The following is a 144,179-nucleotide window of genomic DNA, read 5'->3' on the forward strand; positions in this document are numbered from 1 at the left end:
AAAGAGGAATCAGTCTCGTAGCAAGTCCCGCAGTGCTAAAGGCAAGAGTGACATAGAATGCTACCATTGTGGCAAGAAGGGTCACATGAAAAGAGACTGCAGAGAATGGAAAGCAGAAAAAGGCAAAGAGAAAGCTGAAGGCCATGGTGAGAAGAACAAGTCCTCAGTGAAGATTCAAGAAATAAATGTGACAAACACTATTGCAGAGGATGACGATCTAGTGTCAGGAGACATCTACTTCTTGAAGAATACAGTAGACTCAGCTCTTCTTACAGCATCTGATGGAAATGCACTGAGTGACTGGATTATAGACTCAGGGACATCACTTCATGTGTCTCCAAACAAGGAGTGGTTTACCTCTTATGTGACCACTAAAGATCATGTTCGGCTAGGCAATGGGCAGACATGTGAGATCTTAGGTGTTGGAGATGTTCAATTGAAGTTTCAGAATGGCTCTTCTTTCACGCTGAAGAATGTGAGACATGTTCCCGCAATTACAAAGAGCTTGATCAGCACAGGTTTACTTGATGATGCTGGCTACGTCACCACTTTTGGACAGAACATGTGGAAGATATCCAAGGGTTCTATGACAATAGCACATGGAGTAAAGTCTGGAGGACTTTACATGATTTATGTATCAAATGTCTCTAAAAATGTAATCAATGTAACCGAGCAGCCGAATGTTTCTTTGTGGCATAGCCGTTTAGGACATATGTCCAAGAAGGGAATGGAAATCTTGTCTCGTTCTGGTTATTTGCCTGGCTTTTCATTTAATGATTTTGAATTCTGTGAACATTGTCTGTATGGTAAGCAAACACAGCAGCCACATAAGCATAGAAGCAGTAGAAGAGATACACAGTTGGCACTTGTTCATAGTGATTTGTGTGGACCTATGCCTAACCTATCTCTAGGGGGGGCTTCTTAATTTATGACATTTATAGATGATTACTCGAGGAAAGTATGGGTTTACTTTCTCAAGCATAAGGATGAAGCGTTTAGTGTTTTCAAAACGTTTGTGACACTTGTGGAGAATCAGAGTGGCAAGAAGCTTAAATGCTTACGCACTGACAATGGTAGAGAGTATGTTTCAAAGGCCTTTCAGGACTTTTGTGAGTCAAAAGGTATAAAACGTGAACTTACTGCTCCTTACAATCCTCCTCAAAATGGTGTTGCTGAGAGGATGAATAGGACCATACAAGAGAAGGTCAGAAGTATGTTGTCTAATGCACAGCTGCCAAATTTGTTTTGGGCTGAAGCTGTATCAACAGCTGTTCATCTTGTAAATAGATCTCCTAGCAAGGTTTTGCAGAAGGATTCAGTGCCAGAGATGGTATGGTCAGGCAAAATTCCCTCATACAAGCATCTCAGAGTCTTTGGCTGTGAGGCATATACTCACGTTCCAAAGGAATTTAGGAACAAACTTGAGCCAAAGAGTAGAAAGTGCATCTTTCTAGGCTATGGTAATTCTGGTGAGATGGGGTACAGACTTTGGGATCCCGAATCCAGAAAGGTTGTCCGCAGCAATGATGTTCACTTTAATGAATCCAAATATCATTCTAAACCAGAGAGGGTTGAGGAGATTAGAAGAGTTGTCTTCTAAGAAGATGGACCTGCACGTGCAAGACAAAATGTCAGGGCTCAAGAGGAGCAAGGATAGGATAGAGTGGAACCACAGGTTGTGGTTGAGCCTGAGCCACCTATTGTGCGTAGATCTGGACGTGTCACGCGACCTCTTGATAGGTTTGTTCCATCTATGAACTATGTCATGTTGACTGATTGCAATGAGCCTTCATGTTACAAGGAAGCAGTGCAAATGAAGGACTCCGGGAATTGGCAATTGGCCATGCAGTCAGAGATGACAGCTCTGCATAAAAACAAGACATGGAAGCTAGTTAAATTACCACAGGGCAAAAAGGCTCTACCTTGTAAATGGGTTTACAGGTATAAGATCACCCCTCATGATAGTCAGCCAAAGTACAAAGCCAGGCTTGTTGCCAAGGGCTTTAAGCAAGAACAAGGCATTGACTTTGATGAAGTCTTCTCTCCGGTAGTCAAGATGACTACATTGAGACGCTTTCTTGCATTGGTTGCCATATTAGATTTGGTGTTGCACCAAATGGATGTCAAGACAGCGTTCTTGCATGGTGATTTAGATGTGGAAATTTACATGCAGCAGCCAGAAGGGTTTGTTGAGAAAGGCAAGGAAGATTGGGTATGCCAGTTGTTAAAGAGTCTTTATGGCTTAAAACAATCACCGAGGGCATGGTACCATAAATTCCACAAGTTTATGCTTTCTCAAGGCTACAAACGTAGTGAGTTCGATCACTGTCTATATACAAAGAAGGCTAAGGATGGTAGTTGGCTGATCCTTATTTTGTATGTGGATGACATGTTGATTGCTAGCAAGCACGTGGAAGAAATTTCAGCTTTGAAGTCAAAGATGGCAAAATCGTTTGACATGAAAGACATGGGTGAGGCAAGTCATATACTTGGTATGCGCGTTGAGAGAGACAGATCAAAGAAGTTGATTTGGTTATCTCAAACAGAGTATATTGACAAGGTTTTGCAACGTTTCAATATGGAGAAGGGAAAGGCACTGAGTGTTCCATTGCCACCATATGTGAAACTTAGCAAACAAGATTTTCTTGTGTCTGAGGAAGAACAGGCTGAAATGGATAAGATTCCATATGCGTCTGCAGTGGGTAGTTTGATGTATGCAATGATTGCTACTCGCCCAGACATTGCATTTGCAGTGGGAGTAGTAAGTCGATACATGTCAAACCCAGGCAAGAAACATTGGGAGGCAGTGAAAGGAATATTGAGATACCTGAAAGCTACAAAGAGTATGCGTATATGCTATGGGAGTCAGGAGCTAAGTGTAAAGGGTTTTACAGACTCAGATTATGTAGGTGACTTAGACAACCGAAGGTCTACGTCAGGGTATGTCTTTACATTGGCTGGTGGAGCAGTATCATGGCGTTCTAGATTACAAGATTGTGTTACTCAGTCTACTACAGAGGCTAAATATGTTGCAGCATCAGAGGCATGCAAAGAATCAATTTGGCTTAATCGACTAGTAACAGATTTGGGAATCAAAGAAGAGATGCCTGTGTTATATTGTGATAGTCAAAGTGATATACAATTGGCTCGCAATCCAGTTTATCACTCAAAGACAAAGCATGTGGATGTGACGTATCATTTCATCAGGGAAATGCTCGAGGATAAGCAACTTCAGCTTGTCAAAGTTCACACCACAGAAAATCCTGCTGATCTACTTACAAAAGGACTTCCCTCAGAGAGCTTTGCGCATTCTCGCAAGCAGTTAGGTGTAGGATAGTACATCACTTCTCTACATCTCTTGTATATTAGCTTGTATAGTAGCTTCTCTCACACTTAAAGTACCACATTGGACTTTAAGTGGGAGGTTGTTGGGGTATAAAGCCCAATGTGGTCGCCCAGGTAAGTGGGCGGGCCGCTAGGTATGTACACATATTCTTTTGTAAAAACCTAATAAGAACTCACTATGCTCTACACATTACAGTAGAGCGAGTTCACCATGTCGTCGTGCTCTTCTTCTCGCACTCTCTCTCGCGTCGCACTTCCGCTTGTACTCCTTCAATGGTTACACTTGAATGAAAGATAGTTACACTTGTAGTCCTACACACACTTCTCAAAAGGGAAGCTTCTATTTGCCAAGGTCTACATGAATTCACATGTAATCTATGGGCACACACTTCTTAGGAGAGAAGGCAGTGTGTAATTTGTTTATATGGTAGTTGTGATTGATATTAACTATTCCCATTCACATTCTCACACACATAGAGAGAGAGAAAGACAGATCTGAGAGAAAGCAAGCAAAAATAAAGAGAACTCTCTTTTGCTTCTCTAATGTGGGGACCAAACAATACTGCCCCATTGCGTGCAACATATTGAGCGGAGGAAAGAGGCATGCTAAGTATGAGTTCATTGATGATGGCTCAAATGATGAAAAGCCTACAAGGAGAAAAAAAATTGCATGACATTGTGGAGGCAATTGACAAAGTTGTCAAAGAGAGTGAATAAAGCAATTTCTAAATTTTCATTTTTGTCGCTTCCAAAAGGAGCTAGTTTTTTCCTCGCATTGGTTTTTTTCCTATTGCAAGTGTGGAGGCACCTTCCTAAAAGTTTGTGTACAACATCATGTATTGCATTTAGGGTTCCATCATTTTACATACTTGCATGGAATATGGTGCAAGTAAATCCGTGCGCTTTAAGATCATGATTTAACTACATGGTTTTTTATCACTTTTGAATGGAGCCATCTATGAAGAGGCTTGCTAGGATTTTAAAAATCCAAATTCACAGTTTGCTATCGTCAGTCAAAATACAAGTGTTGAGTGATGTGGTGCAAATATTGGATGGTTTATAGACTTTTGTAGGTGTTGCAGTGCATAATGCAAAGCCTCAAAGCTCTGTAAGTGCTACTGAGATTTGTGTGTCAGCCTTATGTAAGCTCAGTTACAAAGAATCCAACCTAAATTGACACGATGATTTGTCTGGCTTGGGCATTTGAATCCAAAGACAAAAGCAAAACCTCACAAGAGATCAAAGGTAAAGGCAAGCTACACACAGAAAACGGTGATAAAGATTTGACAAAGGAGATCGGCATGGCACATGTGGTGGCAACCACAGTGGCCATGGAACTAGATTTCTAGTCATAGGATTTTTGTAGCCACTAACTTTAGCTAGAGAGAGGCTTGGGAGTGGTAGAGAGGGGCAAGCAGTGCTTCGTATAATTAATTTGGACCTTTGTGTTGGAGTTCAAGTTATTGGTGTTTGAACCCACGGCTCGGAGTTCAAAGCACATACATCTGGTAGGGAACCAATTAAATGTATCTAAAATACTATTGATGAGTGCATCAATCTAGTGTTGTTGGTTGGATTATGGACAAGATGTGTCCCACAGTTCATTATCTTGGAGTATTTTAGATGGGATGTGTTCACAATTCACAAATGGGGATTCTTGGATGTAGTGTGGTCCACCGTTCAAATTTTCTAAAAGGCAACCAATGCTCAAGATGGCATTCTCATAAGGTAAAAATATGTTGAGGGTAGAAAATCCGAATGTAAGATACTTCTACTAGGGTGTCCCTGGTAGCTTCTTCATTGACTTGGTCTCACCATTTATGTATACTATGAGCTATTGAGAGGGTGTTAGAGTTTTGGCATTTCAAGTGAACTACCCTATGTGATCCCATTATTTATTTTGGCTTTTAGGTCTATATTTTACTTATTTTCCAAAGTCTGGGTAGGGAAATTTACTGCGATGGGTATATATATGACCCCTAGCCCCCATTGTACATTGTATCAATTATTCATTGCCAAGGTTGATTGGTTTGGGATATTCTCTCTCTCTCTCTCTCTCTCTCTCTCTCTCTCTCTCTCTCTCTCTCTCTCTCTCTCTCTCTCTCATGCTCACTATCCTTGGTCTCTACACTTTTGCATCGTCAACTTTGACACTTTGATAGTAGAAATAGTCATAAGAACCTCCCTTGGAAATTTGTTCTCGTTGCCTTCAACCTATACAGACACCTCCTAGCCTATACCTTTCCAACTTTCAAACACATGTTGGCACTTGACATAGGAGATGGAAACTTTGAACTTACACCCCCATACTTTCAAACACATGTTGGCACTTGACAGAAGTGATGGAAACTGTGAACTTACACTTCCATACTTTGCTAAATTTGTCATTTGTTATATATATGAAAATTTTATATAATCAAGTACTTTTCTCTGTTACTACTTTATATGATATTGATCATGATTTTGTAGGGGTTTGCAAATGAAGTGGTTCTTGGTAATTTTTACTTCTTGCTTTCCTTGCCTTGATCAATTTTCTTTGCTTGCCTTTTGGTAATCCTCCAAATATAAGTAATTTCGTACAAATAGAAATCAATAACTCATAGTCATGAAATGATAATAGTGATCTAAATACATCTATTAGCATGTTTAATTAAGGTCTTGGCCTTGCTAAGTGAGTTTTCTCATCCAAGAAATGCATCTAGTGGCTCGCCAAGGAGCGTGGGATCCAAAAAGTTGACTACGCAAAAGGCAGCATGCTAAATTTTCTACCATAACCCTCAAGCGGATTTTTTTCACAATCCATAGAAGAGAAATTTCTCTAAACAAAGTGCTTAATTTATGATTTGAAGGGTTTGGATTGATTCCTAACAGTTTGGGAGATACGACCAAAGCAATGTCCCTATCGCCTACATGATGTGAAAGCAAAACATACTTTTTATGTATATATGTGATCAAAAAATCATCATACGCATATATTTCCATGCTAAAAATTATAAGACAAGCATGAATCATCATTGTATAGTTCCAATAAGCCCATACATGCTTATGTACACAAAAAAGAATCAAATGAGACCATAGTTTTCCTACATTAGCAGAAAGGAAGTACAAAGAGATAGAGAAGATGGCTATGGAGTTCAGAGCTAATCTTGCATTTCACGTTAGCATCAATCCTTTTGTTGGACCAAAAGTGTCATTGCAAAAGGCTACATCAGCAATCTCTCTTGATTTACAATTAGTTAATCGATTTGTCTTTGGCATCTATGCTACTTTGGACCGGCAGTGTCGTCATGCAAATTGGTCAAGCTACTTTGTTTTACAACATGGCCACTCTTTTCACTTTAGCCTCGGTTCTAATTTGGACCGCAAGTGTTGTTGTTGAACATAGTGGCTATGTTTAACTTATATGGTCTTATTAATTTTGTCACTCATATCAATCTTATTGTTGGACTAAGAGTGTCATTGTACAAGCTAATAGGGTGCTTTTTATATCTTGTGTGATGTATATACATGCTTTAGGCTAGTTCATTGTTTCTTTTGGCATCAGCTCTACATTGGGCTGGAGTTGTTGCTAGTTTCAATGAATGATGCCTTTCTTTTTATTCTAGCTCAATGTTTCTCTCAGCATCATCTCTACTATGGGACTAGAGTTATCATTAGTTTCATTGAATGATGCCCTACTTTTTAGGCTAATTCAATTATTTTTCTCACATCAGCCCTACTATTGGGCTAGAGTTGTCGTTCGTTTCATGGAATCATGCCGTATTTTTTAGGCTAGTTTAATGGCTGCTCTCAGCATCAACTCTACTATTGGGCTAGGTTGTCGTTAGTTTTATTGAATGATTCCCTACTTTTTAGGCTAATTACATGGTTACTCTCGGCATTAGCCCTATTGTTGGACTGGAAGTGTTGTTATTTTCATTGAGTGATGCCTAGATTTGTTTAAAAATTTTGAGTTATGTTGTCCTTAAAAACCATGAAAAATGTTATCATTGTATCATAAATGGATCCTATGAAAACGAACGAGTTGGAAACAAGATTGGGACTCTCATGGTCACATATATCTATGCCTTAGCCATGGATGAGATCACCTCCACATTGGAGAGTGAGACATGTAGAGAGCATTTCTTTGACATCATAGTTGAAACAGTATGGTCACACTTCATAGCTTACGATGCAAAGGCTATTTGTAGGCTTATAGATAGTGTTGTGGACAATATGACACAATGTCTAAAAGACTTGGGCATTGGTGCACCATCAGATGTGGATGCAACAAAGATAGAGCACTAGACTAATGTATGGCCCAATTGACTATAGATGTTGATGCCCCTTCTTTAAGCCACTCACCCATTCTTTTGTAAATTATTTGATGAACTATAAGTATGACTCCATGAATGTTTACAAGCTTCATCCTACTCATACGAAATAAGTCAACTTGAAAGATACCACATTTCACACAATCAAATCCATTTTTTCACTACTTCTAACTATAAGAATGTCCTAAACCAAGTCTTTTGGATTTTGAAAATTCCATCCATATTCAAATTGACTCCTTTTTCCGCCTTTGCTAAAGTATAACAGTTCGCTTCTTGAATATTCTTTTCTAATCTAAAATTCTTTCTTGTTGCCATTCTCTTCTTTTTGTTTCCATCCCAACCACTTGAATGACCTTATTTTTTATTGGTGAGGTGCATTGTGCACTCAATGAAACCCTAAACTACCGGTACAAGTTGTGGGCATAAGTGAAGGGCCCAAATGTCCAGGATTGTAGTTGTACAAATGTAATGCAACTGGTTGTGGGAGGCTTTGTGATCATCAACCAAAAAAGGGAAGTTTGTATGTGGTATTGCTATTATTCACTTTTTGTTGGCAAAAAATTAGTGTTCCTTCTAAATAAGAGTCAACCAATAGAGGGGACAGCTAAACACAACTCAAACTTTTGGCAACAATAAGCAAGATAAGTTCTTGCTTTGATAACAGTTCTATTGGGAAGCATGTTCCCTAATCACCAATGGTTTAGCATTAGGCTATGGAGGATGAAGCCTTAGCTTAACCATGGTGTTAGAGGTAGGGTTACTTGCTTCGGATTCCAGAAAGAGGACAAAGAACCGTTGTTACAATTGTGGAAACCGTGATCATTTGGCCAAGTATTTCATATCCAAAGGCAAAGACAAAGATTTAAAGAACAAAGGTAAAAGCAAGCAACAAGAGGAAAGCAGTGATAGTGACTCGGGGAAGGACAACAAAGCGGCTGCTAGTGTGGTGATGACTACACTTGCACGTACTCCCACCTTCTAGTCACATGGATATCAATGTCGCCACTAACTTAAGCCAGAGAGAGGTTTGTGAGTGGCAGAGAGGGGAAAATAGTTCTTTGTATAATTAATTTGGACCTTTGTGTTGGAGTTCAAGTTATCGATGTTTGAACCCATAGGTTGGAGTTCAAGGCACATGCATCTATCAGGGAACCAATCAGACATATCTAAAACACTATGGATGAGTGACCAATCCATTGTTGTTGGCATGTTCTTAACTTAGAAATTGAGGATAGTTGCTTTCCTAACAGAGAGGTATGTAATGGAAATTGCAAATTATTTATTGCAGATGGCATGTGGCAAAATCATAAGGGAACTATGGGCTATGCAAAAGGATAACAAGTTATTATGAGTTATGGTCCGGGTGGACAATCCCTAATCATTTTGAGCTTTGCAAGAGGAAAATGCTCACTCTTTCACGAGCGAAGATTGCATCTAGTGTTTGTGTTCATGTTCTTTTCTCTCACCTCTCCTCTCTCTATGCATGTGTAGCACTACGCTCTAGGAAGTGAACTTGCACATTCTTTGATGCTCTATCTCACTCTCTATTTCTCTCCCACTAATCTCACTTGGATTTTGTGTGTCTATGGTCTTTCAGCTAAGCTTATTTGTGATTTTGTCGTTTGTCGTATGCTATTTGTGTATTTTGCAGGCCCTCTGTGCTCCTTTTGCTGCATAAATGGATGATATTGGGTGTTTTAACTCAAGGGCTACTCATAAAGATAAGTTTAAAGCATGTCTACACTACCTTATAGGTTGTGTTGGGTGCAATTGGTTAGTTATCAGCCATGCCAAGTGTGTAATAGGCAAGACTTGTCAAAAGATTTTAGTTCTCTCCTTCAAAATTTCTCCATGATGTTTTGTTTCACTTAAAGCCAAGAAAGAGAATTACGAGATGGGTTTATAGCTTCAAGAGTATGAATTTAATTTTGAAATTGGTCACACTACGAAGGCTAAGTTTGTAGATATCTTAGTGCACCAAGGTGAGAAGGTGTCTTCTTATTCTTGTATTGATTGATACCCATCAAGAGGAGGAGCCCAACATGGAAGGGGCCTTTATCTTATGGTTTGATGGAGCCTATCAATGTGGGCTTTGAAAATCTAGTGGAGATATTGTCATCCAATCTTCTGAAGTTCAAACTATTTTCTCTAAATCTTAAGGATCTTGAAGATGTGCACACTAGTAATAAAGTGATGCATCTCACTTTCTATTTGGCTTTAGAGGAATTCTAGATCTTGATATTCACAAATTAGTTTTCAAAGGTGATGCTCTTCTTATCATCAAGTTATCATCAAGAAATTTTTAGGCTTATGGGTAAGTTAAAAGAGATTCTCTCAAAAGGTGGTTATATGATATAAAGAAGCTCCAACACCAATATGAAGATAATCAATTTGAGAACATCCCAAGAAGTCAAAACCATATGGTAGATGCTCCAACAGCCACCAGTGCCAAAGTTAAAAAATCTCTTCATGCTCCTAGTCTACAACCTACTTCATATCCAAGGAGAGGAAAGCCCTTCAAGATGTATTGATTTTTTTCACATATGGCAATTGGAGAGCATATGTCCAAGACTCAAACAAGGAGGCTTCTCCTCACGAAGGCTAAAAACTACACTATGGTGGGAGAGGATCATATGATGTAGTGTGGGAAGGAAGCAAGCATGCTCACTCAAGTTCAAACCTATCACATCAAGGTGGAGATAATCAATCTATGCCTCAACAAAGGATAGCCAAGCTGTAACTTGGACTTATATATAGAGAGCATATTATTGGATATTATGCAATGCAAGTGGCAAAGAGGGTGTCAAAGTTCAAACTCTATCCTCTCACCCAAGCCTATCAAGAAGGGAGATCTTTTCATGAGGTATGACAACTCATTGGATTTTACTTTTCAAAAGAAGTTCAAGAAAATTTTGATATAAGGTCATCAAAGCACACCCTAATGGCACTAGCTCAAGCTATTTCCCTCGTATCTTCCCCACGAATGTCAAAGCACTTTTGGTGGAGCATTAATGCTCCAAACAGTGGGAGGGCAATGATTATGGACACCATAATGTCTACAACTCTGAAGCCCTTTATCCTCTCCTAGAGCTTCTACATTAAGCCTATGTACATAGTATAATGAGTGTGGGAGTTGCATTTTGGATGCAATTTTTGGTGTAGGTTTTCCAAGCATGGTAATATGACAAAAGAATAAAAAAAGAAGGCGTTTTTTTTAGTTAGATTGCTATGTACATGAGGATTTGAGTAGGATGGTTTCTCTAATGGTGATAAATATGTCGCAAAACAAGAGCCTCCTCAATTAATGTTGAAGGGCAAACTCCATCCTTGTACTTAGCATGCCAACCATTTGAATGTCTATGTTGAGCTTCATGATTCCTTTTTTTGTGGTTATATTTCATGGAGCAGCTACTTCGACATGGTTTGCCTTTTAGGGCAAACGAGACAATTTTGCAAGGGATGGTCAAGAGGATATCCTCAACTCTCTTTGGTGGGATGGACATAGCCAAAATTGTAAGCAATAAAAAAAAGTGGTGAGACTTGGACAGCTCACAAAAAGGCATATTTTTTTCCAAGGATCAAAGGTCTAACATGGGAGGGAGGTCATGACTCACCCATACTTCTAATCATGATCTATGGCATGGTGACGTCTGGTAGTATACTAAACTTGAAAGCTTTTGGTAGCATAACTTGAGCTCACCCAAAAATTATTAGCACAAACAAATGTATTGGGGTCTTGAGGTGCATTGGCCTTGATCCCGAGGCATTGCCCTCTCAACTTTGTAGCAAAGTACCACCTTTGGGTATCTTTTATATATGCTTCCAAAGAAAATGAGCTTCCTTGTGCAAGTCAAAGGCCATGGGCCCAGTCAAAGTCAAAAATGCCTCTTTAAATTTAGAAAGGAAAATCACTATCCTTTGCCCCTTTTTAACACTTAATTTGGACGTTTTTGGGAAAGGAGAGGGTGTGTGTGTGGTGGGTTTGTTTTTTTTTTTAGGGGGGTGCTTGGGGAAGGAGGAAAACCAAAGATGTGAATGGAGTAATATAGAGGATAATTTCCTTGTACATAAGGATTTTGATGATTTATTTTCAAAGCTTTTGAGTATTGAAGATATCTGAGGACCATCTTATGAGAGTTTTAAAAGGTTTATTTAACTAAAGATTACATCTAACATGAATTTGATCTTGTTAGTGTGAGATTAAAGCTATAGAAAAGCTATCAAATGTGAGGAGTAGTCTTTTCTACCTTGAAGCTTCATTAGCATTTTGGGGGATTCTATGATGAGGAGGTGATTACAGGTTCAAGTGGGAAGGGAGTTTATCTTATTAAATATTTTTGAGAGCCGTAGAACACTAATTAAAAGAGGCCAAGAGTTTTTTGTCACGAACCCTTCATCAATGTATCCATGCTCTATTGCTTGGAGCTTGACCAAATAGGATATTTATTTGGACTACTTGGTCCTTGAAGAGCTTGAGAAGACATGCTCCTAAAGTTAAAATTGAGTCTATGGGGAGTTGAAACCCAACTAGCCATACAGACGGATCAGCACAAGACTCCCCCCAAGCCACATGTTGTCAAAAGTTGACTCAGTTTCAACGACTACTACTAAATTACCACCTTTGCTGGAAAAAAAGACAGAGCTATCAGTGTGTAAGGCATCTAATAAGGGGAGCCTACAAAATGAAGATTGCATTTGGGATAGAGATATATGGGACAAATCATATGATCTTGAGCCTATCTTGTATCACCTATGTGAGCCATATGAATGGAATTAAATCCTTGCAACAATGAACGTTTGTGTTAATGAGTCTAAACCAAATAAATCTTGTGATGAAGAAGGATGTGGCATAATGCCTAAAATGCCAGTGACTTTAGATGAACTACATCACATTTGGGAGAAGACCATGAGTATTAAGACTCAAATGATGAAAAACTAGACATGGATCTATACATTCAAATATGTTGGGGACATGAGAAGTCCATTTTTTATTCATACATTTATGGGGAAATTTCTTTAAACCACATTAGCTTTGAGACATGAAACAAACTACAAAACCCAATTGTCAAGCCAATTGATGAGGGAGTTTATTCAAACCTCATTATATTTGAGACATTCCCAAATCAACCCCTCAAATGGGAGATGGCCCATGAAGCTAGGGAAGTCCTTTGGCTTTTAGTACAATTCATTGGCCTCCATCTACACCACACAAATGCCACATGGAAGTCACATAATTTGGGACAAATGCACCATGAGTTGGTGCATAGAACAAAGATCATGCCTAGCAAACCTTTACTTGGTATTTGGACTAAAGGTCAATTGCATAGAGACCACACTACCACACAGGCTATTCCACATAGGCTAATCAAGTCACACAAACTATATACACCACAAAGGCTACAAAATGTCTCAAAGGAATATGGTATCACACAGGTGAAATATCTCTCCCCTCAAACAAATAATCAATTTGAACCATGCGATCCCGACTATCCTAAAAAGACTATAACAATGAGGTTGAGAATAATCCATATCCCCTAGATCATATCATTGTCACTGTAATCACCCTCGATAGTGTAAACATGGAGATTGCTCCCCTGCTTTTCATTGTCTTTTTCTTCTTCTTCAAATTTTGCAACATTGACTTCTCTCTTCTTCTTAAACCGGTTGCTACTCCTCCTATCGTTACAAAATCTAGTTGAACACTTGGCCGGTGGATGACACTTTTTGGCACTATGCAAACAAGATTTATTTTTGTATCAAACCTTGGAGATTCTCTTGGCTTGCCACACTTGTAACATTTATTTTTATTGGATGAACTAGATAAATAAACAACTAAAGTTAATGAAAATGCAACTAAAGCTGATGAAGATGTAGCTAAAGCTCCTCCTCCATTAGAACTTGATTTTTTCAGTTACTTTGTATCTTCGTCTTGAATGAAATTGAGAACATGTTGAAATGATGGTGCGGTTTCCTTCTCCTCTAAAACTAAGACCATCTAATCAAAACATATGGGGCAAAGCAATGAACTCAACTTCAACCTTATCTCCCTATGACGCCTCACATTAGGTGTATGTGAGTTGAAAGATGGTACTTTGACTATACTAACAATGTCCTCCCCTTGAAATATAGTCAATTTGTACAAGTTTTTCTTGAGGCTTATTTTTCTTTCCTTGGTCTTGGAAACAAATATTTGTTTTACAATTTCCCATGGTTTAACTTCTTTGGTGTAGACATCTATGAAACTCACTCATTATTGTCATGAAGAGAGGTGATGATTATTCGTAAAGCTTGCTCATTCTTGGTTTGATTATGTGCTCTTTTTGTTTATCTAGTTTGGGTGCCTTCATTTGTGGATGGTTATCTAGGTGAAGCTGGTTTGGCAATGGACCACAACCTTTTCTTCATCTATTGACCCCTCAACTTTGTCTGCCATGTATGAAATCACTCTTATCTGAACTTCTCTACTCTGTTTCCCTCATGACGTTAATGGAAAGCCTTATCATTTGAAACTGGTTCAAGGATAGTAGCTAACTCCATACAATAATATCACAATAGATAAAAAATGTTAGTGGTACAAGGATAGTGGCTAACTCCTTACAATAGTACAATAGATAAAAAAGGTTACATATAAATACATTATTGTCCTTGGAAACAAATTATTTTATCTTTGAGTTGGTTTTTTTTGGGGGGGGGGGGGGGGGAGAGAGAGAGAGAGAGAGAGAGAGAGAGAGAGAGAGAGAGAGAGAGAGAGAGAGAGGTAGAGATGAGGAGAATATTACTTAAACAATTATCCTTCATTGCTTTTGGTGTTCATATGGGAATTGCACTTGCTACTCTATATCTAATGGAAATAGCCACAAGAATGGTCTTTATTGGACCCGTCTACACTTTAGGGCCAACTGAAGTTGAGCTTGCATATGTGGTGTACTCCAGAAAGGGGACTCCTATGATGTGTGATATCCACACTAGATTTTGAGATGATCCAACCATTTAGATAGCTTTCCACCTATCATTCAAGCTATTACCATTACATACCCCTTTGTTAAGAAAACAGTTGTGCTCAGTTGCTATGTCATTAATATGCAATTCATAAATTCACAAAAGTAGAAGTTAAAATAATGTGTCATGGACATAATATATCAACACAAAATCTTGCAAATTGAAATAATATTTCCTTAAGTCACCCACATGCACTGCATATTCTAGTATCCCATGCCACTAGAATAATCAATACATGTCATACCTTGATGTAACACGATATCATTGGTCACATTCAACATCTAGCAGCCAAGACTCATGAATACCATACCTATTTCATCATAATATCATTACCCTTCACTGCTTTTGGTGTTCATATGGGTATTGCACTTGCTGCTCTAGATCTAATGGAAATCGCCACAAGAATGGTCTTTGTTGGACCCGTCTACACTTTAGGGCCAACTGAAGTTGAGCTTGCATATGTGGTGTACTCCAAAAAGGGGACTCCTATGATGTGTGATATCCACCACTAGATTTTGGGATGATCCAACCATTTATATAGCTTTCCACCTATCATTCAAGCTATTACCATTACATACCCCTTTGTTAAGAAAATAGTTGTGCTCAATTGCTATGTCATTAATATGCAACTCATAAATTCACCAAAGGAGAAGTTAAAATAATGCTTCATGGACATAATACATCAACACAAAATCTTGCAAATTGAAATAATCTTTCCTTAAGTCACCCACATGCATTGCATATTCTAGTATCCCATGCCACTAGAATAATCAAAACATGTCATACCTTGATGTAACACGATATCATTGGTCACATTCGCCATCTAGCAGCCAAGACTTATGAATACCATACCTATTTCATCACATTCACCATCTAACAATGTCGACCATGTGTGTATCAATCTAATCCAAATCTTTTTCATCATATACTCGAATAATCAAAACCACATGAATAGCAATGGTGGCAAAGCCACTGTAATAATACTTTATGATTGGTGTGACCTAAATTAGTAAATCAACATCAATGGGTTGTGCTACTTAAACCGACAAATCTACACTACTACAACCTCAATTGGAGAGTCTACACTAAGGTTGTGCTACCTAAACTGACAAATATAAATTGAGGTCGTGTTTCTTAAATCGGTGAATGTGTACTGTAAGATTTACAATGCTTAAACTAGTAAATCAAAACAAGATAAAATTTATACTATTTGAATAAAAAAATCTATATACTTGTGACCAACGGACCATGCATGGCATAAACTACTTTCTTAAGCACTTCAAAATTCTAGTGAGTTTCAATTGAAGATAAACATGCAATCCTAATATCCATTAGAACGAATCACCCTTGCTTATCTATGCGGTATGACTTTACTCATATACTCTATACTTTGATAACAAAGTTGTTAAGGTGAATAATTATGCAATAAAATCACCAATAGGAATTGACTAGGTTTAGAAGGACTTATCATCCACTATAAGTTTAAAAGGACTTATCATTCAGTATAGATCTCCAATCTCATTAAGTATGAGATTGGAGATTTATATCTCTCTTGTTGGCTTGAATCACATACCCAATTGAGCTTGAAGTAAACTTGCACAACTAAAATTGACTACAAGCTTGTGCAAACGGTTGCAAGCAGCCTGGAAAATTCCTGCTTAATAGGAGTTATGCTTGGAGGCAACATGGCATGAAAACTCAGCTAGCGGATATGAAAAACAAAAAAAAAGCTTTGGTTGATAGAGTTTCACATCCGGTGGGGGGGCAATAGCGCGGTGTGGGAAAGCCTGCTTGAAGAAACGATAGCCCCCAGAGGGAAGTTTTCTACAAAAATTGCATCCGCTCAGGGAGCTAAAAACGGTGCTTGAACCCATCACCCACCAAGGTCAACACACTATGAATAGTAAGCTAGCCAAGGGAGACAGCCATGTTGGTTGTGAATTTGACCTGAAAATAAACTCTTTGAATCAATGCTCACATTAAAAGTTCATTAGAGGGATATTACAAAAGGGTGACACACGTACCAAATTTTTCATTGAAACTATCTTGGTGTAGCTATCTCCCAATTGAAGCAAGTGAGGGATCTATGAAAAGCTTGTGTTGAGGCCTTGACATAGGTGCAAATGAATGGTTGAAGTAGATGTGAGTTCATAGATCCAAAGTGCTTGATTTGTGGAGTGCATCGATCTTTTCAGATTGGCAATCGGAGTCCAAATGCCCGAGATATGGCCAGTCAAAGATTTACCAGGGGCTAGGTATGTGTCAATTTGACCGCATTGGTAGGTGTGCCATCATGATCATTTTGTGCAGTGTATGGGGTTAGCTCGAAGTGATAGGGTCTCAATCAAAGTTGCAATCAGAAAGATATGCCCGATCAAAGTTTGTGGATGCCGGCAATAAGGGAGAGTCTAATGTTTTTTCCTGTTTTGGAGCTCGCCATTCAAGGCCATTGGGAGGTCATAATGCAAAGCCGAGGTGTACAACCTAAGTGGGAGATACAAGCTTTTGATAGAGCCTTATTGCTTGGCCAATGGATCGGTGAGTAGGAAATGAGAACAATCCAAAGGTGGTGCAAAAATGATTTTTTTGAGGCTTTGTCATGAGCGTCTTTTGAGCGCTTTAAGGGGTGTACTTCTTGAGGCAATGCCACGTAGCATCTAGGTGAACCCACATGCACGGCGCCATGGGTTTTGATGAGGTATAAGTAGCACATGGGGGTCCTCCCATAAGCATAAAAGAGAGGGGGAGAGAGCTCCCTCGAGGCAAGCTACAGTGTGGGCGCTACGTGTGGTGTTGCTGGCGGTGGCGCCCTCTGTCATAGTCAGTGGTGGTTGGTGTGGTGCTACTGTCAACCGTTGGTGGCTCAAATTTGGTGCCTACTTGGGTGCATTCACACAGGGTCCCAAGCCCTCCCCCCCCCCCCCCCCCCCCCCCCATCCCCCACCCACGATATCACTAGTGCTCGGGGTGAAGGGGTAGGCTCATGAGAGAGAGAGAGAGAGAGAGAGAGAGAGAGAGAGAGAGAGAGAGAGAGAGAGAGAGAGAGAGAGAGAGAGAGAGAGAGAGAGAGAAATGGGGACCGGCTAAGAGGCACCACCCTCTGAAAAGAGATGATTCCCGTGCAAAATACTAAAAAAAGAGAGGACACTTGTCCGATTGAGCAAAAAATACAAAAAATGGACGAACCTCCCCTATAAGGAGCACTTTTTGTATAGTTTAAGGCCTTTTGGCCTGCATGTATGCAAGGAGCTAAGGAACTGGGTTTTTTGTGTAGCTTTCTACAGATGTGTGTGCTTGTAGAATCTGAAGGAAAGAGAGAGGTTTCTTTGACTGGCCACCAAGTGGGTGAGCCCCAAAGATTGTAAGAGAGCATGTGTGTGGTGTTTTTTGCATCATTTCCCCTACCCCCTTCTCTACTTCTCCAGAGAGTGAGAGTGAGGTGTTGTGTGTGGCAGTGGTTTGTGGATTGAAATGAGCTGTGAAATATGTGTGGGTGGCTAATCTCGGCAAGTGTAAGTGTGCATTGATTTGTGTGCAAATGATGGTTTGCAATTGAAAAGTGTGATATACTTGAAGGTGTTTTCGAGAGGACAGGGGTGTTGTGAATGCCTCGGAGTAGTAGATATATTTGAAATGAGATAGGGTGTGAAAGACAAAAGGACGAGGATGAATTTAGAAAGAATTGCATCCATTGGGTATCAAGTGAGACTGAAGTAGCTAGAAATAGAAACACATATTGTCCGCTTTTGAATGATTCAATGATCAAATTCTCCTAATGGTTGATGAGAAATTTAACTCCATTAAGGATGAAGTTTTTAGGCAGACTATGCTCATCTTGATAACTATGGGGCAAAGATATAAACATAGACTAGTGATATTTAGGTGGTTTGATCTAGAGAAGAGTGAAACAAAAAATGGAAGGTTTATGGGGATGGTGATCAAAGGAATCACAAAGAACATGAATATGATGATGATGAACACAGTGATCGGAGTAGGAAGGATTGAGATGATAGAAACCCTAGTTCTTCAATAGAACATCAATCAAATCAACAACTCATGGATCATGGCTACTTTGTGCAGGTTGTGGTTGTTGGAATTATGGCCTTTGGCCTAGACCTCACAAATATTACTAAGACCCCTCTACCAATAGTGTGGGAGGAAAGGGGATTGAAAAATTCAATGGGAAGGGTTTCCATACCTCGCAAACCAAACTGTGAGGTTACCTCATGCGCAAGCAATTATGGTCTTTTCTTAAACCATAGGTATCTTAACCATCCACAACTAAAGGCACACTCACAAGAGCCCAGATAGCATAAATTCGGGCCAAAGACGAATAGGCTCTTGGCTGAATTATCACTTCATTGCATGATAATTACGTGCACTTTAGTGACAATTTCACAATGACCATCCAAACATGGACCATTTTTGTCAGGACAAGGGCAAGGCTAGGGAGTTACGGACTACAGCCAGGGGCCAGGCTAGGCAATGTGGACAAAGGATCCGTCTAGGGAAAGAGGCTAGGAGCCTACCTTTATAATAAGAGGTTGGGAGGAGGATCTCAAGGTCTAGCTACCCTAGGCTTTACACTGGTATCAAGAGCCAATCCCTTCTTTGGGGGAAAAAGGCATGGTGCTTCTTTTCTAAGCCTCTTGCATGTTGCATGCCATGAAGCTTCTCTCTTCCCAAGGGGGGAAGGACGCCGAAGTTCCAGAGCGTGTGCAAAGCCTCTTGAGGCGTGGAGGGACGTGCATTCAACCTCACCCAAAGAACGCACAGCCAAGCTTGGATTGTGCGCATTGGACAGGCCAGCAAAACCCGTCATCACGGGCACCAACTCGCTCGGGCCACAGAGTGTGCACTCTCTCTCTTTCTCCCTCTTGCTCGCAGTCGAGCCCGCTATTGCCATCACCACTGCTTGGAAAAATTGGGACTCGCCATATTAGGGCCACCCAAAAACATTAGGGAAAAACTCCAATAACCCTTGGAGCAAGTGCCCACGGTGATCGCAGCTTTTGAAGGCACACTTGGCTACCATCGGCAAAGGGCCGGGCAATTAGCAGTCGACACTTCCCTGCATACAACAATTAGCAAGTCGACAATTCCCTGCGTAGTTGACAATTTTGAAATTTGATCCATTGGCGACAGTATCCATAGAGCCGATTGCACTAAAGAAATCACCAATTGCAATCGACTCGACTACGACGTGTCCAAGCAGGTTACGTGCACGGGTGGATTTACGAGTTGATTACAGCTTTGACAACCAACGTAATCAGCACGGCTAATTACCATTTGCGGTGCATACTACGGCTACGGGATTGTTTTTCGAATCAAGGTATTCTTCTTTCTCTTTCTTACACTGCACGGTGTTGCCATGGATTCAGATATCAATATGACCTTTGATTTCGAGCATCATACGACTGATGCTCCCCATGATGGCTCGTGGCCGGATACTCTCATAGAGGGTGCCCGCGATGCTACGAGAGGTGATGAGGCTTATGAATTGCTCGATATTCAAAAATTTCATGCACTTCAGACACACATCTCCGTAATGGAAGGAAATCTTGCATCTTTAAATAAAAATGTCACTAAACTATCTACGTTAGTGATACAATTTTATGCAGCAGTAGGCCAAGGGCCTTGTTGACACACACATGCATGAGCACACTGCCAATCAGGGGCAAGGCCCTTATGATCATGGACAAGGTCCATCTCCGGATTCTTTGCACACTCTCACTGCAAAGGAGGTGGACGGGTTGTTGAAAAATGCCAAACCACCGACTTTTAAGGGAGAGGACAGAGATTGCAATAAGGATGCAGTGAATATCTTTCTCAGGAAGTGCAAACAAGTCTGACTCTGGAAGGCAAGGCCTACAAATGGTGGATGTCTCTCAAGGAGGAGAATATCATACCATAGAGTTCGGCAACCTTTGAGGCTATGTTTCGAAAAGAATTTTTGCCTACAAATGAGGCATATAAAAATTAGACTGCTTGGGACACGTGTTCCATGCGCCAACACCCTTCATTGCTTGAATATATCTCTCACTATCAGGATGTTATCCGCAAGTTGGAAGGCCTAGACACCTTTCAACAAGTGCAAGGGTTTATCCGCGGTTTGACACTCGAGCTTAAGAAGCACGTCAAGACTCAGGACCCTAAAACACTTGAGGAGGCCATAGTGAAAGCACACATTCATTATGATCCATAGTAGCCAATTCTGAAGCAGCAAAAAAACCCAAGGGGTCTCATGGTCCTCTCTCTCTTGAGGACTTTGATAAGGCTAAAAAAGAGAAGTTATGTTTTCAATGCTTGGGAAGTGGCCATGGCAAAAAGGATTGTCCCAAGGGGAAATCTGCTGCTCATGGCAAGGGGAAAGCAGTGCACACGGTGCAGATGCTGCCTCTTGAGTCTTCCTCACGATTCTCTACGGTGGAAGTAACACACATCGAGGTGGTGCATGAATGTTGTATTACAGCTTCCATGTGGCAACAGACCTTCGGTCCACATGAGTTAGTGCGTCTGCATGGATCTCTACAAGGGCACAAGGTGCGCATCTTGGTAGATGACGGTGCCACTCACAATTTTATTAATTATGCATTAGTGAAAAAACTCAAATTGCCCCAAACTCCGAGTTCCCACCACTACAAGTTAGCAATGATGAATGGTTATGATGCCAAAATATGGGATACTCAAGTTCGAGCTGTACCATTGGAAATACAAGGCTATTTCACATCCTTGGATTTTCAGATTATGAACATGGAGAGGGCAGATGTGGTACTTGGTAGGAATGATTGCATAGCCTAGGACCATCACTGAAGTGTAGCTACAAGCACAATAGCTTGATGTTTGAATCCCATGGTGCACATGTGTTGTTGTTAGGAGAGAAGGATGTGCCCTCCTCACCACTGATATGTACAGCCGAGCTTATGCAGCTCGTTTCTAATAATGAAATAGATAAAGTTTTCTTGTGTTACTCATTGTCTCATTTTCTTTCCAATATTGAATCTGTTGAACATTCCTCAACGCCGCATGCTTCTCTCTCATATCTTCCACCAACGGCTACTTCTCAACAAGCAAAGGTTGCTAGTGATTTAACAAATTTATTAAAGGAATTTCACGATGTTTTTCCTAATGATTTGCCATCAGGATTACCGCCGACACGATCGGTGCAACATAGCATTGATGTGGTTGTTGCAGGCAGTAAACCAATAAGTAAACCACCCTACCGAATGAGTTATTCTGAAGCTACTGAGGTGGAACGTGAGCTTTCTGACTATCTTAGCAGAGGGTTTATCCAACCCAGTTCTTCACCATGGGCTTCTCCTATCCTATTAGTGAAGAAAAAAGATGGTAGTATGCGCATGTGCTTAGACTACCGTGGCTTAAATGCGGTTACTGTTAAGAACAAGTACCCATTGCCACGCGTGGATGAGTTGTTTGACAACCTCACTCATGCTCGTATTTTTACAAAAATAGACTTGCGATCGGGTTATCACCAAGTACATATTCGACTTGCTGATATACCCAAAACTGCATTCCGAACAAGGTTTGGACACTACGAGGTTTTGGTTATGCCTTTTGGGTTAACCAATGCGCCCGCAACATTCATGACCCTTATGGATAGTGTCTTGAAACCGTACTTGGGACAAATTTGTAAACCGTACTTGGGCAAATTTGTCATCGTTTTTCTCGATGACATTCTGCTATACAATGCTTTTGAGGAAGAACACTTACAACATCTGAGGCAGGTGTTCGAATCGTTATGAACAAATCAATTATATGCCAAAGAATCCAAGTGTGATTTTCTATAGGAGGAAATTCACTATCTTGGGCATGTTATTTCAGTTACTAGGCTACACATGGATCAATCCAAAGTGGATACCATTCGGCGGTGGCCTTTTCCTAAAAATATGGAAGAGTTACAGATTTTCTTGGGATTTGCAGGTTTTTATCGAAGGTTCGTTAAAAACTATGCTAATATTGTTGTTCCCATGACGGACCAACTGAAAGGCAAAGGCAAGACCTTTCAGTGGGGGACCGCTAAGTAGCATAGTTTTGATGCGCTCAAGGATGCATTAGCTACAACTCCTATTCTAGCTATTGTAGATCCTTTGAAACCATTTGTTTTGGAAACGGATGCCAGTGACCATGCTATTGGAGTAGTCATGCTACAAAAAGGGTGGCCAATTGCATTTGAAAGCAAGAAGCTTGATTCAGCACAAAGAATTATTCTGCGTATGAACGCGAACTCTATGCAATAGTGTCTGCCTTGAAGACATGGAGACATTATTTGTATGGTGCTCAATTTGAGATTGTGTTTGACCATGAAAGCATTAAATGGTTTACACGACAAACCGATTTGAAGGGTCAAAAAGCCAGGTGGGCTGAGATCCTTCAGGAGTATGACGCCAAGCTCCGGTATCGTAAAGGATGATACAATGTGGTAGTTGATGCTCTTAGTCGGATGCCTAAGATCAATTTTCTTTTTGTCCACAGAACTTCGTAGTGAATTTTTGGATTCTCTGAAGGGCAAATATGAGCATGATGACGCATATTCCACAATGTGGAGCCATATGCAAATGAGGGATCCTTCTCACTCCAATGCTGATAGTGTATTGTTAACCTCCACACACAGTTCTCCTCTGTCGGTGATGAACTACAACGATGGAAGAATTTTACCATCGACAATGGGTACCTACTCCACAAGGGGAGAGTTTGTGCAACGACGAACACAGACATTCGACGCCAAATTCTTTATGAATGTCATGATAGTCCAAGTGCAGGGCACCCGGGTATTAAAAAGACTTACGCTCTCATACGATGACAGTTTTACTAGCCAGGTTTACACGGCTTTGTTCAAGGTTATGTCTTGCATTGCCAAAAATGTCAAGTTAACAAAGCAGAGCGCCTGAAGGCAGGAGGACTCTTACATCCTTTGGAGATTCCCAATGGGAAATGGGAAAGTATCTCTATGGATTTTATTGTGGGTTTACCAACCACTATATGAGGTCATGACTCAGTATGGGTGGTTGTAGACCGGTTAACTAAACTATGCAAGTTTATTCCAACCAAATCGACCATTAAGACTCCAAAATTAGACAAGTTATTTGTGGACAATCTATACAGGTTGTATGGCTTGCCAAGTAACATTGTGAGTGACCGTGATCCCAAGTTTAATAGTCATTTTTGGAGGGCTGTGTTTAAATGATTGGATACACAACTCAACCTCAGTACAGCCGATCATCCAGAAACGGATGGTCAAACTAAACAAGTAAACCAAGTGCTAGAGGATATGCTACGCCCATACGTTAGTAAGAAACAAACAGATTGGGAAGATATCTACCTCTTCTTGAGTTTTCTTACAACAGTGCTAAGTATGTCACGACGGGATTTAGTTCTTTCATGCTCATGTATGGTTTTTAACCTAGGTCACCCGTTACGGTGGGGTTGGCAGCCAAAAAACTCCAGCAGGTTAAGGATTTTCTCCAAGACCATCTGGATATGTTGAAACTCGCTCGTCAGAACGTCCGACAAGCGCATGATCGGTATAAGAAGTACGTTGATGAGAAACATTGGCAAGTTACCTTTGAAGAAGTGGAGGAAGTATTTTTACGTGTGCCAGAGGATTTAGAAAATCTGAAAACTAGGCCAACACCTAAATTATCTCCAAGATATTGTGGGCCTTTCAAAATACTCAAGCGAGTTGGTGATTGTGCCTACAAACTATCGTTACCCACACACTCTCGGGTACATCCGGTGTTTCATGTAATCCATTTACGTAAGCGATTACATGGGGATGACAATGTCATTGACCAATAGATTCTAGTCGATTTCGTTGAACCTCCTACCCTACCGCATGAACCTGAACAAATTCTTGACTATCATGATTTACGTATGCATCATCGTGTACGTCGACGAGCTTTAATCAAGTGGAAAGATCGACCTGAGGAAGGTGCCACTTGGGAAAACATTAGTGCTCTCAAGAAGAAGTTTCCCACTTTTGTTTTCGAGGATGAAAACTCTTCCTTAAGGGGGGAGTAATGTCAGGACAAGGGCAAGGCTAGGGAGTCGCGGACTACGGCGGACTACGGCCAAGGGCCAGGCTAAGCAATGTGGGCAGGGGATCCGTCTAGGGCAAGAGGCTAGGAGCCTGCCTTTATAATGGGAGGTTGGGAGGAGGATCTCAAGGTCTAGCTACCCTAGGCTTTACAATTTTAGAGGGGAATTTTGGTGCCAAGCAGAAAATGAGCAAGATAATCCTTAAAAGGAACCTTTACAAACTCACACTGATTCAAGGAGATGATATTTCAAGCCTTAAAAGGAACCTTCACAAACTCACAATGATCCAAGGGAAGGATATTTCAAGCCTCATGAATAGGTTGATGACTATCATCGCTCAATTAACCTACATTGAGTGTCAAATTCTCAAAGACAATAAGGTTGCTGTGCTCTTAAGTGTTGTTCCCAAAAATTTGATGATGTAATTTGACAACATCATCACAATGCTAGAATAAAAGGACCCTATGTCAACTTTGCAACATGCGATCAATGCATAAATTGAAGAAGAGAAAAAGAAATCAAAGAAGGATTTAACCAATGAAGAGACTTACAATGCATCTTCATCTAGGAATGCATCTTCATCAATTAGGACCAATGACTAGAAGTGCTACGAATGCGACAAATCAGGGATTTTTTTATAGATTGCTACAAAAACAAGTTCTGTAGCAAATGCAGCATCAAAGGTCATCTATTGACAAAATGCCACGATAGCAGCAACAAAAGAAGAGACAAAGGAAAATCCAACCTTGAAGAGGATGACGATGAAGATCAAGCGGAGGAGAACTACGTTCATGTCTATGCTGCTCTTGATCACTTTTGTGAATTTACTGATTATGGATGGTCTTCTGTCTTCTTTGTTTGAGGGGAAGATTCTTTAATATGTATGATACCATATTAACCCCTACCTTATTCTATGTGCCTACCCTATTCTATGTGACTACTAGCCCGTGTGGGATTGAATCTCGATTCAACTTAATTTAGTAGAGCCAAAGTCCAAGGGTAGTATTGTTGGGATTATGGCCTTTGGCCTAGACCTTTCAAATACTATGGGCATGACCTCTTGTACAATCAGTAGTCTAATCACCCTGTGAGCATGTGAGGACACATGGCCCAACACACATGCCATGGTGAGTTGCACAAGAGTCCAAAAAGGTATCCCAATCACCCTAGCTTTCCACATTCTATGGAACCACTCTTGCCCTTTGGGAGTTTCTCCTTGACCCTTGGGAAAGATACTTATGTGACCCTTGACAGGTGCACCTAGCCATATGTTGGTACTATTTAAGTAGCCACTCATTTGTACACACTCATAGTGTTGTTATTTTATCTCTAATCAAGTTATCATTTTGTGTCTACACACTCTCTCTCTCTCTCTCTTGCGTTGAGTTGATTACTTATCAATTATATTATAATGAATGCTAGCCTTGCTAATCCCCCCTAATCCTTTCAGTGGCCTTCGTGATCAAAAGTCAGGACAATGCATTATCCACATGATCATGGAGATCACGATCGACACAAGAGAAAGTATAAGCGATGAGGAGACCATGACAAAGAAGATGAATATAGAGGAGTACATACTCAGAGGGATGGTCATAGAAGGACTCACAATGAGCATGATGACGATGATGAATGGAGAGACTGGAGCAGAAGGGATCGAGATGATACTAAGCCTAGGTCTTCAAAAGAGCATCAACCACAAGAACTTGACCAGTTCAACTACATGAACATGATCCAAAGGGATGATGTTTGAATAACCTATAGAGAGCACGATCACGATGATGAAATCACAGATTGGAGCAAGAGGTGTCATGTATCAACTCTACAAAGTTCAAGGTAGTGGATTCTTTCTCGTGCATTCTAAATGTCAAAAATAAATAGTGATCCTTTAACAATGGAGGAGAAGCATATCATAACCCTTCAACATTGGAGGAGGATACAAGTATACGGGGGAAGGGCACATTCCCTACGATATATAATAATTGGGTGAGGTTGGTGCCACCTCCCCACCATTCTTCTTTGGGGCATAAGTATGCAAGCACATAATGTATTAATCATGATCTTCTTAACCATGTTTGTAAATCTTTTTATTGTTACCCCATTTGTTGACTTCTATTTGTTCATTGTTGCGAGGTTTGGACAATTAATAACTTGTATACACATGCTTTGGGATCAGGTTTTGACGCAAAATATAGGTACATACCTACCCTTACATTGTAGCATATTCGATGGTGATTTACTCTACGATTGTTACTTGAATCGAACCGTTCCATACGAAGTAATCATGGCACACTAGTTTTTCTTGATGATAAGTTGCTTGCAGGGAATTCCTTTTGCATTCTTGGGATTTTGAGCTATATGAGGAAGGTTTGTTTGAAGTCATAGCCTCCTGACCTCTAGGGACCTCACAAAGGGACATGATTTTTTTATAACAATTAGACTATATAATTGTGTGTCATTGTTGTGCTTTTGAAGTGTGTGTGTGTGTGTTAGGCACCCAGAAGTGAAGTATTGATCTCTTGCTGTATTTAGAGTTGCTATTAAATCAAAGTAGATCTCGTTGCTCCTTCCAACATTTGAAGAAAAGAACACTTTAGGTTGTGGCAAATTCGAATACTACCTAAAGATTTAAAAGGAAGTCACCACCATGTGTGAGCCATATAGTCCTACTTCTTCCATTTGTTTGCGCACCTCCCTAAAGACCATACGCAAAATTTTTCCCCTTCTTTTTTAGCAAAAAGCAAGCACAACTACATTTACGTGTTATGACACCGCTATCTTCTCCATAGTTTGTAATGCATTGGATTGCCCAAGTCTACCAGTGGATGAGCGAACACAACTGCACATAAAGATAAGCCAAAATTTGTCTAGCAAGTAGCACCCTTGGTGTATCTATAAATAAATGTTTTTTTCAACAAAAAAATAGACAGCTTACAGCTTTAATTGTCTAGTAATGCACTGCACAAGTCGATCTGCAGGCACTTCAATCAGGAGGTGAAAAAGTGAGGTATATTAGTGGCAAAGTTCAAATGGAGAGAACGAAACGACAGTTAATCACTTGGAATTACTGATGAAATTCGAGTTCCAACACCCCGAGCCAGTCTCCTGTGTCCACGATCTCCATGAAAGCTCAGCTCAAACTCTCCAAAGATGGGCCACCTTAGACACTTTCTACACTTGAAGCTGCTTTGAAAACTCAAATCACACAAACCTGGCAGCGCCAAAGGACATCACTTCTTCATACAAGATGGAACCAGATGTGAGCGTGGAAAGTGGGTGTATGATCAGGATTGTGGTCGTGGGCGTCGGTCAAATCCCAGGGTCGTATTTGAGGGACTACATCTCCCTCGTTGTCAGCCACAAGCAGGTTGATCTCACAAGCGTCAGCTCCTTCTACACAGAACATCAAAAAAGCCCCTTTGCCCAGCAGCCATGGAGCACTGGAAGCCTCTGGTTCAAGTTTCTTGTGGGGGGTGCCCCCCGCAGCCCATGGGAAGATTTTCAAGCGCAGCGCAAGATACATGGCGTAATTGGCCTCTGCCATTGCCCTACTTCACCGGACATTGTGGCTGTCCATGAACAGTTCTCTGCCATTTGCAAGGCTTACCCATCGGCACTTGTCAAGCGCATGCTGGCATTTTTTCCAAGTGATGTGCATCAGGTCACATTCTTTTCATTTCTACGATCTGTGCATGTGACCCTAAGTTTAGTTGAATGAAAGATGCAACAATGGTTCCTGCATTGTTTAAAATTTTTAACCACCTCCTTTGAGGCTTGAACTCTCGTTTGGAGTTATTGGCTTGTTAAATTATTGCTTAATAGGCCACAAAGTTTTAACACGCAGAAAGGATGGTGGTCCTTGTTTATGAATGAAAAGCTTTCTTTTGCCAATTTACTTCTCTACTGCTGTCACATATCTGAATCTTATCTGTTTCTGAAATTATATGTACCTCTAAATTGCATTTTTAAAATTGCGTGCATCGAAGAAAATTCTTGTGTATATTGTCGACGTTTGTATCGCTTGCACAAACGTTGGTTCATGGTACCACTTTGATTCGTTCTTTTAATTTGTAGCTGGCTTTGATGTAGTGCTTGCATGTATTGTTTTTTGGTGGGCAAGGTCTTTTGGGTGATTTTCCTTTCTTTATAGGTTGAGCAGGAGGAAAAGAAAAGGCAACATCTTATTTTTGTGCCTCCTGCCGACAGGCAAACATTGGAGTTGCACATGCAAACTCTTATGCAGGATATAGCTGCAAATTTTCTAATGGAATTTGAAAGCTGGGTTCTCCATGCAGAGACTGTCGGTGCAACTCTGACAACACCTTTGGATTCACAAGCTTCGCTAACCAGTGAAGAGGTATATATGTTTTCCCACTGGCCGTTTACACACTCTAGCGAAGGAAGTGAATTTGGTAATTGTAGCAAGTTTTAGCTAAACCATGATACATTTCTTCCTGCTAGACTCCCATTATTGTAAGCAAAGAAAATGGTTTTTGGCAGGTGAGTAAGGCCAAGAAGAGAAGGCTAGGCAGAGCTCAGAAAACTATTGGGGATTATTGCTTGCTAGCAGGCTCTCCTCTAGATGCAAATGCACATTACAATACTGCAATTGAGCTAGCACGACTTACAGGCGACTTGTTCTGGCATGCAGGATCTATTGAAGGAAGTGTATGTGCTTTGGTGGTAGGTACATTGTCCTTGATTATCCATGGAATTGTCATAACAAGGGAAAGTTTCTTTATGTGAAAATTTAGTCGATCATAGACTTCCCTTTTTGGTTAGGTGGAACAGTTTGGTTACTGTTGTCTTTTGAAGCAAGTGTTTTGTTTCTATTTTGTAGTGGAGAGTCCTAACCTCTTCTTTTCTTATCAGAAGAAAATTATATTTCTTATGTTTACGTCTTCTGAAACAATAAATTTTTCTTTATTCACTAGTAAATCCCAAACAGTTTAGCAGCAGTGCAAGATGTTTGACTTGATGATCCCATCCTCTTGCTCACCCAAGATGCACAAGGGATGGAACTAGGGAGAGATCATTAGCAGAAACAAGGGTAGACAACACTGGGTCTGGGTCTCCTTTGCTTGCTTTGGGAGTTGCACCCCATTTATCTATAAGTTTATGTCACGGTGGCTAGAGTTAGGTGGGCTCACTTGCTTCCAAGAGGGGGCCACAAGTGGAGGGAGCATGTCGGATTTCTTACTCTCCCAAGATGTCGTACAGGTGCTCATCATACAGATCTACCTTTCCCTCTCCTGGCTAGCTTAAGTGCACCATCCCTAAAGCTAAACATATGACACCACCATCCAATTCGCTCATGATTTAGCTTACATCCGAGGTACTACCTATATAATGGTTTGTGACACATGGAGTCTGGACTCCTTATCCCACTCACCGTAGAACTCACCACCTCTCTACACTGAGCTGCCATGTATAGCTTTCCTTAACACTACCGACTTCATTGGGCCATGCCCCAAGATTCAATGGTATGATGGGGTGTGCAGGCTTGCTCTAGTGATGGGACAAAGAGCCCTTGGACTTTTGGCGATACTTGGGCAAATGAATGCTCTTACACGTTGTCACGTGCGCACTTCACTTGCGCTACTTGGACATGCTTGTGCTACAGTCTAGCCACGCGTGAATCACCACTTAAAGTGCATTTTGTTAACAAGTGACTTTCCATTTATCCTTGTTGGGATGGCTGCCCGACCCAGGCATTTGTACCTATAAATACAACCCTTGGGTCACCGATATCAGGCAGAAGAGCAGTGAAGGAGCCTCTCAAGAACCAGCAGAACCTAGCACCCGGTGACCATCACCATCACCATCACCAACGTTTTCCAGATCAGCCATCAGCGTTTTCAGCAGTAGCGTTTTTCGCTCCCTTCAGCGCCGCGTCGCAAAACCACAGTAGATCAGCCTTGCCCTTGTCACGGTCTCCATTCCCATCACGGCCAAGACAGCATTTCAGATTTCAGCCAGCAGATCAATTAGCGTTTTTCTGTTTTCAGCCGTCCGATGAGCCCGTAGCCTCGTCGCATTAGCAGATTCCTATCAGCATTCCCAACGATTTCTGGTTTCAGCCACGAGCATCAAGAGCATTTTCAGATTTCAGCCCATTAGCTTCGACATCATCGTCATCATCGTCGTCGACACAGTACCCCAGCATCTAGTACCCCTTATGTTGGGGCTTGGCTCTTGCCTAGTTAGCATAGGGATCCTTAGTACCCCATAGCACCCCTCAGTACCTCGTCGTCATTGTCATCGTCATCGTCATCGTCATCGTCGTCGAGTCGTCGACATAGAACCCCAGTAGTGCATAGTCGTCGTCGTCGACATAGAACCCAGTAGTACCTCGTCGTCGTCGTCATCGTCATCGAAGTCGACCTAAAACCCATCAGTACCTCGTCATTGTCGTCATCGTCGTTGACAAAGAACCCATCAATACCTCAACACCTCTTAGTTACCCACAGTACCTCATTGCTCGTAGTACCCCAACACCCGCAGTACCCTTCAGTATCTCAATAGTACCCAACATCTATCTCAATAGTACCCAACATCAGTAGCATTAGTACTCATTAGCATCAACATCTCAGCATTTAGTCATTGTATCAGCATTGTACAAGAATAAAGAAAGTACTTGCTATGGCAACAGAGCAAGGGGGCCCTTGAGGATTTGGGACCCGACATTCGGTGGTCTCTTCTCTCTCTCTCTCGTGTCTCTCTCTTTCATTCAATTGAGTTCAGTTCTTTCAAGTGAAGTAAAGTGTCCCTTGTTTTTGTGCGGAGTACTAGATCCGAGCTAAATCCTTAAACACTTCCGTTGCAAAAGAGAAGAGCTTATTGTCACGTGCACATCTAACCCTGTGCATGTGGACAAGCTACTTCAGGTCTAGGCAGGTCAACTTAGGAAGTGTTCTTGCACCTTTGTGAGCCTGTGCGTAGGCCGTGCATGTCCAGGCACTTAGAGTAGTTGCATATCCTCTGGTTGCACACAACATGATCATCAACATGACAGTCAGTACCCATCATGAGCATTTTACAGTGCACAGAACCCATTTTCCCTATTTATCCATTTTTCACTTATTATCAATAAGTGACTTTGTTGGGAAACTGGGTAGGGCAATTTGGCTAAGTTAATATATAAGAAACCTAGCGCTAGCACTTTCTGGCAGAAGAGGCAATAGAAGTTCCATCAACTTACAGTGCACCTTCTTAGCAAGACCGATAGGAGGCCTAGCGTTTCCGGCCAACAACAGATCAAGACCAGCATTTTGACTACAATTTCAGCCTAGCGTTTTCAGCAGAACCAGATCAGCCTTGGCGTTTTGGCTACAGATTTTTTGGCGTTTTTACAGATTGCAGATAGCCTAGCGTTTTGCAGTTTGCCAGCGTCAGATCAGCCTATTGCCTTAGCATTTTCAGTTTTCAGCACTTATACATAGCAGATCCCTTCCCCAGCCTCGCAGATCTCACCTACCCGTAGCAGATCCTCGTCGCACCGTCAGATCAGCCAGCGTTTTCAGTTTTAGCCCGCTGTTCGCAGGTTTCAGCCTCTGCGTTTTCAGCCCATCGTTATCGCGTCGTCACCATCGCACTTATACATAGCAGATCCCTTCCCCAGCCTCGCAGATCTCACCTACCCGTAGCAGATCCTCGTCGCACCGTCAGATCAGCCAGCGTTTTCAGTTTTAGCCCGCTGTTCGCAGGTTTCAGCCTCTGCGTTTTCAGCCCATCGTTATCGCGTCGTCACCATCGCCGTCCTCGCCGACACAGTGTCAAAATTCAGCAGTTAGCAGATTTGCAGATTTCAGCAGGTCCTCGTCGTCGTCATCATTGTCGTCGACATCGTCGGCAAGTCCATTGCATCTAAACCATTGTACCAGATTTGTGCAATCAATAGCATAGACCTCTCTCGCCATAGAGAGGAGGGTCTGAGAACCGTCTGGTGTCGTATTCTTCTTTCTCTCTCTCTCTCTCTCTCTCTCTCAGTCTCAACACCTTCATTCACAGTGTCATTCACTTTGTTTCTGATCATTGCACTCTCTCACTAAAGGAACGGAAGGCTCTCCCTTCCGTAAGTAAAAGGAACCCTTGAGCACAGTTTGGAGCACTCATCTTGAGCAAAGTTCAACATTCACTTCCGCTGCACCTTACATTATATCAGAGCTTTGGCAGTGTTCTGTATCACTCAAGGAAAGAACCACAAGAAATTTTTCTTTGCTTGTTGCGGTCGTACGTAACCCAAGTCCACTTGGGCGTGTCGTTTCCTAATCGTGTTTTTGAAGAGTGACAGGTAACCCAAGAAAGAAGGGCTTGTCCGACCTCCCCTTGTTCCTCTTTTCACTCATTGAGAGCGGACCGTGCAATTAGCGGCCGGCCAATCGACGTGACGTGGGAAAAAGCAACCTTGGTGTGAGCGCAAGGCCGCCAAGGGGTGCGCCCGCAGGGAAGAGTCGAGCTTGGGTAAGAGAAAAGCCTTCTCTAACACAGATTGCAAGCTACAGGAAGAACTCAAGAACCTCAAGAACCTCAAGAACTCAAGGACTCAAGAACCTCAAGAACCCAAGAACCACAAGAACCCAAGTTTCTTGTGAACTTAAGTACCCAAGATCTAGTGTATGGTCATCACCCGAAGCGGAATGGATACTTTGCGTGAAAGTGATGAGCATGGAGGTGGCGACGAAGAATTTTCCCTACCAAGAGGTTTTTCCGACCCTCCCCCTTCCCCATCTACGCCACGGGTTGCACCAAATCCTATGGAGGCTTTGGTCAAGTCGATGATGGACATGATGCTACAACAAGACGCCACCTTGGATCGCGAGCGTGATCAAGCGCGCTTAGCGGCCGAAGAAAAAAGGAAGACTTGGATCGCGAGCGCGAAGAACGAAGGTTAGCCTTGGAGCATGTGTGTGAGCAAGCGCGCTTGGCGGCCGAAGCAAGAACGGCAGCCTTGGAATGTGAGCGTGAGCAAGCACGCTTGACGGCCGAAGAAAGAAGGGTAGCCTTGGAGCGTGAGCGTGAGCAAGCGCGCTTGGCGGCCGAAGAAAGACGAGCGGCCTTGGAAGTAGAGCGTGAGGCGCAGAGAGACCAATGCATGCAAGAGTTGTAAGGTGCAGCGGATGTGAATGTTGAACTTTGCTCAAGATGAGTGCTCCGAATTGTGCTCAAGGTTTCCTTTTACTTACGGAAGGGAGAGCCTTTTGTTCCTTTAGTGAGAGAGTGCAATGGACACAAACAAAGTGATGAACACTGTGAATGAAGGTGCATGAGACTGAGAGAGAGAGAGAGAAGAATACGACACCAGAATGTTGTCAAAACCCTCCTCCGAAGGCCCCACTCTCTATGGTGAGAGCGATCTACTATTGATTGCACAAATCTCTACAATGCTTGGACTTGCTGACGATGTCGACGACGATGAGGACGATGACGAGACGGGCTGAAATCTGAAAACGCTGGTCTAGATGATGATTCTGTCGCGGTAAGTCTGAAAAATGCCGAGGCTAATATGCAAGCCAAAAATGCTAGGGCTGAATTTGTGCTGTTCTGCTAACACTAGGGCTGATCTGCTGTTCTATTGTCGCCAGGCTGCTGCAAGTGCAAAACGCTGGGCTGGTTCTGCTCTTGAAGAAAACGCTAGGCTTGGTTCTTGCTGATGGCTGAAAAAACTGAGTCTTCTTGCCCGGGGGGGGGGGGGGGGGGGGTCTTGCTTGAGAAGTTGCATTGTTGGATGTCAGGACCCTGCTGCCTCTTCTGCCAGAAAGTGCTAGCGCTAGGTTTTTTTATATACTCCCTTGTCAAAATTGCCCTACCTAGTTCCCAACAAAAGTCACTTAAAAATAATAAGTGAAAATTGGCTAAAATGGGGAAAATAGGTCTATGCACTGTGAAAATGCTCCCGATGGGTTCTGACTGTAATCTGATGATCATGCTTTGTGCAACCAGGGGATATGCATCTACTCTAAGTGCCTGGACATGCACGGTCTGCGAACAGACTCACAAAAGTGCCACAACACTTCCTAAGCTAGGTTGACTGAACCCTTGTCATGAAGTAGCTTGTCCACGTACACATAGGGTTAGATGTGCACGTGACATCCCCTTCTTTTCAAAGTGAGGTACTGGTACCGAATTGTATGGCGTCGAGGGAGATTGCTAACAGCGTCCGGAATCCTGGAAAGGACTCTTTGCCGGCCCACTCTGATGCGTGGGTCATGCGATACTTGAACTTCATAAAGGTCTGCAACGCTTGCTTCTTTGGGCCGCGCCGAAAGCAACAAAGTTATCTGTGACTCCTTCAATGCTTCAACTTCGTCGAGAGTCATGCGTCTACCATCTTCAAGAATCTCCGAGGCTGAAAATTCTTGAAACCACTTCCAACACAAAAACATGAACATATCCATTCCATGTAAAGTGACTGGAAAAATTCTATGATGCATGCAATATAGATGAACATATAGACGGAGTGCCAAACTGTCCATCAAACACACAAACAATGGAATCGAAACTTGTCTTTTTGATCTAAATCTATCAACTGTGGCAAATCACAATGGAAATGCCGATGCTTGATGCTCAATCCTTCTTGTGCTCTTTCGGATACTGTGTCATGTAAACTTTTCATGAGTAATCCGCATACATCCGTGCTCATTCATGAGTGAATCGTGTTCATCGTACAATATGTCATGCCTATGAAAAGGGATCACATAAGGACGGTGACTAAAATACATGAAAGCATCACGAATGAAACACTCGAACAATATCGGTTCTTCGTGATTGATCGAATCTGCAATGAGGTTAGCTTCACTAGAAAAAGCATCAACCAAACCATCATCCTTGTGAACAATCACATCGTTATCCTGCAAATCATCATACTGGTGAATAATCACATCTTGATCATGCAAATCATCATGCTCGTGAGTAATCACATCTTGATCATGCAAATCATTATGCTCGTGAATAATCACATCTTGATCATGCAAATCATCATGCTTATCATTATCATGCAAATCATGTCTGTTATGCTTTGGAAAAGAAGAGACTGAGAGAGTCTCCACTCTGTCATGTGTCGGTCTCTCAACGCTTGTCTTTCTTTGTGCGCGCGATCCAGTTCTGCTTTTCTTTCTTCGCGCTCACGATCCAATGCGGCTTTTCGTACTTGGGCTTCCAAGCGTGCTTTCTCGCACTCACTCTTTATGGCTGTCCGTCTTTCTTCGTGTTCATGTGCTATGGCTGCCATTCTTTCTTCGTATTTACGCTGTATGGCTGCCATTCTTTCTGCTTTTCTTTCCTCGCGCTCGTGCTCCAAGACGGCGCGTTGCGCTTCTTGTTGTTGTAACTTCTTCCTGTCCATCATCGTTTTGACCAAAGCCTCCATAGGATCTGGTACAATCCTTGGTGTAGATAAGGAAGGGGGAGGGTCAGAAAAACCTCCTGGTGGGGAAAATTCTTCTTCACCACCACTGCCATGCTCATCACCTCCATGCGAAGTATCCATTCCGCTTTAGGTAATGACCATACACTGAAGTCTTGGGTTCTTAAGTTCACGAGGAACTTGGGTTCTTGCGGGTCTTGGGTTCTTGGGTTCTTGAGGGTCTTGAGTTCTTGAGGTTCTTCTATAGCTTGCAATTTGTGTTAGAGAAGGATCTTCTCTTCACCCGAGCTCTTCTCTTTCCGGCTGGCGCACCCCTTGGCAGCCTTGCGCTCACACCAAGGTTGCTTTTTCCTACCTCACGTCGAGTGGCCGGCCGCTAAGTGCATGGTCCGCTCTCAATGAGTGAAAAGAGACACAAGGGGGGGTTGGACAAGACCTTCTTTCTTGGGTTTGCTGTCACTCTTCAAAAACACGATTAGGAATCGACACGCCCAAGTGGACTTGGGTTACGTGCGACCGCAACAAGCAAACAAAAATTCTTGTGGGTCTTTCCTCGAGTGATACAAAACATTGCCAAAGCTCTGATACCAATATAAGGTGCAGCGGATGTAAATGTTGAACTTCGCTCAAGATGAGTGCTCCGAATTGTGCTCAAGGTTTCCTTTTACTTACGGAAGGGAGAGCCTTCCGTTCCTTTAGTGAGAGAGTGCAATGGACACAAACAGTGATGAACATTGTGAAGGAAGGTGCATGAGACAGAGAGATAGAGAGAGAAGAATAAGACACCAGAATGTTGTCGAAACCCTCCTCCGAAGGCCCCACTCTCTATGGCGAGAGCGGTCTACTATTGATCGCACAAATCTCTACAATGCTTGGACTTGCGGACGACGTCGACGACGATGAGGACGACGGTGGGACGGGCTGAAATCTGATAACGCTGGTCTAATGATGATTCTGTCGCGGTAAGTCTGAAAAATGCCGAGGCTAATCTGCAAACCAAAAACGCTAGGGCTGAATCTGTGCTGTTCTGCTAACGCTAGGGCTGATCTGCTGTTCTACTGTCGCCAGGCTGCTGCAAGTGCAAAACGCTGGGCTGGTTCTGCTCTTGAAGAAAACGCTAGGCTTGGTTCTTGCTGATGGCTGAAAACGCCGAGTCTTCTTGCCGAGGGGGGTCTTGCTTGAGAAGTTGCACTGTTGGATCACAGGTCCCTGCTGCCCTCTTCTTCTAGAAAGTGCTAGCGCTAGGTTTCTTTATATACTCCCTTGTCAAAATTGCCCTACCTAGTTCCCAACAAAAGTCACTTAAAAATAATAAGTGAAAATTGGCTAAAATGGGAAAAATAGGTCTATGCATTGTAAAAATGCTCCTGATAGGTTCTGACTGAAATCTGATGATCATGTTGTGTGCAACCAGAGGATATGCATCTACTCTAAGTGCCTGGACATGCACGGTCTGCGAACAAACTCACAAAAGTGCCAGAACACTTTCTAAGCTAGGCTGACTGAACCCTTGTCATGAAGTAGCTTGTCCACGTACAGATAGGGTTAGATGTGCACGTGACATCCCCTTCTTTTCAAAGTGAGGTTCTGGAGTCTGGTACCGAATTGTATGGCGTCGAGGGAGATCGCCAAGAACGTCTGGAATCCTAGAAAGGACCTGGCCCACTCTGATGCGTGGGTCATGCGATACTTGTAAGGTGCAGCGGAATGAATGATGAACTTTGCTCAAGATGAGTGCTCCGAAGTGTGCTCAAGGTTCCTTTCACTTATGGAAGGGAGAGCCTTCCATTCTTAATGAGAGAGTGTAATGAGCACAACAAAAGTGAATGGACACTATACGTGAAGGTGTATGAGACTGAGAGATAGAGAGAGAAGAGAATACGACACCAGAGATGTTGTAAAACCCTCCTCCGAAGGCCCCACTCTGGTTGGCGAGAGTGCTCTACTATTGATTGCACAAACCGGTACAAAGTGGATGAATGAGAATTGATGCAAGTCTAGGGCTATGTCGATGTCGACGACGTGGATGACGAGACCGACTCGTTGGCTGAAAACTGATGTGCTTGCTCTGCTGTCCAAAAACGCCAATGGGCTGAAATCTGCTGCTGCAAAAACGCAAGTGCTGGAGCATGAAAACGCTGATTTGCTGCAGAATTTCAGTGCCTTATGATGCCCTAAAAAACGCTGATTTGCGACCCTTGAAGTCTTCCAAAAACGCTGGTTTAACTGGTCTTTAAACGCTGAATTTCTGAGGCTTCATCGCTGAATTGCTGATGCTATGGCGCTGCTGAAAACGCTAGGGAAAGGGCGATGAGGCTACTTCTGAAAAATGCTAAGGTGCTGGACTTATGGCGATGATGACTTGCTGAAAAACGCTAGGTACTGGCCTTGCTGAAAAACGCCAGGTGCTGGCCTTGCTTGGAGGAAAATCGCCACCAAGGGGGAAACTGTCTTGCTTGAGAGAGAGAGAGAGGGGGAACCTGCTGCCTTTGGCCTGTGTTCTCCTTGCTCTTCTGCCAAATAGTGCTAGTCTAGGTTTGCTTATATATTATCTTACCCAAATTGCCCTACTGAGCTCCCAACAAAAGTTACTTAAAATAATAAGTGAAAAATGTCAAAAATAGGGAAAATAGGTTTAATGCACAGGAAAATGCTCTTGATGGATTCTGTTGGATTCTAATGGTAATGCTGATGATCATGCGCTGTGCAACCAGAGGATATGCATCTACTCTAAGTGCCTGGGCATGCACGGTCTGCGAACAGACTCACAAAAGTGCCAGAATACTTCCTAAGCTAGACTGACTGGACTGACTGAACCCTTGTTATGCTGTATCTTGTCCACGGACACATAGGGTTGGATGTGTCACATAACAATACTTGAACTTCATAAAGGTCTGCAACGCTTGCTTCTTTGGGCCGTGCCGAAAGCGACACAAAGTCATCTGTGACTCCTTCAATGCTTCAACTTTGTCGAGAGTCACGTGTCTACCATCTTTAAGAATCTTTGAGGCTGAAAATTCCTGAAACCACTTTCAACACAAAAACATGAACATTCCCATTCTATGTAAAGTGACTTGAAAAATTCTATGCTTCTTTAAACTTTAAAGACTGTGCATGCAATGTAGATGAACATATAGACGGAGTGTCAAACCTTTCACTCAAACACACACAAACACTGGAATCGAAACTTGTCTTTCTGATCTAAATCTATCAACTGTGGCAAATCACATTGGGAATGCCGATGCTTGATGCTTAATCCTTCTTGTGTTCTTTCGGATACTGTGTCATGCCAAGGAAGAGGCATGGAATGTGAATTCCTTGAATGTGTCCTATGGCACAATAGGTTTGGCTTCGTGTCCTTCGGCTGATGTCAGCTTTCTCCACAGCACGACAATACACTTGGGGGGTAGCAGCTTGGTCCACTCTCATGGGCCTGGCACTACAATTTGAGCTATCCTTCACCAGCAAGATGATAGTGTTCCAAGGGGGTCGACCTATACTCCACAGGAGTGGTGCAGTGAGAAAGAGGAGCGTTGGGAGAAGACAAGAACTCAGCTGTGAGACCCTCCTCCTGCCAATGAGGTGGTGTAGCAGAGCAGGATGAGCCTCTCTACGAGTATGTGACGTCCCAGTCGAACAATGTACTGAAAGAAAGGGACACTTGGATGGTCGGCTGAGGCGAAAGGGTCCCGCCAAAACCACTTTCCAGGATCCCACTGCACTCGTGCCAGTGGACAGCTCTCCCAAGCCAACAACCTCCAGTGACCAGTCTTAAGAGCTGTTGGGTCAGGATCTATGACACAAGTCCTCCCACAGATGCCCACAACTCGGATCTTCTGAAAACAACACTCTGCAACCTGTGGGGCCTCAACTAAAACTCGGTGTAAACGACCCTCACCCTGTAACTCGAAAAACAGGGAAGGTACAGCCTCTGAGCACGCCCAAACTGCGATGAGCACCTCCAGTCGCGTGAAGGCCCCCATCCATCTGGGCGCTGCTGACTCGAGAGGTATGAGCCACTGAGTTGATACTGCCTCTGTGATGTCCTGACACATGGTCTGCACCCCTCTCATGCCCTGTAGCTGGATGCTCTGAAGCTCCTCTGAAAAGCTTGAGAACTGTAGCGAGGCACCTAAGGTGCGTGCAGAACCCTCTGCCATGGGACCCCAAGAAACATGAGGCCTACTACCAACCAAGTGGCCTCTCAGAGTGCTAACCATGAGGTTCCAAAGAAGGGCCTGTCGGCAGACGCTCCTCCGTGCAAGTAGGCTGGTGCTGCTTAAGGCCTCTCCTCAACTGCTCGTAGGAGCGAAGCAGACTCACAGCAAAACGGTCCTCCAGTCTCCTACTCAAGCCAACTCTGCGTATCTCTGTGAAAATCCATCTGGTCGAAGGTCTCCAAGGGCCTCCAGCTTGAGGCACTCTAGCACTGTGCCCCATAAGCAAAAACTCCTTCCAGGGCTCTCCCCTGGAAGCAATCCTCTGACAACAAACTTCCCAAGAAGGGCTCTGCTGAGTGCTTTGCTGTGTTGGGTCTATGATCCCCAACCCCCCCGGAGAACAAGAAAGAGTGATGACCTGCCAGGCTACTCTGGCCCGGGCTGTCTGAGTGTCTCGCTCTGACCAAAGGAAGTTCTTGATCAGCCTCTCTACCTGGCTGATGCACGAACTCAAAAAAATCCAACAAGAAGTGATGTACCACATAGTAGCCAACAACACCTGGTTGGCCACTACAACTCTACCTGCCAGAGAAAGACGTACGGAGCTCCAATGTAACAGCTTCCTCCTGATGGATAGGAGGAGGGGAGCAATCTGTTGCTCAGTAGACAAGTCCAAACCAACCTAACAACCCAAGTATTGAATTGCAGTCCTTGGGGGAATCCATCTGAAACCCTCACCTGGCAGCCAATCAAGCGTAGGAGCACTACCAACCGAGAAAGTCACTGTCTTTATCCAGTTGATCCGTGTGCCTGATGCACAACAAAAGGTCTCAAGAGCCTGCTCACACGTGTGAAGGTTGGCCTCCTGGCCCTCCAAGTACAAAGTTGAGTCGTCTGCAAACTCAACATCTAGTAACTCGTCGCCCCGAATAGGGAGCGCTAAGCCACGTAGACCAACCATTGTGAAACCAAAATCTGCTCATCGCCTCAGCATAGAACAAAAAGAGGAAGAGGGCAAGAGGGCAGCCCTGTCTGACCGAAGGTATGAGCATGAAGCGATCTCCTCTACCAATTGCCAAAAGTACTTGACTGTGTGCCCGTCTGTAAAGAGGTGACACACCTCTGATCCAGGCATGTGAGAAGCCCATCCTGCGTAGAGTGCCCTCCAAAAAATCCCAATCAACTCTATCGCATGCCTTCTAAAAATCGAGAAGAAGTATCACTAGATCCTCACCATAGAGGCGAGCGAGGGCAGATGCCTCCCAATACGTAAAGATGTTGTCAAGGATACTACGCTTCTTGACAAAACCTGTCAGTGTCCCATGTATAATGCTCTCTAGAAGTGGCTGAATCCTCAAACTTAGAGCCTTGGCAAGAATTTTGTAGGTTGAGTTGAGGATGGTGATGGGCCGCCACTGTCGAATCTCATCCAAGGAGCCACCCTCCTTGGGAATGAGGTAAATCAGACCCTCACTCATGCTGTCAGGCATCTCTCGTGTGTGCAGGATGTATTGAAAAGCGCTACAAAGATCTGAGCCAAGCAAGTCCCAATACTCTTAAGAAAAAGCTGGGAGTCAAACCATCCTCACCTAGACAGCTACCATGGGGCAATGCTCTGAGGGCCCCATGGAGCTTCTCAAGTTGAAGAGGCAGCTCAAGCCTCTGGCGCATCTCCTCAGTCACAAGACAAGGCATCTGTGCCCAAACCTGCTCTCTGCATGCATCATGATGCTCTAACTGAGACTCTGTTGACAACACGTTACGGTAAAAGTCAGTAGCAACTGCTTGCATGTCCTTAGACTTTGAAGCAACTAACCCGTCAGGCCTCCTCAACTGGCTGACCCTGGCATGCGTATGTCGGGGTCCCACTGTCTCAAAGAAAGCCCCTATCACTCTGACACCGACCTGGGTCCACTGAGATGCCTGTTGATGGAAAGCAAACTCATGGCGCCTCTCCTTTGTGCTAGCAAGCTCCTGACGAACCTGCTGCAACTGCTCCTCCAACCAAGGACTGTCTGGATGCTGCTCCCGCATCCTCTGCAAGGAAGCAACGCCTCGTCGAAGACGTTGATCCTCCTCTCTCGCTGCAGCCAGGCGGGCCATGGACTCCTGAAGAAAAGCCGACTAAGCTGAGCAAGTCAAGAGGCCACTCTGTGAGCAGGAGAGTCCTGCATGTCTAAGCCGTGTGTCCAAAGAGCCACCACTCGCTCTCTGAGTGCAGAGTCCAGCAAAACCCTCTCAGGGATACGTAGCATCTTGCTCCCCCTCCTCTGTCTATTTGTCACTGTGAGGATCACTGGCGCATGGTCCAAAAAAGAAGTCCCAGCCAGAATGCAAATTGTCCCACCCAAGTCACAATGGTCAGTAGTGTAGAAGCAATCTATACGAGAGAGATTCACTCCTCCCACTCTGCGGTCCGAACAAGAGAAGGCCAGGCTGTCGGGGGGCCGCACAAAGCTAGAATGCTGCCACACATCTGAAACCCGTAGAGTCATACATAACCTCTTCCAAGCTACTAACTCAACTCCATGCACAGTAGTATGGCTATCTCCAATCCTGTCAGATGGGTCCTCCAACATGTTGAAGTCACCCCCAATGCACCATTGCTCTGCCTGCGGCAAAGACTCAACGATATGAGACCAAAACTCTGCACGTACACTCGCCACTGTCACACATCCCAACCCTATGTGTCCGTGGACAAGCTACACCACAGCACGGTTGAGTCAGTCCGATCAAGTTAGATTAGCAGTGATCTGGCACTTTTGTGAGTCTATTCGTAGATTGTGCATGCCCAGTCACTTAGCTTAGATGCATATCCTCCGGTTGAACACAGCATGATCATCGGAATTCCCATCAGAATCCATTAGCATCAGTTAGGGAAATTTTCCAGTGCATTTAGCCTATTTTCCTATTTTTGGTTATTCACTTATTATTTTTAAGTGACTTTCCAACAAAAGTAGGTAGGGCAATTTTGCTAAGTTAATATATAAGCAAACCCAAGTTAGCACTTTCTGGCAGAAGAGGTAGCAGGAGCTTCCCGCTCAACAGGCAACTTCTCAGTAGTACCCCCCCGTAGTGGACCCTCGCCATACCTCCCATCCCATTGGCGTTTTTCCAGAGCATCAGCACCGCCTTGAAGCTTCCACCTTCTGGCGCATTGTTCCCCCTTGCATGATCGCCCTACAGTGCCACTTCAGCCAGCGTTTTCATTTGCAGAAAAGCTCCTCTTTCAGCCAGCGTTTTTCATGCAAAAACGCCAGCAAGTCCTCAGCCTTCCCAACGTTTTTCAGCCCCATCACTAACGCCAGCAGATCCACAGTTTCAGCATTGAAGAAAACGCAGATTTCAGCCATTGCAGAAAACACATATTTCAGCCTTTACAAATGCAGATTCTTAGCTGAGGAACAGTAGCAGATCAGCCCCCATTCAGTTGCAGATGATCCCCCAAGTTTAGCCCAAGAAAACGCAGCCTAAACAGTCATTTTCAGCCACCAAAATAGTCCCCGAATTTAGCGATTAGAAGCCTACAGAATTCAGCCGTCGAGTCGTCGTCATCATCACCGTCGTCGTCATCGGCATAGTCCAACTTGCATCAGTCCATTGCATATGCATTGTACACCTTTGTGCAATCAAAGAATAGACCACTCTCGCCGACGAGAGTGGGGCCTTCGGAGGAGGGTTTTACAAACCTCTCCTTATCGTATCTCTTCTCTCTCCTTCTCTCAGTCTCATTTACTTGCACGCACAATATCCACTGTAACAGACTTAGACACTCCAAGTCAAGAATCAACCGCGACAGCACCAAATAACCACTTCAAAACAATTCACAGATCACAATAGATTTGCACTGGCCCGACGGAGTTCCGTGCCTAGAGATATTGGCCCCAAAGACTGGCTCCCCTTTCGGTATTTCTTTTTGTATTAATCAATCATCAAAGTACAAGAGAGCGGTTAGGGTTTCACTCTCAGACTCTGCGTCCAGATGCTCTGAGAAGTGAGGCCCTCACCACTAATTTAAAGGTTACAAGGGATGCCCAAAAGCAGAGCCCCAAAAGCTTTTAAAATCAAAAGCATCAGTTCTCTCTCTCTCTTAGAGAGTCTTTTCTCTTTTTTTATAAAAAAAAGCAAAAGCAAAATTCGTGTCACTCATCATTTTCTAAAAAAAAATAATATTATTATTATTATTTTTTTAATAATCCGCCTCCGCGATTTTTGGAATTTAGGGTTTTTGGCAAAAATTAGGGTTTGCAGGAATTTTAGGGTTTCTGGCAGAAATTAGGGTTTCTGCTGTCCGCCACGTCATCACTTTGTGACATACCCCCCTCTTGAAAGCATTGGAATCGACCGCGATTACGCCTGCAAAACCGACAAAAGCCATAAACTGTCTTAGCAGACACTGACTGTTAGTACCTTCGTACTAGGAACACACATCTAGCACATGTACAAAATCGACAGTCACATCACACGACATCACAGGACATCACCAGACATCACCAGACATCACAGGACATCACATGACATTCAACATTCATTCGGATCTTAGACCATGATTTATCGGCAATGTAGCTAGCAATCACATCTAGGTCCAATCGAGACCTCATCGATGTCCGATTGACTAACCCCTATTGCAACCATGTCTATTCGAGATCAAGTAGACCAAAATGCTGCAGTCATTTCGTCTACCAGTTCCTGCACTCACAAGAAGTCAAGAACAAATCAGTATCATAATCAGGAATTCCATTTCATAAAGTCATCCAGCAGAATACTGTCAGCTCTCAGTATCCCTGAAGCTCAAAGAGACATCAGTGACTTTAGTATCAAAATCGAGGCATTTGTTGATAAAGGAGTGGAGTAACTCCCCTCTTGTGCATCCCACTGCACCAGATCTTCGGCCAAGCTGAGTTTCTGGGTTCCATTTGGAGTAGACTATGCTAAACCAAAAGCATCGAGGTAAAGTTTCACAATCTGAGGAGTATCTGCTAGGTCCTCCTCCTCCATCCACTTCGCATCAAGTGCAGGATAATTCTTGAACTTAACCAAGAACCGCCTTCGGACTTTACCCTTATTCTTCGTATCCTTATGTGCCAAAATCTGTTCAAGAACAAGGATCTCCTCGTTTTCTTCCACTTCGGGTTGCTTATCAGGCTCCCCATCATCAAGCACATCACCTTTAAAAGGTTTCAAGAGATTCACATGAAATGCATTGTGAATCCTCCAAGTATCTGGCAGTTTCAGTCGGAAGGAGACTTCATTTATCTTTTCAGTAATCTGGAAAGGGCCGTAGTATCGCATACTAAGCTTTGGAAAAAAGCCTCTCCTTTCCCTTGTTCTTTCGTAGGCGTGCCTTCTCAAAAGTAAGAGCACCCAATCATCCTCCTTCAGTTTCCAGTCACGACGATGGCGATCCGCTGCCTTTTTCTGTCGTTCTTGAGACTTCTGTAAAGTCTCGCGAACCTTGGCAAAAGCCGTATCCAAATCTCGCGAATATTCATCCGCTTCAAATTTCTAATCTTTCGTGCTCAGGAAGGATGGAACCTTCGCAACAGTTTCAACAATCTCTCATGGCGTCTTCCCCGTCGAAGAGTGTATCGTGTTATTGTAGGCAAATTCCACCAAAGGTAAGTTCTTTTCCCATTGAGTCTTCTGATGCGAGATACAAGACTTCAATAAATCTAAAATCACTGAATTGGCAATCTCAGATTGCCTGTCAGTCTGCAAGTGGAACGATGACGAGAACTGCAACCGCGTGCCAATGTTCTCCCATATTGCCTTCCAAAACAAACTCATAAATCTGGGGTCCCTGTCGGAGACAATCGTCTCAGGCGTGCCATGTAATCGGAAAATCATCGTGATCATTCTGTATTCTCGGGAGATAAAAAAAAAAGAAATCCATTTCAATATTTTCCCAGGGGCGGGTGGGTATGGGTAAAGGCTGTAACAATCCCTGTGCGTTATGCCTGTCAAACTTGACCTTCTGGCATACCAAGCAACTGCGCACAAACTCTTCCACATCCTTCTTCAGTCTCCGCCAAAAGAAATCTCTCTCTACCCCTTTCATGGTGGTAGCAATGCCGCGGTGACTCGTAAAAGGTGGACAGTGGCAATCAGTCATAACCTTTTTCCTCAACGGCTGTGTAACTCACAACATAGTCTTTTTCATCAAGTAGCCTTCCCGAAGGGAGTATCCAGCTACTGTCTCCCCATCCCGTATCCGTGTGAAAATATCTGCAAAACCTGTATTTGTGGCATACTGATCGACCATATCCTCGAAGCTCCTATGATGTATCGCGGAAATAGCCAGAACCAACGGTTTCTGAGACAAAGCATCTGCCACCACATTCTTCTGTCCCTGCACATGGACAATCAGGAAGTGGAACTGTGACAAGATGTTCACCCACCGCATCTGCTTTTCCGAAAGCTGCTTCTGTGACAAGAAGTAGCCCAAACTCTGATGGTCTGTAAAGACAGTAAAATCCGCTCCGAGTAGGTAATGCCGCCACTGAGTAAGAGCATGGATAACCGCCAAAAGCTCTTTCCCATAGATCTGTGCTGTCATCTCCGGCCTAGAGAACAAACGGCTCTCGTAAGCTATGACATGGCCTTCTTGCAGCAAGACCGCACCCAGACTACGACCACAAGCATCACAATATACTTCAAATGACTTCTGCAATTCCGGCAAGTCAAAATAGGTCTCGTAGTCAATTTCTCTTTCAATGTCCGAAAGGCAGTCACCTCTGTGGGTCCCCACGAAAAAGGTACTCCTTTCTGTGTCAAGGTATGCAAAGGGGAAGCAACCTCTGCAAACTTTCGTATGAACCGCCTGTAGTACGAACACAGTCCCAAGAAGCTTCTGACTTCATGGACATTCCTCAAATCGGGCCAATCACGGATAGTCTCTATCTTGGCTGGGTCCATTCGCACTCCTGCTGCTGACACAATGTGTCCCAAAAAGTGTATCTCTAGTAGGAAAAATTCACTTTTCTTTGCATTAATCACTAACGTGTGATCTCGTAATGCCTGAAAGACTTGAAGCAGATGATCTCTGTGTTCTGCCTCATTCTTGGAGAAAACAATGATGTCGTCAAAGAAAGTGCCAACAAATAGCCTGTACTCTCGAAAAATCCTGTTCATCATCCGGTTAAATGTCGCAGGAGCATTGGTTAAGCCAAAAGGCATCACTAAAAACTCAAATAACCCAAAAGTCGTCCGAAAAGCTGTCTTGTAGACATCTCCTGGTGCTATCATGATCTGATGATATCCACTCTTCAAGTCAATCCTGCTAAAGCACGAGGATCCCTGTAACCTGTCGAGTATATCATCGATCCTAGGAATCGGAAATCTGTTCGTGATGGTGATTTCGTTGAGAGTGCTATAATCGATGCACATTCTCCAAGATCCGTCTTTCTTCAAAACCAACAACACTGGAGAGCAATATGGTGAAGTACTAGGCTGGACAAGACCCTTTTCCAAGAGGTCTTTCATTGAGTTCATAATCGTTTCATTCTGTACTCGGCTCACACGATAAGGTGGCCGATTTGGTGGCGTGATTCTAGATATCAGATCAATGGTATGATCTTCAGGCCCTCTCAAAAGCAATCGGCATGAGTGTGGAGAAAAAAAATCTTGGCGTTCTTTTCTTCAGGTCAAAACATATTCAACCTTTATCCATCGTTCAGTTCTCCCAAAAGAATGAGTAAGAAAACTGAAGTTCATCAAGTACAATCTGTAAACCCTTCATTTATCAAAGTCGCTTTCTCGGCCTGGTAGTCAACCACGGCGTAGTTCTTGTGGTACCAAGGGATCCGGAGTAGAACGTCACTCACGTGCCCTGAACACCCCTGTCATTGCAAACGAAGTTTGCCAATGCTCGGTGTAATGGCAACATCCCATCCGGGTGCCAGTCGAACTACCTCCGCCTGTGGCGTCAGTCTGTCGGGCGTAGTTCCAAATCGAGCCGCCAATTCCAAGTGAAAAGAAGTTGGCCTTGGCTCCTTCAAAAGAGCTTCCTGATCCTTCGCTTTGCCCCGAAAGCGGCAAAGTTTGTACTTTCATTCATTAGATTCGGTGCAGGTCCCACGCCATGTGGTACCAGTTCTGCTTTTTTATCTGCCTTTTCTGCCACATTCCTCAGCTGCTCTCGAACTCTCAGACTTGTCGTCGTTTTTATCATGCTGTTCTTTCTGTGCCGTATCAGGGCACTTCGCGGAAATATGTCCATGTTCCCCGCATCCAAAGCACTTCCCCTCTCTGATGAAGCGAGCTCTCTCCTCAGGAGTAAGCTTGGGTCGTGCATCCTTTTTTTTTTTTTTCTGGGTTGCTCTTTTTCATTCTACTTTCATTCCCAGAAGTCTGTTCGGCTTGTTGTGTCATGGCCTCATCTGTGGGGTAGGTCAGACTGCCAGAGTGAATTGCAAAGCCCCGCTTCGCATGACTCATCAACTCCTGAATAGAAGCTGACTTCTGTTCCAAGCAGTGGTCTCGGATCTCTGTAGGTAGACCCAAGGTAAACCACTCAATCTGTTCTCTGAATGAGATCTTCTTGAATGAAGAGGCGGGTAGAAAAGAGCTCCAGAATCTTTCACAATAAGAATTCACTGTATCGCTCTTGGTCATCCGGAGATGGTTCCAAGCAGCTCGTATATCTCGCTCAAACTCTTGAGTCAACCAAGAAGAAATAAAAAGCCTCTTGAATTTCAGCCATGTAACTGGCACAGTCTTGCTTAATAGAAGCGTGGACCACCAAGTACGAGCATTCCCCTTAAAGTAAGAGGCAGCTCTCCGAATCTTGGAGTGCTCTGAATAGCGTCCTCCCGCGAAAGCGATGTCAAACTGCTGTATAAAAGACAAAGCCTTCGAAGCATCTGAGTATCCTGAAAAGTATCAAACTTGATCGAGTGGCCACCTTCCTTAAACTCTCGGACTTTCTTGCTTTTATCTTCGAGAAAGTCATACTGGTTGGCTTTGTAAAAATTCTTCTTGTTCGCATAAAACTTTCCGTCATCGGAACCTGAGCTGTCTGTAGACGAGTCCTCAGTAGAACTGTGAGTCTCTGGGCGAGATTTAGCCTTCTTTGCCTTTCTCTTGCCCTTTCCAAAGCGTTGCTTCTTGCTTCGCTTTTTACCTTTTCTGTCTTCTTCGCTCGAATCCGAGGAGCTAGAAGAACTGTCAGAAGAAGAAGAAGAAGAACTGGGTAGGTCTTCAAACTTGACGCGCTTCTTCAATTTCTTTGCCTTGTCAAATGTCGACCGACGACCCAAATATCCCGGGAAGTCAGTGCCTTTCTTCTGCTTTTTGCCGTGCTTTTTGGCTTTCTTTTGCGTGTCAAAAAGCTGAGCAATCCGTGCATCAACCACGTTCTCCAGTTCCTGCTCCGTATATTTTCTTGGAGACAGAAGGTTTCTTGAGAGCGGGTTTCGGGAGTGGTGTTGTGGTTCTCTGCCACTCCATCTGTACCTCTTCCAAAGAGGTCTGGTTTATATATTTTGCCATCTTCGGATCCTTGGCAAAATTGAGCATCATCATTGTTGCATCGCTGATCAACTGGCGACGCTCTATCTCTCGCCGCTCCGCCAAAGTAGGCCAAGGCGGGCCATACTCTCTGCCTGAATCTTCGTTGTGATCCCAGCCCGCATCTCCAGATGCAGAGGGAGTCGACTGATCATTGCCTGAAGCCATAGGTGCCGCGGAAAAAAATTCGGGGATCGGATTTCCCGTAGAAGAGAAATCGGCCGTGCTCTGATACCACTGTAACAGACTTGGACACTCCAAGTCAAGAATCAACCGCGACAGCACCAAATAACCACTTCAAAACAATTCACAGATCACAATAGATTTGCACTGGCCCGACGGAGTTCCGTGCCTAGAGATATTGGCCCCAAAGACTGGCGCCCCTTTCGGTATTTCTTTTTGTATTAATCAATCATCAAAGTACAAGAGAGTGGTTAGGGTTTCACTCTCAGACTCTGCGTCCAGATGCTCTGAGAAGTGAGGCCCTCACCACTAATTTAAAGGTTACAAGGGATGCCCAAAAGCAGAGCCCCAAAAGCTTTTAAAATCAAAAGTATCAGTTCTCTCTCTCTCTTAGAGAGTCTTTTCTCTTTTTTTATAAAAAAAAGCAAAAGCAAAATTCGCGTCGCTCATCATTTTCCAAAAAAAAATATTTATTATTATTATTATTATTTTTAATAATCCGCCTCCGCGATTTCCGGAATTTAGGGTTTTTTGCAAAAATTAGGGTTTGCAGGAATTTTAGGGTTTCTGGCAGAAATTAGGGTTTCTGCTGTCCGCCACGTCATCACTTTGTGACATCCACTCACTTTGTTCGTGACCACAACACTCTCCATAAGACGGAAAGCTCTCTCTTTCCCTAAGAACTAAAAGCAACCTTGAGCAATAAAGATCACTAATCTTGAGAAAGTACAACATTCATTCCGCTACACCTTACATTTGTATCAGAGCTTTGGAAGTGTTCTGCATTACTCAAGGAAAGAACCACAAGAACCACAAGAATTTTTTTTTGCTTGCTGCGATCGCACGAACCCAAGTTTACTTGGGCGTGGCGATTCCTAATCGTGTTTTGTTGAAGAGTAACAGGAATCCCAAGAAAGAAGGGCTTGTCCAGCCTCCCCTTGTGTCTCTTTTCACTCATTGAGAGCGGACCGTGCACTTAGCGGCCGGCCAATCGACGTGAGGTGGAAAAAAGCAACCTTGGTGTGAGCGAAAGGCCGCCAAGGGGTGCGCCCGCAGAAAGGAGTAGAACTCGGGTGAATCGCGATTTGCAAGCGAAAGAAAACCCAAGAACTCAAGAACCTCAAGATCCTCAAGAACCCAAGAACCCAAGAACCAAGACCCTCAAGAACCCAAGTTCCTCGCGAGCTTAAGACCCCAAGATCATAGTGCATGGTCGTCACCCGAAGCGGCATGGATACTTCGCATTCAGGTGATGAGCATGAGAGAGGCGACGAAGGATTCTCCCCACCAAGAGATTTTTCCAACTCTCCCCCTTCGCCATCTACGCCAGACCCTATGGAGGCAATGATGAAGCAGATGATGGCCATGATGGATAGACAGGAAGACAAGCGCCTTGCTTTAGAACTCGAGCGTATTGCTCTTGCCGCAAAACAAGAAGAAAATCGCCTTGCTCAGGACCGTGAGCGTGACGACAGAATTGCAAGAATGGCCGCAGATCAAGCAGCCAAGGATCGCGAGCACGACGAAAGAAACACAAGATTTGCCGCCCAACAAGAAGAAAATCGACTTGCTCTCGAACGCGAGCGCGCTGAACGAAATGAACGAAAAGCAGAAAAGGAGGCCGAGCGTGAAGCTCAAAGGGAGCTTCGCAATCAAGAATTTATTGCCCAAATCCTAGCCTCGAAGATCGAACCACCCAAAGATCGTGGGAGTTCGTCAAGTGACGCAAGCCACGATGCGGATTCACACAACCCAGTCACAGAGAAGTCGACTTTCAGTAAGTATGACGGTAAGATGGATGCTACTGTTATTCATTCTTGGTTGCATCAATTTAATGCTTATTTTGCGACAACTAAGAAAACAGGCAATAGCAAAGTTTTGACGGCAGCTATGTACCTTGCCGGTGATGCCATAAATTGGTACCAGGCATGGCAAGAAGCACAGCTAGCCGCGCACCTAGAGGCAGCCGACGATTTCACGCCCCTCTCTTTTAGTTGGTCTGCTTTCCAAGACAAGCTCAAGGCGCGGTTTATGCCACCTCAATACCTTGCACAATTGAAGGACGATTGGCGAGCTCTCAAGCAAAACGGTATGCCGGTTATATCTTTCTCTAATCGTGTTTTGCAGCTTGGCACTCAATTACGCAAATCGGATGCGAAGCGCAAGGAGGAATTTCTTTACGGATTGGACGAGTATATCAAGTATGATGTCGAGGTACTCGATCCAATCGATCTCAACAAAGCGGTAGCAATTGCTCTCACCCACGAGATGAAGCACAACAAAGGAAAGCCTAAGGAGAACAAGACTTCCACAAGTACTTCGTAGACTTCTCCGAACCCTCAGAACGGTAAGAATGGTAAGCATGATAACTCTTCTAACCAATCTTCCAACAATATCTCATCAAACAATTCTTCCAATGAATCAAAGGGTAAGGCTAACACAATTGCTAAACCTAAGCTTACTCCAGATGAAAAAGTAGAACAAGGAATTGTAGGAGGATACATCACGTCGGAAGAACAAAGCACTTATTCTAAGGAAGGTCGTTGTTTTCATTGTCACATTAAGGGTCACATAAAAAGAACATGTCCTAAGCTTGAATCGAATGAATCTAAAGAACCCACAGCACCCACTACATCTGTCAATGCAATGAATGATAACACGTTTGTGCCCAAAGTTTCTTAGGACCCTCCCATTGATGATTCTCTCATTAAATGTTATGGTCGCACGTCGGGGCACTGTTTTGTCATATTGTTTGACCCAGATAGTATGCATGATGTGATCAGTCCCTCTCTTGTTGAGAGAGCCCGCCTCGAAGTTAGTCCGAGATCTCCTATCGAGGTCTCTGGCTTTCGTCCTGGTATGGACGCTCTCATCACGAAGGATTGCCTTGATGTGTTGTTTGCAATTCAATAGACTGCCTTCACTAGAAGATTTATTGTTTCTCCTCTCTCAGGATGTGATATGATTTTAGGCATGAAATGGTTTCGTGAAATAAACCCTCTCGTTGATTGGGAGGCTAGCATTTTAACTCTCAATGCCAAAAGTGATTCTCCTACTGTCTTTCATGTAGTGGATACTTCTCCTTCTCCATCTCTCATTGCTAATATGCAGGACAAGATTGAAAAGATTCGAGATAAGGAGACTCTCTTAGTCTCTTTTTCTCCACAGCATGACACACAGGATTTGCATGATTATGAGAAGCATGATGATTTGAATAATAATGATTTGCATAATGATTTGGATGACAATGACAAGCATGATGATTTGCATGATCAAGATGTGATTTCTCACAAGCATGATGAATTGCATGAAGATGATGTGATTGTTCACACGGATGATGTGTTAGTGGATGCTTTTTCTAGCGAAGCTAACCTCGTTGTAGATTCGATCAATCACGAAGATCTGATCTTGGCTTTCGAGTCGAGGTCCAAAGAACCCTCACAAGACGATTCGATCATTCGAGAAGAAGCGATCTTGGCTCTCAAGCCTTGGTCCGAAGAGCCCTTACAGGAAGTATTATGTGTTTGCATGATTGATACGCATGCATTGTTCGAGTGTTTCATTCGTGATGGTTTCTTGTATTTTCGTCAGCATCGTTATGTGATCCCTTTTCCTAGGCATGACATATTGTATGTTGAGCACGTTTCTCTCATGGATGAGCACGAATGTATGCGGATTGTTCATGAAAAGCTGAAAAGTTTTTATGTAAGGAAGTCGCATTCCATGTCTCTTCCTTGGCATGACATAGTTTCCGAAAGAGCACATGATAGTATGAACACCAAGTATGGGCATTTCCATTGTGATTTGCCACAATTGATTGATTTCGATCATACAGAAAAGATTCGACCGCATTGTTTGCATGTGTTTGATGAACAGGTTGTCACTCCGTCTCTATGTTCATCTACTTTGCATACACAGTCTTTAGAGAAGACAAGATTTTTTTCCTTCACTTTACATGGAATGGGTATGTTCATGGTTTTGTGTTGGAGATGGTTTCAGGAATTTTCAGCAATGGAGATTCTTGAAGACGGAAGAAGCCGGACTCTAGACGAAGTTGAAGCATCAAAGGAGATTCAAACGACTTTGTGTGGCTCTCGGCGCGGCCCAAAGAAGCAAGCGTTGCAGACCTTTATGAAGTTCAAGTACCGCTCGACCCACACAGCAGAGTGGGCCGGCGAAGAGTCCCTTCCAGGATTCCAGATGCTGTTGGCGATCTCCCTCGACGCCATACAGTTCGGTACCAGTACCTCACTTTGAAAAGGAGGGGATGTCACGTGACACATCCCAACCCTGTGTGTCCGTGGACAAGCTACACCACAGCAGGGTTGAGTCAGTCCGATCAAGTTAGATTAGCAGTGATCTGGCACTTTTGTGAGTCTATTCGTAGACCGTGCATGCCCAGTCACTTAGCTTATATGCATATTTTTCGGTTGCACACAACATGATCATTGGAATTCCCATCAGAATCCATCAGCATCAGTTAGGGGAATTTTCCAGTGCATTTAGCCTATTTTTCTATTTTTGGTTATTTTCACTTATTATTTTTAAGTGACTTTCCAACAAAAGTAGGTAGGGCAATTTTGCTAAGTTAATATATAAGCAAACCCAAGTTAGCACTTTCTGGTAGAAGAGGTAGCAGGAGCTTCCCGCTCAACAGGCAACTTCTCAGTAGTACCCCCCCGCAGTGGACCCTCGCCATACCTCCCATCCCATTGGAGTTTTTTCAGAGCATCAGCACCGCCTTGAAGCTTCCACCTTCTGGCGCATTGTTCCCCCTTGCATGATCGCCCTACAGTGCCACTTCAGCCAGCGTTTTCATTTGCAGAAAAGCTCCTCTTTCAGCCAGCGTTTTTCATGCAAAAACGCCAGCAAGTCCTCAGCCTTCCCAGCGTTTTTCAGCCCCATCACTAACGCCAGCAGATCCACAGTTTCAGCATTGAAGAGAACGCAGATTTCAGCCATTGCAGAAAACGCAGATTTCAGCCTTTACAAACGCAGATTCTTAGCCGAGGAACAGTAGCAGATCAGCCCCCATTCAGTTGCAGATGATCCCCCAAGTTTAGTCCAAAAAAACGCAGCCAAAACAGTCATTTTCAGCCACCAAAACAGTCCCCGAATTTAGCGATTAGAAGCCTACAGATTTCAGCCGTCGAGTGGTCGTCATCATCACCATCGTTGTCATCGGCATAGTCCAACTTGCATCAGTCCATTGCATATGCATTGTACACCTTTGTGCAATCAAAGAATAGACCACTCTCGCCGACGAGAGTGGGGCCTTCGGAGGAGGGTTTTACAAACCTCTCGTTGTCGTATCTCTTCTCTCTCCTTCTCTCAGTCTCATTCACTTGCCCGCACAATATCCACTCACTTTGTTCGTGACCACAGCACTCTCCATAAGACGGAAAGCTCTCTCTTTCCTTAAGAACTAAAAGGAACCTTGAGCAATAAAGATCACTAATCTTGAGAAAGTACAACATTCATTCCGCTGCACCTTACAGCCACATTGGGCGCATAGATGTTCAGGAAGCCCATGAGGCAACCTTGAACCTGCATAGTGATCCATTGAGCCCTGCCTGAGACAATAATCCCTCTGCCCGCAATGCCTGCTGCAAAGAATCCATAATAGTCATACAGACCCCTCCCTGGATGCCTCCAAGTCCAAATGTAGTTGACCAAAACGTCTCATAGCGACCACGCAAAATCTGACCACACTGTCTAACGCGGCTCTCACAAAGATGAAGCTCTTGAAGCTTAAGAATGTCAATCTCACCACCCACAAGGCATCTGTGAAGCTCTTGATGCAGCTGACCCCTCTTGACATTGAAACTGGGGCCCTCCTAATCCTTGTACATTCCATGAGATGATCCTCATGGAGTCAGTGAGAGAAATAGATGCTGCCAGAGCAAGCAACCTCGCTATCTTTGAGGCCGGTTGGGATGGGGAGTAATCCGCATCCGAACGACCTCTAGAAAAGCGTGAAAGGAGTGATTGTCCCGCCCAGGCCCAAGCCGAGCGTGCAGCCCGAAGGGCTACATCTTGTGTCCAAGAATCCTCATGTACAAATACATAACAGGGAGGGCTCTGAGTGTCAACAAACAAATGCACCACAATGTGCTTGCAACGCGCTGCATACCGGAGGCATCACACTGAACTTAGCAAGAGGCCAAAGTGTCTGCACCAAATCTGTCACCCCTAAGTCCCCTGTGTGGTGTGAGAACTCAGTAGCTTGAATATGAAGCCAGTCAAGAACTGTGTTGGGTCCACTCTGTGGAATCCCTACTACACAGCGGGAAGGAGAAACCCATTGTTGTGTCCAAAGCCTCAATGCCTCTAGCTGCAAGAAAGAGGATGTGGACTCGAAAGCAAACCTCCTCCAGGTTGGGAGAAGAGTCACCCAGGAACCGTGTGAAGCTGTAGTCGAAGAAGTCCCAGCGTCTGCGAATGTCAAAGCTAGTCAAACCTCTAGGGACTGCTGCAAAAGGAGAAGTCCGCACCAAAAAAGGCGGCCTCAGGTGGGGCTGCCCCTCTCGAGCCACACGGCTCGTAGTGAAAGCACTACCAAGAGATCGCCTCGTGGCAGATGCAAGACACGTGTCCAGTCCCCTTCGTTTGAGGAGGAGTGGAGGAGGGGTGGGGAGATGAGGTTGTGGGCCCCACCGGAGAGAGAGGAGGGACGGAGGTTGGAGGTGTAGGTGGGTGGGTGGGGAGGGGAGGAGGAGGGGCGGCAACGTCTGAGGGAGGAGGTGGAGGTGGAGGAACTGAAGTGGATGGGGCCTCCTCAGGCGGATCGTGCTGAAGGGGTTCAAAACGGTTCCTAGTCGGAACCTAGTGTTGCTGAGCTGCAGAAGGTCGGCCACCAGGGGGAGCAGTGGGGCAAGCCCGCCCTTGTCGACGACGGCCAGGCACCTGCTGCCAACCGTCAACTGTCTGATCGTTGGTCTTTGTCGAGGTACCAGCCTGTGCGTCCTTTGTGTGTGTGCTGGGCATGCTCAACCTTGGGAGACTGTGCATGCGCTGTGGGTTGAGGCCTCCTGTGAGGCCCATCTGTCTACAAATGAAACACTGATTCGGGAGGCCCGAATACTCCACGCTCTGACGAAACCAACCTCCACTCACCCGAGGTAGTAGGATGACCTTCGGGAGAGAGTGGGTGTCCTGAACCAGATCACGTACGGAGGGGCTGCCGGCCCCCTTGGCAACTACAGAGGCTGCCGTGCGAGGTGTCTCTAGGACAATCCCAATCTTTGAACCTATCCTGGACAAGAGTCGCAGGTACTCCCTCCTCAAACGAGGGAAGCAGACGGAGGTGGGAAGGTCTGCCTCCTCTTCCAGAACATCTATAGCTGGATCAAAACCATGCCTCCACTGTCGAAAGTGGGCTTGAACTGCTCGGATGGCCAAGGGGCTCATTGCGATGACCTTGGACGCCATCTCGGAGTTCTCGAACTCTATCTGATAGTAGCTGCGTCCGAGGAATTGAACATCCAAGATCTTCCCCACCTTGTGAGAAGGCGGGCCTGGAGAAGATCACGCACCTCTCCTCTGTTGGGTCTGGTGTTGAGAATCTTGCAGATGAGGGAAGTCGCCTGAAGGCGTTCCACCTCTGCTGTGAGGCTCGCTTTCTCTGTCGGCGAAAGAGCGAGTCGAATGGTAGGCTCTGTAGGGTCGGGCGAGGGGGCTTCTTCAGAATCCCTCTGAGGTGGAGCATGAGCCTCCATCAATGTCTGTTGCTGTGGAGAAGGGGCGAAGTGACGTCGACGAACAGTGGCCCTCTGGTGGACCGAGCACGTCGAAGGTGCTGACGAAATCAACCGTGCAGGACCCGCCCGGGGGGGGGGGGGCAAGGGGGGATGCAATGAATGGCTACGGGCTAGGGGTAGGGCGCACGGGACGGGAAGTGAGCAGGGGGCGAGCAGTGGACAGCGCGCTGTGAGCTACGGGCAGAGGGCAGCGAGCTGTGGACAGAGGGCAGGCAGTGGGCAGCACACTGTGAGCTGCGGGCAAAGGGCAGGCAGTGGGCAGCGCGCTGTGAGCTGTGGGCAGGCAGTGTACGAGGGGGGGGAGGGGGGGTTTAGCGATGGCGAGGGGATTGCGGGCAGCAACAGTGAGCGATAGACCTCTCAACCCTTCGAATGACTAGCTTGTTTTGGAAAAAAGTCTCTTACAATCTTCATCGGGTTGTACTATATAGCACATGTAGTCCCGCTTCGTTTCTCCTCTTTTCGGAGAGTTTTCACATTAGGGTGGAGGCATTTGCCATGGCTGACAACAACACAAACGTGTTCAAGATGTTTGCTGCTGAGGAAAAATTGGATGGGGACAATTATGCAACATGTTCTTGTGTCGGTGTTTGGAATGTTGTGTAGGGCATTGATGTACGTCCTGGTTCTGTGGATACGTGCGATGTTCAGGATGTTGCAGGTTTTGGTGGTAGGGTTGTTGCTGCTAGAGTTGTTTTGCCTACAGCTGAGCAGGCTCGTTGGGATGTTAGAGATGCGCAGGCTTATGCATTAATTGCATTATCTGTGAAGGGCACTATTACTCCTCACATTCGCTCTGCTAAATAAACTAAACAAGCGTGGGATATTCTAGCTGGTCTTTATGCAAGTCGCAATGAGGCTAAATAGTAAAATTGCATTGCTGTGTAGAGCTGGAGTCCAAGATTATGCATGAGGAAGATGACATGGACACTTCCCTTGATGGTATGAAGGATATTAATGAGCAACTCGATTCTGAAGGCGAAGTCATTTCAGACAGTTCCCTTGTGCAGACTGTTCTTGATGCATTGCCATGTTCCTATCAAACTTTTGCTAGTACTTGGAGACTTATGACCCAAGGAAATCCTGATGTTGTCAAGTTTGATGCAATATGCACATTGCTGTTGCAAGAGTCACTTTCAAGGAAAAACAGGGCTAAACAGCGTGCAATTGAACATGCTTTTATTGTTGCTCAAAGAAAAGGTGGTAACAACAATGTAGCCACTTCTAATGGTTCTTCGGTGAGTGGCAAATCACCTGATTCGATTGCTTCTGCTGGCAACACCTCATCTGGGAATTCCGGTGAAAAGGGCAAAAAGAAGATGCGTTGCCATTATTGCAAAGCTAATGATTACTTGATGAAGCAGTGTGCTAAATTGAATGCAAAAGAGGCCAAGAAGAAAGAGTCAGTTTCTACTACAAGTACAACTATTGTAGAATCTTCTGTGAAAGGAGATTGTGATGCTGATGTAGATGCAGAGTGTGCATTTAGTGCAGAGTACACATATGATCCATTATGTCAGTTGCAATAGATTCACATTTGTGGTACTTTGACAGTGGTGTTGCAAAGCACATTACATCACATCGTGACTTGTTTACCTCTCTCGAGGCTGTCTCTCTTACAACGGGACCAGAAAGTGCTATCACGTCTACATAGAGAGCACCTACATGAACGAAATGTTACCAACAATTGCCAAATCTAGGCAATACAACTTTGCAGATCAAGGATATGGGCACTAATGATCTATTGCCCATTGCAATGTAGAACAAGTGATCAAATCAAGAGGACTTAGTGAAGCATGGAATTCTCGAGAGCAATTATGTACTATTGGATAGAACTTGTGGACTACTATCCCATGGCAACTAAATGATGGCGAGCTTATTACAAAGAGGGGCATTACCCAGGCATTGTCTTATGTATGTGGGCTTGTATGAGAGATAGTTGACAATTTTTAACCTCCTTCCATAAAGAGGAGCAGTGAGCAATGGATCACACGCTGCAAATGGTTGTTCTTTCACAGTTGTTGATGCACTTTATGTACCTGGGATCAAGAAGAACCGTTTGTTTGTATCCGTACTTGCTAGACTTGGTCTTTTGAAATTTGTGGATGACAGAAGCATAGTTCATGATCTCAGTTTTGATGATGAAATTGTTACATCTGGCATTTTATGCCTTGGGCTGTATAAGCTCACTTTGTATGACAAGTGCGGGCAGAATTTTGCAAATGGAGTCGTGGATTCAAAGGCTGTTGCAGATGCAAAACTTTGGCATGCACATTCTGGGCATATGAATTTTTTCAATTTACTACGTTTGCAGAAATCTGATATGGTTGCTTCTTTGCCACCTCTTGAAGCACTTGTGAAGCATGCTTGTGAAGGTTGTATTTTGGGTAAGATGTAGCGTTCAAAGGTTCCAAAGGACGGTTTAGTCGGGCCACATGCAGATTGCAACTTGTGCATAGTGATGTTTGTGGGCCTATGCAAAAAGTGTCCTTGGGTAATTACCTGTACTTCTTCGTGATTTTCATGATGATTAATCGAGGCATGCATGGGTGTATCCGCATAAAGCTAAATCTGAAGTATTTATGTGCTTCAAGTGTTAGGTGCAACGGAATGAATGTTTGAACTTTGCTCAAGATGAGTGCTCCGAATTGTGCTCAAGGTTCCCTTTTACTTACGGAAGGGAGAGCCTTCCGTTCTTTAATGAGAGAGTGCAATGGACACAAACAAAGTGAATGGACACTGTGCGTGAAGGTGCATGAGACTGAGAGATAGAGAAGAGAATATGACACCGGAGATGTTGTAAAACCCTCCTCCGAAGGCCCCACTCTCTACGGCGAGAGCGGTCTACTTATGATTGCACAAATCTCTACAATGCTTGGACTTGCTGACGATGTCGACGACGACAAGAGGGGCTGAAATCTGCAAATCTTCTATCTGCTGAATTCTGACTTTATGTCGGTGACGATGTCGATGACTACGATGCAACGACGACGCGCTGAAAACGCATATGCTGAAATCTGCGTTTTCCGGGATGAAACTGTAAACCTTGCGTAAACTGATCGTGCGGTAGGGAACTGCTGCGAGAAGGTGAGATCTGTGAGGTTCGGGACTTGATTTGCGATGTCTAAGGGCTGAAAACTGAAAACGCTGGTGGTTCTTGATGTTCCGTCGCGGTTAATCTGCAAAACGCTGGGGCTGATCTGCAAATAAAAAACGCTAGGGCTGAAAATGGTTGTGTTGTCGCCGGATGGCCTGCAGGTGAAAACCTTTAGGTCTCTTGTTGAGTCTTCTGTCGCTAGGGATCTGCAAGAGCAAAAACGCTGGTTGATCTGGTCCAAAAACGCTAGGTGGTTGCTGCGGAGAAAAAACACTAGGGCTTGGGGTTCTGCTGAGAAGTTGCCTGTTGAGCGAGTGCTCCTGCTACCTTTTCTGCCAATTAGTGCTAGTCTAGGTTTGCTTATATACAAACTTACTCAATTTGCCCTACCTACTTGCCAACAAAAGTCACTTAAAATAATAAGTGAAAAATGTCAAAAATAGGTAAAATAGGCTAAATGCATTGGAAAATTCCCCTGAAGGATTCTGATGGGAATGCTTATGATCATGCTGTGTGCAACCAGAGGATATGCATCTACACTAAGTGTCTGGGCATGCACGGTCTGCGAACAGACTCACAAAAGTGCCAAATCACTTCTAAATCTAGACTGACTGGACTGACTGAACCCTGATCATGCTGTAGCTTGTCCACAGACACATGGGGTTGGATTTGTCACGTGACATCAAGCAATTTCTGGCTATGGTTGAAAATGTCTCTAAATGTACTATGGACACCCTCCGTTCAGATCGAGGGGGGGAGTATATGTCTCATGAGTTTAATGCATTTTTGGCTAATCGTGGGATAAAACACCAATGTACAGTTTCGTATATACCTCAGCGAAATGGTGTTTTTGAGAGGAAAAACAGGTCCCTCACAGAAATGGCACGATGCATGGTCAAAAGTCAGGCTTTGTTGCGTTCGTTTTGGCTTGAGGCTATCATGTGTAACACTTATGTACTAAACAGGTGTCCTACGAAAGCTTTGCAGTCTATGACTCCTTATGAAGCATGGCATGATAGCAAGCCTTTTATTGACCACATGCGCGTTTTTGATTGTTTAACTTATGCTTTGGTGCCACAAACGTAGCGTAGAAAATTCGGTGATAAAGGCTGCATTTTTGTTGGTTACAATATTGAAAGCGAAGGTTGCAGGTTGTACCATCCGCAAACAAAGCGTATCTTCGTTTCACGAGACGTGTTTGTGGAAGATTTTGTTCATGTCACAAAGTGATGACGTGGCTATTGACAGCAGAAACCCTAATTTCTGGAAACCCTAACCCTAACTGCTGATTGGAAACCCTAATCAGGCGGGGTAGTGCCACGTGGCAGCAGTGTACGGAGGCTTCCGGATTTTGCGGCGGGAATCACGGAAAGCTGAAAAAAAAAGCATGAGCGACGCATTCTTAGCTGGTTTTTGGCTACGCATGAAATTGAGAGAGAGAAAGGGTTAAATTGCTTTATTTTTTGACTCCCAGAGAGAGAGAGAGAGAGAGAGAGAGAGAGAGAGAGAGAGAGAAGTTGCTTTTGCTTTCAGGCTTTTGGGGCTCTGCTTTTAGGCATCCCTTGTAATCTTTTTATAAGCGGTGAGGGCCTCACTTCTCAGAGCATCTGGACGCAGAGTTTGAGAGTGAAACCCTATCCGCTCTTGTACTCTGACATTGATTTTCAAAAAGAAATACCGAAAGGGGCGTCAGTCTTTGGGGCCAATATCTCTAGGCACGGAACTCCGCCGGGCCAGTGCAAATCTATTGTGATCTGTGAATTGTTTGTAGTGGTTATTTGGTGCTGTCGCGATTGATTCTTGACTTGGAGTGTCCAGGTCTGTTACAGTGGAATTAGAGCACGGCCGATTTCTCTTCTACAGGAAATCCGATCCCCAATTTTTTCTGCGGCACCTATGGCTTCACGCAAGGATCAGTCGACTCCCTCTACATCCGGAGATGCGGGCAGGGATCACAACGAAGATTCAGACAGAGAGTATGGCCCGCCTCGGCCTACTCAGGCGGAGCAAAGAGAGATGAAGCGTCGTCAATTGATCGGCGATGCTGTAACTAAGTCAGACTTTGTAAATAATTAATTTATTTACGAGAAAAGAATTATCTTATTAGTTGTGTGCACACCAGAATAGACCTAGCAGTTCTAAGGCCTCAGGTGAGCCTAAATGTGGGCCACAACACCTCAGAGGAACCTTAGCAGAAATTACCCTGAAGCCCTAGTGATTGGGAAATCGGGTCTTCAGAAAGGGGTAAGCAGTAGCCTCAGATTTTAGGCTCAGGAAAAATACGCGCGTCAGTACAAGCGCATGAATGAGATGGGGTCCTTAGTACAGTGACCCTAAGGATAATAAAGCTAATAAAGCCTTAGGGTAAGTTTCGTTAAATTAAATTTAACGGTCCGTGCCCGGGCAGGCGACCGAACAAGTGTGAACAGGTAAAGGCGGTGCAGTGTAAGTGCGGCATTGCGCCGGCAGACCTTTGGTGTTCTCATAAAAGAATCATTAGTAGCATTTGTTAGTTAGTTGCACATTTTTAATTAATGAGCTAGAAGTTTTTAAAGTCAAAAGTTGAATGGTTTTTAAGTTTTTAAAGTAAGTGTGCCAAGTTGCACACTTACCAATGCAAACTAACTCTCTCTCACTCTCACTCTCACCCTCTCTCTCTTTCTAGCGCCCCCTCTCCCTGATGGCTATTTAGGAGCCCCCCTCCCCCATTTTCAGGGCTGGCAGTGCACCTACCTCCCCTAATGTGAGCGTGCTCTACGCGGTGGAGCCCTCCATTGAAGCTTGAGAGCAGCCCCTTGCGACATATGTGGTAGCCTTGTGCTCCCATTGTCAAGAACAAGGGATCTCACAGTCATAGACACCTTCTGGTGAAGTTTCATCGCGAGAAGCTGCCGTAGACGCTCTCTTAGCAGAGTGCGGTTGCTGTAATTCTCTGTTTTCAGCCCCTAATCACCTCGATTAGGGCTGTTTTCAGCAGATCAGCCATAGAAATTATTTTCTCTCTCCTTATCCTAAGTCTACATCAAGTTTGGCGTGATTCCATCGCGAAGAAAACCTCTGTTTCGGCGTAGGGGTGTGCACAGGTAAGAATTTCAGGTTATGTGCAGAAAATTACAGCAAGCATGCGCGTGTGCATTTTGCTTGTTTCTCTTTTGTGTTCGATGCACGAATGAATGAGCATGAAGGCAACACATAACGGAAGATGGACTCTCCTCTGTGAGAGCTTCCGATGAGCTGTTTCGGAAGATAGACTCTCTTTTCGAGAGCTTCCAACCAGTCTCGCAGAAGAGGGGAAATCCCCTAAGCAGTAAGAAAGTGGAAACACTTTCTCAGTCAGTAGTCAGAACAGAACAGAAGAAAGAATAGAGGACGGGCGTATGCCCCGTTCCTGTGCTTGTAAAGATTCTCCCTTAGTAATAAAGAAATTCTCTTTATGGGGGGAGACCAACCTATCTTCTGGTCCCCAATGGAGTGTCAAGTTTTCTCTCTCCCTCTAATTCTCTTGAGTATTTGAAGTGCAATTAAACGTCAGTTTACGCTTCCGTATTTTTGTGACAGTGGTATCAGAGCAAGGTCCTCTCTCTCTTCCTGAAGGGATTGACGACTCTTGGCAGACTGCAGAAATGGGAGGACGCGAGATAGAGTTCTCTCTCCTTCAACAGCAGGTGGAAGAGTTAGAGAAAGCTCTCTCCCATCCAGAAGTCCAAAAGATTCTCCATACTCTTGAAAAAGGGAAGGAGAAAATGCCGATGGGGTCGGGAGAAATCCCGCAGAACCCAAAGGCGCCACAACCAAGGAAAGATCCTTTGATTGGAACCTCCCGCATGCACAAGAGGCAGAAGAAACCTCTAGAACGTCATGTGTGGTTTAATCCAAAAGTTCAAGAGCAGGATCCCCCTGATTCCCCTCAGTTCTCTTTCATGAAGGATCTGGATGACATAGTTGCTCCGGAAGACATGTTTCTCGACGATCCGTTGCAGCAAGAAGTGCATTCAAGGGAAAGGACTCCTGTCCACAAGGAGTCTAAGCATAGAAAGAAGGAGCACCATAAGAAGAAACACCATAGGCAGAAAACATTCAAGTTGGGAGATAAAGATGTGAAATTCGACACCTACAATGGACGGCGTGATAATGACAGCTTTGGCTTTCATCCGCCAATTTGAAGTTGCGGTCAGAGAACGAAACTGTTCCATGCTATGTGGATAGGTTTTGGGACGTTCTCTTGAAAGTCACTCCATTCAAGAAGATTGACGATTCGGAGAAGATGCGCAAGTTTGAAGCAGGTTTGCATGAAGCCTTGCAAAAGACTATGAAGCTTTACCCTCGAGGTAACTTGCAGATACTTATGGAATCAGCCCGCATAGCTGATGGAATACATGACAAGGGTACTCCCAGGAAGATGGAGCAAAGCACTTACCATGCCAAGCAGAAGGCTCTCCATGAGCAGCCTACCTCTTCTACTTCTTCTCAAAAGAAGAAAAGAACCGCCTCCGAAGCAGAAGCAAAGCCAAATCAGCCCAAGAAAGGGAGATATCTCTCTCCTGCTGAGTTGCGAATCTACATTAGTGAAGGAAGATGCTTCAAGTGCGGACAAGTTGGTCATATGAAGGGTGACTGTCCAACCAAACCTCCACAACCACTGTAACAGACTTGGACACTCCAAGTCAAGAATCAACCGCGACAGTACCAAATTACCACTTCAAAACAATTCACAGATCACAATAGATTTGCACTGGCCCGGCGGAGTTCCGTGCCTAGAGATATTGGCCCCAAAGACTGGCGCCCCTTTCGGTATTTCTTTTTATATTAATCAATCATCAAAGTACAAGAGAGCGGTTAGGGTTTCACTCTCAGACTCTGCGTCCAGATGCTCTGAGAAGTGAGGCCCTCACCACTAATTTAAAGGGTACAAGGGATGCCCAAAAGCAGAGCCCCAAAAGCATATATAATCAAAAGCATCAGTTCTCTCTCTCTCTCTCTTAGAGAGTCTTTTCTCTTTTTTTATAAAAAGAAAGCAAAAGCAAAATTCGCGTCGCTCATCATTTTCCAATATATATATATATATATATATATATATATATATATTGCAAGAATTTTAGGGTTTCTGGCAGAAATTAGGGTTTCTGCTGTCCGCCACGTCATCACTTTGTGACATACCCCCCTCTTGAAAGCATTGTAATCGACCGCGATTACGCCTGCAAAACCGACAAAAGCCATAAACCGTCTTAGCAGACACTGACTGTTAGTACCTACGTACTAGGAACACACATCTAGCACATGTACAAAATCGACAGTCACATCACACGACATCACAGGACATCACCAAACATCACAGGACATCACATGACATTCAACATTCATTCGGATCTTAGACCATGATTTATCGGCAATGTAGCTAGCAATCACATCCAGGTCCAATCGGGACCTCAACGATGTCCGATTGACTAACCCCTATTGCAACCATGTCTATTCGAGATCAATCAGACCAAAATGCTGCAGTCATTTCGTCTATCAGTTCCTGCACTCACAAGAAGTCAAGAACAAATCAGTATCATAATCAGGAATTCCATTTCATAAAGTCATACAGCAGAATACTGTCAGCTCTCAGTATCCCTGAAGCTCAAAGAGACATCAGTGACTCTAGTATCTAAATCAAGGCATCTGTTGACAAAGGAGTGGAGTGACTCCCCTCTTGTGCATCCCCCTGCACCAGATCTCCGGCCAAGCTGAATTCTGGGTTCCATTTGGAGTAGACTATGCTAAACCAAAAGCATCGAGGTAAAGTTTCACAATCTGAGGAGTATCTGCTAGGTCCTCCTCCTCCATCCACTTCGCATCAAGTGCAGGATAATTCTTGAACTTAACCAAGAACCGCCTTCGGACTTTACCCTTATTCTTCGTATCCTTATGTGCCAAAATCTGTTCAGGAACAAGGATCTCCTCGTTTTCTTCCATTTCGGGTTGCTTATCAAGCTCCCCATCATCAGGCACATCACCTCTAAAAGGTTTCAAGAGACTCACATGAAATGCATTGTGAATCCTCCAAGTATCTGGCAGTTTCAGTCGGAAGGAGACTTCATTTATCTTTTCAGTAATCTGGAAAGGGCCATAGTATCGCATACGAAGCTTTGGAAAAAGCCTCTCCTTTCCCTTTTTCTTTCGTAGGCGTGCCTTCTCAAAACGTAAGAGCACCCAATCATCCTCCTTCAATTTCATGTCGCGACGATGGCGATCCGCTGCCTTTTTCTGTCGTTCTTGAGACTTCTACAAAGTCTCGCGAACCTTGGCAAAAGCCGTATCCAAGTCTCGCGAATATTCATCCGCTTCAAATTTCTAATCTTTCGTGCTCAGGAAGGATGGAACCTTCGCAGCAGTTTCAACAATCTCACATGGCGTCTTCCCCGTCGAAGAGTGTATCGTGTTATTGTAGACAAATTCCACCAAAGGTAAAAATCTTTCCCATTGAGTCTTCTGATCTGAGATATAAGACTTCAATAAATCTAGAACCACTGAATTGGCAATCTCGGATTGCCCGTCAGTCTGCGGGTGGAACGATGACGAGAACTGCAACCGCGTGCCAATGTTCTCCCAAATTGCCTTCCAAAACAAACTCGTAAATCTGGGGTCTCTGTTGGAGACAATTGTCTCAGGCATGCCATGTAATCTGAAAATCTGGGCCACAAACAGTCTCGCCAAGTGATCCGGCTTGACTGTTTTCTTCACTGGAATGAAATGAGCGTGTTTGCTAAATCTGTCAATAACAGTCCAGATACCATCGTCACCACTCTGTGTTCTCGGGAGATCAAAAATGAAATCCATTGCAATACTTTCCCAGGGGTGGGTGGGTATGGGTAAAGGCTGTAACAATCCCTGTGCCTTATGCCTGTCAAACTTGACCTTCTGGCATACTGAGCAATTGCGCACAAACTCTTCCACATCCTTTTTGAGTCTCGGCCCAAAGAAGTATCTCTCTACCCCTTTCATGGTGGTAGCAATGCCGCGGTGACCCGTAAAAGGTGGACAGTGGCATTCATTCATAACCTTTTCCCTCAACGGCTGTGTAACGCACAACAGTCTTTTTCATCAAGTAGCCTTCCCGAAGGAAGTATCTCGCTACTGTCTCCCCATCTCGTATCCGTGTGAAAATATCTGCAAAATCTGTATCTGTGGCATACTGATCGACCATATCCTCGAAGCTCCTATGATGTATCGCGGAAATAGCCAGAACCAACGATTTTCGAGACAAAGCATCTGCCACCACATTCTTCTGTCCCTGCACATGGACAATCTGGAAGTGGAACTATGATAAGATGTTCGTCCACCGCATCTGCTTTTCCGAAAGCTGCTTCTATGACAAGAAGTAGCGCCAACTCTGATGGTCTGTAAAGACAGTAAAATCCGCTCCGAGTAGGTAATGCCGCCACTGAGTAAGAGCATGGATAACCACCAAAAGCTCTTTCCCATAGATCTGTGCTGTCATCTCCGGCCTAGAGAACAAACGGCTCTCGTAAGCTATGACATGGCCTTCTTACATCAAGACCGTACCCAGACTACGACCACAAGCATCACAATATACTTCAAATGACTTCTGCAAGTCCGGCAAAGTCAAAATAGGTCTCGTAGTCAATTTCTCTTTCAATGTCCGAAAGGCAGTCACCTCTGTGGGTCCCCACGAAAAAGGTACTCCTTTCTGTGTCAAGGTATGCAAAGGGGAAGCAACCTCTGCAAACTTTCGTATGAACCGCCTGTAGTACGAACACAATCCCAAGAAGCTTCTAACTTCATGGACATTCCTCAAATCGGGCCAATCACGGATAGTCTCTATCTTGGCCAGGTCCATTCGCACTCCTGCTGAAAGACTTGAAGCAGATGATCTCTGTGTTCTGCCTCATTCTTGGAGAAAACAATGATGTCGTCAAAGAAAGTGCCAACAAATAGTCTGTACTCTCGAAAAATCCTGTCCATCATCCGGTTAAATGTCGCAGGAGCATTGGTTAAGCCAAAAGGCATCACCAAAAACTCAAATAACCCAAAAGTCGTCCGAAAAGCTGTCTTGTAGACATCTCATGGTGCTATCCTGATCTGATGATATCCACTCTTCAAGTCAATCCTGCTAAAGCACGAGGATCCCTGTAACCTTTCGAGTATATCCTCGATCCTAGGAATCGGAAATCTGTTCTTGATGGTGATTTCGTTGAGAGTGCTATAATCGATGCACATTCTCCAAGATCCGTCTCTCTTCAAAACCAACAACACTGGAGAGCAATACGGTGAAGTACTAGGCTGGACAAGACCCTTTTCCAAGAGGTCTTTCATTGAGTTCATAATCGTTTCATTCTGTACTCGGCTCACACGATAAGGTGGCCGATTCGGTGGCGTGATTCTAGATATCAGATCAATGGTATGATCTTCAGGCCCTCTCAAAAGCAATCGGCATGAGCGTGGAGAAAAAAAATCTTGGCGTTCTTTTCTTCAGGTCAAAACATATTCAACCTTTATCCATCGTTCAGTTCTCCCAAAAGAATGAGTAAGAAAACTGAAGTTCATCAAGTACAATCTGTAAACCCTTCATTTATCAAAGTCGCTTTCTCGGCCTGGTAGTCAACCACGGCGTAGTTCTTGTGGTACCAAGGGATCCCGAGTAGAACGTCACTCACGTGCCCTGAACACCCCTGTCATTGCAAACGAAGTTTGCCAATGCTCGGTGTAATGGCAACATCCATCCGGGTGCCAGTCGAACTACCTCCGCCTGTGGCGTCAGTCTGTTGGGCGTAGTTCCAAATCGAGCCGCCAATTCCAAGTGAAAAGAAGTTGGCCTTGGCTCCTTCAAAAGAGCTTCCTGATCCTTCGCTTTGCCCCGAAAGCGGCAAAGTTTGTACTTTCATTCATTAGATTCGGTGCAGGTCCCACGCCATGTGGTACCAGTTCTGCTTTTCTATCTGCCTTTTCTGCCACATTCCTCAGCTGCTCTCGAACTCTCAGACTTGTCGTCGTTTTTATCATGCTGTTCTTTCTGTGCCGTATCAGGGCACTTCGCGGAAATATGTCCATGTTCCCCGCATCCAAAGCACTTCCCCTCTCTGATGAAGCGAGCTCTCTCCTCAGGAGTAAGCTTGGGTCGTGCATCCTTTTTTTTCTCTGGGTTGCTCTTTTTCATTCTACTTTCATTCCCAGAAGTCTGTTCGGCTTGTTGTGTCATGGCCTCATCTGTGGGGTAGGTCAGACTGCCAGAGTGAATTGCAAAGCCCCGCTTCGCATGACTCATCAACTCTTGAATAGAAGCTGACTTCTGTTCCAAGCAGTGTTCTCGGATCTCTGTAGGTAGACCCAAGGTAAACCGTTCTCCAGTTCCTTCTCCGTATATTTCTTGGAGGCAGAAGGTTTCTTGAGAGCGGGTTTCGGGAGTGGTGTTGTGGTTCTCTGCCACTCCATCTGTACCTGTTTCAAAGAGGTCTGGTTCATATATTTTGCCATCTTCGGGTCCTTGGCAAAATTGCGCATCATCTTTGTTGCATCGCTGATCAACTGGCGATGCTCTATCTCTTGCCGCTCCGCCTAAGTAGGCCAAGGCGGGCCATACTCTCTGCCTGAATCTTCGTTGTGATCCCAGCGCCCGCATCTCCAGATGCAGAGGGAGTCGACTGATCATTGCCTGAAGCCATAGGTGCCGCGGAAAAAAATTCGGGGATCGGATTTCCCGTAGAAGAGAAATCGACCGTGCTCTGATACCACTGTAACAGACTTGGACACTCCAAGTCAAGAATCAACCGCGACAGTACCAAATTACCACTTCAAAACAATTCACAGATCACAATAGATTTGCACTGGCCCGGCGGAGTTCCGTGCCTAGAGATATTGGGCCCAAAGACTGGCGCCCCTTTCGGTATTTCTTTTTATATTAATCAATCATCAAAGTACAAGAGAGCAGTTAGGGTTTCACTCTCAGACTTTGCGTCCAGATGCTCTGAGAAGTGAGGCCCTCACCACTAATTTAAAGGGTACAAGGGATGCCCAAAAGCAGAGCCCCAAAAGCTTTTAAAATCAAAAGCATCAGTTCTCTCTCTCTCTTAGAGAGTCTTTTCTCTTTTTTTATAAAAAAAAAGCAAAAGCAAAATTCGCGTCGCTCATCAGTTTCCAAATTTTTTTATTTTTTTTATAATAATAATCCGTCTCCGCGATTTCCGGAATTTAGGGTTTGCAGGAATTTTAGGGTTTCTGGCAGAAATTAGGGTTTCTGTTGTCCGCCACGTCATCACTTTGTGACAACCACCCTCTTCCAATGCAGTCCCAGATGTACAGGGAAATACAACCAAGGATGGAAAAGAAAGAGCTCTTCTCAAAGCATGGGGTATTATCAACAACCAGCGGGCTCTTATTTTGTTTGACCTTGGTAGTACAGACAACTTCATCTCTACCAAGCTAGCTGGCGACTTGAACTTGCAGCCCAATCGTTTTGGAGTCTCTATTCAAGCGCAATCTGCTTTCAAAGGGAAGAACTCAAACTCTACTCCAATCATAGGGAAGTTGAATCTAAAGGTCGACGACTTCAAGGATCAAGAGTCTTTCTCACTAGCTTCACTTGAAGGATGCGATGTTATCTTGGGAATGCCTTGGCACTACAAGATGCATCCCATTCCAGACTGTGTTCAGAAAACCTTATCTTTTGCTCATAAAGGAAAGGAGTATCTTGTACTTGCAGATGCAGGTGATTGGCGTATTCCTATCGCCAATCACATTGCCATCAAGAAAGAAATGAAAAAGTGTGTTTCAGCGTACTTGATTTTTGCAAGAGAGAGAGATGTGTCTGTTTCACAACTTTCTTCCTCTCTAGAGCAAAAAAAGACTTAAGTTAATAGAAAGATATAAAGATTGTTTTGCAGATGAACTTCCAAATGAACTCCCACCTTCGCGACCTGAGGATCATACAATTGATTTGATCCCAGGAAGTTCTCCTCCAAATCAGCCCCCTTATCGAGTTAGTCTAATGCAGCAAGAGGAAATTCTCAAGCAGGTTAACGAACTTTTGGAGAAGGGCTTAATAAGGCCTAGTACTTCTCCATATTGTTCACCTGTCTTGCTAGTACAGAAAAAGGATGGCACATTCCGCATGTGCATAGACTATAGATCTCTAAACAAGATCACAATCAAGAATCGATTTCCAATCCCTCGGATTGACGACATTCTTGATAAGTTACAAGGAGCCAGTGTCTTTAGTCGTATAGACTTGAAGAGCGGTTATCATCAAATCCGCATAGCTCCTCAGAATGTGCATAAGACTTCATTTAGAACAACCTTCGGGTTGTATGAATTTCTAGTGATGCCTTTTGGGCTCACTAATGCACCAGCTACATTCAACAGAATGATGGATAGAATCTTCCACTCATACAGAAGCTTTACAGGCGTTTTCTTTGATGACGTCTTAATCTTCTCAGAGACGGAAGACGAACACTATAAGCATCTCGCCTTAGTGTTTGAAGAATTACGCAAACACAAATTATTTGTGAATGCTAAGAAGAGTGAGTTCTTTCTAAAAGAAATCCACTATTTGGGCCATATAGTATCTCACAACCAGGTGAGAATGGACCCTGATAAGATTCAAGCAGTTGTAGAATGGCCTACGCCAACTACAGAACATGATGTACGAAGTTTCCTTGGCCTCTGTTCTTATTATCGGCGTTTCATTCGAGCTTTTGCCGCGATAGCAGGTCCCCTCCATGACCTGACAAAGAAGCGGATTCCATTCCATTGGGGGTCTGGACAAAAACAAGCTTTCGAAAAGCTTAAGTATCTACTCAGTCACGGACCTGTTCTCACCGTCCCTGATCTTCGCAAATCTTTCGAGGTATACTGCGATGCATCTGGAGATTGTGTAGGAGCAGTTTTGAACCAAGAGGGTCACGCGATAGCCTATGAAAGTCGGCGCCTTAAAGATGCAGAGTTGCATGCCCCCATATACGAAAAAGAGCTAATGGCAGTAATTCATGCTCTTTCCATTTGGAAACACTACCTATTAGGAGCTGATTTTATTATCAAGACAGATCATCAAAGTCTTCGCTACTTTCTCACACAGAGAAAGTTATCAGAAAAGCAGATGAGATGGGCCAACTTTCTTTCAATGTTTCATTTTCAGATTTTACACACTTCTAGAACAAAGAATGCAGTTGCAGATGCTCTCTCCAGGCGTCCAAAGATCAATGCACTAACAACAATTTATCATGAGGAACTAGAATCTCTCAGCGAGATGTATCCTCAAGATCCAGACTTCGCCACAATTTAGGCAGATCTTCAAGGTGGTCACTCAAAGCCACCTTATTCTATCAGGGATAATACACTCTATCGTCAACAAGCAATATGCATAGCTCAGCCCTTACGACAAAAGGTGATGGATGAAGCACATAATTCTCCTTATGCCGGGCATCGGGGAATTGCTTCCACCACTAGTGCCCTCGAAAGGTATTTCTTTTGGCCAACACTCCGTGCGGACATTGAAAAATATGTACGTGCGTGTTTAGTCTGCCAAAAGGTAAAATATGACAGACATAAAGTTTATGGCAAGCTTCAGCCGCTCCCTGTGCCTAACACGCCATGGGAAAGTATTGCCATGGATTTTATTACGGATCTTCCTCGATCCAAGAATGGAAATGATGCAATCTGGACTATAGTAGACAGATTCAGTAAGCAAGCCCATTTTCTTCCAGTAAAGAAGATGATCAAAGCTGATCACATGGCTAGAATATTTCTAGCTCAGATTTTTAAACACCATGGATTGCCAAAGACTATTGTCAGCGATAGAGATCCCCGCATGACTAGTCTATTTTGGCAGGCATTGTTTGAAAACTTGGGAACTAAGCTTGATTTTTCATCAGCTTATCATCCTCAAACAGACGGTCAAAGCGAAATCGCTAATGCCACTGTTTTAGATCTCCTCAAGTGCTATGTTTCGGAACGACAATCCGAATGGGAACAATACTTACCAATAGTTGAGTTTGCGTATAATAATACTATACATTCCTCAACTGGTAAAGCCCCCTTCGAAATTATTTACGGGAAGCCACTCTTACTTCCTATTATGGTGACCAAAGAAAACATCTTCGCCGCAGATGAATTTGTGCGCAATATTGATATTGCCCATCAACAAGTAAAGCAAGCGATTCTTCGTACTCAAGAGCAACAGAAGAGAAAAGCAGACAAGCACAGAAGGAATCTCAATCTTGAAAAAGGACAATATGTCCTGCTTCGGTTTGAGAAAGCTAGATTGAAAAAGCGGGTCGGCAAAGGGAAAGTTGTCAAACTTTCCCATAGATTCTACGGCCCTTTCAAAATTACAGATAAAGTCAATGATGTGACTTTCAGATTGGATTTACCTTATAATTGGCGAATCCATAATGCTTTTCATGTCAGTCTCCTCCGACCCTATGTTGGACCTCCTCTAGTGGCGCCCGTACAAGAAGATCCTCCAGAAGTCGAAGAGACTGAGGAAATCCTTCAACCTGAACAGATAATACACCACTCGGAGAGACAACTCAAGTCGGGGAGTCTACATCGAAAGTATTTAGTCAAGTTCAAGAATTACACTCCTTTAGATGCAAAGTGGATGACTGAGTCCGATCTCAAGGACTACCTTGACATCTTGCACAGTTATGTTGACGCTCTACAGTTGAGGTCAACTGTTTAGAACCAAGAGGGATATAACTAAGTCAGACTTTGTAAATAATTAATTTATTTACGAGAAAAGAATTATCTAATTAGTTGTGTGCACACCAGAATAGACCTAGCAGTTCTAAGGCCTCAGGTGAGCCTAAATGCGGGCCACAACACCTCAGAGGGACCTTAGCATAAATTACCCTGAAGCCCTAGTGATTGGGAAATTGGGTCTTCAGAAAGGGGTAAGCAGTAGCCTCAGATTTTAGGCTCAGGAAAAATACGCGCGTCAGTACAAGCACATGAATGAGATGGGGTCCTTAGAACAGTGACCCTAAGGATAATGAAGCTAATAAAGCCTTAGGGTAAGTTTCGTTAAATTAAATTTAATGGTCCGTGCCAGGGCAGGCGGCCGGACAAGTGTGAACAGGTAAAGGCGGTGCAGTGCAAGTGCGGCATTGCGCCGGCAGACCTTTGGTGTTCTCATAAAAGAATCATTAGTAGCATTTGTTAGTTAGTTGCACATTTTTAATTAATGAGCTAGAAGTTTTTAAAGTCAAAAGTTGAATGGTTTTTAAGTTTTTAAAGTAAGTGTGCCAAGTTGCACACTTACCAATGTAAACTAACTCTCTCTCACTCTCACTCTCACCCTCTCTCTCTTCCTAGCGCCCCCTCTCCCTGATGGCTATTTAGGAGCCCCCCTCCCCCATTTTCAGGGCTGGCAGTGCACCTACCTCCCCTAATGTGAGCGTGCTCTACGCGGTGGAGCCCTCCATTGAAGCTTGAGAGCAGCCCCTTGCGACATATGTGGTAGCCTTGTGCTCCCATTGTCAAGAACAAGGGATCTCACAGTCAGACACCTTCTGGTGAAGTTTCATCGCGAGAAGCTGCCGTAGACGCTCTCTTAGCAGAGTGCGGTTGCTGTAATTCTCTGTTTTCAGCCCCTAATCACCTAGTCTGGGTGCGGCCTTGATGCAAGAAGGCCATGTCATTGCTTACGAGAGCCGATTGTTCTCTAGGCCGGAGGTGACAACACAAATATATGAGAAAGAGCTTTTGGCGGTTATCCATGCTCTTACTCAGTGGCGGCATTACCTACTCGGAGTGGATTTTACTGTCTTTACAGACCATCAGAGTTTGCGCTACTTCTTGTCACAGAAGCAGCTTTTAGAAAAGCAAATGCGGTGGGTGAAGTTCGAACATCTTGTCACAGTTTCACTTCCAGATTGTCCATGTGCAGGGACTCAAGAATGTGGTGGCAGATGCTTTGTCTCGGAAGCCGTTGGTTCTGGCTATTTCCGCGATACATCATAGGAGCTTCTAGGATATGGTCGATCACTATGCCACAGATACAGATTTTGCAGATATTTTCGCACGGATACGGGATGGGGAGACAATAGCTGGATACTCCCTTCGGGAAGGCTACTTGATGAGAAAGACTATGTTGTGCGTTACACAACCGTTGAGGGAAAAGGTTATGACTGAATGCCACTGTCCACATATACGGGTCACTGCAGCATTGCTACCACCATGAAGGGGGTAGAGAGATACTTCTTTTGGCCGAGACTCAAAAAGGATGTGGAAGAGTTTGTGCGCAGTTGCTTAGTATGCCAGAAGGTAAAGTTTGACAGAACAGATTTTCGTTCCCTGTTCCCATTCCAACCTCCTCTTTTGTGTCCCCATTTCGTGTTTCAGATGTGAGTATCTGTAATAGGGAATGGCATTCCATGCCCGCTGCCGTTCCCAGTTTCCCGTTCTGGGTAGCTATGGTCTTATCAAAACCTTACATGTCCTCTTGGTTTCAAGTGTATCCTTTGACAGTAGATGGTGATATGAGAGGATCCAAACTTGTCATCTAGTTCTGGTTTTCTACATATCCTTAGGGTGGTGGTCCTAGATTCTTGTTTAGATGGGAGGATCCTCTTGTTACCTATGCTGTGATGGAATAGTTGGATTTATTATATTGGCTGGATGTGTTGCAACGACTTCAAGACCCATGCTAAAGCGAGAGAGCTTTGTATCTTCCGCATTGATAGCATGTTGCGATGTAACTGCACGTTGTTTACTCACAAAGGATCGTTGATTCTTTTGATATGATCAAGCAGATAAAGAGTTAGGAGATGGCATTCGATTCCATGAGAACGGCTCACTCAACTTTATTGGCTACTGTATGGCATTCTGAACCCATAATTATACATGACCCTCTTCCAGTCATTACACTAGCTGGTTGCCCCTACCCTTTTCTTAGATTTAGTTTGCTTTGTGTGGAAGTGTAAGCAGGCTCTATCATTATTGTTGTATATGCTTGTTCTATATTGATCAAGCTGATTTTTGGTTGATGATTGCAGATACATAATTCGGGACACAGAGATCCATATATTGAAGATGAAGTGAAGTTTCGTTACTATGAGGTTATACAGCTGTACAGAAGGTTAGACCAACCCATTTTTTATGAATATTTTGTGGTAGTCAGAAAATTCAGAGCTGTGCTTGCATGCTTGTAGGGCAACGGCCACAGCTTTTGAACTCGAGGCTACACTAAAGCTTTCAAGGTTTCTTTGCAGGTAGTGTATACTTTTCTCCCTATTTTGGTTATCTTAAAACTGTTTTAAAAGCCACAAGGTCTCCAGCCTCCTTTTGATGTGTTTGTCATTTCAGCTCTTTTCTTAGACATTATTTACTTTCTTGGACTTTTATCATGATATGCTCAGTCCAGCAGAAATCTCGAAAGAATTCAAAATCATTAAGCATGATGTGCGACTATTCGGCTAGTTTTGTGACAACCAATTTAGGAACGATAAAATTGTACGGAAAGTTTAAAAAATGGTCGTATGAATAGAGATGGTAAACAGCTTTACCCTCTCTCTCTCTCTCTCTCTCTCACCGCATCCGACGATCACTTCTCGTGGGATCTGGGGTCAATATGTAACATCATTATATATGGTATCTGGACAACCTCCATTACCAGATCCTCTAGAGCCATGCCCTGCTACTAGTACTTTCTTTACTACGGAAATGGTGGAAAAAGCCATTGATAAGATGAAGACAAGAAGAGCATATGATCATGAGGGTTTAGTAGCAGAACATCTGATCCATGCCAGGGATCTACTTTCAGAAGTCCTTGCTCGTCTGTTTAATCGGGTCATGTGTGAAGGATTCCCTGAATCTTGGAAATTATCTACTATCGTACCTATTTTCAAGTCAGGGGATCCTATGATACCCGGGAACTACCGTACCATTATGGTAGGTCACACTTTGACCCGACTGTACGCATCCATTCTTGAACAAAAATTGAGTAGATGGGCAGAGAATGAGGGCATAAGGGCAACAGGACAAGCTGGATTCAGAAGGGGTTATTCCACTTTAGATCATATTCTTACGCTCAGAGCCATTATTGAGGAAAGAAGAGCAAACGGGAGAAGGATATTGTTGCTTTGTGGATTTTCGGAAAGCTTTTGATACAGTACCAAGGGCGTGAGGGCCAGACTGATGCGTAGGATGCAAGAGTTAGGGGTCCCCAAAGAGATTATTTGGGGGATCATGGCCTTATACGGATCAGTAAGTGGTTATGTACGTACTCCAGAAGGGGATTCCGACGTTGTTCATTCCACCGTTGGAGTAAAGCAGGGATGCCCACTGTCCCCTACTTTATTTGGTATGTACATCGATGAGGTATCAGATTACATTGAGAGAGAAGGTGATAGAGGTGCTCAACTTGCAGGGTCATGGATCCCTTTGCTGTTGTATGCAGATGATATTGTATTGATAGCAGAATCACCAAATGGAATGCAGAGGCAGCTAGATGCTTTACATAAATTTGCGGAGGACAGTGGATTGTCGGTAAACTTGGGTAAAACCAAAGTTATGGTGTTTAACACCACACCGCAGTGGGTTAGGAGATCGGCACCTACATTTGCATATGGCCAGGATACAGTAGAGTACACAGATGCATACACATACCTTGGGGTGGTATTTGCAGGACCGAAGTTTACTCTTAAGAAAGCAGCGGATGCTAGATTATCTAGAGCCTCTGCGGCCTTGGGAGGGTTGTGGAGAGGATGTGTTCACAAGTGCAGTTTCAGGAACCACGAACAAAACTGTGGCTCTTTGATACTATGGTGGCTTCGGCTATGCTTTATGGGGTCCAGATTTGGGGACCATCTATGGATTAGGATAATTGGAAGTCAATGGAGAGACCTTTGGTATCTATGATTTCCCGATTGATTAGAGCCAAGGCCTCTGTACCACACTCGATTACCCGAGTGGAACTAGCGGCCCCTCCGATAGAAATTGAAGCTCTTACCAGATCAGTGTCCTTTATGCATGGTTTGTGGGATACAAATAACTAACGATATACTAGATTGGCCCTCGAATCCTCTCGACAATTGGCAATGAAAGGGGATACATCATGCTGGTATGCGCAACTGTCATCGTGGTTTCAGAGACACGGGTTCAGTATGGAAAGATTACCCCCCTTCCAATACTCACTTGAGGCTCCATCACTGGCAATTACACGAACGGAGATTAATAAAATCATTCGACAGGATCTTATACAGTTGGATACTAAGAGGACATGGGTAGACCCTACACAAGAATTGGGCACGAAGATGGCGGACTACAAAGAAAACTTCCTACAACTATCTGAAGATGGATTTGTGATTCGCTCGAGTTACATGGATACCCACCTGTCTCATGGTTTGAGATGTGCTATTGGTCAGATTCGTACATCCTCACACCAGTTGGAAATTGAATTTGGCAGATTTAGGGGAATCCCACCTGAAAGCAGAATTTGCAAGTTATGCGGAATGGAGCCGGAGACAGAATTACACTACATATGCCACTGCACAGTATACTACGAGATACGTGGACGTTTTCACTGCCTCTTTAAAGAAGGCTTTGGACCTCTAGATAGAATCATGCAATACCAAGATCAAAGATGCTTAGGCTTGTACCTACTGGAACTACATCGGCACAGGGATAATCTAATGAGAAGACAAAGAGCACTACAGCCTCAGAGGCAGATCACAGATTTCTTCGGATCGAGTGAAGCAGGAGTGGAAGGGGAAGCAGGAGGCCAGCAGCCAACACAAAGGAGTACCCACATTCATACCAAAGGCACCCTAATTGACAGAGCGATTGAGCTTAGGAAATCGAGACGACCAAGACCAAGAGGCAGAAGCACACTTCACCGGAGGAGACTACAACAAAGGATTAAAAGCATTCTAGCCAGACACCCAGAATGCTCCTAAGAAGTTTATTTAATACTTTGTATTTAGTTTTTCACATTCACTTTCACACTTTTCACACCTAGTACTTTAGTACTAAGGTACCCAGACATTGTAACAGATTCACCACTTTGTATCAGTTTGGTCTCATAGGTCATTCTGGCCTTTTGAAGACGTTAATATAACATTTCATTTCATTTCATTTTCTCTCTGGCCCATCACATTCACTTCATCGATGGTCCTACCATTTCTGTATTTCCATGATGTCCACACTCCACAAGGATTTTACACTAGTAATGGATTTCTCTTATAGGCCAGTTTTCTATGGACCTTTGCTATGCATCTATACACAAACACCCCCCCCCCCCCCCCCCCCCCCAACCCAAAACCATCACCACCCACACACACACACAGACACACACACACACCCAACAGAAAAAACAAGTCTGATGGAGAGACTCAAAACAAGCCTTGTAATACAATTATCAGCATGCCGGAAGGCCGTAAGCTGAAAATTGTATAACAGTTACAACTGAGCCATGTGGCCCTAAACGGAAAAAAATCCGGAACCTGCCTTCACCGTCTATCAAAGGAGAGAAATGGGAAATTTAGCAGTCTTCGAAAGATGGACGCCTCGACTCCGCCAAACAAGTAGCTCCATGTATGATTATGTAGGAGGAAAGGGTCCGTGACAACTCTGCTCAACCACGAGGATAGAGGAGGAAACTGGAGCCAGCCAGTACACAATAAAGGGCGGTATAACTTCACTTACTTGTTAATTATACACAGAGTACTGAGAAGAAAGAGAACACAGATGCGCCCAACAAGCCCAAACTTTTGTACAACCACTTCAAGGCTTCCTCAAGACTTCCGGGTGTTATCTTGTAGTTTTGGTGCGAAACCCTAAATCTGCAAATAAACGCACCAAGGTGTAATTCTCTGTTTTGGATTGTTTTTAGCAAACACATTTATGAGTGTCTCAGGAGCTGTCGCACGCAATGGGACACTTCCCTTTGATTTGGACGAGTTTTCATGCGAGAAAACTGCTCTTGTTTCGCAATCTGTTACGATGGAACTATGCGTACCTGTGGGGGATTAGCAATTAGCTAATCTGGTTCCTGTTCAGAAGGCTCTTGCCTTGGCAAGCTTGCATAAAACCCACAAGATTGTACGTAGTCATTTGAGAAGCCCAACTAATGGGGCATTACCATATGTGTAAAGGGGAGAGATGCACGAGAGCGGAATCATCGCGCTACATGAGATAGGAGAGAAGGAAAGTTTCCAATTAAAGCTTCAAACATGAAAATCCACTCCAAATCAGCGCAAGGTGCCCTCTTCTCTTCTTGGGTGCCCCCTCAACTGCCCAGCTTGCAGATGGTGATTAGACTTCCAGAAGCCTCTCTTGCTGACGAGTGTCTATTATGTCCCTTATGGGTCAGTTTTCTAACCCCTCCCAACTTATATAGTTGTCAATGACTTGCGTGTGGCCCAAATTCCATTTAGGTGCACACACACTTCCATACTCATCAGAATTTAATGCAAACTGGCCCGACCAGACACCAACTGACTGACCTAGATTCTCGATGTGAGAAACCCGATTGGTTGTAGCCATTTCACATTGCCATGCAATGTCGACTTGCACCTTTTCAAGGGTTTCGAGAGAAACAAGAAAAAATGAAATCTTGTACATACTTGTTTACCAAATATCTTGTCCATATCTTGCACATACTTGTCTGCCAAATATCTTGTCCTAAGTCTGCAAAATGGGTGGAAGCAGGAAATCGCCCTTTATGGTGGTAATATCCTATTCCTCTTGATTGAGTGCAACTAAAAGATTGGAGTACTCATTTCTAGCTCTTAAATCTCACAATCTCTCCATGTGTTTTGACCATTCGGCTGGCATGCAGGAAAGAGCTTGCAAAAGAAGTTTCAGATCTGTTAATGAGTGCTGTGGAAGGAGCTAAGAATATGGTGGATGCTAGTGACCGACTTATTTTGTATGTTGAGGTTGCTCGTATCTTTGGTAGTCTAGGTTATGAAAGGAAGGCAGCATTTTTCTCAAGGCAGGTGGCTCAGCTCTATCTCCAGCAAGAAAGTCCATGGTCGGCCAGTAGTGCACTACAAGTCCTGACACTTGGAGCAAAGACTTACAATGTTCAAAGCAAATCATCCCGTCTGGAAAAGGATGAATCAAGCAAAGTAAGTGTTGTAGTGTTTTTGTAGTCATGAATGGATGTTTGTAGTCATCCAGATGCTTTAAAAGTAGTGTCTAAACTATTTGATCTGATGATTACAAACATGTTACTGGAAGGAAGCCCAACAAACTGATGATGAAAGCAAGGATATTCTGAGCTCTGATGCAGACGGGATGTGGAGCACTTTGCAAATGAATGTACTAAATGATATGCTTTCGGCAGCCATGCGAGCTGGTGATCCTTTTGCAGCATGGAGTTCAGCAGCAAGATTATTGAGGGGCCATTACCCGCTTATCACCCCAAGTGATCAAGGTAGATTGGCTAGTGCTCTAACTGCATCTTCAAGGCAACTTCCACCTGGAACCCGGTGTTCCGATCCTTGTCTACCGTTTGTTAGGTGAGAAGACTATATCTGAGTCTTTGACTGGTTCAGATGAGTGATCTATCACATGATCGAAGCAGGATTTCTATTTTCTTGCAGATTGCATTCTGTTCCCAGCTTGCCTCTACAGATGGATATAGTGACAAGAACCCCAGGAAAGAAAGATTGGTGGACAGGCGCAGCTCCTTCAGGTCCCTTCATTTACACTCCATTTACTAGAGGACATGATGCCACTATGGAGAGCAAGCAGGAGATTGTTTGGGTTGTTGGAGAACCAGTGCAAGTTTTAGTAGAAGTTGCAAATCCTTGTGCATTCGAGGTTTTTGTCGAAAGCATATATCTATCAGTAGAGTCTGGAGATTTTGAGGCTTATCCTGTTACAGTCACTCTTCCTTCAAACTCCACCCAGTTAATATCATTGTCAGGAACACCGCTTAAAGAGAGCACATTATCCCTCAGGGGCTGCATTGTGCATTGTTTTAATGTAATCACAGAGCATTTATTTGAAGACATAAATGAGCTTCTTTCAGATGTAGCAAAGGGCCTGAGTTTAAGTGATCCTTTTCGAAATGCTGGAGGTCCAAAGTTGAGGCAAGTTTTAAGTCCAAAGATATCAGTTATGCCTTCTCTTCCTTTGTTAATGGTGCAAATCATTGGAGGTCAAGGTGCTGCTGTAATGTATGAAGGAGAGATAAGAGAAGTTTTATTAAGCATTACAAATGTAAGTACAGTTCCTGTTGGAGAAGCGCACATGTCCCTGACGGGAAAGCAGCAAGACCATGTGGTTTCTATGGGGCGAAGTGCACTAGAAGATGCACTTCCATTGCTTCCCGGAGCTAGTGTTATGATACCTGTGATCTTAAAAGCTGGCCAGATTTCTACCAATCCTGAGACCTTACATCGACAGGATAGTACTGGAAACAATTCTTCCCGAGTGGTGAAAGATACAAGTCCCTTATTGGTCATTCATTATGCAGGTTGTTGTTTATTGCATATGCTTGAAGCTCTTGCTTTTGTTGCTTCCTTCCTTGTGGAGTGAGCTAATTCTTTTTAATTCTACAGGAGAGGCAGTAGTGATAGATGAAGGCCCACAAAAAGAAGTTTCAAGAATTCCGCCAGGAAGAAGATTGACAATTCCTTTGCAAATGCATATACTGCGGGGGCTGTGCCTAGTACATGCACGGTTGTTATCCATGGAAGTTCCCGCACAGATAAATACGACTGATACTGAACTTCCTGTATCATCATTGGGATCTGGCGATAGCCTTGTGAAGATGGACCCATATAGAGGTAGTTGGGGTTTGCGACTGCTAGAGTTAGAGCTTTGGAATCCAACTGATGTTGTTTTTGAAATCACTGTTTGTGAGCGGAAGAGTAAAGAAGCGTTTGAAGGACGAAATCTTGCAGAAGACAGTTCAGAGTGCTTGTATCCTAGCACTAGAATTGACCGAGAGTACTCTGCAAGGGTTCTGATCCCTCTGGAGCGGTTAAAGCTTCCAGTTCTCAATAAAGGCTACTTCAACAGAATGAGCGATCTAGCAAAGTCAGAAAGGCAAACAAGAGCAGAGCTTAACATAACCATAAAGGAACTGAGCTCTCGGATATGTGTAAAATGGAGCTCAGGAAGAAGCAGCAGTGGTGAATTAGCCATAAAAGATGCAATTAGAGAAGCACTTCAGGCCTCAGCGATTGATGTGCTACTTCCTGATCCTCTTACTTTTGGCTTTCGAGTAACTCCAAAGGCTGTTGCGATTGATGCTGAAGGTGGAACAGTAGCTGATATTGCAGAGTCTGATAGGAAGAAGGACAAGGGTGATGGCTTAAATGATAGCTCTAAGAACAGCATCCATACCCATGATTTGACTCCACTTGAAATGCTTGTACGGAACAATACGAGAGAGGCCGTAACCCTTAGCTTCAGTGTGACGTGCCGGGATGTTGCAGGAGAGAGCTGTTTAGGAGGAGAGAAAGCAACTGTGCTATGGGCTGGTGAGAACCTTTGGCATTTATGTTTGTGGGTCAAATTCTGTGTGCCGTAGAAGGGGCCAAGTGCAACCCTCGAGCTTGTGAAAGAGGTTAAAAGCACATCATTACTTTATGAGCGTGCTCGTGCTCGTGCACGTGTCCATGGCATGCATACACTTACTTATATGCGGTTTGTTTTCTTAATGGCAGGTGCTTTAAACGGAGTGGAAGTAGAGATCCCTCCATTGGGAAAGATAGTTCATACTTTTGCTCTCTGTTTTTTGGTACCAGGCGAATACACTCTTCTCGGGGCTGCTGTAATACACCCAAAAACTGAACTTCTTGGCTCTCCATTCAAACTACCATCTTCGGATGGCACTCAGACATTGACATGTAGTGGACCCCCATTTCGGCTTTATGTGTTGGGACATTTTAGCAGCTGATAAAGAGTGTTGGGGGCTGTTCATAAACCTGCAATCGAGAGCTACTGTTTGTGCAAAAGGTTTTACCTTTCTGCAGATAAGCATACCAACATATTTGTGCTATTGCAGAACCTTGATGTTGGGGTTTCCATGGGTTGTGTCAAAATAGTGCCCATTTTGGAAAGACCAGACCTTGGAAAATCCAATTGTGAAAATCATTATGGAGGCCAGTTACACATGAATGTAATTTAAGTGGACAGCTAACACTTTGTTACGGTTAAGAAGAAAAAGGGTCTACTTATTCAGCAGGTGGCATCTTACTTGTAAGGATCTCTCACTTTTTGGTTAAGGCAAGGTAGTGAATGAATCTGAGAGTCATCAGAAAAATTCCAGAAAATTATGAAATTATGCTTTTTCATAAAAGTAAGACACCTATATAGGTGTCTAAATTGTAGAGTTATAACCTCACTGTCAGTGGAAAGAGAGAGAAGCATGTGTGTATCAAATGTGCTACGCCTCATTTATGAACCTTTTTGTGCGCATTAAATTGCCTCATGCCCCCCCTTGCTGTAGAATCATCTTCAAACCTGTGTTTTTTTTTTTTTGGTAACTTCTTAATGAGCCTGCTACACTACAACTTTCAAATACTATGGATAGTTTAGGAGGGACTTGTGCCAAACAATGCCCACAGTAACTTAAAGTATTCAAAGGTGACTGTTCATATTTGTAAAATGTCCCCTCCATATGTTGAAGAATACCAGTGAAGAGTGGCACAGCTAAGATCCTTGGGAGTGGTGTTGTGGTGGTGGTATCAATGGGATTCCTTGTAGAGGTCTTGTGTGGGTGGGGAAGTTCTGGGAAACACTAACAGGCTTTAGTGTTGAATAGCTCTTGAGGAGCTTTCTTCATCCAATTTGGTCAGAGGACGTTTGGCTAAGAATTTGTGTAGATGTGGTGCATATGGCTCGGCAGATGCGATGTTATGGATGTGTGCAGGTGGTACCATTCTATCCTTGCCTCTTTGCTCTAATGAAACTTTGTGCATAGCCCTTAAATAGTGCTGTAGAGAAAGGAGCACAAGACGGTAATATTAGCTTAATTGAATTTTTGCGTCTGAAGAGCTTAGGTGTTGGGATGATGCAAAGGTTAACTGTCCTCCCCATACACACTGATCTGTATCAGTACAGCTCAATCTATTTTTGGTGTAATAGACAGAGAATATAGAAAGTAGCACTATTTTGCTTTGTTGCACAGCCCCACATTGGCTCTCTTCTAGACACATGGCAGTGTTTGAGTGCGTGCAATGATTGCGTCTGCCCCGCCTCATCCATATTGAGTGTGCAAGAACTATTTTTCATGAGAGATTTTGAGCACGAGTTTACAGTGAATAGAGGGTGTAAAGTACAGTGCATTCCCTTAATGTGAATGGTGAACCATATAGAGTCTATACAATGACACAAAGAACGGCTAAGGTCCAATCACCTTTTTGGAAGTAACAAGCCTTTTTTTGGTTTTTTTTTTAAATCTCAGAAGAGGGCAAGAGCCTTACAGTAAGGAATGGTTGAGAGCAAGCAAAATCAAGGTCTTTATCCAAAGAGTGCTCATACTTGTGGGATCCAGTTGTTTGGTGATGAATTATAGTTGCAAACATGTGATTACTTGGTGAGCAAAAAGGTCCTTTTGCAGCACTTTGAGCCCACAAACGGCCGCGTGGCATCAATATTTTTTTGGAAAAAAAACAAGGAGCAGCGCAATAATGAAAAGCAGCCTATTAACCTTCTGCAAGAGTGGCTTTATAAAGCGGCACCCACAGATGAGAGAGAGAGAGAGAGAGAGAGAGAGAGAGATGGGGGAACCTGATTGGCGGAGCAGACAAGATGCGGGAGGAGATAGAGGAAGCTGAGCAAGCTGTAGAAGGCGTGGAGAAGATGTTGCTTTCCTTGTTAACACCAATCGCTGCTGCAATAGCAGCTGCTCAAGTCGCCACCTATGTACGAAGCAGATGAAGCTGCTGGATGAACGCTTACACTTGCTGCTTTCCAAGCATCTCGTAGAAGCCATCCCTCCCACTAACGGTTCTAACTTTGATCGACATTAAAAAATTGTCTTCCTCTTCGGTTTCTTGGATAGATCAATGGCTTTGTATTCATAAGCCGCAAGCGGAAGAAAGCAGCTCTATTGCTTGTGGAAGCAGGAAACTTCTTAATGTTCCTTTTGCAGAGTCATCAAGCGAGCTCCCCTTGATTGGGAGAAAGATGTCGCATAGCAGTAGATACTGTGAAAGGTTTGGAGTACCTCCATCACTAGGCAGCTGAGCACATTGTGCATTGTGATGTGAAGCCGGCAAACATACTGTTGACTGATGATTTCCATGCCAAGAATGAAGACTTTGGTTTCGTCAAGCTGATGCGAAGCGAAGCCCAAAGCTTTGCTATGACAACATTGAAAGGCACAAGGGGGTATCTTGCTCTATAGTTGCTACAAGATGCAAGCATCATGGAAAAATCAGATGTGTATATTTATGGACTAATACTGTTGGAAGAGATGTATAGATCCAGAATATGGGCATCTACCCACATGGCTTATGAAGACAATCTTTGGTGCCAAAGATAGTAAAACAATTACATATATTGCAAACAAAGTTGTGGATTGTGATGCCTCCCTTATGCAAGCAAAGATTATGGATGGTCACTTAACCTACGACGTTGTTCCTAGTGGTAGCTTCCTGCGTGTGCTGATGCTGGCTCTTGCTTGTGTGCAGTGGATCTGAGCAATTGCCCGAGCATGACAATTGTTGTTTAGATGTTGGAATACATTTTTGAATCTCTCACTCAGTACCATCATTAAAGTGTAACAAGATGAGCGAGAAATATTTTCCTGTCCATCTTTCTCACTGGGGTTCTATAAATCCCATCTCAGGGAGAGCTTAAGAAGGGTCAATGAGCCTCGGCATCTGCAGAGACGAGCACCAACGGGGGCGAGCAATTGAAGGAGAGAGCGGGTTAAGAAAAGACTCGGACGACGGAACTTGGTCTGCAGCAATGATAAGCAAGATCCATCGAGTAGCGCACAGGAGAGAGCTGAATTGGAGATGGGAAAGCGGCATCAACTAGAGGGATTATGGCGAGTCTTCAACTATATAGAGGGATTTCGGCGAGGCTGGTAGGGAGGCCGCGAGCAGAGCACTGCGAGAACTGGTGTGGGCAAAAGGTGACGCTACAGAGAGGAGCCAAGCAGAGGGCCACTGCGAGCTCCAGGAGCAACTTGGTGAGGAAAAAGCACAGCGCTAGCGAGCAAATAAATGAGACATTAGCGTCGTATGCAAGGGAATAGCGCAAAGGATTGACGGGCAACTAGAGGAGGAGAGAGGTGACAAGAAGCGTCCGGAGGTCGCTAGCAGAAGAAGAGGGACATTGATGAGAGCGGCTTCTGCAAAAGAAAACCAACAAATAGAAAGGGGACGTACTGGCATTTTGAGAGCAAAGAGACATATGCTATACATAATCTAGCAGAAGGAGAACAAGAGGCCTTTGAAGGAAATCGACAAACAACATTAGCTCAGAGCGAGGACAACAACGAGTATAGTGGACGATGGAGACCTGTGCAATATGGTGCAAGGCAGTGGAGAGACATAGTGTGCACATCCATGAACGCAGTTGATCAATTCAAAAAGTGAGCACATGCAATCTGATGACTTGACACAATCCTCATAAAGCTAGGGTAAAAGGGCCATTAAAACCGGGGCCCAATAAGGAGACACAAGTCAGGGACAGAAATAACCCAATATTACTCCAAAAAATTTTCATTTCTGTAGCCATTTTTTAACGCGGCCCAAAAAAAGTTACAAGGCCAGTTCTGGCTTACAAAGGGTCCATCTGTGCATTTGTCCACGTACATCAAGGATTACAGCTGGACCACGACCACCTCTGCACACCTTTGTTAAATGATCAACCATAGTAAGCTCTCCGACTCCTTCGCGCCAAAATCTGCCGCTTGATGATCCACTACCTGCACATAAATGACCATTCTCAGCAATGATGCTTCACAATACACAGATACATCATACAATTCCACACAGAGGAACTATTTTCACAATCGTTAAGAGCTGCACTCTTGTTGCCCGTACTATATAATCAAAACCAGAAAAGGTTCAATAGGTAAGCACCAGCCAAGCCACCCACACCACTGTCTCAATTTAGCACAAGCCAACCCACCCACACCACCTTCATAGAGTAGAACCTCTACAGAGTATTCACTACAAAAAACAAGCGCCAACAACCAGCTCATAGATGAAGTTGTGCCATATCAGAAGAGACACCTTTATAAGCTTGCAGAACACAAGCACACCAACCCCTCTCATCTACATGCTAAACTATTCACCTTAGGCTGCTACATATTCAATCGCAAACAACAGTCAAGCAATGCAAGCACTCGCATGATGACTTCAAGAGCCCCATGTGAATGCAAAGCCTGCTTGATAGAGAGGCATCCAGGGCTCGAGGGTCTTCTTTGTACTTCACAGCTGGTGCACAAGAACGGTGGAAGAGTTTGCTGCCGCGGGGAGGTACATGTCCTGCCCATTTTTATGTGTAGGTTACCTCGCAACCAAGCACCATTCATTTCACCAAAACTCCCTTCATCTTCAACTACACAAAAGAAGACAGCCGAAAATCTCCATTCACCCTCTCCTAAACCTGCTCCCAAAAGAAAGTTTTCAGTGAAGGAATACTCCAAGCTCTTGGAACCAGCTTTGGATTAAATCTTCGTGCTTTACTCAAGAGTAAGAACATTCTTCTACCTTCTTCACTTCATGAGTTTATGAGCCACCTTATCAATTTTAATGTGTGTAATCAATCAGCCCTAACATCTTTTCTTGACATGCAGCAAAGCCGAAAATGCCAAAAAGAAAGCAAGCAAACCATACACCAGTAAGGTCTAAAGGCAGCCGACTACATGCATCTGATCTTCAACAACATTCCCACATCACATCCCCACAAAGCAAGTGCAAGAAGAAAGTGCAATTCATGGATGAGAGTAGAGACAATGTCTCTCCACCAATCAGAGACCAACATCAAAACTTCATCGTCCAACCATCAGCAAGACAGCAACACCGACAGTACCATAAACCTCTCTCCACATCACCTAAAACCACCAACAAGCCAACATCATCCGCAAGTAAAAACAAACCTCTTCTTAAACAAGCAAAGCCCAACTTTTCAAAAAGGACATCACCAAACACAAGGACTTCATTGACTAACCTCACAAAAGCTGTTCAAGACAGTGCATGCCACTTGCCAACTAAGGTGAAGCAGAACTGCCAAAGACTCCTCATAAAGTCAAGAAACGCGAGCTGGATATGGCCAAGGCATTGCAAGCGCGTGAAGACAGCCTTTCATTAAGAAAATGCTCCTTGCAATTTGGAATTAGTAGATCTGCTATAACAAATTGGGAGGAAGGCAGAACTCAAAAAAAGAAAAAAGGTCTGCCAACTCAGCCGAGTAATGAGGAAGAAGATGCTTTGCTACAGTGGATTTTTTAAAAATGTGAATCAGGACATGGAGTTTCTGTCTTGGATGTCAAACTCAAAGTTGCAGAAATATGTCAAACGAGGCATACAATGTTCTCAAATGGAATTCCAGGCAAGAGCTGGTGGGAGGGATTTCGCAGAAGACATCCTAACCTAGTCTTCAGAGTTTCCGAAGGGCTAGACCAATCAAGAGCTAGCAGGTTTAGGCTAGAAATTGTTAAGTCACTTCATGAAAACCTTCTAAAGCTATACATGGAACACAACTACCCACCCACCAACATATGGAATGCGGATGAGACAGGTTTCCAAGGCTCTAGGGACAAGGGCATGAAAGTTCTTGCGAGAAAAGGAGCAAAAGCAGTGTATGGAGTCACATGTGATTCTCGCGAGTGGATGACTGTACTATGCTGCGTTAATGCAACAGGTCAAGCCATTCCCTCCTACTACATTTTTAAAGGAAGCCGCATCACAAGTAATTACATTCGGCATTGTGAGCCAGGGGCAGCAATGGCCATGCAAAAAAAGGCTTGGATGACGGGAGAACTTTTCCAAGCATGGTTGGAGCACTTCGACAATGCCATAACTCAAACCATCGGTAAGTCTAGTAGACATCTTCTAATCTTAGATGGGCATGGCAGTCATGTATCCCTAGATGTAGAAGAAAAAGCTGATGCTGCAGGAATCGACATCATCACCTTGCCAGCTCATACCTCACATAAGCTACAACCTCTAGATGTGAGTGTTTTCAAGTCATTGAAGGTGCAATTTAGAAAGGAAAGAGACATTTGGCAACAGGAAACTTCATCTAGGCAAGCAACAAAAGCAGAACTTGTAACTATTGTTGCTAGGGCTATAGAATCTTCTTTCACAAAATCCAACATCACTGCTGGCTTTCGCGCAACAGGTATATGGCCTTTAAATTTATCTGCAGTGCACTTTGAGGGCATGCCAAGCAAGCACATCAACATAGTTGAAGATTCAACTACGGAAATATTCACAGAGGAGGATAACATCGAAAATCTATCTCAAGTACCCAACACACCAATGCAACCAAACATAGAAGACGAAGCAATAATTGCTTTGAACAACATGGCAGCACAGCTTGACGAAGACATATTGAGAGAACCTGGAGAGATAGACACACCAATGACCTTCACACAGTTATTACAAGAAGAAGACATGTCCATCTTTCAAGGGCCTTCACAAGAAAGATTGTATACAGCCAATGATGAGAATGGAGGTAATGTACGTCTATTGGATCCAGACTATTCTTTTGGCAGCAATGATGCAAATTCTACACCTGCAAATCAATCAAGAATGCAAGGTCTTGAAGATGAAAATCAAAATCCCAATCACCTCTCTCCACCAAGGCAAGCAGATAATAGTCAACGTTTCATTGATCTTTTGGGAATACCAACCATGGAGGTATGCATAAGGCAAGTGCATCGCGAAGCCTTTGTTGACTACACGAAGAGCCTGATACTCACTTCTACTCAGTACATGGAAAGTATGAAAGCTAAAACCGCAAAGAAGGTAGAGATAGCAAAGACAAAGGAGACAAAGCGCTTGGAGAAAGAGATGAAAAAAGCGCAAACTATAGCAGAAAAAGATTCAGCAAAACAAAGAAGGATCGAAGCACAACAAGCAAGGCAATCACGCAAAGTCTGGGAGGCACAACAGCAATCTTTAGAACAGAGATTACGTTCAATTCTATGGGAAGGTGGACCTACACATGACCTTTACATAAGGCCATTGCATGTCCCTAATCCATATCATGCATTGGCTCTAAGGCAAAGATTGGACAAAATGCGAGCACGACCTAGTCAACCATCGACTGCTTTTTGATGCATCAACAACAAAGTCTACAATCATGTTGCACTTAGTTCTTTTAGTTCTTTTATACCAGTTTAACACTGTAACTACTGTTATGAGTTTTGTAATGTCATCTCTTGGACTATACCATTTTGGTCTCCATGCTTTTGTCGACCTATGAGTCATGTATTCATCTTGACGGAATATATATGCAAAGTTTCATTGCCTTGGTTTAGCTTCGTTGTAATGCACATTCTGGAACATACAAAAAAGAAACAAACCATACATTGTTGAGTGAATATGAAGCCTCACCCATATAAAAATGTTGCTCTTGAACCATACATTGCTGAGTGAGTATAAAACTCACCTGTATACTTTGTTCTTGAAGGTCTCATTGCCGTGTTGTTGGTTGGTGAATCTGGGTTGTCTTCTTGCGAGTAGGGATCTGCATGCCCCATATGTTGCTTCATCATCTACTAACCTTGCCCATTGCTGCTTCGTCATCTACTAGCTGTTGCCCATTGCTGCTAAATAAGTGAGTATCAGTATCCGTATCAGTCCCCTGAAGGAATTTGCAAGCAATGCCTACTGATGAAATAATTTACATCACATTACTTCATGCATGTACTGCCCTCCATGCACTCACAGTTTAGCTCTCCAGAGATAGAGGTATGAAGTGAGTTACGATGGCATCTCTGTCACCTCCATGGCAGCTCTGTCCTTATGTCGTAATACGAACAAGCACAAACAATAGAAAGAGTATTGATGAATGCACACAACCAAGCTGTAAAGATATAAAGACCAGATTTTCCTTGAGGAGTCACAGGTAGAGCATATCGCCTTACCTGAAGCTTTCAAGCTGGGGCATCTTTCAGCATTGCAGAGCGTAGCTAGAAGCAAGGGCATGCATTGGCCTAGTGGAATACACCTGCAGTTGAGGCAGTGAGTCGCTGGGAAGAATTTCGTTGGTTCTTGTTGTGCATGAAAACAGACTTGGTATGTGGTGCTTCCTGAGCAGAAGCTCATGATGTGAAGGTCTATATGCAAAAAAATGAGAATTAGAAGAATTGGCTACTGAGCCTAGTGTGTGAGGAACAAGGGCTGTACCTGATTGCCTCCCGCAGCTGTAAACATGAGAGTCGACGAAGTTGAAGCAGACAGCTTCTTCTTCACACTTCCCCCCGTACACAGGTCTGCCCCTAGCCCCCTGCCCCTAGCCTGCTCTTCACTGACTTCGCGGAAAACGACCTCACAGGAGCAAGCCTTGGCCTCGTGGGATGCACCAGTGGAGGCGTACACTATGCACGGTGGATGGGTAAGCTCAGCATGAAGTTTAATAGGGTCATCAGAGCTTACAAGCTAGATAAGACTCGGACGTGTGTCAGCTCAAGTGCGGCTCTAATAACACGCCTAAGAGGTGCTTGAGTAGTAAGTGCTGGCACCTGCAATTGTTTACCTACCACACCTATATTGAAAAGAGGGTGGACAAGTGGAAGGGGATCCAAAGTCCTATTTTTCATGCCCATTTTTTATACAAAGGAATCTTTGTTTTTCCCAAATAGCCCCCCTCCCATCACTGCAACACATTCACCATCTTTACTAGTGTACAGTGAGATGCGGGGATCCTGACCAATGCCTTAAACACCCAAAAACACCCAAATTTGACCCCTAAACCAACCTTTCCCCTTAGGTGGCCCTAAGTTGGCCCCTTTACCCTACAAGGGACATAGAAAAATGTGTAGATCAGGATGACACAAGGGGCTACCAGCCAGTGAGCATAGCTCTCACCATCAGCAACGCAGCCGTTCCCAAAGATTAACAAGCAACAAAACATGGGACTCGAGAGTTTCTTTGCATCAATAACGTGAACTCTTTGTAATTACTAGGAGATGAGACTCACGAAGAAGAGAATCAGATAGTCCAACTTGTGTACTTCATTGTTTTGAACGTAGAGCATTTAGATAAGTGCAGGGGCATACTAATAATTATCGATCTTTCAGTGCATATGTGCACCACAAGAGAGGCGATGATGACAGTGTCACGAGTTTTTTTGAGCAAGGGATTGCGCATATGTACATACACATGCATGGTGCATCGAATAAAGGATTACCCAATTTCCATAGCCAGGTGGTTACGTGGGCCCCACGTGTGTATAGGTAGGACAGGGCGTACATAGTGCATCGATTTTCACTATTATCAGTACTAGTGTGTTTTTTCTACAATAAGGAGGAGTTGGTAGCGCGTAAAACTTCTCGAGGAAGCTATCCGCGGGCCGGCGACATGAGGTAAGTAGGTGCGTCAGATGGCATCAAGTGGCGTCAGGAGGTTGAACAGGGTCAATACTTGCACGCGGAGAAGTATGGACACGACGTGGGTGTTTTCTTGTGATACTTATGCATAAAGGTCATCATGAGGACCACTTTTTGGGGCCACTTCACGTGGTTGCGGGATGCATTATTTGGAAGAACTGAGTGCCAGGTGTGCGGATGATGCAAAAAAGGTGACAACTATGCACTGCGAGGTCAGTTTTTACCTGTTCGGGGTCCGTTTGAGGTCATCTAAAAGGCCACGGGTGCCCAACTAATAAAGCTAAGTGCGAGAACTGAAAAAAGAGAGAGAAGACTAGAAAAAACGTGGAGAAGAGAGGAGGAACACCCGCAAGTGTGTTTTTGCTGTTTTTGGAGCATTTTTTGGCCCTAAACTGCTCATCCGAGGTCGGATTTGAGCACTGTGACATTGTAGGGTGGGGTTTTTGGGCATTCCGGACGCAATGGCGCTGTCCATTTTGCCAAATTTCTCACATATTTTCTGCTGTTTTTCTGTGTAATCTTCTCCGGTGAGTGAAGCCTCTGCTTAACTTTGTGGTTGTATCTGGTGTATTTCCTCAATACTGTGTAAACTATTTGCCCCATTGGTGTTGGGCTGAGCTTCGTTGAGTCTAAACAACAACAATTTGCCTCCTTTGAGCTGAATTGAGTGTGTGTGTGTGTGTGAGTGTGTATGTGTGAGTGTTGAGTGGGCAAGTGGAAAATCTCTCTCTTCTCACTCCGTCTGTGTGTTTCCTGTCTCGGCCAGGCTAGTTGTGTAAGCCGAGTGGTGCCCCATAATGTGTGTGTGTATCATCCCAAGAGTGTGTGTCGGGTCATTATAGAGGCGTTGTGTGTGTTTCCATCCCGCTCACATTCTTTTGGTGCCCCCACGGAGGATCTTCTTCGAGTACCTTCTGCTTCGAGCTTCAAGCTTCGAGATTCGGGGCTACAAGTTACAGGTTACAGGGACAGGTACAAGTACAGGTGATTCACACAGGTACAGGTAGCTGGAGTACAGTGATATACTAGCAGTGGTGTCACTTGCAGTTGTTGAGGGGATGCATCACTTGGCGCTTGTTTGAGCGCATTGTCTGTTGAATTGAACGTTACTTATGGAAACTGCCATTGTACGCATTTGTGGAGCCATACTTGGTTGTATTTGGCAGTCCCAGCCATTTTTGAAACTTGGTCTGGAAGATAGTCATTTCTGAGACTTGACTATACGCGATTTGCATTAGCCTTCGTGTGAGGGTCGATAGCGTGAGGTTTTTATTGAGCTGGGGGATTCTCAAATGTGGAGATCCTTTCGGTGATACAGGTAGCTGGAGCACCCTTTTTGTGACCTTGCCATAGGCTATGTACTAGTGAGTCCTACTTGATGCTCGGGTTCTATTGTTGACAGTTTATGCATACATATACAGTATATATTTTGGGTTCCTACTGCTCTACTTCTTGGGAAACTTTGCCAAATTTTGTCCAAGTTATGATGGCTAGTTTTTTGGTCTTTTGAGCCATTTATGTTGTTATGCTGCTGAAATTTTGGCAAAATCAGAGGTTAAGTTAGGTGTGCCTTCTTGGGAGCTTCATGGTTGGCTTTAATGGATGATCAAAATGGCCCTCAATTCACTCCATTTCATTTAACTCAAAGAATCCAGATAAATGTTCATGTGTCCAAGAAGATTTTTTCCAGCAGCGCATAGTCTTTATGTTCGAGCGAAGAAGATTACGAGAGATCTTGGAATGTCCTTTGCCTGTTGTAATTCCGATGATCAACTATGAAAACTCATTTGATGTGCATGTGTTTGTCCTTATCTAAAGTTGAGCTCCATTGAAGTTTCTGGGGATTGGGTAGTCAAAAGTTTTGGGTTCTTGCACGTGTGTTCAAAGGGGTTTTCAAAGCATTGTAACTTGGGTAGCCATGGCTTTCTCTTATCCGAAGTTTCATGGAAGAAGTGATGAAGATGTGGAAGATTTTTTGGAAAACATGGAGGTTGCCTGCATTAGCAACCAGATTCATGACCCTGCGCAGATGTTACGTCTTCTCCAAATTTGTTTGAAGAGTGATGCACGAGTTTGGTCCAAAACATTTGAAGAGGAGTTGCGTGCAGCGGATCCACCTGTAAGATTGAGTTGGGACAATCTAAGGCATGGGTTGGAAGTGGAGTTTGTGAAGATAGAAGATCCTGACAAAGTGTGGCAAGAAGTATAAGGTTTGGTGCAAAAGGAAGGTGAGCCAGTAGATGCGTACATACGTAAGTTCTCATTGGCATGGGAGTGGATGTGCAAGGCCTTAGCACCACAGGTACCCCCGCCTGACATGATGAAGAAGGACAGGTTCTTGGCTGGTCTTTGGGAGAATATACGTTGGAGAGTGGAGCTAAAGAAGCCTAGGACATATGAAGATGCACTAGAGGTAGCAAGGAACAAAGAGTGGAAGTTGAGGAAAATGAGCCAGTTAGGGGTGGAGTCTTTGCCCATGAGGTCTGAATTTCAACCTATAGAGTCTTTACAAGGTCGCATGTCAGGGGTTCATCATGAACCAGTGGTTCCTGTTACTACTCAGGTTATGCCAGCAGTGGTCACTACATCGGTGCAAGATGATGGGCTAAGGCAAGACATGAGGCAAGTGGTAGATTTGATGAAGAATCTGAGCCTAAACATGCTAGGTCAAGTGGGAAATAATCGAGGTCGAGAGAGGTTTGCAAATCAGCCAGGAGGTGAAGAAAGGCCTAGGAATGGTGTTGGACAAAGCAATGGTAGGTTTTGGAGGCAGACGCCCACATGTTATAATTGTGGAGAGTTGGGTCACATCAGCCTGCAATGTGATAAGCCACCAAGGATGGGGGGAGACATGTATTCATTGCCAAGACAGGTGCTAACTAGGTCAAATGATTATGGCATCGAAATTAAGGGAGACGAAGGAACCAGTGGACTGACCCAGAAGGAAAAGGGAAAGACAAAAGTGCTAAGTGTAGTCACCTTGGAGAAGGCATCAAAGCTAGAGGATACATTAGTGATGCCTATTGGGAAGAGGACCACAGAGGATAAGGAAGGAAGAAGTGCCCCATGTCCTAGTAAGAAGAAAGGAAAGAGCCATGAAGGCGAGGATGTCAAGGCCAAGAGGAAAAGGAGAGCTCGTCGAAAGTTTCATGCTTCAGATTTTCCACTAGGGGATGGGCAATTAAGCTATGACTTGAAGGAGGATCTGACGAGCAGGAAGGCAGATGTTACTTTTGGGCAGCTTATAGAGATGGTGCCTAAGCTAAAGCGACAGTGGAAGAGGATGGTTAACCCAATGGAGAAAGAGCCAGAGAGAGGTTCAGTAAAGGTGTTGGCAATGGATGAGCTACCAGACATTTGTCCAATAGTAGATGTGTGGCATAAAAGGAAAAATTTGGGACAAGGTTATGTGGATGGTGGAGCCCAAATATGCGTCATAACACACTCATGCGTTGAGAAGATGGGTCTCACAGAGGCTGGGGTGTTAGGTTTTCGGATCAGATTGGCAAACCATCAAAAAGGAAAATGCTTGGGTGTTGTAAAGAGCTTAGAAGTGGAGGCATATGATGCAAAGGCATTGGTTGATTTTCATGTGATGCCAGTAGGGTTGGGAGCATATCCTATTATACTGGGCAGACCATGGTTATGTGCAGTGGGAGCTGTTCAAGATTGGCGACATGGTACGATTAGCCTCTATGGAAAGACAGGTACCAAGAAGCTAGACAACATACTTCTGACCTTCTCTTGTATGGTCCTATTCATCCTCTCAGCAACACCATTTTGAGGAGGATTGTAAGGAGCAGTAAGTTCACGTTTTATACCTTTTGACTCACAAAAGTCCTGAAAGGCCTTTGAAACATACTCTCCACCATTGTCAGTGCGTAAGCATTTAAGCTTCTTGCCACTCTGATTCTCCACAAGTGTCACAAACGTTTTGAAAACACTAAACGCTTGATCCTTGTGCTTGAGAAAGTAAACCCATACTTTCCTCGAGTAATCATCTATAAATGACATAAAGTAAGAAGCTCCCCCTAGAGATAGGTTAGGCATAGGTCCACACAAATCACTATGAACAAGTGCCAACTGTGTATCTCTTCTACTGCTTCTATGCTTATGTGGCTGCTGTGTTTGCTTACCATACAGACAATGTTCACATAATTCAAAATCATTAAATGAAAAGCCAGGCAAATAACCAGAACGAGACAAGATTTCCATTCCCTTCTTGGACATATGTCCTAACCGACTATGCCACAAAGAAACGTTCGGTTGCTCGGTTACATTGATTACATTTTTAGAGACATTTGATACATAAATCATGTAAAGTCCTCCAGAATTTACTCCATGTGCTACTGTCATAGAACCCTTGGATATCTTCCACATGTTCTGTCCAAGAGTGGTGACGTAGCCAGCATCATCAAGTAAACCTGTGCTGATGAAGCTCTTTGTAATTGCGGGAACATGTCTCACATTCTTCAGCGTGAAAGAAGAGCCATTCTGAAACTTCAATTGAACATCTCCAACACCTAAGATCTCACATGTCTGCCCATTGCCTAGCCGAACATGATCTTTAGTGGTCACATAAGAAGTAAACCACTCCTTGTTTGGAGACACATGAAGTGATGCCCCTGAGTCTATAATCCAGTCACTCAGTGCATTTCCATCAGATGCTGTAAGAAGAGCTGAGTCCATTGTATTCTTCAAGAAGTAGATGTCTCCTGACACTAGACTATCATCCTCTGCAACAGTGTTTGTCACATTTATTTCTTGAATCTTCACTGAGGACTTGTTCTTCTCACCATGGTCTTCAGCTTTCTCTTTGCCTTTTTCTGCTTTCCATTCTCTACAGTCTCTTTTCATGTGACCCTTCTTGCCACAATGGTAGCATTCTATGTCACTCTTGCCGTTAGCACTGCGGGACTTGCTACGGGACTGATTCCTCTTTCCACCTTTGTACTTTTCTTTGGTCCTTCCCCTGACAACTAAGGCTGTTCCTTTGCCTTTGTCCATTGTCTTTCTATTGGTTTCTTCAGTAAGCAGACTTCCTTCTACACCTGCTATGTTCAAACCATCTGGAGGTGCATAATTACTCAAAGCTGTGCGAAAAGTGTCCCAACTTTCTGGCAATGTGATCAACAGGAACATAGCTCTAACAGGTTCATCAAACTTGACACCTTGAGCTGACAATTGACTGTAGATTGTGTTGAATTCATTCAGATGATTGGACATAGGTGTCCCTTCTTTCATCTTCAAGTCAACAAGCTTCTTAAGCCAGTATACCTGTGAAGCTGCACTCTGCTTCTCATAAAGATCACTCAGCTTTAACCATGCTTGATAAGCCGACATCTCGTCTACTACATTGAAGTAAACGCTTTCTGCCAAAGTCAGCATAATGGTAGAAAGTGCCAATTCATCCATTTCGCTCCATTCATCTTCGTCCATATCTTCTGGTTTTATCCCCTTGAGCTTTATAGGTTTTATCTGCTTCTTTTGTACCAACACGTGCCAAATATGCTTCTTCCACAATGGGAAATTGGTTCCATCCAGCTTCTTGATATTGTAAAGAGCAGTGTCCTGTGATCCAGCCATAGCTACGCTTCACAGTGGTTTACTTTCCTGGGAAAAATTCGGCAGAGTTTCCCCTGTAAACTGACCTCTGAACCAATATCAACCTGTCAAATGAACCAAGAAAGCTTCAGTTTCATCATAAATTTCGGCAGAGTCTCCTTTGTAAAATGGCTCTGGTGTACTCAAAAAACAGACCAAAAAACAGCTCAAAAAACACTGTCTCTCTGACACTGTAAGATGCGGGTAAACCTGTCCTGCACCTGTACTGTCTCTCACTGTCCTGTCACTGTCCTATAAGCATAGACTGCGATAATGCCTCAACGGTAGTAAAGCAAAGATGCAATCTCAACTGTCTAACTCACAGTCAATACATCCTAGCTGCCTATCTAAGGGTGCTCGAGGGATCGCTCCAAGACTTGTATCACCGAAAGGATCTCAACATTCGAGAATCCCCCAGCTCAATAAAACCTCACTCGACCCTCAACAAAGGCTGCAGTAAATCTGACAGTACATAGACTTCCCACAAAGTCATACATCCACAAATTTCCCACTGTATGTTGTAACCGCTGCTGCGGTTGTTTGCTGCGTGACTCACAGCCAGCAAACCCTCAACAGACATATATCATCTCTGACAATACATCCCATGTGGAAGTACTTGCAATGTCAGGATGAAATCTGGAATATCAAGCAGCAAACACAAGCTACCTGATGAACTAATGGATGTTGCCTACAGTCTGTGTGTAGATGCGCCCGTGTCGTATGTGACACGCCTCCAAGAACTGTGAGCCGTCCTTCGATGTGTAGACAACCACAAATCAACACTCTAGGAGTGTCGATATCCTCAGCACCTGCAGTCGTAGGCCGAAAAACCCCAAATTTGCAGAGTCGGATCTGCACCCGCCGAGACCACGTAGTCGAAAATGGCCTGCACAGACCTTTGTTGAAGCCGAACGGTGACCGAGATGACGTCAGAATGAAATTCTGAGCAGACCGAGCTCTTCGGGCTCGCCCACGAGATTTGGGGCCGTGTCTTCGCCTGTCGAATTTCACTCCAATCTGAGCTGGTGACTCTAGCCTCCTGCAGTGCTGCCCCGAGCCTCGATCTGAGCTCTGATACCATTTGAAGGAGTACGAGCGGAAGTGCGACGCGAGAGAGAGTGCGAGAAGAAGAGCACGACGATATGGTGAACTCGCTCTACTGTAATGTGTAGAGCATAGTGAGTTCTTATTAGGTTTTTACAAAAGAATATGTGTACATACCTGGCGGCCCGCCCACTTACCTGGGCGACCACATTGGGCTTTATACCCCAATAGATTCTTTATCCATTACAACAAGTGGCAAAGCATGATCCATTGCAATGGGATGACAACTGTGAAGAAGTGTTTCAAGAGGTGTTAGGGGGGTTGTCAGCCATGCAGGCTCTTGATTGGGAGCAAGTGTTTTATGTAAATCCATCAGTAGGGGAGGATGCCATTGGAGCCATGCTATTGCAAAAGGGGAAGGGCAGCCATTATATGAGGACAGTGTATTGTGCAAGCCGTGTGAAGCTGGTAGCAGAGAGAAAATTCTCGGAAATAGAGCTAGTGATGGCCAGTGTAATATTTGCTTGTCGACGATTTCGTCATTACTTGCTACCACGACCTTTTGTTTTCTTGACGAGTTATGCCTTTTTGCCACAGTTAATTAATGGTACTAACATGTCAAATGTGGTGAAGAAATGGGTAATTGAGCTGCAAGAGTTTGAGTTCTCTTTTCTAGTGGAAGATAGTACAAGGGCTGCCCTAGCTGATTTGTTGACCTACAAGGAGAATCCCCTTATTGTTAAGGAAGAGGTGGTGAGAAAGGTAGTTGAAGAAGTGCCACAGATCAGCAATGCACATGTGTTGTTCTTTGATGGTTCATACAGAAAGAGCCATGATGCAGCTTCAGGGGGTATAGCACTTTATGATCCAGAGGGGAAGCTAGTATGCAAGAGAGGGTTCAAATTGGATGCTTATAGTAACAATGAGCCTGAATATGCTACTCTGGAAGCCGGATTACACATTTGTTTGAAGCATGGGGTTCGAAGGTTGAGCATAAAAGGTGATGCCTTGTTAGTGGTGAAGCAAGTGCTGGGTGTGTGGAAGAGCAAGAACACCTCATTGAAGGAAATGTGCTTCAGAATTAAAGGCCTGTTAAAAAAGTTCGAAGCATGGAGCATCAGACACATTGAACGTGCTCTAAATGGAGAGGCACATGAAGCAGCTCAAGGCATGATTGGGGAGCTATTTGTGTTGAGGACCACTTTACCTCTTTACCATGGTCGGGAAAGTTTGGCTCAAGAAGAGGAGTTTTTGCTAACAAGAATCATTCCAAAGGAGATTCAGAAGTCTAAGAAGTATGGCTTTGTGCATAGAGCCTACAGGTACAAATTGATTGGTGATGTCTTATACATGAAAGGGGATGATCTCGTGTTGAGACGTGTACCTTGGCGAGAGGAGCTTTATAGAGTGTTGGAAGAGAATCACGAAGGCGCATGTGGTGGCCATTTTGCTCTAAAGATCACCTTGCATAAGATTTTGCAAGAGGGGTATGTATGGCCTAGTTTGCACAAGGATGTTCACCATTGGTGTAGGTCTTGCAATAGGTGTCAAGAATTTGGGAAGAGAGTGTTGAAGCCAGAGCTACGAAAAACCATTATGGCGTTTGATGTGTTTGAAAAGTGGGGGATTGATGCAATAGGCCCGTTACCTATCACAAGCAGGGGCAAAAGCTATATTTTGACTGCGGTGGATTATCTCTCTAGATGGGCAGAGGCTATAGCAGTAAAACAGATCACTGCAAAGGATGTGGCAAAATTTGTGTATGATGAAATATGTTGCAAGTTTGGGGTGCCATTAGAGCTACTTTCAGATAAGGGGCCAGGATTTAGAGCTAAACTGCTAGATTTTTTATATACAAAGATGAAGATTAGGCATCAACATACCACTCCTTATTACCCACAGTGTAATGGCTTAAATGAAAGATTCAATGGTGAGTTGGTACAGATTCTTTCAAAAGTGACAGAGCACCAAGGAAAGAATTGGGATTTGGAATTGCCTAGTGCATTATGGGCTTACCGTACTTCGGTGAAGACAGGTACAGGGTTTACTCCATTTCATTTGGTATATGGAAAGGAAGTACTATTGCCGTGGAAGTAGAGTTGCCTGCAATAAAGATGCTAGAGAAGCTACTTGGGCCGCCTAGTGATGCATTCAAAGAGAGGCTCTTACAGTTATAGGAGGTTCAGCTGGATAGGATGAGCGCATTGGAGCATTATGGGCAGATGCAGGATAAGGCTTTGGCAAAGATAAATGAAAAGGTCAAAAGTAAGGGTATCAAGAAGCATGACTTAGTTTTGTGTTACAACAGTAAGCTGGAAAACACCTTCCAAAATAAGTTTCAGATTAAGTGGGAAGGCCCTTTCAAGGTAGTGGAGTGTTTTCCAAATGGTACATATCAGTTGGCTAACCTGGATGGGATTCTACATAAGTCAAGGGTAAATGGATTGCGTCTTAAATTATATCATGCCACATTAATGATGGTGGAGCAAGATGAGCTGTCTGTGGAGCAAGCAATGTTGGTGAAGGATGAGGAGACCTGTGATGCGGCGAGTCTCATATCTCTCTTTGCTGCTGCTGATCATGAATGATCTAGCAGGCTAGGGGATGGGCAAATTATGTCAGGAGTTTTTTTGAGCAAGGGATTGCGCATATGTACATACACATGCATGGTGCATCGAATAAAGGATTACCCAATTTCCATAGCCAGGTGGTTACGTGGGGCCCACGTGTGTACAGGTAGGACAGGGCGTACATAGTGCATCGATTTTCACTATTATCAGTACCAGTGTGTTTTTTCTACAATAAGGAGGAGTTGGTAGCTCGTAAAACTTCTCAAGGAAGCTATCCGCGGGCGGACGACATGAGGTAAGCAGGTGCGTCAGATGGCATCGAGTGGCGTCAGGAGGTCGAATGGGGTCAATACTTGCACGCGGAGAAGTATGGACACGACGTGGGTGTTTTCTTGTGATACTTATGCAGAAAGGTCATCATGAGGACCAATTTTTGGGGCCACTTCACGTGGTTGCGGGATGCATTATTTGGAAAAACTGAGTGCCAGGTGTGCGGATGATGCAAAAAAGGTGACAACTATGCACTGCGAGGTCAGTTTTTGCCTGTTCGGGGTCCGTTTGAGGTCATCTAAAAGGCCACGGGTGCCCAACTAATAAAGCTAAGTGTGGGAACTGAAAAAAGAGAGAGAAGATTAGAAAAAACGTGGAGAAGAGAGGAGGAACACCCGCAAGTGTGTTTTTGCTGTTTTTGGAGCATTTTTTGGCCCTAAACTGCTCATCCGAGGTCGGATTTGAGCACTGTGACATTGTAGGGTGGGGTTTTTGGGCATTCTGGACGCAATGGCGCTGTCCATTTTGCCAAATTTCTCACATATTTTCTGCTGTTTTTCTGTGTAATCTTCTCCGGTGAGTGAAGCCTCTGCTTAACTTTGTGGTTGTATCTGGTGTATTTCCTCAATACTGTGTAAACTATTTGCCCCATTGGTGTTGGGCTGAGCTTCATTGAGTCTAAACAACAACAATTTGCCTCCTTTGAGCTGAATGGAGAGTGTGTATGTGAGTGTGTATGTGTGAGTGTTGAGTGGGCAAGTGGGAAATCTCTCTCTTCTCACTCCGTCTGTGTGTTTCCTGTCTCAGCCAGGCTAGTTGTGTAAGCCGAGTGGTGCCCCATAATGTGTGTGTGTATCATCCCAAGAGTGTGTGTCGGGTCATTATAGAGGCGTTGTGTGTGTTTCCATCCCGCTCACAACGGCATGCAGGCATCTCTCCTATTGGTTGTGTTTGTGAATGTACCTAGCAGAGGATCAGGTAATGGCGGATTGCCCAATATGCTGCCAGTCGTTGGTGCACCTGCTTCTCCTCATCCGTGTGGCCGCCGGAGTGAATGCATGTCTACCCCTGGCTCTGTCTCTATCCACTCCTCTCCACAATCGACTATTCTTTGTCGTCCCCTTTTTTCACAACTCTGCTTGCAAGGCAACTCCCATCTTCCATCCAAGAGAAGGCATTGTTGTTGCTACTAGCGATGGCGATGATGAGGATGTGGATACCCATCTTGAACCTCCGATCAGATTACCCTCTCACACTCTTCTCTTCAACTCGCTTCTCGTCTAGCCCTTCCCCCTAATTCGCATTATAGAAAATAAAGTTAGCTTTGCTTCTCCTTAAGCTTAAACAATATCCTGCATCTTAACTTTTGTATTTCTCATGGCCCCTCTTTTGTGTCTGATAGAGAGGACATATATTCACAATAGTGGACTTTTCGACTGCACAAGCACGACTCCAGCTCGACTACATTGCAAGGTTCGTTATCTGCATCCAACTCCCCATGACTATACGTTTGCTTGGCGCAACACATAAATGCTACGGGGCAGGGCACGGCTTCTGTTTCTTATAATTTTTGGAGAGACCACAGTGCCAGCTCTCCACCATACTTTTGTATGGCACTTCTGCATGCTGTGCACTAAATATTTTGCAATTTCGATCTGTGACGTTTCATTACATGACATAATGTTTAACTATTCACATTCCTTTCTTGTAGCTTGACTCAAATATCTGCTTGTAGAGTTGACAATTGAAAAGCGAAAATACAACTTCGCAGGTCAGTACTAAAGCACTTCATTTCATGTTGCAGTTCATTAATGGTTTATCCATTTGCTTGTTTTAGAATTGAAAGTTGTTGTTCTCTCTACTAACACAGCATCCTCTTCCTTTCTTTTCTCAACCAATCTGCCCATAATCCATTTGCAAAATTCACATCGAGTAGATTGTTGATTGTTAAAATACTTGCGGTTTTATTTAAACCAACAACATGTTGATTTCTATTATTAATCTCTATTATTTGATGCACATAATATCAATCATCCCTATAATCTCTATTAATTGAAGCACTTAATTTTGCTCCTCCCAAGAACATAATAGCATTTTTCAAATGTATATCCCTTTCACATAGTGTCGTCGTTGCCAAATTACTCATGCTCCTGTTTCCTCTAGTGTGCGATATTAAATGTCAATTTGCATATGTCAAGCTATATTCTATAGATGTTATATAGCGAGGCCCACCAAGCAAGACTAGTTATGTTGTTACAAGTGTACTTTGCAAAGATGAAGGGTGATCCTTGTTAATGTGATAGTTATGGAAGTTGGCCGCAACTACACTGCACAACACTATCAGAATGAAAATACCAAGATGGAGAAGATCCAAAGATTTATTCTTCACAAAAGTTTTTTTTGACACACAAACATAATTCAAATATAAAAAGCTCATGATTACAATCCCAAGAAACATTGATTCATGCAAAGGCCTTCTTGCTCTGCATTCTGAGCTCGAGAGCCCGCTCTTCTCCCTCCTCAATTTCTTACTAAAAAAAGGGGGGTGTGAGATCTTTTTGTGTGTGTCCACACACTCCATTCACTAGGGATGATTTTTTTGGATAAACTAATCCTAGTTAGTAAGAGTATATTGCGTACTAGAACTCTATCAGGAAGGAAATGGAGTATATCGCTTACTAATCATAGTTAGTAAAAGTATATCACAGACTAGAACTCCATTAGGAAGGGAATGTGGTTTAAGAGGGCCTCTTTATTTGCCATGGGATTATGTAATGGAATGGGTGGATGCCATGTGGAGTGAAATGGTGGGCATGGCAAGGCTCAAAAGTCATGTTTAGAGGTGGTTGAAAATGAATCTCTTCAATGTAAAGAGAAAATATTTTATAAGAGAAAAAATTTGATTTAAAAAAATAAATAAAAGTTGAGATAAAATTCACTCTTTTCTCTCTTTAGTGGCTGCTATTTTGCTCCCCCCCTCTCTCCCCAAAGGGGGTCCCTCCAAGGACGTGCTGGTCATTCTCTCTCTCTCTATCTCTCTCTCTCTCTAATGTACCATCTCTATCTTCTCTCCACTCCACCTTGTAAGTTGCATTTCTTTCTTCAATGCCACTTTCTTAGGCTCTTGCAACAGAGGTTGTGGAGGGGCATAGTGGTGATATGTCCATCTTTGTATACCTCTAACCTTGCTCTTTATGTAGCGAAGAACATATGTGTGCATGAACTAATCATAAATTTCTTTGAGTAGGTGGTACTACTTTCTTCCATGGCATCAACAGGTGCTCAATGACCCAGGAGAGTTATCGACTTTGTTGTCTTGCAGCAATGTGCAAGACAACAATGGTCATCGGATTACTGTCGACTATAAATGATTTATGTGGGTGACAATGTAGCTAGTTTCAAAAGATGCACACAAAATTTCAAGGAGGCACATAGCTTCTCGAGCACACCATATGAGAGATTGGGGACATACACACGCTTATAACCACCCAACTGTCCTATATATAGGTCCTTGGTATATATAGACCCCTTTAGTGCATGTGCGTCCTTGCCCTTGGTTTGACATTACTCCCTCCTTGGAGAAGTGTTTTGTCCTAGAAAATAAAAGTGGCGATATCTTTGTAAGAACATTAATGTTTTGCACAGTGGCACCTCTCACGAGTCCAGTTGTCCATTTAACCGATACACGATTCCGTAGGAGGTCCCATGAAACCAAGAAAAACATCTTGATGTTCCACATTGTTGTCCCTTTGCAAACATTTATGTAAATGGCTTGTATGAAAAATAGTGTGTAGCCTTGATTTACAACTCGCTTGAGTATTTTAAATGAGTTACCACAGTTAAGAGGTGTTTAAATGAACGGCCAAGTTTTAGACTTTGTGAAGGTGCTGGAATATGTACAAATACCTCAACTTTCCATGAAAGTGACATGCTGACATATCTCATCTCAACAAAACATAGATTTGAGTCCTTGACTTGCTATCATTTCACAGTAGTAGTAACCTCACTATAGCTGGTGATCAAGGTTGAAAACCTAACATAAACATGCACGCAGTAAACCTAGTCGCAACATGCTTTGCATGATAAGAAACTTCCAAAATAGAGAGGTAGTCTTTCCAATTGGATTGCTTCTTGCTAACGTTGGTGCAACAAAGAATAGTCGAGGCTAGAAGTGGTCACATGCAAAGGTGTGGATGTTTGCAAGTGCATGCCAAGGTGCTAGAGTAGGCATTAAGGTCGAGGGCAGCTAAGGAGATCTAGAAATATATGTCTATGGTAGTTTTTTGGGCCAGAAGGGCTTCATATGGGGCTAATCAACTTGACTGATCAGGCTGTCCCAAGTGCTATAAGGTGCAACAAAATGTGGTCCTTGAGATGGTCTCTGAACAAGTCTAGATGGCTCCTCAATCGGAGCTATGGAGTGCAAGTTATTGTGTTATGAAGGTAGAAGTGGTTTTCACATCCACGTGGGGATGGGAAAGTGCAGCAAAGTCTTGAAGTGCAGGTGCTAGAGCTAGGGATAAACTGCTCACATTGTGGAGTGTGCAAGTCTTTTTAGATTGCCAATTGGAGTCTAGATTCTCGAGGTATGGCCAGTCGACGTTTTTTCGGGGGCTAGGTCTGAGCTAGTTTGACCGCCTCGATAGGCTTGCCATTAGGAGTCTTTTTGGGTCTGCCAAGGTTCTCAAGGGTAGTATGAAATGTGTGGAGTTATTTAGAAATGATTCTCATCAATTAGGATCGTGGCATCGAGATATGCCCAATTGAAGTTGGGTGCAGTTTCCGGGGAGTTATGAACAAATGATCTTTTGCCAAATTTTGGCACTTTGTTCGGGGCCGTAGAAAAGTCAAAATGTGAAGGTGGTAGGTGGACTCAAATTCCGGAGCACCACCTTTCAGTGGGACCTTTCGGCTTGGGCATTGGATCAGTGGAAAAAAAATTGGGCGTGCCTTGAATTTGGGAAGAAAGTTGTTTTTTGATGGGATTTTATGAAGGGTGTTTTCAACTCACAAGGAGGAGGTGGTTCTAGTGATGCCACGTGGCACCCGATCAAACCCACATGAGGTGTGTGGGGTGGAAAGTTCACACTATACATAAAGAATCAAAGATACTCCATAAGAAATGAGTGGGAGAGAGAGAGTGAAGCTTCAATGGCTTCTCCCTCACCTCCCTCGCAGGTGCATGCACTGGTGGCTCTGGGTGCTGCGTGTGGCAGTCTTTAGCACGGTGAAGTGTTTGTGGTGGCGAAAACCTTGTTGGGGCATCGGCCGGAAGTTACGACACTCATGATATGTCAATTGGAGCCCCCATTGGGTAGGTTCTCATGAGGGGTCCCCCTTTTAAAATTGAAGGCAAATGCCCCCCCCCCCGCATGATACTGCTAGTCCTCGAGGTGAGCGAGGGTGTTCTTGAGAGAGAGAGAGAGAGAGAGAGAGAGAGAGAGAGAGAGAGAGAGAGAGAGAGAGAGAGAGAAGTGGAAATTTCTAAAGCAAAAAGGGCACCTCCCTCTCCAACTTCTAAATCAAGATTGTAAATGGACCAATGAGAAAGCAGATTTTAACGAAAGTAATGGCACCTCTACAAGAGAGCTCTTTTTGACATTTTGGGGGCTTTTTAGGGAGTCGTTGAAGTCTGCAGAGGGGGTTTTTAGATAGAGGAGTGTGCTGTCAAACCTAGGAGGTGTTTTTCTTGGGGATAGCCATAGATTTGGCATTGATGATGTTGTAAATGTTTTTTTGAAGTAATATCAACCCAATTTTTGCCATGTTTGGTTCCAATACTCCCCTTGCCCCCTCTCTTTCTCTTGCTCTCATTAATTTCCACGGTGTCAGCGGTGGATGTGTGCCCCCTGAGCCGACGATGCTTATGTGGAGAGAGTGAAATAGGGTAATCGTGTGTGTTGAAAGGGTCGAGATGATGGTGTGTGAGTGTGGTGTGTGTACGTTAGTGTGTGTAAACAACAGTTTACTAGTGCTATTTGTATATTTTGAAGATGTTTTTTGCTAGGACAAGGGTGTCGTGAACGCCCTAAGCTATAGGGAGGTGTGTGCGTTTTGGGTGTGTTCCCCATTTTCCTTCTCCATCTTTTGGTGCCCCCATGGAGGAGGCGTGCTGATTGCTCCTCAATTGTCGAGAAGAAGTGGTTCTTGTATTGGAATGCATGGCGATAAGAAGCTATGGGCCAATTTTCATAGGTAAAGAGAGTCAAGATGAGTGGATAGCAGATTTTGAGCTGTACATGTTATCACTACGTATGCCTAATGAGGAGAGCAAGATGCAAACTTTTTCACTAAAGTGTGGTTTGAAGCTTTGGAAAGCGAGCCAAGGCATGTGCAGCCGACTCTACGGATGCAATTTCCCGATAGGAGGAAAAGGTTGATTTTGAAAGCCCAGAAAATCATAATGGTGCAATGGAGATTGCACGATCCAAGAGTAGAAAGATTAAGAATAAGATCAAGCAAGGCGCGATAGCCTACAAGATGGTAGTTCCTACTCAACCATAGAGTCCTCAAGATGCTGTCTAGGATGCAAATCAAGGTATGGCAGCTATTCCACATCATTGGGTACATACAATCCAGGATTTGTCTGAGCAAATGCAGGAGTTGTGGTTAAGTGTCATGGACATGGGATAGCCAAGAAGAGAAAGAGGTAGAGCTAGGCCATTGCCTGGCTGTTGCTACAATTGTGGAGAAGTGGGTCATTATGCTCCAGATTGCACACATCTGCCTTGGGAAAGAGGAGGTATGTATCCGCTGTTTGGCACATGAAGAGGGCAAGGATATTTTAATGGTCAAAGAGAGCAGGGATTGGTTATGCCATTTTCCTCTTGAATAATAGGTCTTCAATTCAACTCTCCTCGTCGGATAGATCTTTAAAGTCTCTTGGGATAGTTTCCTATGATGTTAAAACTCTCTTCTTCTTGGGTGTGTGTGTGTGTGTGTGTGTACGCTAATACTAAGAGAAAAATGGTATAACCTTTCTATCACCCAAGTGTGGTAGATTGGTTATGCCATTTCCCTCTTGAATAACATGAGTTCAACTCTCCTTGTCGGTTAGATCTTTAAGGTCTCTTGGGATAGTTTCCTACGATGATTGAACTCTCTTCTTCTTGGGTGTGTGTGGGTGTGGATGTGTACGTGTGTGTGTGTGCGTGCTAATAAAAAGAGGAAAATGGTATAACCTTTCTATCACCCAAGTGTGATAGATTGGTTATGTTGTTTCCCTCTTGAATAACAGGTCTTGAGTTCAACACTCCTGGTCGGATAGATCTTTAAGGTCTCTTGGTATAGTTTCCTACAATGTTAAAACTCTCTTCCTCTTCTTCTTCTCTTCTCTCTCTCTCTCTCTCTCTCTCTCTCTCTCTCTCTCTCTCTCTCTCTCTCTCTCTCTCTCTCTCTCTCTCTCATTTTCTATAGGCCTGGACACTTATGCAACATGCACTACCAACCGCCAGACACCCACCCACAACCATCCCATGTACCACACACTATCAACCCTTCATAGCAAAGATGGGCTGTACATGCGTTCTATAGCCCATCACCATGGAGTGACCTCAAACCAATCGTCCCTTCCTACAAAGCGGCCCCAATTTTTTTGAACATTCTCATGCAACCCGCCCACATTGGCTTATAGGTTCCTCTATTTATTTCATTTTTGAGTCACTCTCACCCATTAATGCCTCCTTCTCTCTTGCTCCTTCTCATTAGCAGATTCAACACTCCCTCTCCCTCTCTGGCATGTACCTTGGTACATCTTTGCATACCCTACATCTCACCATCTCTACTCGCTAGACATGTTTGATTCTATAAAATCTTTTGTGAAGAAGCCACATTTGGCATACGTATCAACCAAAATCAATCCCATCATGACTTCCTCCTACCCATGTCAGCTCTGTGGACTCCACATAGGGACTGCACACTTTGAGCAACCCTCTTACCTTGTCAAACCCCACCCCCCACCAGCCATTCACTCCCTCTCACACAGGCACACAGAGGCACACACTGACACAACAAGACTTTAAGAAACAAGGCCTTGTCAAGGGATCATAGATTCCTTGGCATTGAGCTACTCCAAAATCCAAATTCCTATAATGGGCTCTCTAATGCAGGCATCTCAGTTATTCTTGGACCACTAAAGTTAAACAAGACTCTCACAACACCTTCTCTCCTTTTTCTTCTTGCCTCAAATGAAGGCTATTGATGCTTTGCAGATGACCAACATAGATGTCTTATTATCCTTACGTATTTTGCGTTAAGTAACCAACCTAGAAACCATAGAAGGAGTCCATACTCAAAGTTTAAACACTTACCCATTGATGGCAACTTGAGGATGTCTCTCATGATCACTCTCAAAATCCTAATCCGCAATCAATCACTAAGCATGCAATTTGCCAAAATTCGTGTATTCAATAGAGAGAGGGTATTTTTGGGAACAATTCCACACAAACCGGAGGTGGCAAAGGCCTAGAAGGAGCTACGACACCATCTCACCATGCTTGGCATCTAGATCACTATCATTTGGGCTACAAATTCTCATGAATGTTGCCATTATAGACTTCCAAAGTGTTATATTTTGTGTGTAGTTAAATCCTTGACTGAATCTAACAAGAAATCATCCTTGGTGCTTTGACTTGAGATATACATCTGCAAGAAAAGCTAAACACATGAGTAAATGTAACTTGAGCTCATCATTAAAACTTCTAAGTTTTTCCCTACTCAAACTTAGTCAAACAATGCATATTCCTCTTACCATATACATGTGGTAGTGATGTGTGTGAACACACTAGGACCGCCGGGGCATTTTTCCCTCTTTAGGAGGTTTTCCCCCTGTGCATTGTATATACGCCCATCACTCCAGGGCTATCTATCTTTCCATTTCACACTAAGTAAAACACTCTCTATTGTGTGCCTTGAGCTTCCTTCATCTTCTCCAAGGTGTGTGTGTTTTCCTGCAACCCTAATTCCAACAATTGGTATTAGAGCAGGTTGCGTCCTCCCGGGCTTAGTCGCCAACAGCTCCAGTACACGCGTGCTCACTTTCTCTGAGTTCAGTTAGCTTTGGCAAGCGTTCGCAAGTCGACAAAAATTTTGAGAAAGCTCGTAGAGCCTAGTCTGCTCAGATTTTTGATTCGGGCTCATTTTGGCCTTCGTTTCCACTCAGGCAGTACTACACAAGCTGTTTCGTCATTTTGTGCAGAATTTTTGTCAGTGCCGTTTTCTGTAGAATAAGTCTCTTACATTCTTCTACAATTTGTGCTATATAGCACGTGTTGTTCCCGCCTCGTTTCTCCTCTTTTCGGGTAGTTTTCATATCAGGTGCAGTAGTTACCATGGCTGACAACAACACAAATGTGTTCAAGATGTTTGCTGCTGCTGAGGACAAATTGGATGGGGACAATTACCCTATGTGGGCTTACATGATGCAGCATGTTCTTGTGTCAAAGGGTGTCTGGAATATTGTGCACTGCGTTGATGTACGTCATGTGAAGGGGATCGGGGAGCACCACAGACAGAGAGTGAGAGAGAGAGAGAGAAGGAGACACACAACACAGATATGGGTGGGGAGACTCCAAAGAGTGAGCAGCCCCCTATACACTTATGCTATGTATAAGGTATGCAAGTCAGTGGGCGCCCAAACTCTGGGCGGCCGGGCAAGGCACAGGCGCCTATACCCCAACAACCTCCCACTTAAAGGCGACTGTGCCTTTAAGCAAGGGAACCTAGTCTAAAGACTACAAAAGGTGAGAGAAAACCGCTCTCAACCGATGCCCACTGGCTGGCTGTGATCGTGTGCATCCGGCTGTCCTGCTCCCGTGTAAGTCCATACACCACCAGACATACCGCACACGTACTGCAAGTATGTACGCAATACCTGCATATCTCCCTCATGCACTATGCCATCATCAGTCAACAAACAACTGACAATCCCAACTGCAAATGCTCCCACTGCAGCTGCGATATCCGGTCTCAAGATCAACATCTCATACATGAGACCACCGAATGCCGATGCAATGCTAGCGGGCCCTGCTAGCTCTACGGAGCATGCATCAACATATATATCCCTGGCAATAGGCATCTCTGACTGACAAGGCGTGTCAGCCACATGCATCTCCTGACTGTCCGCAAAAGACGCATCAACCTGTCGTGCAACCTCAGAGCAAACCAGCTGTTCTAGGTGTCTGCTGGAAGACATATCCTGCACAACTATATCCCCATGCTCACTGTCGAGCATAGAAAGGAATGACTGCATAATCGCTGACATCTCAGCCTCCTCTGCAATCATCCACTGCAAACATGACCACTCAATCTGCTGTGACTCACTAGAGCTCTCATGCTCTAACTCCGTATGCATAGACTCTTGCACAACGTCCTCCTGTTGTGACTCACTAGAGCAAGACCGCTCTACCTGTCTATCCTGCATAGAAGTATCTCGCACAACTGACTCTCTGCTTTGCTCAGTCACTAGCAAAGCATGCATGTCTGACTCTGTCACCTCTCTGTGTGATTGCTCAAGTCGTGCCCCAACTGTGTGCACAACAAGCTCACTACTCTGCACTCCATGCAAAGCATCCTGCAACCCACAAGCAAAAGAGACTCGCCTGCTCTCTCGCTGTCTACCTGGCTGCATGATCACAGAGACAACACCGTCTCTCGCGTGATCCACATGCAATGGGTAACCTGTACCACTCCTGGCACCTCTCGCAATCACTAGCGAACCCAAATGCATCACAAAATCTCGCTCTCGTAGCGAAATCTGACATCCACTATCCCGTAACTGTCTGACTGAGATCAAATCCCGTCTCAGATCTGGCACATAACGCACATGACGCAGGGTAAATCTCATACCACTGGGCAAGGACAAACATACATCTCCTGTACCCTCAATGTCATACATAGCACCATCAACCATGTGCACACAACCAAGTCTCCCACTAGAAAACGTGCTAAACCACTCACGATGCGACGTGACATGGAAAGTAGCATCTGAATCTAGTAACCAATGTGAAGACAATGTGCAATCCGATATGCAATCCGTAGACATAAGATCGTCTGAAGACAAGCTAGATGTAAATGTGACATCGCCGTCACAAGCATACTCAGTAACCACCGTACTGATCTCACTAGCATCTGTCATGCCCAAATCTGCATCACGCATCTGTCGCCTCCGTTGTCTCAAACGCCTGAAACATCGACGCCTAATGTGCCCTCTATGTCCACAATGCCAACATGTCAAGTCTCTATGCCGTCGAGACTTGCGTGTGGGACCAATCTCTCCCATGGACATAGAAGTGGGACTAGACTTCCCTGTAAACATGGATGTCCCGTACATAGCATGTAAACTCTGCCATAAAGCATGAGTTGTAGTCTCCCTCGAGACCTGCCAGTAAACAGACTCAACCAGATGCAAACGAATCGTAGACATTGCTAACTCATCAAGATCCTGCCAATCATCATCACTCATAGACTTGGGCTTCGCCGATAAACCACGCAAAGGTTTATCCTGCCCCAAATCTGTCAATGCAACAAGCATATGTTCCTTCCAAGCAACAAAATCTGTACCATCAAACTGTGTCAGACCATAACGCTGGAAGTCAAATGAAAAATCAGCCATAATGCTCGCCAAAGAGCAACCAACAATGAGTAGCAAATGTCAACCAAATCAGCCCTAAACTGACTTGAATCGCATCAACAAAAGTCTGCAAATATGGCTGCAAATCAGCCCCAAAACAGCCCCAAAATTCAGCTCTTAAACAACTGCATAAACAAGTCACAAACGTGTCCCAGATCAGCCTACAACTGAGTCATACATGGACACCTACAAAGAGGATACAATGGCTGAAAATTCAGCACCCAAATAAGCCCTCAAACCTGCCTGTAAACTTGTAAACCTGTAGCTGAAACCTGCTGAAAAAACCTCAAGCCATTAGTGCTCGAATCCGGCTACCTAGCTCGTAGCCACACAAGCATACATCACAATACTCACTCCTGTGAGTGTGCCAAGATAACTGTACGCCTGTCAAACCCGTGAGCTAATCACCAAGCCCACAATGTGCGGTATCGATGCATACACACGCACAAATCTCCCACCTGCAGAGAACACCACACACAAATGCTGAGTGCAACCCGCAATCTCTACCTAGATCGCATAAATGATGCGCATAAAACTCCTGGGAAAATTTTGCCAGAGTTTCGTCAGTAAAACGGCCACAAAACCAGTAACCAAACTGACTGCACGCTCAAAACCATGAGCAACCAAAGCGCATCAAACCGCACTCCAAATGCATGCACCAATCTCCACACTTTGCATACATCATTGCAAACACCTGCAAATCTTGTACACAAATATCTGCTCTACCTGTGACTGCCAAAAAACATGCTCGAGGCATACATTGCCGAGCTCAAAATGCAATCACATTAGTCTCCCTGAGCATCAAACCACATAAGGCATACATCGTATCCTCCCACCTGTGAGGAAACTTGCAGCAAATATCACTCTCACATCTGAGAGCAAACCATGTGTGGAATCCTCGACACACAATAAACAACTGCTGCTGCAGAAAATTCAGCATTCAAAATTTTACAATTCTGATATGACGAATGCGTCCGGAGTGTGCCAAAACCCCAAGGTAGACTCCTGGATCATATGTATCAGAGTCCGGGTGTGAAAGCTATGCCAAAAACAGTGTTTTTGGGACCCGAAAGTGCACAAATAAACTTGCTGCTGTACCTGCTGTAATTCAAAGAATAATTTCAGCAAATAGACATCACCATCGCGTCCGGAGCGTGCCAAAACTCTGACCTAAACTCCTGGATTATGTAGATCTGACTCTGTATGACGGAGCTACGCAAAAAACTGCGTTTTAGAGCCCGAAAATGGCAAAAACGAGCTGCACACAGTCTTGAACCTGCTCCTGCTCCACTCTGCGTGATGCAATGTCCTCTCAATGCAAGCTCCAATGCAAGAGCTTTGCCACAACAGCATCCAAGCACTCGAATGTCAAGCTCTCCTCCGCCGAGCACTTCTCTAACGAGCTCCACTGAGCTCAAAAGCTCCTCTCACCAAGGAAGCCGCAACCGCCTCCTCGACCAAGCTTGACCACACCAAGCTCCTAAGCTCCAAAGACAATGCTCCTCAAGCTAAAATCTCTCTCCGTGAAACTCCGCGATCGAACTCCACCGTCGAGAGCGAGCGAGCTATTGCCTCGAAGCTCTCAAAGCCGTCGTGCTCTCCGCGGTCACCATAGCTCTGATACCAATTGAAGGGGATCGGGGAGCACCACAGACAGAGAGTGAGAGAGAGAGAGAGAAGGAGACACACAACACAGATATGGGTGGGGAGACTCCAAAGAGTGAGCAGCCCCCTATACACTTATGCTATGTATAAGGTATGCAAGTCAGTGGGCGCCCAAACTCTGGGCGGTCGGGCAAGGCACAGGCGCCTATACCCCAACATCATGGTTCTGAGGATGCAGCAATGTTGAGGATGCTGCAGGTCTTGCTGCAAGGATTACTGCTGTTCGAGTGGTTTTGTGTTGAGGATGATACAGGTCTTGCTGCAAGGATTACTGCTGTTAGAGTTGTTTTGCCTACTGCAGAACAAGCTCGTTGGGATGTAAAGGATGCGCATGATCATGCATTGATTGCATTGTCTGTGTATTCTAGCTGGTCTTTATGCAAGCCGCAATGAGGCAAAAATTGCATTGCTGCGTAAAGAGCTGGAGTCAAAGACTATGCATGAGGAAGATGATATGGACACTTTCCTTGCTGGTGTCAAGGATATCAATGAGAAACTTATTTCTGCATGTGAAGTTATTTCTGACAGTTCCCTTGTGCAGACAGTTCTAGATGCCTTACCAGATTCTTACCAAACTTTTGCTAGTACTTGGAGACTTATGACCCAAGGAAATCTTGAAGTTGTCAAGTTTGATGCATTGTGCTCATGATTGTTGCAAGAGTCACTTTCTAGAAAAAACAGGACTAGACAACGTGCAGTTGAACAGGCTTTTATTGCTTCTCAAAGAAAGGGTGGTAACAGCAATGCAGCCACTTCTTATGGTTCTTCTGCAAGTGGAAAATCACCTGTTATTACTAATGCTTTTGATGGCAGCAATCCGTTGAGGGCGAGCTTTTTGAAATGGGGCCTCTAAACCCAAATCAATGGGCCTACCCTCACAAAATGTTCGTAAAGAGGTACGCACACTACTTGGGGCACCACCTTCTTTTGGGAGTGGAGAAGGAAACCAATCAAAATAACACTTGCACTCACCCACTCAAGCAACACATTTTGAAAACCCCCTTACTCTATATACACTTTGGACACTTGAACACCATCAACGATTATGCAACCCAATGCCTTGCATCAAAAATGAAATATGCAATTTGTGGAATAGCATTCACCTTCTCCCCATAAGAATACCCATAATACATCCAAACTCTTCCTCTCTCAAGCACTCATCAAAAAATCATGCGCACAAGACTTGCCTCTCAAACACACAAGAGAATCACTTACATCAAACTAACACACTTTGCATAGAGAGCTCATTTCCATCTATGCAATGCCGTGACACAAATAAAATCACCATGAGAGGTAGCCACATGCATATGTAATGAAGCAAAAGAGATTTGGAGTGAGAAATTTCTTTAGACCAATTAAATAAGTGTGGAGAAACAAACCAATGGTAAATTGAGAATAGAACACTTACTTGATTTCTCGCACACCTTTTAAGGGGAGGACAGACGCTGGCTAACCATCACGAATTGCGACACTTGAAAGTTTTGAAGATGATTTCATGATCATTAACATAACCATGAGAGAGATCATGATGTATTTACAAGTTATTGAGGTGCTACAAATGATTTATTGGGTTGATGGAGTAAGAGATTGTAGAATGGAAAGAGTGGAGAATAGAGTTGCACTTCCTCCAAAGAGGAGGGTTAGGAGGGAGGATGTGAAAGAGGGAGAGTTGGGGTTTTCTCTACTATTGATCAAGAAACAACATGAAGTTGAAAATATAGGTGTGTGTCCCTCAGTCTCTCCAAGGGGGGCTATTTATAGTTGTGTAGGAGTGGGATTATGCTACACTTAATTAGAGTAAGTGATTAGACCTAATTAAGTGTCCTTTGACCACTCATTGAATATTGGACATAAAAGGGAGTATTTTTTCACCAAAAATATCATTTTAGACCGTGAAAGCTCCATAGGGGTGCATAATGTAGGTGGCCCCCACCATGAGGCCCTACGGGTGGCTCCTGCGGGGTATCTCAACTTGTCTGTCTTGGCATTTAGAAAGCATCTTTAGGTTGGTCCCATCACATGCAAGTGACCTTGAACACTCATTGATCTTCTAGAAGATGAGTAGGGGAAAATAAGATCTCACCTTCTTGATTTACTTGATTTACAGTTCCCTTTTGCTGCGAATCTGACAGATTTACACTATTTTGACCATAACTTTTTACCTGTAGCTCGGAATGACATGCTTCAAAAGGCAAAATTGACCTTCTCAACATGTTTGATATGAATTTGGACTATTATTCATGCCCATGCACCAAGGAATTCGGTTTGGAAGGTCCACACTAGGCTAGGGAACCTTTTGCTTCCAAGTCTTCTTGTATGGGCCCTTTGCTTGTATGCATCCAAGGGGAATCATGCTTTTTCAAAAGGCTATGATGCTTAAACAAATAGAGGAGGGCCCAATACTATTTGCTTGTGAAAAGAATATACAATTGGAGTCTTTTTGAAAGGAGAGAAACTATATGTATATTCTTAAGAGATATTGGGCCACCTATGTAGGGGGCATAGAAGACTTGTAGAGAGGGACCATAATCTTTGGTAAAGACAAGTGGAGAGTTGATTTCCATGGGAATTTATCTATATGGGGTGGAAGATGGATATATTATTTTTCTACTACTAATTCACAAGAGGTAAGAAAGTTTGGGGGTATATAGTTGGTTATTGTATGCTTATTCTATTTACAAAGAAAAAAAGAAAAGGGTGGTAATATAAATATATGACTAAGGTGACATTTTTGGGAAGAGTATAATGTATGTGTCGCCACAAAGGTTAAACGAAGAGGGGGAATTTACTCTAGATAACTTAATAGCGTAGAAAAATATATACACATATGAGGAAGAGGACATTGAGTAGGCTGACAAATGTTGCAAAAAGATGGTTACCATTTTATGCCACTCATATTAGCCCTCCCCCAAGCCTAGAGAAATTCATATCTTTAGGAGGACGGTGTTGCTTCTTTTTCTTCTTTTTTTTGTCATTTTTCCTTTTTCACTTTTTTTTTTCTCAATAGGAGGAGTGTCATGCACTCTTTTACTCCATTAGACCTACTTTTCATTACCTCAATCCCATAAATCGAAGATGGGAGGGTTGCCTTGGGTATGTTCAGATTCCAAGGTTGGTTCTTCTTTGCACATCAAAGCTTTAAAAATAGGTGGAGCATTTGCCAAGCCGAAGGGAGCCATGTCAATTTGGAGCTTAGACGATGTAGGTAGATGACTTCCTATCAACGGATTGATACGTTGAAAGTAGGGCTTTAATCTCCATCCATTGACTCTGGTCTTGTGGAGTTTTCCTGATAAATCTGCTAATCTGTAACTACCATTCCCAAAATTTGTTTTTATCATGAAAGGTCCCTCCCATCTTAGCAAAAACTTTTTGTCAAGTCGAGTATCAAGTCGGTTATCATAGCGAAGAACCAACATACCTTCCTTCAATCCTTTCCCCTTGAGCTTCTTGTTGATTTTATCCCTTTGGCTTGTCGCTTTGGTGATGTAGTGATCAATGGACTCTTCTCTATCTAGCTCAAGTCGTTGGAGATCTAAGATCCTTTCATGTAGAACCTCTTTTGGTTTTTTTGCTACTCTTGCAAGAACGCGCAAGCTTGAGAGCTCTACCTCAATGGGGAGAAGTGCCTCCTGTCCATAAACTAGATGAAAAGGGGTGAATTGGGTAGATACCTTGAAAGATGTCCTATATGCCCAAAGAGCAGCCGTCAAATGGCGATCCCAATCATTAGGCCGGTCCACAACCTGCTTAGAAATGATCTTACATATCATTCCATTCACTTTTTCCACCAATCCATTGCATTGAGGATAGTAGGGTGTGGAATGCACGTGTTTCACTTTTAACCTCCTCAAGAGATCATTCAGAAGGTTAACCCTAAAACCCGGGCCTCGATCTGATAAGATTTCTAGGGGTGTTCCAAACCTACTACAAATATGATCAAAAATAAACTTTGATACCTCTTCAGCTGTGATTCGGGTTGTGCTTGTTGCTTCTGCCCATCGTGTCATGTAGTCAACACCCATGATGATGAAAACCTTCCCTGTAGAAGTACGAGGTAGGGGACCTATTGCATCCACACCCCACTTTTCAAAAGGGCCATAAGATATTATTGGGACTCGAGGCTCATATGTTAGTCGTCTATCCCCAGCAATTTGGCATGGCTTACATGCCTTACACCAATATTGGACATCACGATGAAAGCTCGGCCAAATAAACCCTGCTTGTAAAATCTTCCTACTTGTAATATCTTGAGAAAAGTGACCACCACAGACATCATCATGACATGAAAGAAGAATTTTCTCTATCTCTTGCACACCTGGTACTCTCCTCAAGACCAAATCTTTCCCTTTGTGATATAAATCATCCCCGATCAACTGGTAAGGTGTGGCCTTCTTAACTAGTCTATGTCTTTGCACCTTGTCTAAGTGTTTGGGACACTCACCTGCTTGTAGAAAGAAGATAATGTCTTTTAGCTCCTTTTGAACTTGATATTTGGGTTCATATAGTTTCACACCTCCTACCGCCATTTGAAGCTTTTCATTTGCGAGTAAGTCTGCTTCCTTGTTATGAGTTCTCACAATGTGTTGTACCTGTGTTGCTTTAAAACCCTTCATCAAAGCTCTTACACTACTAAGCCACTCAAACAATGTACGATTCTTGCACCTCCAAGTCCCTTGGATTTGCCTGACCACTAGCGAAGAATCACCTTTTATAATAAGTCTTTGTATGCCTAATTCTTTGCATTCTTCTAACCCAAGGGTTAGAGCAGCATACTCAGCCTCATTGTTAGAGTGAACACTGGGTAGAGTGATACCTTTTCTAACCATTACCTCCTTTTGTGGGTTCAAAATGATGATTCCCCCTGCTGCTTTGTCCTTTTGGCGTTGATAAGCTCCGTCAAAGCATAAAGTATGGGCATTATCAATCTCCTTCACTTTGAACTGTTTTGAGCCTTCCTCTCTTTGTCGTCGTGATCCTTCCCTTTCTCTCACTTTGTAGGTGAGAATGTCTGCAAGTCCTGCTCTTGTGCTATCTTCTACAAGGAAAGTGTATTCAAATTCTTGGAGTTCAAGCACCCACTTTGCTATTCTAGATGAGAGGCTCATGTGTTGTACTACATATGGTAGATTGTGCTCTAAGGTGAGAAAAACAAATGGCACAGGGAGAAGATACGATCGAAACTTCCTTACCGCAAACAAGATTGCAAAGACCACTTTCTCCATTTCAGTGTATCCCTTCTCGGCCGGAGTCATCACCTTGCTTGCAAAATAGATCGGCCTCATGTATGATGTTTTAGGATCTTTTTGCATCAAAACAACACCAATTGCTTCGAAACCTACACTTGGAGTGACATAGTAGGTCTCCTTTGGATCTGGTGGCATTAGGATTGGAAGAGAGCTAAGAATGCCCTTCACTTCCTCAAAACATTTTGCATGTTTCCTCCCCCATTCAAATGTAGATTGGCTTGCCAACCTATGCAAGGGGGCGATGGCTTCTGCTAGGAGATGGATGAAGCGAGACATGTACCTCACTTTGTGGTTAAAGGTCATTAGCTCCTTAGTTGTTGTTGGTGGAGATAATGACAAAAGGGCCTCTACTTTAGAGGGATCCACTTGAATTCCTTGTGAAGAAACCACATGGCCTAGCAAAACCACCTGAGATTCACCGATATGACACTTCTCTGGGTTGAGTTGTCCCCCAAATTGATGGAGCCTCTTAAGCCCCTCTTCAACCTTTTGGCAGTGAAGTGATCTACAACTATAAATACAGAAATCATCCATAAAGACTCTTATAGATTTTCCAAAGAATGGCTGAAATACAAATATTGTGAATCTCATGAAGGTGCTAGGAGCATTGGTTAGCCCAAAAGGCATTACTCTGAATGTAAAACATCCCCAAGGTGTGATGAAGGTGGTTTTTGGTTGGTCCTCTTCTGCTATTCTAATTTGAAAATATCCTGAATACCCATCACACACAGTGTAGCATTCGTGACCTGCTACTTCATTCAAAATTTCATCTTGGAAAGGGAGAGGGAAGTGGTCCTTCTTTGTTGCAGCGTTGAGGGGTTTGTAATCCACGCAGACCCTCCACTTACCATTCTTCTTGGGAGTGACTACAATAGGTGATACCCATTCGGAGTTGGATACTGGATAGATGAAGCTAGCCTTCAAGAGTCGATTCACTTCTTGTAGGAGAGCCTTTTGTTGCACAGATCCTAGTCGCCTTAACTTTTGAGCCACGGGTTTGGTCCCTGGTTTCAATTCAATTCGATGCTCTATTACATCTACACCTCTTATTTGTGAGTAGTCAGTGATAAACAAATTGGGATACCTCCTTAACATATTGATGTAGGACCTCTTCTCCTCACAAGTAAGATCTTTTGCAAGCATCTTCTCAAATCCTTCTTCAAGGTGGTGACATCTTTCATCCCCTCGTGTGTGATTGTCTGTTGGCTGTTCTTCTACAGGAACATCTTGAGTGTTGGCGTTGAATACAATTCCCATTACCTCCAAAGAAGACTCCTCTTCACTGGCTGATGCACTGGTTGATGCTTCCTCATCACTTGAGTAAGGACTCTCCTCCTCGCTCTCTTCATCTGCCGTGGTTTCATAGTTGATATCTAGTTGCTTTCCTTCTCGCCAATCATACACCACCGGTTGACCCTTCTTAAGAATCAAACGACCACTTCCCCATTTTTGATCTGCATTCATAGCAATGAGCCAAGGCCTCCCTAGGATGATGGGATAGCCCTCCCCCTTAGCTGGCATGACATACATATCCACTCGTGTATCTATGTTACATACAGAGACTTTTACATTTTCAATGATCCCCAAACACTTCACACTTGAGTTGTTGGCTAGCCTAACTTGACAATTAGAGAACTTTGTAATTTCAAGCCCTAACTTGTTCATTGATTTTTCCGTGATCACACACATTTGAGCTCCACCATCAACATATACATTAGACACCTTTTTACCCCTTATGTAAGCATCCACAATGGGTTCCACATCTTTTTGTAGCTTTGAGGCCACAACCTTAATGGAAAGATTTGCTTTCTTTTTTGGAATTCTTGTACTTACCAACTTTGGCCATTGCCTTGTTACTTTGGCTGATAGGTGTAGAAGTTGAGGCCATGAAATGTTTGGCTTTTGCGTTTGTAAATCCTCCAGGATGTTGTAGGTCTCTAGCTCCTTTCCCAATGGGAAGTCGTTGATACCAATTTCCCTTCGCCTTGATCTTTTCTTCCTACTACTTTCAGCTTCTTCCATCTTTGACTTCTTCTTCTTGTCCCTTCTGGCTGAATTTGTTCCTTCACTTCTCATGTCTTCATCCTTATCATGTGCTCTTGTGCGTTTTTCTGCCGGCATAACATCAAAGTTTAGAGTATGCTCATCTATTACCTCTTCTAACTTGATGATGTTGACTCCTCTTTCTTCCTCCTCATGTGGGACGGGAGGTATATTTGCTGGTGGTGGTGGTCGACGAAGGATTTGTGGACCTTGAGCTTGTTCTTGCTGCACAGTGAGAGGAGGCGGTCTGGGGGGATATATGTCTCCCGGAAGTCGCCTTGGATGTGGACAATTGTACATGCCATGGCCCATTTCATTGCAATTCCAACATCGCAACTCTTGAGCTTGTCTTCGTTGATTGCGATTCCCTTCTCTTGGTTGTCGTTGTTGAGGTAGGCCTTGTACTAGATTCAGAGTGAGGTTCTCAAGCTGTTGAGTTAGCCTTTGTAAAACCTCTTGTTGAGAGTTATCTCCTATTTGTGAAGATTGTGCAAGAGGGGCCCTGATTGGTGCTTCCATGGTTTGTGAAGACTCCCTCTCACTCACTTCATTCAAACCCCTTGCTCTATGTGCTTGGAAGTGTAGTTTTCTAAACTTGATGATGGCTACCTCACGTGCTTCTTCGAAGGTGGATGGGAATTTTAGCTCTACTTTAGCCTTTAAAAGTGGATACAAGCCAACCATGAATCTCTCTTTTTTTAGAAAGTTAGGTGCACCACCATGATTTTCTAATGTAGCCTCCCACCTACCCCATAGATTGACAAAGGTTGCTTCATAAGAGGGATAGTCTTCAAGTGATACCTGCTTATGTCCAATAAGACATTTCTATAGTCCTTCAGAAGTATCACCTTGCCCGAACTTGGAGAGGAAGCTTGCTCGCAGTCTCTCCCAATTGGACTTGATTTGGGGTTCCAAGGTCTCATACCATGCTTTAGCTTCTGCTTTTAGAACCAACGGGAAGGCTCGTAGCTTTACTTCCTATCTCTCCCGGATATGAGATGTGCCATCTCCAAGTTGACAAGAAACTCTTGCGCATCTTCCCCACTTCTTGCATAGAACGTGGGAAAAGAACTTGACATTTTGTTTAGACTTTTTGAAATCTCTTTTTTTAAAGAAACTTTTCTCTTACGGGCCGCACAAGATTATTGACACTATAAATCTGATTACATTAAAATGAAGATGTACACATCCATTGTTAATTCGTACTTTATCATAGGTAGAATAAATGGATTAATTGAAGCATTGATTTCATTGAGGCGAGTGGATCCAAATATCCTCCTTATGATAGATTGAAACCTAAACTTAGTTGCAATGATTATATGAATGGATTGCCGAGCAATAGGCCTAAAAGGTTCATTGTTTTGATCGTGATTCATGTGCTACTCCTCGTTGTTGGTTTGAAGACCTCGTTCCTTCATATGGCCCTTGAGCACCCCTTCACCACTCCTTGTTCCTGCCTTTAAAACAAAATGAAAACGTGAACATCAAAAGAAGTTTCATAATTGATGATTGGAAGTATAATTGGATTGGGTGATGCCTGTATTTCTCTAAGTCTTTCTGCACAAACATAAAAACAATGCGTTGCTCGAAAAAGACTTTTCTATCTATGTGAACACTTACTCTAATGTGTTGTGCAAAATGAAATTGATAGATGGGAACTCCATTGTTCATCACTAAAAAATTTGAAGGTAACTTGGAAAGATGTTCCTCAGTGGGGGCACCACTTTATGAGGGCGAGCTTTTTGAAATGGGGCCTCTAAACCCAAATCAATGGGCCTACCCTCACAAAATGTTCGTAAAGAGGTACGCACACTACTTGGGGCACCACCTTCTTTTGGGAGTGGAGAAGGAAACCAATCAAAATAACACTTGCACTCACCCACTCAAGCAACACATTTTGAAAACCCCCTTACTCTATATACACTTTGGACACTTGAACACCATCAACGATTATGCAACCCAATGCCTTGCATCAAAAATGAAATATGCAATTTGTGGAATAGCATTCACCTTCTCCCCATAAGAATACCCATAATACATCCAAACTCTTCCTCTCTCAAGCACTCATCAAAAAATCATGCGCACAAGACTTGCCTCTCAAACACACAAGAGAATCACTTACATCAAACTAACACACTTTGCATAGAGAGCTCATTTCCATCTATGCAATGCCGTGACACAAATAAAATCACCATGAGAGGTAGCCACATGCATATGTAATGAAGCAAAAGAGATTTGGAGTGAGAAATTTCTTTAGACCAATTAAATAAGTGTGGAGAAACAAACCAATGGTAAATTGAGAATAGAACACTTACTTGATTTCTCGCACACCTTTTAAGGGGAGGACAGACGCTGGCTAACCATCACGAATTGCGACACTTGAAAGTTTTGAAGATGATTTCATGATCATTAACATAACCATGAGAGAGATCATGATGTATTTACAAGTTATTGAGGTGCTACAAATGATTTATTGGGTTGATGGAGTAAGAGATTGTAGAATGGAAAGAGTGGAGAATAGAGTTGCACTTCCTCCAAAGAGGAGGGTTAGGAGGGAGGATGTGAAAGAGGGAGAGTTGGGGTTTTCTCTACTATTGATCAAGAAACAACATGAAGTTGAAAATATAGGTGTGTGTCCCTCAGTCTCTCCAAGGGGGGCTATTTATAGTTGTGTAGGAGTGGGATTATGCTACACTTAATTAGAGTAAGTGATTAGACCTAATTAAGTGTCCTTTGACCACTCATTGAATATTGGACATAAAAGGGACTATTTTTCCACAAAAAATATCATTTTAGACCGTGAAGGCTCCATAGGGGTGCATAATGTATGTGGGCCCCACCATGAGGCCCTACGGGTGGCTCCTGCGGGGTATCTCAACTTGTCTGTCTTAGCATTTAGAAAGCATCTTTAGGTTGGTCCCATCACATGCAAGTGACCTTGAACACTCATTGCTCTTCTAGAAGATGAGTAGGGGAAAAATAAGATCTCACCTTCTTGATTTACTTGATTTACAGTTCCCTTTTGCTGCGAATCTGACAGATTTACACTATTTTGACCATAACTTTTTACCTGTAGCTCGGAATGACATGCTTCAAAAGGCAAAATTGACCTTCTCAACATGTTAGATATGAATTTGGACTATTCTTCATGCCCATGCACCAAGGAATTCGGTTTGGAAGGTCCACACTAGGCTAGGGAACCTTTTGCTTCCAAGTCTTCTTGTATGGGCCCTTTGCTTGTATGCATCCAAGGGGAATCATGCTTTTTCAAAAGGCTATGATGCTTAAACAAATAGAGGAGGGCCCAATACTATTTGCTTGTGAAAAGAATATACAATTGGAGTCTTTTTGAAAGGAGAGAAACTATATGTATATTCTTAAGAGATATTGGGCCACCAATGTAGGGGGGGCATAGAAGACTTGTAGAGAGGGACCATAATCTTTGGTAAAGACAAGTGGAGAGTTGATTTCCATGGGAATTTATCTATATGGGGTGGAAGATGGATATATTATTTTTCTACTACTAATTCACAAGAGGTAAGAAAGTTTGGGGGTATATAGTTGGTTATTGTATGCTTATTCTATTTACAAAGCAAAAAAGAAAAGGGTGGTAATATAAATATATGACTAAGGTGACATTTTTGGGAAGAGTATAATGTATGTGTCGCCACAAAGGTTAAACGAAGAGGGGGAATTTAATCTAGATAACTTAATAGCGTAGAAAAATATATACACATATGAGGAAGAGGACGTTGAGTAGGCTGACAAATGTTGCAAAAAGATGGTTACCATTTTATGCCACTCACCGTTTGGAAATTCTGGTGATAAGGGGAAAAAGAAGATGCGTTGCCATCATTGTAAAGGTAATGATCACTTGATCAAGCAGTGTCCTAAGTTGAAGGCCAAAGAGGCTAAGAAGAAAGAGGGTGTTTCCACTGCAAATGCTGGTTCCACTATAAATGCAGCTATTGTTGACTTTTTTGTCAAAGGAGATTGTGATGTTGATGTTGATGCAGAATGGGCTTTTAGTGCTGAGGGTACTATAATTGTGCTATCCATGATATATGCATGTCAATTGATGCACATTCACATGTGTGGTATTTCAACAGTGGTGCTACAAATCACATTACCTCACATCATGGATTGTTCACCTCTCTCGAGTCTGTCCCTCGTGGGAATTCAGTCACTTGTGCCAACAATGCCTCTTATCCGGTTCAAGGAGTTGGAAAGGTTGTTCTTATAGCTGCAAATGGCAGTTCTTTCACACTTGTTGATGCACTTTATGTACCTGGGATCAAGAAAAATCTTTTATCTATATCTACACTTGCTAGACTTGAACTTTTAGTCAAGTTTGTGGATGACAGATGTACAGTCCATGATCTTAGTTTTGGTGATGAAATTGTTGCATCTGGCACATTATGTCGTGGGATGTATAAGCTCACTTTGTATGAAAAGTGTGGGTAGAATTTTGCAAATGCAGTTGTGGATTCTAAGGCTATTTTAGATGCAAAACTTTGGCATGCACGTTTTGGGTATCTAAATTTTGCCAGTTTGCCGCGTTTTCAAAAATCTGATATGGTTGCTTCTTTGCCGCCTCTTGAAGCGCCTGTCAAACATGTTTGTGAAGGCTGTATTTTGGGTAAAATGCAGCGTTCTATGTTTCCAAAGGATGGTTCAGATAGGGCCACATGCACGTTACAGCTTTTGTACATAGTGATGTTTGTGGGCCCATGCAAACTCCGTCCTTGGGAAATTATCTTTACTTCGTGACTTTCATTGATGATTACTCTAGGCATGCATAGGTATTTCCACTTAAAGCGAAGTCCGAAGTTTTTATGTGCTTCAAACAATCTCTGGCTATGGCTGAAAATGTCTCAAAATGTACTATGGGCACCATCCATTTTGATCGAGGGGGGAGTATATGTCTCATGAATTTAATGCATTTCTGGCTAGTTGTGGGATAAAACACCAATTTAAAGTTCCTTATACGCCTCAACAAAATGGTATTGCTGAGAGAAAAAACAGGTCACTTACGGAAATGGCATGGTGTATGGTCAAAAGTCAAGCTTTGACGCATTCTTTTTGGCTTGAGGCCATCATGTGTGCCACTTTTGTACTTAATAAGTGTTCTATGAAGCTTTGCAGTCTATTACTCCATATGAAGCACGACATGATAGGAAGCCTTCTATTGAGCATAGGTGTGTTTTTGGCTGTTTGGCATATGCTTTGGTGCCACAAACACAGCGTAAACAATTGGATGATAAGGATGTCAAATATATTTTTGTTGGTTATAATGCTGAAAGCAAAGGTTGCAGGTTTGTATCATCCACAAACAAAGTGTATTCTGGTTTCACGAGATGTTGTGTTTGTGGAAGATTCTGTTCAACCCTTGCTGTCATGTACTAGAGACAGTAATGTAAGCTCACAAGACATTTATGACACTTTGTTGCCTCTTTTCAGTGGTGGAAGTATGAATGTAAATTCCAATGAGAGAAATGTACAGCCTAATGGGGTTTCTGAAAATGTTACAAATCAGCCTATTACTGATGCAGATGTACATGATGTACTTGATGAAGAAAGGGCTGAAAATGAGTAGGCTAGAGGTATGCATAAATGGCTGATGCATACATTGCGTGATAGTAAATTGGATGCACCTTTGTCTAGTTGCACTCGTTTAGGCTCTCGCCATGCATCTTATGCATCAGATTGTTATGCTTGGGTTGTGTCTAGCTTACATGATGTTGAGGAACCTCTGTCTTTTGATGAAGCACAAAATTCAAAAAATTGGATGGCTGCCATACAATTAGAATATGATGCACTTATAGACAATGACACATGGACTTTATATGGTTTGCCTCCTGGCAAAAAGTTTGTTGGTACAAAGTGGGTTTACAAGTTGAAACGCAAGCCGGATGGTGAGATTGATCGCTATAAGGCTGGACTTGTTGCAAAGGGTTATGCACAACAAAAAGGCATAGATTATGAAGAGACTTTTGCTCCCACTTGTCGTATGACTACTGTGTGTTTTCTATGTGCATTCACCAGTCAAACATTGTTACTACTTTCTTGAATGATGACATATTTGAGGAAGTTTATGTAACGCAGCCTCATGGTTTTGTCAAGAAAGGACAAGAGGATAAGGTGTGAAAATGTAACAAAGCTTTGTATGGGTTGAAACAATCTCCTCGTGCTGGGTATGAGAAGGCTGACACTCATTTGGTCAAACGAGGCTTCCGTAAACAGTCCAACAAAAAGCACATTGTATGTAAAGCGTATGGGTGATATACTTCTCATTGGGGTTCTTTATGTAGACAATTTGCTAATCATTGGACTAAAAGAGAGACATATTGCTGAATTTAAGGCTGATTTGAATGCTACTTTCAAGATGAAAGATTTGGGGCTGTTGCATCATTACTTGGGTTTACAATTTAAGTAGTGTGATGGTGGTATTGCCCTGTGTCAGAAAAGTTACATCGAAACATTGCTATGTAATTTTGGACTTGAGGATTGCAAACCTATTGCCACTCCATGGAAACAGGTTTGAAAGTGAGTCTTCATGCTGCTGGTGATCCTACAGATGTCACTCTTTACCAAATTGCTGTTGGATGCCTCATTTATGTATGCAACACGAGGCCGGATATTCAGTTTGCAGTCTCACAGGTTAGCAAATTTATGCATAGCCCAAAGTCTAAGAATTGGCAGGATGTCAAGAGGAGTTTCCACTATGGCACTTTACATCTTGGCTTGTTTTATCCCAAGGGGGGATCATTGCCACAAGACTTATGCTAGACTTACATGCTTTTTTGGACTCAGATTGGGCTGGTTGTTTTGACATGCGAGTGTCCACAAGTGGTTTTTGTTTCATGCTTGGTAGCTCATGTTTATCATGGTTGAGCAAGAAGAAACCTACTGTGGCCACTTCGAGTTGTGAGGCTGAGTACATGGCAATCTTCACAGCTACGATTGAGTGTGTATGGCTCAAATGCCTTATGCTTGGTAGCCCATGTATATCATGGTTGAGCAAGAAGAAACCTATTGTGGACACTTCGAGTTGTGAGGCTGAGTACAGGGCAATCTTCACAGCTACGATTGAGTGTGTATGGATCAATCACCTTATGGCTGATTTGGGTGTTGGACATGACACTGCCAACACTATCTACACTGACAGTCAGAGTGCATTAGCACTTGCAAGGAACCCAAATTTTCATGCTCGCACAAAGCACATTGAGGTGAATTACCACTATGTCAGGGAGAGGCTCTCAACAAGAGAGATCAACTTGGCTTATGTGCCAACACAGAACAACCTTGCAGATCTTTTCACAAAGGCATTGTCTCGTGAGAAGTTCGAAGCTTTCTGCAAAGCTTTGGGCTTACTCCCCTTTGTGGACTGATCATGTCCTCATGGCATGGAACTTCTCTTTACTCATGTGCTAGCTCTCGTTCACCGCATCACTCCAGGGGGGATTTGTCACCATATACATGTGGTAGTGATGTGTGTGAACACACTAGGACCGTTGGGGAATTTTTTCCCTCTTTAGGAGGTTTTTTTCCCCGTGCATTGTATATATGCCCATCACTCTAGGGCTATCTATCTTTCCATTTCACACTAAGTAAAACACTCTCTATTGTGTGCTTTGAGCTTCCTTCGTCTTCTCCAAGCTGTGTGTGTTTTCTTGCAATCCTAGTTCCAACAATTCCAAGAGATCCAAGCATGACAAATGATACCAAGCTTAAGGTATGATTTTATACATTCATACAATGATTGTTCTATTTCTTATCACATTTTTCTAGCTTTTAATTTTGTTATTACTAACCCAATCCAATTACTCCTCTTTGCATACATAGATTCGTAAATGACAATGTTACCATATATGTGGTAGTGATGTGTGGAACGCACTTAGGAATGCTAGGGCACTTTTTGCCTCACTAGGAGTTTTTTCCCCTGTGCATTGTATATGCGCCCATCACTCTAGGGCTATCTTATATTTCTATTGGTGCACTAAGCAATACACTCTCTATTGTGTGTCTTGAGCTTCTTCACCTTCTCCAAGTTGTGTGTGCATCCTTACAATCCTAATTCCAACAAATGGTTTGCATTTTCTTAGAGAGCATTCTCATATCTCACAAGACTCGCATATGACCCAAATGGGCACTTGTGTGCTCGCGAACTCAAACATGTCAATCTTAAAAAATCATTCTTTGTCTGATCACTAAGATCAAACAAGTGGGATAATTGCTAGGGTAAGCCCAACTTGTGGCTCATATGGGAAATCCCTCTAGCCACCTAGGAAAGATGAGTTGATGAGTTGATGAGCTGATGAGCTGATGAGATGGTCCAATAGAAAGAGGAGAAACCTCTCTAGCCAATGATTGTAAAGCACTAAGCCTACTTAAGAGGCTATTCTCTAATGAATCAATTGCACTTTGAGTCTATCAATGTCTCTATACTCCCTCTCTTTATGCTCTTGCCCTTGGCATAACCCTAACCCTAATTTCCATTTCTCTAACCCTAACCTTGACATCATGATGAGCTTCAAGCTTCATCCACCATAGCCTAACTCACTAATAACACTTAGGGTTGAACACACACTTCCCAACAAGTGGTATCAGATCCAACGGTTCACACCTAGGCCTAATTAATTTCCCTAATCACTAATATCATTGATTAGGCTTGGGCATGCTCTTGGCAATGCCAATGATTCACTACCCTTCTTAATTAATTGATTTATGATTAGTGGCATTCTAATAATTGTGCGTGTGTGTCTAATTTATTTTAGTGTGCATTTTGCATTCATCTTTTAGTCCATTTTGCATTAGCATTATTCTCATTTTTTTGTTCAATTGTTTTTGCACTTTATGTGTGTGCAAAGCTCTTCACAACAATGTTCCATAGAGCTATCACATGCTTAAACTGAATGTCAAAAGGCTCCTCCATTAAGCCTCTCAAATATTTGCATTTTTAGCTTTCTCTAAACTACTTCAGTGCAGCATTTGACCACCATGAGCAATTGATTCACTCCTTCTAATATTAGGTGTGTGTATGTGTGGGAAAACCTGGCTACACCAAGGTCAAATACACTATTTTTGGGCTTTTTCCACGTGCATATAGGGAATGCCTTATTGGTAGCACATCACTTATAGTGCACTTTATGTGCAGGGGTGGGGTTCAAAGTGGCCTACTTTTGGTAAGGAAGCAAGCCATGCGAACTCTAGTCCCTCTCTCAAATCCAGTTCAGAACCCTTTTGGGTCCAACCGAACCACCCGACCGACGAGAGCCACTGGAAACTCCATTTTTTTTTGTCCACCATGACTACCTATTGTTTTTTGTTTTGTCCAAAAACTCCAATTAGTGCCTCTGCTTCGGCTATCACGTGCTCCGATCGATCACGACCACCCGCCAAAAGGAGGATTCCCATTGGTAGCACTATAGCGAGTTGACCCCAACCCACAAGAGCTCAAAAGTGTTCACTTACCCAAAAATGGAGCCAATCTCTACCAAGTGAGAGTTCCCATAGCCAAAAAACAATAGAAGATCGACAATGACAAAGCTTCAAAAGAAGAAATTGAGAGGAAAGTTTTATCATCAAAGGCGACTTCTGTGAAGAGTGACTTCACTTTTAAAGGTGAAGAGGTACTTCACTTTTGACAAGGGAAGAAACTCTCTCTCTCTAAAGCTCAAAAACTTCTTCAAAACTCAAGCACAAAGCACACTCCAACATGTACGAATCACATGTGCATGAAGCTCACATAAAAATGTATGTTTACATATATATCCTTGAGGATAATTTCATGAGTAGTGCCAACCCATGTAAGAGGATTGGACGCTTCCATGACACATGGTAAGACCTTCCTCATGAGTATGCAAGCCCATGTAAGAGGTGTCATGCCGAGGGCAAACCCAAGGGAGGTCCAGGACCGGCGGGCGGGGGCCAAGGGTCGGCTGCCAATGGAGATCGGATCCTAGGGGCAACGCCTATAAAGGAAGGTTGGGCAGAGGATCAAAACACAGTAGTTCTTGGGTTTCTTACATTGGTATCAGAGCCAGGTTTCTGGTATTTTGCTTGAATTGTATTGCTTGAGTGAGTTAGTGAATATATCATTGATATACACACTCGTGTTATTTTAAAAAGGTGAAGACATCTTGGTAAGTTTCCCCAAGTTCGTATACCATTAGCATATTCCAAACTTTGGAAACCGTTATGCACCAAATGTCAAAAGGGAAGCCGCCTTGCGCCACATAAAGATTCATGCACGGTTATGGTGCTCATAGCGAACACATACTCTTGCCAATTTACAATGGCATAACAAGAGAAAGTCGACCTTGTCGAGCATTCACAAATAATCAACCTTGTTGAGTTGTACAATGTGTTGAAAAATACTTGCAATAGATGTGCCTCATACCTGCTTGACTTGATTACGTAGAAGGAGCCTTGCTCCAATGATATCTTGAAAAACTCACCTTATCACGCTTGCCGACAATGGGTGAATCCTCTCGTTGTCTGATTACTTTAATGACAGACAATTGGCCTAGAAGTCAAGCCCAAGAAACTTGATTTACAACTTCTTGAAATGGTAATTAATGGTTGGTCTTGCTGAATACTTTTGTCTTACATGCCACAGGTCTTGCTTGTACCGGCATGCCATAGGCCTTGCTTGAACTTGAGGAGCCAACATTGCCTAGGAGAAATGTCCTAGCAGAAGTTACAAGTCAAAAGTGGAAAATTGACATCCATAACTGCAAGTCGTTGATGGTAGAATTCATTGGGCCAGCAATCGTGCTCATAGTTGTTTAAGGTATCACATTCCATGCATGAAAAACATTCAAGAATTGCCAAACATGCTTGAGTGCCAGTGACTCAACCCACCGTTCCCACAAATCCACAAATTTGGACTCATAGGTGGCATATTCTAAAAGACCCTCCTGCTTCAAGTCTCTCAACTTATCCCACAAATTCTCTGAAGTGGTACCTCCCCCAAAGTGCCTCTTAAAAGCAGTTTTTAAGGGCTCCAGGTTTGGCGTGTTGGTTGACTCTCCCACTGCAAATCGATTACCGTTAAGCTTGGCACTCGAGCTTCGATGGAGATGCGGAGTTCGTGTAGTTGTGCTTGGAGCTCTTCTTCTTTTGTCGTCCAATTAGCGAATCCTGCTAGCCGTTCATCCATCCACAAAAGTTTAGGGGTTTCAGTCTTCTAAACTGGAGGGTTTCATGAAAGGATCCTCAGTGGAGGCACCAAGAAAATGACAACCAGAAATGACATGCCATATGGGGTGGCCTCTACACCACACATAGCCTGAACATCCCCAAGCATCATCTCGAGGTAGGAGTGATCCTATGGGTAGGAAGGGGCACCACCTAGCAGAAATGCGGCTAGGACACAAACATCCATGACCTAGGGTAGCAAACGTGAAATGCTCTCTAGGTAGTCAACATGAAATGGTAGTGTGACAACCGTTCACATGTAGAGAAATGCCTCATCACAAATCATTACTATATGCACGAGAGAGATATGTGAAAAGCTCGTAACAGGGCACACTGACTGGCAGAAGAGATTGCACATGATGGAGCACGAGTAGGGTGATATACAAGAGACGAAACATCCCGTAACTATGGGAATTCAGAATAGAGGATGGAACCCAAATATCAAGAAAAAATTACACCCCTTTTATTGGTGATGAAGATACTTACAAGTGGTGGTCTTGACGACTACAAACCTGGCTCTTGGCATTTGGGATGCAACATGGGATATGAGCGCCATATGGTGCACGGCGAGGTTGGAGTTAGCGGGAGGGTTAGTTGAGGGAGAACAGCAAGACGACGCAGCCACCGACGACCTCAATCACCAACATTGAGAGCGGGCCAAGGTGGCATGGTGTTGATACCTTCAGCTGTCATGGTTGTAACAAGATCAAAATCAAATCCAAGAAAGGAAATCATGCAAGAAAAATAAGATCAAGGAAGTGTAAATTGGAAGGAGCAGAAAGAAGTGAGAACGGAAGCACTCAAGGAAGTACGAGAGTCCCAATGAGGGAATATGTTATCTGAAGAATGGGAGTTTTCTACAAGATCCTTGGCTGACTAGGGGAAAATTACATTAGATAAAAGTAAGATTGTACTGAAAGAGCAAGGTAGTGGTGATGAAGTTTATGAAGCTTTGTTGTTAGCTCCAATAGCATTTAATGTAAAGAAAATGTTGAGGTTGGTACGTACATTTTTCTAACAGTTGTTGAAAAGATTAACTAATGAAGTGGAAGGTACAAATCAGGCAATAGGTAGGGAAACTAAAGATTTTTTTTGTGGAGAAGCATGTGAAGTCCTACCAATGGATGTGGATTACAAGATACCAGTAGTGGGGATATCTATTGGAAAGGTGTTTGTTCCAAGAGTTTTCTTGGATGGCGGGTCAAGAGTTAATATTCTCCCAGGGTCGACATGCAAACATTTGAATCTCTTGAAATGGGATCCAACACCTTTTCAAGTGAAGATGGCAGACCAAAGATGAGTTCAACCTTTGGGTCTTTTTAGATCGTCATTTGGAGTCCTGGATGCCAACTTATTGCTAGATGAAGTTTTGTTGGGAGCCAATTTTGTGCCAGTTTGGTCGCCTCGATCGGTGTGGCATCTAAGGTTTTTTGAGCCTTGATAGGGTTTGTATGCAAAGTATAAGGTGTATAAAGGCCACAAGAAGTGACAGCACAACAATTGGAGTCTGGAATAGGGATGAAGCTGATGTTGGTGCTGATCGCCGTAGGGTACCATATGACTTTTTCCAATTTTGGACGGCTCCATTGAAAGGCCCGAGAAGGTCAAAATGCATCAGGACTTGTACGAGTTGTGGTGGGGGACTAGATCCTCAAGTGAGTTTTTATGGCTCAGTGACTGGATCTTGATGCAGGGAATGGCAAGTACAGGAAGCATGTGAAAAAAAAATACTTTTAGTTGATGGTTTTTCAAAGAGGTTTTTGTGAATTCCTGGGGGCCTTGGAGTCAAGCTCACAAGGAGCCGCTACGTGGTAGACCGTTAGTCCATATGTAGTGCCCCAATGGGGCAGGGTACTTATCCTAGGGTGTGGGCCATTTTAAGAGCATGTGAAGCAAGAGCTCTCGGAGCTCATGGAGCTATGCCAGATGGCCGTTAACTCTGTGTGGTGGCACTGTGGGTGCTTCTTGCGGCCAGAGATGGTGGCGTGTGTGTTTCTGTTGGTGGAATTGGCCGTTCACATTACAATGCTGACGTGGTAGTGAAATGGGGGGTCCATGCCCACGTGCCTAAAATGGCTCCTAAACCTTTCTATTGAAGAGCGCCTTCCGAATGGAGTAGTCACGACGCCGTGACTGTTCCCAAGGGCCTGAAGAGGTGCACCACATATAGCAAAGATTGACCAAAAGGGGGGCCAATTGCACATGCCAAAAGGAGGACCCGTATTTTACCATGTGGGGGACTTTTTGCAAAGGAGAGAGGAGACCTCGGAGGGGAGCTCTCGACATCTTTTTTTTGGCAAGCTCGAGGAGGAGCTCTAAGAAAGAGTTCTTGGATTGCTTTGGCCATTCTCAACAACGAAGAGAGCTGCACGGCAATGAAACCAAAAATTGCCCCAATTCTTTGTGCTCGATGGTATCATGCGGAGCCGATTGTAGCAGCAGTTATGTGTGTGTCGAGTTTTGAAGGTGAACTCTAGTGGATTGGAGTGTAGTGATTATCCTGGGCTATAGAGAGGCATGTTGTTTGTGTGCTGGGTGTGTTCCCCTTTCCCCCTATCCATCTTCTGGTGCCCCCATGGAGGAGTATCTGATTGCTCCTACTTGAAGATGAAGTCGTGGTTTTAGAGGGGATGAAGTGCAAATTTTGAGGAGAAAGTGTTGTGCAAGATGGCGTGGACGGGTTTTCCTATCTTTACTGGGGTTGAAGATGCAAAAACATGGGTGGATTATGGTTTCTTTGTGTTGGAGAACAAACTGACAAGAGAAGAAGGTGCAATATGGATTTTTCCATTGTTGTTTTGTGGAAATGTGAAGTGGTGGTTTGATGGACTACTTGTAGAAGAAAAGATGAGTTGTGAAGCTTTGGAAGTGGCCTTTTGACATCAATACATGCCAGCGGTGTAGATGCATGAGGTAAAGAGAAAGCTTGATGATCTAAAGCAAAGTATGGACAAAGATTTTCAGGCGTTCCTATGGGAATTTGAAGCCCTTTGGAGGTAACTACTACCCAAATTGTTGATTTTCTAAAATTGAGTAATTTTTTTGATTGCTTGCACGAGAAGGTCAGAGATAAAGTTGAGACGGATGGGCCTGTGATGTATGCCAATTTGGTAGAATTGGCAAGAGGCTGGACCAAGAAGATATTCAAGAAGCGACAAACCAAGCAGGGACTGTCAAATGTTGTGGTGCATAGGACAATTGAAGCGATGAGAGTCGAGCCAAAGATGATGCAGACAAATGTGCCGATGTAAGAAGAACCAAGTGTATTGTCGCTACAAAGAGATGGAGTGATTCCCATGTCGAGGATGCCGATTAGAGCGACTCCAATTGTGCAAGAAGTGCCAGGTCTAGATCGGGCAAGAGAAGTATTGCCAAATCGAGGTATGGCTGTTCAGTCTCCTTTGAAGGATGATAAAGAGCAGAGAATACGGTTTGCACAAATGGAGTCAAGACGGTAAAGCTGGAGGAGGTTCTTGAGCTTGAGACAGAAGATGAGGTTGAACCGAGCGAGTCCAGCTCTACAAATGCAGATACAAGCCGAGAAACAGAGTCGACCTAGTCTATGTATGAAGAGTTTGATCTTTTGCATGTACATGGAGACTGGTGGATATGTATGAAGAGCAGGGAGTGGTGCAAACTGGTATGTTTGAATGGAGGAGTCCATGCCCATCGATGATGGTATGCATATAGAAATGATGCTAGATTTTTCCAAAAGGAATGAGATGGCCTTGCCTATGGATGCGAACCAAGGTGATGCAGTGTGGAGAGAGTTTCTTTCTACTTTGCTAGAGCATGATGTAGCGGTAGAAGAGATGATTGAAGTGCAGGCAGCCAAAGCAAATAGCCAGGTGGAGCGAATCGACCTTGAAGAGCAGCTGGTTGCAACAACAGAAGGGCTTGATGATGCTAGAATTGAGTGTATTGCTTCTAAAGAAGAGGGAGTGGAGTCAGAGATGATGGAAAGTCCACTACAGCAGGCATGCCATATGGTAGATGAAGGAGATTCCCAAGTTGTATCCAATCTGTCTAAAGATGTATGCAATTCATGGTTGAAATATATCCTTGTAAGTGCATGAGTGCAGTATGTTTTCTGCCAGGTACAGAGTTCCCTTGAGAGAAGCTTTGCTTTACATGGTTGGGAGGGAAGGGTCAGATGCATTTGTTGGATCGGACAATGTGTTTGCAGAGACAGGTATGTGAATAAGGAAGGCCAATGTTCAAAGAGATGCAAAAGTGCTATGGGCCTATTGTGTGCATGGATGGCTACGTGATTGGGTAAATCACTACTAGAGATTGATGCAGCTTGCCTTCATGGAGGTTTTCCTTGCCACGAAGAAGAGGGAGCTACCACCCTGCCGCACTCAATCCCCTCGCCGCTACCGTGCCATCGCAATGCTCGATCACTCTCTCTCTCTCTCTCTCTCTCTCTCTCTCTCTCTCTCTCTCTCTCTCTCTCTCTCTCTCTCTCTCTCTCTCTCTCTCTCTCTCACGCACATGCGCGCGCGCGCACACACACACACACACACACAAGGAGATGAAGAAGAATATAGAGATGGAGCAAGATCACTCTTCAATTGCACAAATGAGAGAATGAATTATTTTTAGGTTTAGGTGACTTTTATATGAGCTCGCCCATTCACACTTGGGCGCCCGTGCTTAGCCAACTAACCCTTGAATGTTCCAGTTAGAGTGCGCCTCTCATCGGCGATCACTCTTACCCTTTTCCTATTGGACTGACATTGGCTTAGTTTGAAGATCCATCACGTGTCTAAGCTAACTCTATTGAAACATAGAGAGAAGCAAAGGTCCACCACAAGCCCGGTCCATGACTACTAGAAGTGGACGCCGGTGGTTAACATGCCCCCTTTCCTGATGTAGATTCCGTCCTCAGAATATAACAGTGCCAAATCAAGATCCACGATAGGAGTACCTACTAGAAGAAAAACAACATTGTGAAAGCTCAAAGGCAGCATGTGCAGGTATGCAATAAGTGAGATGCATACATGATATTCTAGGAAATGCAAAATAAAAAATAAAAAATAATGAATTGTAACATTTTCAACTAGAACAAGCATAGTACCTGAATAAAATGCAATTGAGTTAAGGTCTATTAGGTTGACTCTAAGAGAAGTACACAAGAGCTAGGGCTAAAGTAAGTACTAGATTGACCAACGTTAATTAAAAAATGTTGATTAAAGAGTAAGAGCACTCTTCAATTGCACGAATGAGAGAATGAATGATTTTCAGGTTTAGGTGACTTTTATATGAGCTCTCCCATTCACACTTGGGTGCCCGAGCTTAGCCAACTAACCCTTGAATGTTCCACTTAGAGTGCACCTCTCATCAACGATCACTCTTACCCTTTTCCTATTATGTGCAGGCATGCAATAAGTGAGATGCATACATGATATTCTAGGAAATGCAAAAAATAAAAATAAAAAATCATAAATTGTAACATTTCCAACTAGAATAAGAGTAGTACCTGAGTAAAATGCAATTGAGTTAAGGTCTATTAGGTTGACTCTAAGAGAAGTACACAAGCGTAGTACCTGAATAAAATGCAATTGAGTTAAGGTCTATTAGGTTGACTCTAAGAGAAGTACACAAGAGCTAGGGCTAAAGTAAGTACTAGATTAACCCTAGGAATGTTCTTCGGGGTCTAAAGACTAGTGATCTTGTCACTTATACCACTTAAGTGTGATAAACATAAAATACAAGGAAGTTTGTGCTATTTTCTTTCTCATTTTTTATTTATTTATTTTTTTGTTGTCATAGTTGCTACAAGTAGCTGGGGGACTCAAGGTCTCAAATACTAGCAGCTGGGAGACTCGAGGTCTCAAATACCAGCTTGAGCATAAACTAGCCAGGAGACTCGAGGTCTCAAATACCAGCTTAACACATGGACTTCCACAACACAAGTCACACTTAGGTGGAATAAGATAGAGAGAACTATATCCTAATAGCCTAAAACATTACTAAAGTTACTACAATTGATAGACTATCTAGGAATTAAAGTCAACAATCAAGTGGCCTAGTTTAGCTTAAGGTCATGATACCTACATAAAGCCAACTAATAGACCAAACTCAAAGAGAATAACAAGGTACTAGAAGTTTGAAAAAATTATAGCATCTAAATTGGCAATGTCACAACTTCATAAATTTTATGTATTGTTAGAAACTCAAATGACAAGATGCAAACATGTAATTGAAAGCATAGATAAAAGGAAGTAGTATACCTCATATAATGGAGAACATCCATTGTAACATGTAAACATCCAGTCATTGTCCTTCGAAGGCATCCTTATGTAGTCACAAACTACACAATAGTCACCACAAAACATACACCTTCCAGAGGCACATCAGTGGGAAAAAAGAACTTTGCTAATCACTAAACTCTAAAACAGAAACACTCCTATCGTACTAATCCTATTTACCCTCCATCACTCGGAGGATCAAAGTAAGTGGAGGTTGGAGAGCTCGATTGGTAGCTCTAAGGCTAAACCGCCATCCTCATCATCAAGATAGGTGTAATCCTCTTTGGTAAGGTCATGTGTCTCGTCTGTCCAATCACCATTATCGCCCTCGTCCTCTACCGTGCAGAATAGTATTAGGGATGTCACAAGGCGTGCATACTTAGGCTGGGCAAAAGGGTAAACTTGGGCAATTGGGCAAACTTCCTGGATAGAATAGGGATCCGTCGTGTCAAGAGGCGGACCAGCTACTCTAACTCCGCAACATTTCTCTCACAAGTGAGCGTTTTAATCGAATCCCATTCAGAGTAAATATGAGGATAGCATAAATGCATTACTTGGGACAGGAAAAAAGAATATTCAGCAATATCTGTGAACACAATAGAGGATGGTTAGGTGTTTGATGACATAGGTTTCTGTTTCAATGTACCTGATGTGACATGTGTAGGTATGGGTCAATGATTTTGACTAGTATTGTGCACACTCGTTTGGTAATTGCTCTTGCTCTTTTTTTTTTGTTGGTTTTAAGCTAGGGTGGTTAGTTACTATATATCTATATATATACAATCCCTAAAATTGGAAAGCTCAAGGGTCAGGGAAAGAAGGATAAGAGGGAAATAATTCAATAGGATGACGTGAATGAAGACTCCCCCCTTCCTTGGGTAGATCATACTTTAAAAGGATGTCATCACCTTTTGGAACCAGTTATTCCAACTGGTAATAGGTGAGGATTTTAGCCAATAGTTCTCTATTACCTTGGGTGCCTCATCGAGTTGCAAGGATGGTAAGGTACTCTCCCATGAACGAACTTGAAGTAGTGCATCAAGTAATAATTGAACAATGGGAGGTGTCGAATCTTTTGTAGCTTCATGGAAGCTGCCTATGGTAGGTAGATGCTGTGTAGAAGCTTTTACCTCTATGGATGCATTACATGAGGAGCTAGAAGCTTCATGGAACTCCCCCATTCCTGAGGTAAGCCGAATAGATTGGTTTTGCCTTGGAACCCAAACTAGCTCTGGAATAGGTGTGTATCATTCTTGGATCTTTCGCTTCCCACGGTCTTCCATCGGCTTTGGAATCACAAGGTTTGACTCACATGGTTTCATAGTGGATAGGGAAGGACACATTTACGTTTAGGTACCCAAATTCGATCATTTCCATCATAGTAGCCTTGGGCTTCTAATAGTTGTTTGGGAATCCAGTCCCTTGATGTGGGGAAAATGGGATCTCCATTTCTTTGATAGGGTTAGGTAGTCCCTCTATAAACATTCTTTCCAACAAGAAGTGAGTATGCCCACTTTCCCATGACTTTAAGTCACTTTCTTCTTGGATAACACTAGGTATGGCTAGGGGTCTATGGACTTTGTGAGGTTTTTTTGCGTAATGAACAATGTGTCTGTAATCTAGATTTTCCTAGGTACTGGTTCTAGATCCCTTTGGGTATCTTCTACCAAACTCCTTAATTGCTTGACTTGTTCGATCTCCTCTATAGGGTTTGGATAAGTTCCTATCTTCTTCTTGGATCCTGGCCATTGTGGCTCATGATGATCTTCCTTGTTGGTTTCTTTCTTAGTGGTCGTTTGGTCTCCATGGTTTCACCTGAATCAAAATCCTCTTCAGCATCGTTCATATATACGGGGTCGTCATCACCAGTCCCTATGTTGGTCTTTGAACTCATGTCTGACTTCGCTGCTTTTTGTGATCTCTTCCTTCGTGTTTTATTCTTCTTTTGAGATTGGGCAATTGATTCTATGTCTCTTTCCTCAAGAATATAATTTTGTTTTTGGAGCATCGATCGTGTGAGTATGTTTACTGGTACCACAAGTGTACTTTGTGATGGCTCCTTGATAACCTTAATCAAGTTTAATGGCGTGACCTTCGGTGCATTTGAATTATTTGGACATTGGGCAATCAAATGATCTATGCCACATCAATTACACATGAGTTCGGCATTGTAGACGTGCTTGATTTATTGGTTTGCATTAGTGTGGCGTTCTTTTGTAGCCTAATAGGACACTCGGCCACACGATGTGGAACTCCACAATCATAGCATTGAAGAGGTGGTCTCTTGGCAGTGTAATTGATTTTGGCCTCTTGCAGCAAGAGCAGCTACGTAATAGACAGGTTTGACTTGTTGCCGCCAATAGTCCTCCATGTAGTATTGTGGACTATA

The 144,179-nt window shown here is 43.6% G+C and overlaps 2 protein-coding genes and 1 long non-coding RNA gene across 10 annotated transcripts; 2 read left to right on the top strand and 1 right to left on the bottom strand.

Annotated features, from left to right (window-relative positions):
- The first annotated feature begins 27,670 nt into the window (after window positions 1–27,670).
- TRS120 (transport protein TRS120) lies at window positions 27,671–85,120 on the top strand. 3 transcript variants are annotated; one of them, XM_086508661.1, is made up of 10 exons: window positions 27,671–28,371; window positions 28,870–29,067; window positions 29,211–29,393; window positions 76,772–76,854; window positions 76,928–76,987; window positions 81,556–81,847; window positions 81,960–82,240; window positions 82,325–83,202; window positions 83,288–84,214; window positions 84,401–85,120. In XM_086508661.1, the coding sequence occupies exons 1-10, from the start codon at window positions 27,958–27,960 to the stop codon at window positions 84,631–84,633; spliced, it is 3,549 nt and encodes a 1,182-aa protein (XP_086364787.1). In that variant the 5' UTR covers window positions 27,671–27,957; the 3' UTR covers window positions 84,634–85,120. The 3 variants fall into 3 exon arrangements, with proteins under 3 accessions (XP_086364787.1, XP_086364786.1, XP_086364788.1); XM_086508660.1 differs by having other exon boundaries at window positions 27,672–28,371; window positions 28,861–29,067; XM_086508662.1 differs by having other exon boundaries at window positions 28,144–28,371; window positions 28,917–29,067.
- A 3,278-nt stretch (window positions 85,121–88,398) lies between these two features.
- On the bottom strand, window positions 88,399–93,386 carry LOC147461004 (uncharacterized). Of its 6 annotated transcripts, none has more exons than XR_015187564.1 (6): window positions 93,059–93,386; window positions 92,797–92,988; window positions 92,598–92,671; window positions 92,319–92,475; window positions 92,100–92,206; window positions 88,399–89,754 (listed from the first exon to the last, which is right to left on the bottom strand). It is a non-coding gene; the product is annotated as an uncharacterized LOC147461004 (long non-coding RNA). The 6 variants fall into 6 exon arrangements; XR_015187565.1 differs by having other exon boundaries at window positions 88,399–88,620; window positions 93,059–93,385; XR_015187562.1 differs by lacking the exon at window positions 92,100–92,206 and having other exon boundaries at window positions 88,399–88,620; window positions 92,319–92,478; window positions 92,598–92,666; window positions 93,059–93,361.
- Window positions 89,915–92,000, top strand: LOC147461005 (uncharacterized). Its single transcript, XM_086508663.1, has one exon. The coding sequence runs from the start codon at window positions 90,230–90,232 to the stop codon at window positions 91,982–91,984; it is 1,755 nt and encodes a 584-aa protein (XP_086364789.1). The 5' UTR covers window positions 89,915–90,229; the 3' UTR covers window positions 91,985–92,000.
- Window positions 93,387–144,179: the final 50,793 nt, after the last annotated feature.

This window comes from Adiantum capillus-veneris, chromosome 3, assembly GCF_014529385.1.
Source record: "Adiantum capillus-veneris isolate H3 chromosome 3, ASM1452938v2, whole genome shotgun sequence".
Classification (NCBI taxonomy): Eukaryota; Viridiplantae; Streptophyta; class Polypodiopsida; order Polypodiales; family Pteridaceae; genus Adiantum; species Adiantum capillus-veneris.

Excerpts from the sequence above, each read along its gene's own strand:
- LOC147461005 (XM_086508663.1), top strand. The coding sequence starts at position 90,230 with ATGTTCTCAAATGGAATTCCAGGCAAGAGCTGGTGGGAGGGATTTCGC.
- TRS120 (XM_086508660.1), top strand. The coding sequence starts at position 27,958 with ATGGAACCAGATGTGAGCGTGGAAAGTGGGTGTATGATCAGGATTGTG. Across the intron at positions 29,394-76,771 it reads GAAGTGTATGTGCTTTGGTG|ATACATAATTCGGGACACAG; the intron begins GTAGGTACATTG and ends TGATGATTGCAG. Across the intron at positions 83,203-83,287 it reads ATTGGTCATTCATTATGCAG|GAGAGGCAGTAGTGATAGAT; the intron begins GTTGTTGTTTAT and ends TTAATTCTACAG.